Source organism: Amphiura filiformis, chromosome 20 (genome assembly GCF_039555335.1).
Source record: "Amphiura filiformis chromosome 20, Afil_fr2py, whole genome shotgun sequence".
Lineage (NCBI taxonomy): Eukaryota > Metazoa > Echinodermata > Ophiuroidea > Amphilepidida > Amphiuridae > Amphiura > Amphiura filiformis.
This window is the reverse complement of record NC_092647.1, coordinates 53,732,376-53,869,086: the sequence shown is the minus strand read 5'-3', so window position 1 is coordinate 53,869,086 and position 136,711 is coordinate 53,732,376. Positions and strand designations below refer to the sequence as shown.

Here is a 136,711-nt window from a genome sequence, read left to right as displayed (position 1 = left end):
TGTACAAGTTAATGCAGATATAATAAAGGACAATAATGCAATAATGTCTGTATCAAATCAAGCTTCCATATCCACCTTGTATATAGACACCCATAATTTGTAAAATAAATATTATAATGTTCTAAAAATTAATATTATATTTTTACATGACATTGAGAAATTGAAAGAATACTTGAACATTCCTAAATGAAATAACGTTCTATGTTTTGTACCTATTTGTAATATTGATTGAAATCAGTTTTATCAAAATATGTTTGAAATATACCAAGTGTAATATCTATAATAGATTTAGCATACATTAATAGTTTATAGTACTTAGCTAGATGCTTCAAACTCTGCAATGATTAAACCTTTGACCTATGAACCATAAGCGGGCATTATCCCTTGAAATTGTCAACTTGTAGTGCACCATTCTAGCTTGTAGATAACTTTCATTTTCCACCTTTCATTTTGTATTTGTTATAAACCCTTAACCCTATTGAGTGATATTTTATCATAACAAGTAGGGTTAAGTCGTATTAGACAGACTGAGAGCTGAAATAGTTAGTACTTTTTTGTAGATTAGATTTAAAACAAGAAGTGCTTAGTCATCAGGAAGAGATTCTCAACTTATTGATACAGCACAGAAAAGCCATTCATTTCAAGTTTGGAATATCATGCATAGTTATACTTCTTGAATTTGTTTGTGCTCAAATATGAAGTGGTCAAAGAGAAGATCTAAAAAATTGAGAACCTCTTCCTTATAATAAGTAATATCAAATAGATATTGTTTTTACCTGGCATACTTTTTTTTAGAATTTAGAATTGTGTTAATTTTTTTTAAAGAATTCCGAATTTTGTTGATGTATCTCTACATGCAGTTAAGGTATGAACCTCTTGAGATGTGTCGCTAACAATGTGTGGGGAATACGTATAGTTACCTTTTTGTTAAAAAAATACAGGAAAATATCGATGGTCTGGTGGCGGTCCTCGAAGCTGAAGGCTGATTGGAATACGTCACCAGACCATAGGCATTTACCCATATTTTGTGTAAACAAGTAGGGGTAACAATTTTATTCTTCCATACCTTCCAACTTGTTAGTATACTTTGTAAGCTTACAAAAAAGTAGTCCCAAGATCTTCCAGCTATAGCATGTGCACATTTTTATTTTTAGGATATTGCAGTATGCAGATCCTGCCTGTGTTTATGTCATACATATTCATGTGAGGGTTCATGTTCACTATAGTACCTTGTAACTGTAAAGATACAAAAAAATCACAAAGTAAGATCGTGTTTGAAAATAAAGAATCTTCCATTTTCCTCACTGAAAGTATTTTTTACTGACAGTTAAACTGAAATATTTGAAAATATGCAATATTAATAGATATTTTTATTTTTAATTCAATGTAGAATCTCTAATTATGTACTCTTAGTACATATTTACATGTGTACATATTGAGACAATAGGTTTATGAATAAACTGATGACAATGAAATTATATTCTGACGTTGTGTGATTCTGTTAGTCTGTTTTGCCAAATGAAACAACCCAATACTAATCATTGAGTTTGATCTTACTGAATACAAATAAAATTTTTTTATTTAAAAACAGCAGTGGCGGCGAATGTATTACCACAAACGAAAATTATGATCAATTTGGCAACAGTTTAAGGCTGTAACAAGCAACAGGCAACACAATAATACTGTATTTGCTGACATTTTCGCAGTGGTTTTATTTTCACCAATTTCGCGGATTAATATGTGCCTGCAAAAATAATAACCCACGAATATGTTGCAATGAAGAAATTTATGTATTTTATTATATAAGTTGCCAACAACAGCGAATTTAACACCTCGCAAAATTGTCATTGATACTTGAAACTGCGAAAATATCTGTACGCGAAAGAATTGGCATATACAGTACAGAATGGTCTCTAACCTGTAACATTGATTATTCATTGTAGAAGTAATGATTAACTGCCATAATTTTTTGATATATTGCACTGCACTAGTATGTTCATGCAGTACCTCTACATTGAACCATGTCAGAACAGGGATAAAGACCTGGATCGTAATTCTGTAGAATATGCATATCATGATGATGGATCACTTGCACCTGTAAGATTAGTATGTTTGAAAATAGCGGTATTGTGTTCAATAATATGATTGCAGACAAGTGATGAGTGCAACCTGCTTTTGTAGTGCAGGGTGATATATTCAAAAATTGTTTTAACCTATTTAGTAGTTATTTCTGCAATCACTTCTATGGCGAATAAAATCACCTTCATAATCACACACAAAAAAAGATTTCGTCATTAAGGGCTCTGGTATGAGCATTTGGACAGTATTTTGTATTTTTTGTGCGACTTGAGAGCACTTCAGTCATCGAATTGCATTCTGAATACAAAGGATGTCCTTCTGATATCAAATAATTTGGATTTTTTTTTAATTCGCGATATAAACAAATACAAATTTTATGACAAATTATTACAATTTGATGTTTTTAAATTTTTTGATTTATAACAGTACACGAAGTAAACTTTATAAATCTAATGATGTGTACTTAAAGTGTATGTAACTGTGATGAAAAACTGTTTATCAATTGAAAATTTTGACCTTAAGTCCATATCTTCAATACAAAAGGTCAAAAGTTTCAATTGATCGTTGGCTTTTCATCCCAGGTAGGCTACATACACTTTAAGCACATGTCATTAGATTTATAAAGTTTACTTTGAGGATTGTTAAATATCAAAAATATCAATTTTTGCTCATTTGCCATAAAATGTGTTTTATAACGCCAATTTCAAATAATCAAAATTACCTGATATTAGAAGGGCATTCCTCGTATTCAGAATGAAATTCGATGGCTGATGTGCACTCAGGTCCCACAAAATATACCGTGCAAACGTTGATACCCGATCCCTTAAAGAAAGACAAGAAAATAGCTAAATAGTGTGGTTGTTTTTTCAAAGTCACCCCGTTTTACGGTTCAAGTAAAAAACTCAGATTTCCCCTCAAGACTCCAAAAAATGTCGGATTCCCTCTTAAATCTCCCACTACCCTAGCGTACATATTGAAGGGTGCCTAATAGCCCTTTTTTACTAGGTCAATTTTGGTATAAAATGGGTCTTTTTTTTTTTAAATAAAAAACAACACCCACATTTCACCTAGCCCAAATCATGGGGCCCAAATTTTAATTCCTTTTTGAGTATTTTTGGTAAACCTCCGGCATCGGGTATAAAAACGGGTCAAATTTTCTTGGGGAAATTGGTGGTCCACTTTTAGATTCTTGGAGGAAAATCCTTAACCCTTTTGTGTTCCCCAATAGGGTAGACCTACAGAGAAAAGTCGTAGCACTTCCATTTCCCACGTTGCCAACTCAGCGTCTTTTGTACTAATTTTCAAGCTGGGAAGTATTGAGGAGAATGATCAAATAAAACGACTCCCTATTCCCGAAAAATAGAGTAATGTGTTTTTGGAATAAAATTAATATTATTACGAAAATTTCCACTTTTTACGGCATTTTTGCGCAAAATTGGTTGATTTTGCCCCCTCCCTGAAATTCACTTTGCCCCTCAATGCCCCCCCCCCGAAAACATTCCTGGCGTCGCCACTGGCCAAATGAACCATAGCTAAATCCTAATGGTTAATTCTAAATAGCAATAAAAGACACATTTTAATATTTTTGTGATATGATTTGAGGGAAAATGAGCGAGAAACATGCAGTTTTGCACGTTTTCTTATAATTGTATAGTCACAAAATCTAAGACTTGGTACTAGTCGAAGCATTCAAAATCTTGCGCCTACAGGCTAAGAGTTAGCTCATGATTTTATATTCGAGTGTTATTTTTGATAATTGGTTGTGTAGAAAATGTGTTTTCCAAATAAACATCTCAAAAAAAGTAACTAACCCCCCTTAAACAATGACCATTATCATGATTATTCAAAACCGGGCGATTGTAGGGCCAGGGGCCTATTATAAATCTGTAAAATGCGTTGGAAACAACATTTATTTTTGCACATTTTGACACCTCATTTGTAGCAAAAAATATTGACGTCACAGCGTACATTTAAACCAATGTAACCCAAGATTTGAAAGTTGCAGTAAATTATATTGATTTAGTATTCAGTATAATGAAAGAAAATCGGTAAATGTTATCTGTGTGTTTTTGTATTGTATGTAAGTGCAACTTTCAAATCTGGACCTCACAACATTAAATTGACCGGTGTTTTATTGCTTTCTAGGCTATCGTATCAAATGAGGTGTCAAAATTCGTAGAAATAAATTCTGCTTACAACGCATTTTACAAATTTGTAATACAATTGCCCCTTTTTGAATAATGGCCATTATTTAAGGGTGGTTAGTTACTTTTTTGAGATGTGTATTCAGGGCGTAGCCAGCTTTCTTGGTCAGGGGGGGCAAAAAAAAAAAAATTCAGGGCACAGCTGAAAAAATTACAGTTGCAACATGAAATTGTTATTTTTAGAGAGACTGTACATGTTTTCGAGCTTCCAAAAAAGGCTTTATTAGGGCGATATGCGCGCGTAGCGCGCAAAAAAATTTGAATTTGACACTATTTTTGCCCATCATCGAGACGAAAATTGCTTTATTGTGACAATGTGCGAGCGCAGCGCGCAAAGATTTTTGTATTTTACACTATTTGGGCCCATGATCGGGGTGAATTTTGATGCAAAAGGGGCTCCTTGCCCTTTTTCTTTTCCTTTGCCCTTTGGTCAGAGGGGCACTTTTTTCTTTCATTTTTTGTCAGGGGGGCATATGGTAAGGTTTCTATACAAAAACGATTCTCTTATAAACCATCATTCGCAGTTTCCACCTCGATACACCTGAGCGCACATTTTCGTCCAAGAGCTTCCAAGCCGAGAACAACAAGCAGTGAATGTCTCCACCACTTGCAGTCTTTGATTACACTACACGGTTGAGTGCATAGTAATTTTAAGAGCTGTGGAACTTCTAGCTTTAAAATGGGCCGCTTTGATTGGTTTTTGTCGAAACCTCAAGTGTTCCCTTCATCTAATCAGAATTTAAATATCAAACTAAAGCTAACACTTCCACCTAAAAACAATTTTCGTCACTAGGTCAACAGATAACGCAATTCAATGTTATAACGAGGCGAATGTGGAAAATCTGTTGAAAACTACCTATCCAAGCACATTTTTGACCAAAATGTAGGTTTTAAAAGTCAAAACCTCAAGTGTTCCTTACAATATTTTTCAAATTTTATGTCATTAAATGAAGAAGCACACTTATATTGTCCATATACTAGCGTCACTAGAATGAGCAATGGTCAATTCTCTTTAAATTGCAAATCTTGTGCAAAAAGGTTTTTTTTTGCCTGTTGTGTCATACGGTTGTAAATTCATTAAACTATGACTACAAATTGGTATGATATGGTGGTACTATGGGAAAACCTCGGTCATGCCTCCCTACAGTCCTGTTGCAGTCTTGCTCCACCCTCCGAGGCAAGAATGATGGACATTGCTTTTTGTGGTACCCTCAGGATGCTTTGACTTAAAGCTAGTATTTCGTGATAGCATCCTATTTTTATGACATTTTCAGTAAATATCCAAGAAAAAAGCTTATTCCCAAAATTACAGTTGATTCCGATTTTGCGTTTGCGAGTTATGCATGATTTTGTGAATTACACTGCTCCATAGACAATGTGTTGTAATTTCGTTCTGGTATACCAGAACGAAATTCAAATTTCCCGATATCTTTGGTAAATGAATTAATATGCAAGAAATTGTTTGTACATAAACATTATGTAGCCAGAGGTTTCCAGTGATACAAAAATCTCAACTTTTTTTGAGAAAAGTGGGGGGATGATGCTGTGGATCACGAAATGCCCTTTTAACAAGTTAATACTCGTTTATATATTTTGCTATGTCACATATTATTTACCCGTGATATTAAGCCCTGCGGGGCTCTTCTATATTGGAAATACATTAGTTGCAAGTCTTTGAATTTCAGGCTGAAGCGGGGCCGTACTGAGCGAGGCATGACCGAGGTATTCCAACACAATAAAAAACAAAGGGATAAAAATCAATAGTGCTCAATTGTTGAAGGTTGAAGGTTGTGGTTTTCAATATCCATCAAGCTTGGCTAATTATTAGTTCCAGGGGCGTAACCAGACCTGACCTTCCGGGGGGTTGAAAGTTGAAAGGCCCGGCGGGGTCACTGGGCGGAGCTCCTGGTTTTTGGCATATAAGAAGCTAAAAAATCAGTGTTTCATAGTACAAATTTCACAATGAAAGTAGTATAGATCTTCTTCCCTCTTTCTTTCCCTTTTCTCTTCCCCCTTCCCCTTTTCTCTTCTTTTTTTTCTTCCCTCTTTCTTCTTTTCTTTCTTCCCTCTTTTTCTCTTCTTTCCCCTTTCTCTTCCCTCTTTTTCTCTCCTTCCCCTTCCCAATTTTTTGCTCTTTTTCCCAGTTTTTTTGTGGCCGGGGCAGCTTGCCCCCCCGGCCCCCACTGGTTACTCCACTGATTAGTTCTTGATAGAGGGCAGGGCCTGAAGAATGAGGGAGGATGTATGGTTATTGAGGAACCTTGACCCAACCCTAACCCTAGCCTTAACTTAACCATGTAATAGCATGAAAGCATCGAAGAGACAGAAGAGGTACCTGCTTGGCGCTGCAGATCGCAAAGTAGGATAGGCCTACCAATTCTTAGTAGAAGAACGACACTAATATTTCGTGACCAAATCTTAGAACAAAGGTTTGAAAGTGTTTTTGGCATGCCTGAAATGTACAGGACAAATTTGGCTTGGGCTGCTCTCTTCAAAGTGTCTTTTTGGTAGGGGTCAATTAAGGTCAAACAGTGATAAAAATTAAAAATTATCCCAATTATTTTAAAAAGTATACCAAATTACTCCACTGGTCATAAAGGATCCAAATAGCTATATTTTGCCCTATCTGCGACCTTTGGGTAAGGAGTTATGGTCAGAAACGTGACAAAGGTCTGCGTTCACGCGTTCACGAACTATGTTGAAATTTTAATCAAATAAAAATTCCTTTAAAAAGGAACAGGGCGAGCAAATGAGGAAGTGTCAAGATAAAGGTGTAGTAATTTTATTGTTTGAACTGTTTCTATAATTCGCATCGATCATAATGATCTTGCAATGAGACTGTACAGTGTTTGGACGGTTTTTATAATACACACAATTATTTCTTTGCATTGTATTATTTTTTATCAATAATCAATGAACCAATATGACTGACTCGAAAGTGCTCATTAATATTCAATAATAGAATACTGGTTTCAAACTTGGTCAAAGTGTTCCTAATTAATTAGTTAGCTGCTCTACTTTGCATAATTAATTTTTCTATTTAAAAGCTGACAGGGTAGTATTTGCACATTTCATTAGTTTCCACTGAATGTTATATGCTATAATAATGCGCATAATTATGCCCCTGTCATCATGATTAATGTTTACATGATAGGCGTACGTCTGTTTTACATGTCAATGTCGTTCCGCGGTTATTCGTTAAAACGAAAATAATTGCACCTAGGCCTAGATAAAAACATTTCTTCTTTATCGATGAATGAAGAAATGAAAAAATTATCGAAGAAATGAAAAAACAAAAACAAAACAAACAATCTTATTAGAGATGTGACGGCCATACTATGAATTCAAAAGTTCAAAACATTACATGATGTTCCGAAAGTCATAACAGAAGAAGATCAAAAGAAGGTTGATTAATACGGTTGTGGTTATGCCAATAATGGCCCAGAACGGTTCCGAATGTCATCACAAAAGATGCCCCCATCCTATTCCAAAAGAAGGTGCTAAAAGTCATCACAAAAGAAGGTTGATGTTTCCAGTTTTTCATCTGTTTTACATGTCAATATCGCTCCGGTTCGTTACCAAAAAGTCACAAACGGTTTTGTCTCAGCCATGCCTCAAATACCACCTTAAGATCTACGCATGACGACATCATAAACAATTTTATTGGCATTGCATGCTGTAGGCCTATTTAACTATTCTACTGCTAGCAACATTTGGCATTTATTGAACATTGACTTCAACGTGTACAGCTGTATACCACCACACCATGTTCAACCAAGTTAGCAGATAAAGGGCAACCAGTTATTGACTTTTCTCCTGGTAAATTGGTCAATGAGCAAACATTCTTGGTCTGAGCAATCCGACAGCCTCGCCTCATGTTGACATAAATTAATTGACTGTAGTATCATTAACAGATTCTATACGCTATAGCAGAACAACAAGCACATACAGGCAAGTATTTTACCAGTATCAATAAAACTATAATGAGGCTATTAATGTAGCCGAACTGTACGTACAATCTGACAATACCGCTAAATCTTAAAGAAATGAAAAATATCTGTTGCAATTTTCGGATTTGCATAAAAGTAATTCTAGTTCATCCAAGTTGTAAAACAATTATTTCTTTTAATACAAACACATTCCTTGGTAAGACAACTTTATAGCGCTGTTTGAATATCAACATGAAGTAGTAATGACAAATTTAAATGTACACTATCGCCTCTGTAGTTTCCTGATTACATAGACAGCACGATTATTTTATTTTTATTCTGCAACGCTGTGAGGAAATAAGTAAGCCAAAACCCATCGCAATAAGGACGAAAAATGCTTCGCATTTTTCGCCCAAAAAGTAATTGTCGGCTTTACATATCATGATATATTTCTGGTTTGTGTGTTCATCATATACCACAGGACGTTCATGAACTTCTCGCTTGATTGAGTACATCTGTTGCAATATGAACAGTTAATGCGGAAGCACTTGTCCATATTATACATTTATGTAAACAAGTGGCCTTCATCATGTTAATTTTCATGAACTTGTTTTTTAAAAAATCCCTGCAATACGTGGGAGAGCTAAATAATGACCGTACCATTACATCATGAAGGGGCGATGATAGTTTTGAAAAAAAAAAAAACACCAAAAAACAAACAAACAGATGTTGCACAAAGAGGCAGGCAAAAAACTTATACAGAGACAAATGACTCGCCTCACACTGGACATACATACAAAAAGGAAAAAGAAGACAAGTAAGGCAATGGAACCAAATTAGTTCGATCTTTCGATCGACCATCGATGCTTGGTCGATCCTTATTATTTATGAAATTAATTGATTGACAATTGTTAATGTGATAACCTATATGTGTCTGTGCAGGTAATGATATTGACCAATACAAATTTACCAGTAATTCTGTAATTAGTTGATAGTCATCGAAGCAGCATCGACGGTCGATACAAAGCTGGGCACAGAAGATGTGGTTCTATATTTGATGTCTGCATTCCTAGTAATGATATAAGTTTCAAGCTTGGCTTACATTCAACAACCCCATATGAAAACCATTCGTTGTATTTTTATTTCGTAAATAATAGTTTTTCAATTGTTTCAGAAATTCTATATTTTATTTGCTTTATTTTGATACTAAGTTATGATTATCTTTCAACGGTTCTTGAGCGATAGCGATTGATCTTTTAAAGTAAATTAAAATTAATTGTATATTTTTGTTCTATTTAAGTACAATGGTGGTAAGATTTTAACATTTATGTGCAATATTATAATTATATATGTCTTTATTTTATTTGGTGAAAGCTAGCTCTTTATTACAAGTTGTACCGTGTATTGTTTTGTACCAGAAATAAACATGATAAATAAAATAATCAACCACTTTTACCACCATGCATCCCTATTAAATCTAATGGGGTGTTCCTAACCAGGAAACAATAAATCCGAAAGGATTTAAAAAAGTTTGTGCCACTGCAGTTTCGATCACTTACTCAGTGTCGTACACCGCCTCCAGTTTGTTTAATTCAATGTTTGCCATAATTATGTTGTAGTGACTCAAGCAAAACAAGTAATCTAAATATCAAGTAAAACTGTTCATTATACTAAATATATTTACGATGGAAAATTCAAGCATTGTTCCAGACGCAAGTAATTCCATTACAAACACTACGGTATCACATACAACAGATCTCCTCATCTACTCGTATGGAGAACGCGTCTTTGTGGCCATCTGTTGGCTTCTGATAACCATCTTTGGAACTCTCGGTAACTCACTGGTCATTGTCGCCGTTCTGTTATCACGCAAGCTGCGAACTGACACGAATGTCTTCGTGGTGAGCTTGGCAGTAGCTGATCTGTTGACCAGTTTGTTTCTATTTTGGAGCGTTTTTGCTTTGTTGGGACGCAACGGGTGGCCTCTTCCACAAGCTGAATGGCTTTGCGTTGCTGGTGGTTTTATGATCTTTGCCTGTACCGGAGTAAGTCTTTGGAATCTCGTCGCGATATCTTTGAATCGACTCCTCTTGATCACTCTTCCTCTGTCTACATATCGCATGATATACAAACCATGTAATATAGCAATAATGGTGACAATGGTGTGGCTTATTCCGGGCTTAGTGTGTCTAGTTCTGCCCTTGGCAGGAATTGGCGGATTTGGCTACGATCAGCAACATTCTACGTGTAGCGATTTGGATCTTCATCCACAAGGTGAAACATTTCATCTAGCCCAAACAATTACATTTTACCCAATTCCGCTCATCACTATAATAACATGCTACGCCTTCATATTTCACCGGGTAAGACGCCACTTTAAACAGCAGCGAAATACCGAAGAACTGAAAACGTCTGCTGGAACTTCTGTGGCAACATCTTCTAGCGGAGTATCATCCGGAAGTGCATCAGGTCAAGGTTCAACTCCAGATCTAGAGGCAGCTGTCGTGAAGGAGACCCCTGAGAAGACCCCGTCGAATCGTACTCAGCGCATTAACAAAATGGAGATGGACATTACCAAAAATCTGTTCCTTGTAGTGTGTGTTTTCTTTCTCTTCTTTACACCATATTTCGTCGCGCTCTTCATACCAGGCAGTGATTACTTTCTACTTTATGGGGGAATAATCGTGCTTGCTAATTCGATGATGAATCCAATTATTTACGCTCGTCGTCATCCACGTTTTAAGGTCGTTTTTAGCTGCATGATAAGTCGAAGGTACGGAGATATTCCAGAACCATCGGACTTCTTGAAACGCTTATTGCGCAAAAGAGGCCGATAATTAAATCATGATACCAACTGTATGACGTTATACACCATGGAGAAACAGACTTTGAGAACTTGTTACACAAACATTAAAGGAGGATTTCGTGATCCTAGCATCCTCTTTTTATGACAATTTTCATTAGATATCCACGAAAAAAGCTTATTCCCAAAATTTCAGTTGATTCCGATTTTGCTTTTGCGAGTTATGCATGATTTAGTGTATTACACTGCTCCATTGGCCACTGTTGTAATTTCGTTCTGGTATACCAGAACGAAATTCGAATTAGGCGATGTTTTTGCTAAATGAATTAATCTGCAAGAAATTTTTGGTACATAAACATGATGTAGCCAGAGGTATCCAGTGGTATAAAAATCTCAACTTTTTTTGCGAAAAGTGGGGGGATGAGACTGTGGATCACGAAATGCCCTTTTAAGCACAATAAGTTAAAGTAGCGTTTACATATTGTGTATCAAACTGCTTTTGTTCACTTACTTTTTTACAGTGTGGGCAATGCAAAAAGAAAAAATATATAGATGCGCCAAAAACACAGTAGCCTTGAATTTATATACACATTTTGTTACCGATTGGCCGTAACTTGATCATCTTTGTGCATTAAACAAGCAACACTATGCGCAACATCAATTCTGAAACTAATGCACAGCCATGCTCATCCAAAAGTTCATGGACTAAAATTCCCTAAAATTAATACCTTTTGTGTTTCCTGTGTAAAGTACAACCCAGGTTCATTGTTCAAAGTCACCATGACTATAAATAAATATCTGGACAAAAAGGAAAATTTCCCTTGCAAAGATTGGGGGCCTATGTTAATTTGTATGAACATATAATAATAGGATTTTGTAGTAAATGGATAATTGATTGCAAGAATAGATTTGGGGGGAATGGGGGTCATAGTATAGAAAGTATATAAAGTATAGAAAGTATATAAACTCAACCCAGAAAGTATCGAAACGATTATAGATGGTCAGATATATCGGGAACTGAAATATATAGCAAAAACTTATTGAATGTATATAAAGCGCAGCTTTCTCCTGCGCATTTTGATACCTCTTTTGTTGCTCTACGATATCATTTGGTCGAGTTATGGGCGCTTGAGTGGCTTCAAGTCGGATTTTGAAAGTTGCACTTAGCTCTTATTCAAGCCAAATGCGACGACGAAACCAGACAGTGATAGACAGTGATGGTGGGCACACCAAGTATTGAGATGTTAGCAAAAACAGTTCATGAGATAAGTCAGAGATAAGTAAAGGGTAGCAAGTATTGAAGTTGGAAGTCGAAGGATTAAAATAAAGTAAAGTTCATGGTTAAGTAAACAGAGCACATCGGTGTCCTTTCTGTGTCTTGATTCTGTGTGGGTAGGTGGGGGTGGGTGTGCGTTTGTAAATGCCGTCTAACGAGGACCTACATATGGATACACACCGTATCTGTATCTGTATCTGTCGTCGTCAGCAGAATCTCCTCTTGTAGAGGCAACATCGCCAACCTTGACTAAAAGAGCATGACTTGGATGGACGTGCAGGTTAAATTGAAAATTTTTAGTTGCATAATTCTTTGTTGACTTGGATCTTGAAGGCTTCAATGGTAGCGGCATTTACAGTTGCTGTAGACAAGTTGTTCCATATAGGGATGGTAGATGGAAAAAATGTATCCCCATAGCGTCTGGTTTTGTAACGGATCTGGCGGAACTTTTTGTTGTGCCCCCTGGTTTCTCTGGTTTGGTGAACAAGGTGACTTCCAAGTGAAATGTCGACAAGCCCATGCCGGATCTTGTAAAGCATGGATACTTTCTTGATCTTTCGTCGGGTCTCTAATGGTTGCCACTCTAGTTCAGCCAAGATTTTTGTAACAGTACCCTCCTCTCTGCTGTAGTTATTTTTACAGAAACGTGCTGCTTGCCGTTGTACTCTATTAAGCTGGTTGTTGTTTGATTGGATTGAAATGTCCCACACACCAGCTGCGTACTCCAGCAATGGTCTGATGAGGGTGGAATATGCCGTAGATTTGACATGGACGTTACATCCCCACAAGTTGCGGCGAACTAAGCCTAGCACTCTTTGTGCTTTCTTACATACTTCCCGGACATGATCATTCCAGGTTAAGGTGTTATTGAAACATACCCCAGGTAGCGGTGAGAATCGACAGATTGTAGCTGCTCACCACAGAAACTGTAAATATGCTTAGGTGGATTTCTGGTACCTATTGTCATTGTGACACATTTGCTGGGGTTAAATGACATGAGCCAGTCATTTTGCCATTTCTCTAGTTTTACAAGGTCTTCTTGGAGTGACTGAGAGACTTCATCAGCAGTTGTGGCAGTGTATAACAGACAATCGTCTGCAAACAGGCGAACTTGCGATGAAATGTTGGCAGCTAAATCGTTAATGTAGAACAAAAATGCGATCGGACCAAGTACCGTCCCTTGTGGCACACCTGAAAGAACTGGAGCCAACTTGGAGCATTTTCCTTCAACCATCACCCGTTGAGTTCTCTCACTGAGGAAATCTTCAATCCAATTGGCAATCTGTCCAGACATTCCATAGTGACAAAGTTTGTGAATGAGTCTTCTATGGGGCACTTTGTCGAATGCTTTTGTGAAGTCTAATATCGACATGTCCACCAACTTGCCGTTCTCAAGATGTTTACTAATATCATTTACAGTCAAAATAAGCTGAGTTTCTGTTGACCTGCGTGCTCTAAAACCATGTTGGTTATTACTGAGGATAGCATTTGCTTCAGCATACTTCATGATGTGGCTTGAAATGATGTGTTCTAAGATCTTGCTGACAACAACAGTTAATGATACAGGGCGGTAGTTTGCAGCCTCTCCTCTCTTGCCTTTTTTAAAGACTGGGGTGACATTAGCTTGCTTCCACAATGCAGGGACTCTACCAGTGTTGACAGATACTTGAAAGATGTCAGTTAAGTACGGCGCAATATCCACAGCCATCAACTTCAAGAACCAGGGGGGTATCTCGTCAGGTCCTTGCGCTTTTGCACCATTCAGTTCTTTCAGCTGTTTCAGAACTCCCTCATTGGAAATGATCAGCGGAGAGATAGGTTCATAAGGACAATCACCTAGATCGGGTAACGTGTCTGTGTTCTCGGTTGTAAAACGTAAAAACGAGTAAAACGAGGACACACCTCCAAACGAGGACGTCCTCGTTTTGAAACTATGCCCAGGATGACGTAAATGATGCAAATATGCATATAAGATAGCATATAAGATAGGTCCCCCATAGCGGGTATAGGACGGGTCTCAGTTGGATAGTAAGTTGCCTGGTGTGTTTGCGTGAGGTCCACGGTGTGTCGATTAAAAACGGGTGTGTAAGTCCTCGGTTAGATCCTTCTAAAGTCGAGGTCCTCGTTTGAACGTATTTACAAACAGGGGTGTGTGTGTGTGGGGTGTACACGACAAAGGCATTTCGCTTGAATAGGAGCTAAGTGCTACTTTCAAAATCCGACTTGAAGCCACTCAAGCGCCCATAACTCGACCAAATGATATCGTAGAGCAACAAAAGAGGTATCAAAATGCGCAGGAGAAAGCTGCGCTTTGCATACATTAAATAGGTTTTTGCTATATATTTCAGTTCCCGATATATCTGACCATCTATAATCGTTTTGATACTTTCTGGGTTGAGTTTAGGTTTGCAATATACGATGGGAGACCTTATGTGAAGTCGAAATGTTTCGAAATGTTTCTTTTGTTGTTAATGTGTCACTGTGGTAAAAATGTCGAAAGTGACTTTTCAGTGATTTTGCAAGAGAGGCATTTTTGTGTTTTGATTTTATGGTGTTTTATAATTTAACGTTTAATTACTTAAATAATTCGATTAAAAAGATTAAATTAATAACTCAAGTTCAAATAGTTTCATACGGAAAAGTAGTTCTAAGAGTTGATGGCATTGTCTTACAAAATAGGGTACTGCTGTCAGATGAGTTCTATGAGCAATAAATAAGATACGGATATGATCCACTTGCACTGACACAACAATTTGTAACGAGCAGGCTCAGTCACTTTTGGCTTCATTTCATGGTCGAGTTGAGTCATTGCTATTTGTGAGTCGAGTCACTTCGCAGTATTATTTCGACTCGGAATTACCAGGGAAAAGGGCAATATGATACGGAAAATTCACTGAGCAAAGTGCATTAGTCAAGATAATCGCACGAGACCGTGGAGTAATTGCATTTAGCTCAAGCGCCGTTACACGAGAGCTAAATGCAATAACCCCACGGTCAAGTGCGATTATCCTGACGAATGCACTTTGCGAAGTAATTATCCGGCACAAACTTTGAGTGCATCAGATATAATAAAACAATAGGGAATTAATTGCTGTATTGATATTTTAGTTTGAACATTTAGGAAATAGATATCTTAGGCTGTCAGTTGAGTGACTTGTTATGAGCATAAGTTAATTAGCATGCGGTGAGTGCCACTCGGTTAACTACTGGATACCAGTAACCAATTATAACGCAACGCGTAATTGAAGCCATTAGACAATGTTAGAAAAGAAATATCACCAAAACACTCTTCTATTCTATAATGTGTTAAATAGTTTCTCAAACATGAATTGTATACTCCCTGTGCCCACGGGTGATACTGAAAACATAGAGCATATACAAAGAATTCACTCAATTCAACTTCAACTTGGTACCTTTTAATGAAAATGTGTGTAATTGATGGGGTATATGTATGTAAATAAGGGGTATTTTGAACTAAATGGTGCTTGTGCCGGTTTTGTTTGTTTTACTACATGTACTATGTAGACCAAGTTATCAACAACTAAACAACAGTGTCAAATCAGTCATGTGAGTCTTTCAATTAACAAAGTAGCCCAAAGATATTAATTTACATGCACATCCACAAATCGGGTCCGACCCTATTGGAACAGTGTTTTCATTCTGAGGCACATCTGCTTGATCTAAATTGAAAAACAAGTTGTAAAAAAGGCTAAAGTGTCTATTATTTGTGATAACTATTCGTTGTAAATGTTTTTAAAAGAGTTTAAAATTTAAAAGTTTTACAATTTTGAGGCGCGTCAAATTGGTTCAATTAACCGAAGGACCGTCAATGACGGGACTACATAGAGCCTGTGTGATATGAGTTGACAGGATTTATACGATGCACCATTGTGAGCAATCGAGCAGCTTACCTTACAAAATGTTGCCTTCCAGTATTTCAGCATTTTGAGTTAAGAATAAAAACATTAACATTTGATGGAAATCGTACATTATGGTTTTAAAGTAACTGAGATGTAACTGTTAGGATTGTATTGGGACAGTCTGTATAGCATTGATTTATTGCATGCACATGACTCCGAAGAACAAAATATTTTGTATGATTGTAAAATATCAAAATCAACTCGATTGTATACAGTGTAGAATCCGTCATCAATGATGGTGACAAAACTATGACATTAAATTATAAGAATATAAAACAGAATTGAGAGTCCATTATTTTCATGCTATTTTATACCGTCAGCTGAGATACGGTATGGAGGTTGTTATGGAATTCTGTAGTATCAAGAATAGTCCGATTCGTAAGCAGAATTAGATAAGCCATCGTTATTGCCTTGCGATATATGTACCTCGATCTGTCAAGAGTTTCTTCAGCACTCGTTTCATTCTTACTTCCTGTGTCAAGAGTTATTTCAATCTTATTAGGTTAGTGTCAAGAGTTGCTTCAGCTTTAGTAGCTTTATCTAAAGTTGCTTCAAAGACTACTTGTTAGACTTCCTTTACTTTTAGAGGCACTTTCAACTAAGGGACCGATCGTTATTTACGGCGGGGGGGGGGGGGAATGGGCGTTTTGGAAAAAATATTGACAACAAAATTCGCGTTACCCCCTCGCGTCCGCTCAAAATTTTCGCGTTCCCCCTTGTTTTCCAAAATGAAATTTAACAATCCCCCCTCCTGGTTCAACTAAAATTTCAGGTTCCCCCTAAAGACCCAAAAAATTTGGGTTCCCCTAAATTTTCCCATTCCCCCTCTGTCATAAATAACGATCGCTCCCTAATGAATCAGCTTTATAGGGACAATATGTCTATAGATGCTTCAATATCATGAATATTAGGATCGAAAGATGCTTCAATCTTGGGGACACCATGCAGTCATGCACTGACACTACAGTATTGTTAGACGGGAAGTAATGATATAGGCACTTCCAACTAAATGAATCAACTTTTAACAAGGTCAATTGGGATACCATGCATGCACTGACACTACTACAGTATAGTACTGTTAGACGGAGGTGATGATATAGACGAATCCAAATACACGCATTCCTACACCTGACTAGCAGCCTTTAGTTGGGTCCCCGTCGGCTACAATGCATCCAAAATGTGAAATGATTCGGCCTTGGCGGACATTTTAAACTGCATTCCATCACCCGTTTTACACCTCCCGCGAAAACACAGGTAGACAAAAGAATGCACACACAATACAGTTCCAACAGTTGTGCAAATAAAAGCCGCCTTACACCTAGAGAAGGTCGAGGAGGGTTAATAGAATAATACAATAGAGATAATTCCGCAGGTAATCCCGTCGCATCTATTCATAGATGTACAAATGGGTGAACAAAAGGACTATATATGAATAGATGCGACAGGATTACCTCTATTGTATATATTATTCTATTAACCCTCCTCGTCTCTGCATCTTCTCCAGGTGTTAGGCGGCATTTATTTGCACAATCGGGCGCTCAAAACCCCAGGTTGGTGCTAGCGGGAAACCAAAGATGGCCGACCAAATCCTGACCATGACTTGGCTCGTTGGATTCGTCTATAGACGAATCTAAATTCACATTCCTACACCTGACTAGCAGCCTTTAGTTGGGTAGCCGTCGGCTACAATGCACTCAAAATGTGAAATGATTCGGCCTTGGCGGAAATTTTAAACTGCATTCCATCACCCGTTTTATACCTTAATCGGATTAACTACACGCGGTATCTATGCATTGATGTACTTGCGAACAAAAGGACTATGTATGAATAGATGCGATGGGATTACCTGCGGAATTATCTCTATTATATATATTATTCTATTAACCCTCCTCGTCCTTGCATCTTCTCTACGTGTTAGGCGGCTTTTTGGACGCTCAAAACACCAGGTTGGTGCTAGCGGCTACCCAAAGATGTCCGACCAAATTCTGACCATGACTTGGCTCGTTGGATTCGTCTATAGAATCATGGCTAATAGTCGAAGGTCGATGTGGTTCGCCATCGCCCTCATTACTCACTGAACTTGATTTTAGCATAAGAAAATGTCGCTTTGTGTTCTTTCTCGCGGTTGCTTTTATCTACTGTAGTTTAGAGGTATCAGTCGTTGTTGAAAACGCAGCTCTATACCTCTCGAACGTGATTGCAACAACATCGCTTACAGCTTTTAACCAAGAATACCCTGTCATCTTGCCCTTTCTTAAAGTAACTGAGATGTAACTGTTAGGATTGTATTTAATTGGGACCGTCTGTAAAACATCATCTTATTACATAGCACACTCCGTATAACAATATAATATGCATAAAATATCAAAATCATGGATGACAAGTCATGGTGATAACAGTTATAAATTACAAGAATATCAAACAGAATTGAGAGTCCATTAGTTTCATACTATTTTATACCGCCGTTTGAGATATGGTATGTACGTTTTTATGTAATTCCGTAGTATCAAGAATATTCCGGCTTGTAAGCAGAATTGGATAAGCCATCGTTATTGTTTAACGATATTTATGTGGCTCAGTACGGACGTGTCAGTCGTAATACCTCTGTCAAGAGTTTCTTCAGCACTGGTTTCGTTCTTACTTCTTGTGTCAAGAGTTGTTTCAGTTTTATTAGATTTAGTGTCAAGGGTTGCTTCAGCGTTAGGAGCTTTGTAGATAGAGTTGCTTCATTCTTGGAACTACTTGCTAATTGGGACAGTATGATATTGTCTTATTTCACAGCACTGCGTATAACAATATATTTTTAAATGTTTGTAAAATATCAAAATCATGAATGACAAGCTAGGCATCAATGATGGTGACAAAGGCTATACATTATAAGAATATGAAACAGAATACATTATTTTCATGCTATTTATTTATGTACGTTTTTATGTAATTCCGTAGTATCAAGAATAGTCCGGTTCGTAAGCAGAATTAGATAAGCCATCAGTATTGTCTAGCGATATTGCAGTGGACACTGGCGCGTCAGTTGTATTACGTCTGTCAAGAGTTGTTTCAACCTTGTTACCTTCAGTGTCAAGAATTGCTTCAGCTTTTGTAGCGTTGTCTGGAGTTGCTTTATTCTTGGAAGTACTTGCTAGATTTGCTTCACTTTTAGAGGCACTGTCAACTAATGAATCAGCTTTAGGGACACTGTCTGTAGATGATTCAATATTAGGATTGAAAGATGCTTCATCAGTCTTGGGGACATGTACTGACACTACAGTACTGTTAGATGGGGGTGCTGATATAGAATCATGGCTAATAGGGGAAGGTCGATATGGTTCGCCATCGCCCTCATTACTGAATTTAGCAAAAGAAAATTTCGCTTCGGATTCTTTCTCGCTGTTGCCTTTGTCTAGTTTAGAGCAGAGAAGATTACATTTTCTCAGATTACATTTGCTCAGATTACATTTGCTCAGATTACATTTGCTCAGATTACATCTTCTCAGATTACATCTTCCCTGTTTAGAGGCATCAGTCGTTGTTGAAGACACAGCTCTACCATTCGCTGACGCTGTGAAGGTTTCTGTATTTTTATACGTTGTACAACAGGAAGATAAGGCGATGCATGTGAATTCTACTGTTTCGCGGCAGGTGACATGGCGACGTTTGCGAGATGATAATCGCCTGTGTTGATTTAGAAATAAACTGATTACAATCACAACCATGACTGCCAACACGATGACCACTATTCTCCCAATGTGTGTGTGATCTGCAGTAAGAAAAAAAGGGTGATTTGTTAAAAGAGATACCGTTTTTCACTTTGATCAGGACTTTGATTGGGATACGTGTCCCCGTGCTTACAACGAGGGGCATAGCAGGGGCCCCATGGACAAGGAAAAGCGCGGATACCTTTAACATTTCCTTTATTTAATTTTCGGCCGGGGATTTTCGGTTTTGCTCGGGGCCCCTGGACTTCGTTCACCCTCTCCACCCGCTTGATACACTGCCTATGACGCAACGGCATTGACTAAGAATAATTTTGTATACAAAAATATATTTGTTCGAGCTCTTGCCATGATTGCAGATAATCCAAAAATCATGATAATTCGGGTAGCGTAGGGCTTAGGGTGCCGGCAGCCGATCGTATTCTTGATATTGACCATGATGACAGAGAGTGGCATCCCTTAAATGATGTCACAGATCCGTTGTGTTAAATATATCCAAACAAAGTGAATTTAGTAGAGCCCGAGTGTTAAGCAGGTTCCCTGTTGAATCCGAGGAGGTGCATTAAAATACAAAATGCAATAACAAACATTCGTCGTGCAAATAGAGGCAAAAGCATGTCCCCGGAGTTGAGCATGACAAAGACTTCGTGATCAGTTCCGATGTGCAAAAAGTGTCTGGCTCAGAGGCAGAAAGACGTATCTCCATTAGCTGTGATTTGCATTAGCTCACTCATGCATGTGTGCCCAGTAGCTAAAGGAAATAGATCTTTCTGTTGCTGATCCATAAAATTAAAGGCCAATATCATGGCACACATTTTGAGGTTAAAAACGACCAAAGTTGACCTTAATTGCAAAAAATACACACAGTTTGCTTAATATTTCAAAAATATTTGGGCAATTTTGTGCAATTCTATGCACATTTGCCAATTAAATGCCGGGAGTAAATACCAACATCGGCCAAGTAAAAAGAGAAAAATAGTGTTAGAAAGTATCAGGGTACACACCTTTCGGATTGTACAGACACACGACAGCAACATCTTCCTCATGTGAGCACGCATGCGCATAATATCCCGAGTGTGCGCACTCAAACAGAGATTTCTCTTCTCCGGTGCACTTTACATTGCTCAGCAAAATACTCCCGCTTCCTTTTCCAAAAGCTGCATTCAAATAAGTCGCCTGAGCTTCTTGGAAACCAGCCATCTTGCAGGCTACGTGTGCGTCTCGTATGTCCCAACCAACATTACATACAGTTGACCACGTGTCGTTTAGAAATAATTCGATTCGACCTGAATACGAGTTATCTGCACCCATCAAGCGGATGGTACCTGTAGAGAATGAGATGGAAGACACATATGGATTAATTAGGTTATAGAGAATGAAGCCATAACATGTTTATTACTTCACAACAGTTTCCATCGTCTTACTTAAAGAACCTTTAATTACTCTTCAATCATGAGTTAAATATTCCTCGATCCAACTTGAAAATCAGGGGTTTTTTTTCGAGAAAAAAAAAGTTTAAAGTTTGAGCACTTGACAATGTTTGATGTTTTTTTCTGGTTTAAAAAACTGTTAAAATCTTATTTTTTAGAAAAATGTGGCTAAATAAGTTGAGTAATTTTAACCATTTTTAGGAAATTAGCTTATTTTACTTGTGATCTGGCATGGTTTGGCTAAAGAGGTGAAATCAAGTTTGTGATAGATTACCATCTAAAATACACAGAAAATATCTTAAAAGCGAAGCACGGTGGTGAGCTGAGGATACCACCATCATCATCAGTCGACTGCGGAGCAGGCGACAACAAGCTTTCTCCAACTACCACTAAATTATGCCATATGTACACCCTCTAATTAACCCAAGATGTGAATTTATCTCAGAAAGTTTCGAGTTAAATCATTTTCCCATCAGATGAGAATATCGTGTTTTATTCACGTCTATTTCCTTACATTGCACCAGTCTTACATGCAGATACATGGACAGACATGCACATAAGCACTGTATGACCCCAACATCCCAACATCACGCACACCCCATACACACCCCCACACACCACACTCTAATTTCGTACTTCTAATTTTTTTAATAGAATCCCCGGGAGAATCCCTACTCATTTATTTTTGATCCCGTAACTATTCGTTTGTATGAGATATACTGCCCGACAATCTTATCAAAATGAATAGTTTCCGTTTTATTTTAACAAGTAACTATTCGAATTGACAAGACAATTATTTGATAACATAACCCATTTCATTTTGACAAGATTCTGTTAGGTCCCCCTCTAACAATAAAAACTATTCAAATTTGCTTTTTTTTTGGGACCTTTGGACAAACTACTCAAATTTGACCTGTTAGATCATTTTGACAAGAACCTATCCATTTTTAAATGACATTTGATGAGTTTTCTTGTAATTTTGATGAGAATATCCGATTTAGTTTGAAAAGAAATATATTATGTCCCCAATCTGAATAGTTTCCCTTCTCAAATTTGACAGGTTTCTATTCAAAAATGAGTAGACCGTTTTAAAGCTGGTTTCATACTTTCTGCCGCTTGCCGCTGAGCGGCATGACGCTTCATCATGCCGCTTGTACTTTTCTGCAAGCGGAGCGGCACACCGCTAAGCGGCAGCGGCATGACTCTGAAAGCTACTCTTGCCGCTCAGCACCGCTCCAAAATCGTATTTTGTTCTCATACGTCAGAGCGGCACCGCTCCGAGTTGACTTGAATTCAACTCCCAGCGGTGCTGCCGCCGCGGCAAAGCGGTGGAGTAATCGATATATCGGCTTGCCGCTGGTCACCGCTAGCGTTTTTAGTGAGATTGCGCAGTGAAGTAAAATCATCTTCAGAGCGGCAAAGCGGCAAGCGGCAGAAAAGTATGAAACCAGCATAAGAGTGCACACACACCAGACTATAAACTTAATTGGCTTCGAAAGCGTGAGATCACAGACAGAGCTGCATTGAATACGTCATGTATGGATATAGTTACAAAAAGTCAAAAACAATATATTATTTTAAATATTTTTGAATAAATGAACGAACAAACGATTTGCTAATCAATTAAATTTTATTGTGGATCAATTTACCATTAGATGAGAATATTGTGTTCAGTTTATTCATGTCTGTTTTCGTTATAATGCAAATGATCAGTCTTACGCGCAGATACAGACAGGCAGGAAAATTCACATCCCCATCCCCACCCCCCATATGCATAATTATAAGCACCTTATATGAATCATATTTCAGCGCTGGAGATTGCCTTGTGTTGGGCATATCTTATGGAAAACAGCATAAAATTTTTCACGAGTGAAAAATAATAAATTGCTTTTTTTTTTCAATTTCACCCCACCCCACACACACACCCCCCATTCATACGCCACCGGCTGCATCTAAACAAAGAAACAAACCGGGAAACAGACATACCCCTCTCCACGGCATGCACCATTTTAATTCGAAAGCATGAGATGAAGTGTGCACCAGGATAAGGAAAGACTACCTTACAGAGCTGTATTGACTACGTTTGTTTGAATATTTGTTAAATATTTGAATGAATGAATAAATGATTAAAAGGGCATTTCGTGATCCACATCCTCAAGTTGAGATTTTTATATCACTGGAAACCTCTGGCTACATAATGTTTATGTACCAAATATTTCTTGTAAATTATTTCGTTTAGAAAAAATATCGTTAAATTTGAATTTCGTTCTGGTATACCAGAACGAAATTACAACAGTAATTATGGAGCAGTGTAATTAATACACATAATCATACTAACATAACTCGCAAACGCAAAATCAAAATCAACTGAAATTTTGGGAATACGCTTTTATCGTGGATATCTACTGAAATATGTCATAAAAAGATGATGCTAGGATCACGAAATACTCCTTTAATTTGTTAATTAATCAAACTATACGTTAATTGCTTGTTTTGAGTGTTATCAACCAGGCTATAACCTATCTATTGCCCATCAACCTCTCATTGTGTATCTATTCACCAAATACCGTGTCCTCCCTCACGAACGGTAACCCCATTTTATGTCAGTAGTAGAATTTTTAAAATCAGTGAGAAAGCAATGCGCAAGCAATGTGAATACCAATACTGATTTTTATCATGTTGATACCACGTCAATCACTTACCAATGATACTATACCAATACACATTGGTAAACATTTAGTATGACATGTAAATATCGACAAACTCACAAAAACAGCAAAAAAATATATCGCTCAAGAAAAAAAAAACCCAGCAATAAATCCTTACCATGATCATGGTGATTATGTCCTTTTGTCACAGCTATCTGCGCCAATATAACTAAAATACAGAAGATATGGCGAACCGCAGTGGATATAGACACTTGAATACTCATCACAGTTATCTTCTATAGAAATTGCCGCTCTACTGAAACAAATGTTGATGCGTTGTATCTACTATGCATCTGCTGCATTTACACAGAAACCGCCATTAATAGAACAAGTGCTTTGTAATATCTACGCAGATATCTCTCTGAACGTGTAAAAATGAATTAAGTTAACGCACGTTTGTAGATCCGAGAAGGCCATAACATATTATATGGTTAAGGTTTAACCACATGCTTATTGACCCGAAAAAAGGAAGTATATAAAATACAGTGCCTTTTAATTGTCATCCAGTCAACTATCGAATAAATATATTTTAAAACACACACACACACTCACGTGCAGAATAACAATAGACTGATGTCAGACTGAATGAATTGATTTCTCTCCCGTGACCTCTGACGTAAATATATGTTGGTTATCTGAGGAAAATTAAAAACAGCATCATAGTTCATTATTAACATTTATACAACAATGGTAAAGAATTTTGATCTAAATAGGGGTATCTTCCTATATACATGCATTACCGTAGTTATAAGTGCGTTGTAACTTCATTAGAGCATTGAGATGATTAGAGTATCATTTTAGTTGCCTTGCCAACCCGTGACGCTTTGGAGGCAACACACTGACAATTATTTGCAACTGACTGTTAGTGTACTTCTCGCTTGTTGTTATTTTTTTAAATAAAAATTAATGTTTAGTATGCATTCAGTATAATTATTTTAAGTAAATCAAACAACACTGAATTAACAAGCATGACCGCATGTACACGTCACAGGTCAACTCAAGAGAATCGATGTGTACTGACGCTTTTGTTGTATCCAAGGACAAATAAAATGGACTCGTGTTATTTTTATTCCATATCTATTTTTATAGCATTACAACATGGTGGTGTCCTCAGTAATGTTGGTCAGTTTGTGACAGCCATTTCCGCTTATTAACCGGTCGTAACAGATACATACAGCTAATGGTATATCACCAATGTGGAACCGTCAGAACTGAACTAATTATTTAATATTAGTCGTGTACAAAGATGTATTTTACCATCAGAGCAGTCTACAGAATTTCTACAAGCATTTTGTGTTCTACACACATTTTCTGGTGCTTTTTGGGGATAATATTGACACATGATAACGTTAAAGGTAATTTTAGAACTTATAGTTATATAAGCACGTATTCGTAATATAGTACGTCCATGTGTCATATATACTAACTACTAAGTATTACTACTACTAGCGTACGCATTGTACTGTACACTGCAAAAAAGTGTAGATTATTTAAACAGTATTCTGGGCACCACCTTGTCCTCGATTTGTCAACAAGTTTAGGAATTTGATGCCATTATCACACATGATGCTTTGAAATTTTACATCTGTGTTTAGGTTTTAACATGTTTACAAATCGAGGGCAAAAAGACACTGTTTTTGCAGTGTGTATACCGACTTCATCTTTTGTTTCAGTAATATACATGTATTACTATTGTCTGTCCAAATAACTTAGACACCCGGTTTTTAGGATATATTTCGAAAAGTTTTTACTTTCGCAAAAAGTCATGAAAGAAAAGTTGCTAAACACGGTCAGACCTAACAGAAATTATTAGTAAAGCGATGAAAAAATATTCTTCCTTGTCCACTTTTATTCAATTTTGACCGATTTACAGCAAAATATCTGGGTCCAGCCGAATATTCCTAATGACTTGAAACTTTTGATGGGATAATCTATTTACAGTAAGGGGTGTTTGAACATTGTAATCATGCATATACTGATCAGTGATGCCACCCTTTTTTTGTTGATCCTTTACTAATTCACAATAATGATGGTCTACTCAAATGCATTCAACAAAAGCATGTTTGGTCGTCTCACACGCATAACAATGAACTACGATCAAATAGGTTGATGACAATATTTGATTGAATGGACTGCACTGTGCCGTGATTTCGGTGAAGGACACCGGTTCAAATCCTTTGTTTGGAGCCAATCAATAATTTCAGTTGGTGCATTATAACAAATGATAGGGGGCCCATTCCATGTCAACTCCAGGGATGTGCACCGCAGCACCTCTTCAATTTTTTTTTTTCTGTGTGGTGGTAGATATTGATGAGAAAGTAAAATAATGAAAATTTGAGCTTCATACTCCATTTCGTTTTCCCGTGGCATCAATTTGAAATTTAGGGGGTCAGCGTAAAAATGTGTCGCAACGCGAAAGACGATGTTTGGAGGTCCATAAATGTATAAAGGAACCCTTAAAACTTTGAAAAGTATGTATCCTGGGGTACTTTTTGGTGTAGAATTCAAATCTGCTATCAGAAAACTTGTAACTCCTTTACTTTAAAAGATATAGGGCCCTCAAAATGCAACTTCGTCCAACCAGGACCAACTTTGGGGGGGGGTCAGAACTCCAAAAGTAAAAATAATTTTAGCGTCCATTTTTTTGCCAGTCAGAGCCCTTTGGTAGGACATTACTCTTATCCAATATTGAGCATATTAGAATACATTTAGCTGAGATATTACCCATGCAAAACCACTTTTTTTACATTTTGACCCCCCTGAAAACCAATGTCAGACAATTTGCCCCACCATCAACTTCAGGTATGTTGAAGATATGTTCTTGGACAACATTTCTGAGAGATATTGGCTTGTCTTGATGGCTTCAACACATTATTTAGGTTTGCCTTCTCCATAGAGTTGTACATTAAATCATTATACATGCAAAATCAAAAATGTGTACAACTCTATGGAGTAGGCAAACCTAACTGATGTGTTGAAGCCATCAAGACCCAAAGCCGCTTAGAAAAAAATAAATGAATTAGGGTATCACTTGTCACCAAGATACCCACAAAATGCAGTTGCAAATGGCAAAATCCTAAATTGTACTCAAAAACTCCCTCAATTTTTTCTTCAGGCCCCTTCAAGGGATCGGATAGCAACGTTTGCACACTGCATAGTATTTTTGTGGGACCTGAGTGCACATCAGACATATCGAATTGCATTTTGAATACGAAGAATGACCTTCTGATATCAAATAATTCGCGATATAACACACATTTTATGGCAAGTGATTAAAAATTGATATTTTTGAAATTTGAAGTACATTGTAGAAATCTAACGATATGTACTTAAAGTGTATAGGCCTATGTAGCTGGGATGAAAAGCCGTTCATCATCTCATGTCTTGCACATTTTGATTATTGCAGTCATGTTTGGTCTAACTATTCTCTTACTCTGTCAAGCAAGTTACAAATTCTCTTGAACAATCTTGCCAGAATTATTCTTTCTGCTGATATCAGAACTAATATTGGTCTTCTCTCAAGTGGCTCAAACTATAGATAGGTGGAATAATCATTATTCTTATTATGTTATATAAATGCCTTACTGATAGAGCTCCTGATTATCTTTGTTCCAAATAATTTTCATTTACCAAATCCAATAATATATTGTTTTATACCATTCTTACAGCCAATAGTTGCAAAAGAGGTTGGCCAATAGTAAACCGCGAAGGTCCAGACAGTCCTGGTTGGACGATGGTATCACCAGATCAACAGTTTCATTGTAGTGGCCAAGTTACAAGGTGGAGTTTTCTAGGAAAGATATCAGAACCATGGCGAGCCATAGTATTCAGACCGACTGGGAATGGAGGCTCTGTTACTGAATTTCAAATTGTCGGCATTAATGACATACCAGCAAGTGCAGTTAACACACCAGTCAGTTATACAGTACCTGAAAACGAACGCATTCCAGTCAAATCTGGAGATGTAATTGGATGGTCGTTTGGAGATGGTGTGATAACATGGAATGGTGGAGGAAACTACAATGTCCGATGGGTTGGTGGGAATCTACATGCCAGCCTAGCAGTCAATCAAACAGTTAATATCAATACAGGTGTAGGAGAACGGGAATACTCAATTGAAGCTACAGTGGATGCAGGTAAAACAATTAAACTTTACTAGACATAGCTATATCCATAATGGACATAATGTAAAAATTATAAGCTATTACAATGTACTTGGCTATTTTGCATATACTTTTTGGGAGAAGATGTATTTTGAATGTATTTGGGCAGAGACCGGAAATAACCCCCAACATTTCAACAATCCATACATTGGACAAAGTTCAGATTCATGTTCATGATCGCGCAAACCGTCTCAAATCCTTTTGCTACAGATGAAACGGGATACAATGGTTATATTTGCGAACACGATACGTTGCATCTAGAATGCGAAGAAGGACGATTCCTTTATGTAACATCGGCCATCTATGGTCGGCAAGATGAGATAAAGTGTCCTACCGACGCTGTCTACACAACAAGCTGCGCTTCTCGAGAGTCACTGCAAGTTGTCCAAAATCTATGCAATGGGAAACATGCGTGTGAAGTACAGGCTAGTAGTGATGTGTTTGGTGATCCATGTCAAGGCACTGAGAAATACCTTGAAATCAGCTACAGTTGCATAGAGGGTATGTAGGTCTACATTCTTAAGTATTTCTTTCTAGCATAATTTGATAACTTATTATTTCGACGGATTAACGCAATAACTACATTAATTTGCATCTCAAAAATTCATTGATTTCATGTCAAACTTTTATTTTACTTTACACAGGACAATGCAAACAGTTCCACACGACAACGACATATGATTACACGTACATGCCAAAGATACCGAGCCATGCCGATTCTATCACCTTCAAAGTTCGCGCCAACAATGATGTTCATGTTGCATTAGCTAGACAACCATATGATCAAGAGGACTCGCCCAAAATTGTGGAAATAGGTACGTTTTAAAAGACGAAATACGAATAGGATTATGGAAAGAGTCTATAAAGGTTACACGTCTAATCATAATTGTGTCGTGTCATGTCAAAAGGAGACACTTTTGGGCAGGTTATCATATTTGAGGTTTTTACATTATTTTAAATATAGCGATATTTTTGATCCACAACGCCGTTTTCCCCAATGGAATCGGGCATTCATAAGCGAAGATATTGAGTTCGTAAGTTATGGTATTATAAAATTGGAAATTGAGATATCGGCCTTTAAATATTATTATTGACAATGTTGAGAGTAGGAATTAACTTGAATAATGTCTAAAAAAAAACCAGATGCACGTTATATTCCGGTCTGAAACTATCAGACAATATATTTAATATTAATAACATCACAAATTCGCAACAAACCCAAATTGTTTAAAAAAATCACCCGGGCAGATTTTTGGCTATTTCTCCATTTACGATCCTGTCCAAAAGTGTCTGCTTTTGATATGACATGTCACAATTGTAGTACAAAATAACCCAGAGTATGGCATACTTCGGTAACTAAAGACCGGCGAAGATATACAGATCGTCTGATCATCGGCAACATAATACTCCTGGGTACTAGTGGGGGCACGGTGGCGCAGCTCGCGGTACGGGCTCTACCTCGCAATCGGAGGGTTGCGAGTTCGAGCCCCAGCGGTGCCATCGTGTTGTGCCCGTGGGCAAGGCACTTTACCTCACTTGCCTCTCTCTACCCAGGGGTGAAATGGGGAGCTGTTAGGGATATTGTCCATTGAGCGCCGCCCAAAGGTATGAGCATGCCTTGGGCATTGTATGGCAGCTGACATATTCTAATGACGGCGGAATAAATGTAAAGCGCTTTGATACACGTGAAAGGCGCTATATAAATGTCAACATTTATTTTTATTTATTTTACTCGAATCGCCAGCCCACAACCATGAGAATCCATCTGCTCATTTTCGAAAGTGTTCATCACAATCATGTGCTTCAATATGTTTCAATATATCATTTTCACCCTATTTTAAAATGCTTCTTTAGGAAAGCATATGCCCTACCTATGTTTCATATCAGCCTGTCGGCGGAGATTTACATTAATTTTACAAACTAAACTTATTAGACTAAAATCACGCATTTTTGTTTCTTTTATTTTAGTATTGGGTGGATGGAGCAATCAAGAGTCTGCTATTCGCGACTGCCAGCAATGTGGAGATCAGACACATGAATTCACACCAAATCTACTCTCACCAGATGAAGATAGACACTTCATTATTTCATTTACAGGTACTGTACTGAGTATAATTATGCATTATGTGTGATGTCGATGGGTTGTCGTGTGAGGTGTGCGGGAGTCTGTGTTGGGTATAGGGGGAGTTGGATGTTTGTGTGGTATAGTGTAATTTTCTTCCATGGGGTTCCGGAGATAAACTTAAGGGCATATTGTACTATTTAAGGATGATTTCGTGATCCTAGCATCCTCTTTTTATGACATTATTCAGTAGATATTCACGAAAAAAGCTTATTCCCAAAATTTCAGTTGATTCCGATTTTGCGTTTGCGAGTTACGTATGATTATGTGTATTACACTGCTCCATAGGACACTGTTGTAATTTCGTTCTGGTATACCAGAACGAAATTCAAACTTGACGAAATTTTTGCTAAACGAATTAATCTGCAAGAAACTTTTGGTACATAAACATTATGTAGCCATAGGTTTCCAGTGGTATAAAAATCCCAACTTTTTTTTGAGAAAAGTGGGGGGATGAGGTTGTGGATCACGAAATGCCCTTTTAAAGCAATCGCTCGGAGCGTAGCGTTTTTTACGACGTCACTTTTTTATGACGTACGTTGCTTCTGTCGCTGATCGGTAGAGCGACTGCCGAGAGCAACAGTCAATTTTTGTAATCAGTAAATCGCAACTTTCTTATATTTAAGTATGCCGCCTTTTTCTTTATTTTCTAGATGGCTACGTACAAGTTGGTTTGGTTGGTGAAGAACCGATCATGTCGCATCAATTCAACCCGGATGAATTTCAGTTCAATTATTTAGGAATATCTACTGGATTTGGGAGTACTGGAAATTGGACAATTTGTAATTACAGTGAGTAAATGATTGTTTTTTAGGCCCTGTTCCAGTGGTCTGTAGATCGAATTTGGTGTTTATTGAGTGGGTAAACACAGGCATAGATTCATCTAAATTGTATTGTATACACATCGTAAACTTACGCATGGCAAAACTTAAACACCTTTCGGGCATTGTTGAGTCTTGAAACCCCTTTCTACCTTTCTAAAATTTAATTCTTGTCTAATTTGGAGTAGGATATCACATCTACTAAACACCGAAACTCAATTTCTGATATATTTTGTACACTTTTCTATGGTATGCATCTTTAAAGGTAGCTCCAAAGCAGAAATGCCAACACAATTTGTATTCTAAAAAAAAGTGTTGTGAAAATTATTTGTAATTACTTTGAATAATGATTGAGGTATATCTAAGGTTTGAGGCACGTCTACGTACGTGTTGACATGAAAGGCTAATATACTTATTTATTATACGTTTTTATTTGTTACTATGTTTGTTTGCACACAGTACCTACACCAATCTACCTTGGGTGTTACATAGATGCAGGTGATCGGGCACTTCCTAATCATTTAATTGAAGACCATGAAGAGATGACTTTAGAAAAATGCTGGGCACATTGTCGTTCTTTTGGTGATCAAAGATATGCTAGTTTGCAGTACACATATCAATGTTTTTGTGGAAGCGAGTATGACGACTACGGGAGACACGGTCAAGTGTCAGAGAGCGACTGCAGTCATCAATGCAGTGGGAATGGTAGACAGTATTGTGGAGCAGGCTGGCGTAATTCGGTATATGATTTGGGTGAGTTCCATTGCACAATTTTGTATTACCACAAAAAAAAACATGAAAGTATCAGGTAATAACGCATTACCAAAGCTATTTGACCTTGAAGGTGTTATGATAGTTATTATTAATACTGCAAAATACTTTTTTTCAATATCGTCCATTTTGTAACAGTGTTTAAGCTTGTGTACTCTTATCACATCCAAAAATCCAATGTTTTAAGAATCATTATGATCTTATTTCATACAACACATAATACTGCACGTATAAAGAATCGTATCATCTTATTTAATTTGACACATCACATTACGCCAATGTACTCGTACCAACTCCAGGAATCTCATGTAGGCCTATAAGAACTTTTTGATAATATTTCATACAAAATACCACACTGTGTACAATGTTGTCTTATCGCTTCCAGAAATCACATGTATATAAGAACATATATGATCATATATCATACAAAACACCACACTGTACAGCTGACTGTACACAATGTTGTAGCTAATGCAATCTTACCGCCTCCAGGAATCTCATGTAAAAGAACTTTATGATTCTATTTCATACACAACACCACACTGTACAGCTGACTGTACACAATGTTGTAACTAATGTACTCTTACCGCCTCCAGGAATCTCATGTAAAAGAACTTTATGATATTTTCCATACAACACACCAGATTATACGGCATATCACATTACGCCAATGTACTCGTATCAACTCCAGGAATCTCATGTAGGTCTATAAGAACTTTTTGATAATATTTCATGCAAAATACCACACTGTGTATAATGTTATAGCTAATGTAGTTTTATCGCTTCCAGAAATCACATGTAAAAGAATTTATGATCATATATCATAAAAAACACCACACTGTACAGCTGACTGTACACAATGTTGTAGCTAATGTACTCTTACCGCCTCCAGAAATTTCATGTATAAGAACTTTATGATATTTTCCATACAACACACCAGATTATACGGCACATCACATTACGCCAATGTACTCGTACCAACTCCAGGAATCTCATGTAGGTCTATAAGAACTTTTTGATAATATTTCATTCAAAATACCACACTGTGTACAATGTTATAGCTAATGTAGTTTTATCGCTTCCAGAAATCACATGTAAAAGAAATTATGATCATATATCATAAATAACACCACACTGTACAGCTGACTGTACACAATGTTGTAGCTAATGTACTCTTACCGCCTCCAGGAATCTCATGTAAAAGAACTTTATGATTCTATTTCATACACAACACCACACTGTACAGCTGACTGTACACAATGTTGTAACTAATGTACTCTTACCGCCTCCAGGAATCTCATGTAAAAGAACTTTATGATATTTTCCATACAACACACCAGATTATACGGCATATCACTTTACGCCAATGTACTCGTATCAACTCCAGGAATCTCATGTAGGTCTATAAGAACTTTTTGATAATATTTCATGCAAAATACCACACTGTGTATAATGTTATAGCTAATGTAGTTTTATCGCTTCCAGAAATCACATGTAAAAGAAATTATGATCATATATCATAAAAAACACCACACTGTACAGCTGACTGTACACAATGTTGTAGCTAATGTACTCTTACCGCCTCCAGGAATTTCATGTATAAGAATTTTATGATATTTTCCATACAACACACCAGATTATACGGCACATCACATTACGCCGATGTACTCGTACCAACTCCAGGAATCTCATGTAGGTCTATAAGAACTTTTTGATAATATTTCATTCAAAATACCACACTGTGTACAATGTTATAGCTAATGTAGTTTTATCGCTTCCAGAAATCACATGTAAAAGAAATTATGATCATATATCATAAATAACACCACACTGTACAGCTGACTGTACACAATGTTGTAGCTAATGTACTCTTACCGCCTCCAGGAATATCATGTAAAAGAACTTTATGATTCTATTTCATACACAACACCACACTGTACAGCTGACTGTACACAATGTTGTAACTAATGTACTCTTACCGCCTCCAGGAATATCATGTAAAAGAACTTTATGATTCTATTTCATACACAACACCACACTGTACAGCTGACTGTACACAATGTTGTAGCTAATGTACTCTTACCGCCTCCAGGAATATCATGTAAAAGAACTTTATGATTCTATTTCATACACAACACCACACTGTACAGCTGACTGTACACAATGTTGTAACTAATGTACTCTTACCGCCTCCAGGAATATCATGTAAAAGAACTTTATGATTCTATTTCATACACAACACCACACTGTACAGCTGACTGTACACAATTTTGTAACTAATGTACTCTTACCGCCTCCAGGAACATCATGTAAAAGAACTTTATGATTCTATTTCATACACAACACCACACTGTACAGCTGACTGTACACAATGTTGTAACTAATGTACTCTTAATTTACCACCTCCAAGAATCGCATGTAAAAGAAATTTAATGACTCTACTTCATAAAAAACAACACACTGTACAGCTGACTGTACACAATGTTGTAGCTAATGTACTCTTACCGCCTCCAGGAATATCATGTAGATGAACTTTATGATACAATTTCATACAAAACATCACACTGTGTACAATGTTGTAGCTAGTAGTAAATTCTCATTACAATCAATCCGCTTTCCCATTTGGATGTGGAGGTAGATGTAGTGGATGTATAAAAGACGTTGCACGCTCTTGCAACCCGTTCTGATCAAGATAACACTAATGCTTTATTGTTTTATCGTACCTTTAATATTAATCGACTTTTCGTAACTCAAATTGCAGGTGGTACGTCAACGATACGTCTGGTGGGAGGAGCTGAAGATAAGTCATACGCTGGTCGTGTAGAGCTATATGACTCAGGATCATGGTCGTCAATTTGCGGTCATGGCTGGGACTTGACGGATTCTCACGTGGCTTGCAAAATGCTTGGTTATCAGGGGGCTGAGAAATACTATACCGACGGTTTATATGGACAAGGTGACGGGAACATACTACTGAATTATGTAGACTGCAGAGGAGACGAAAACGATTTGTTTGAGTGTAGTCATTGGGGACTGTATAATCACGATTGTTCACATGCTGATGATGTGGCTGTGAAATGCAATAATTGGGGTCGTGGTAAGTTTAAAACTTTACATCCAACTAGAGTCTCATATTAATATGTAACTTTCTTTTCCCGGTGATTACGCCACTGGAAATTAAGCTTCAGGATAAATCGAGGGCTTAAAACCAGAACCACAGATGTCCACAACCCTGTCCACAATTATATGTTAGGCCTACTCATTTCGGCAACACCATTAATGGACGGTTAATTCTGCTCTCCATAATAAATGCAAGTGACTTTGGGGTATATGCTTGGTTACTAAACCCGTTAGTTAGATACAAGTGAAGTGACCATGCAAATACCCCAAAGTCACTTTCAAGTATTATGAAGGGCATAATTAACCGCTCATTTGTTGCCGAAATGAGTAACATTTAATTGTGGACATAGGTGGTTCTGGTTTTAAGCCCTCAAAATAATGCTGATGTTCAATAATGACATTTTTGTTTAGTAGGATGAGGACTAATAATTTTATGTATTGTTTCTTTCAGCTGTGGATGATAACCAACACCATGAACATGACGAAGGAAATAATACAGGTACTCGTGTTCTAATTGCTTTCGGTGTGTTGTCATTTCTTACATTTGTATTTTTAATACATCGACAAAAACAATTACGTGTAATCCACAATCGTAACGTCACCTTCGGAGAAACGTTTCTAGTAACATTTTGCGGTAAACAATTAAGTTCGCCAAATACAAATATGGCTTCTTCACAACCAAATACAATATCAGGGAGTGTCGGGACAGCTCAACAGGGACAAGACGCGCATCAAGTTGAAATGCCAGATGATGCCCTACCATCATATGATGTGGCTATAACAGAAAGTACACCTACCAACTCAGATGGTGGTATTGTAAATTCAAATTTCACGCCATATAATCCAGATATCTATGATGCCTCTACTATTGAAGACCCCAGTCTTCCACCACCACCATCGTACGATGCAGTGGTGGCCAAATCAGATGAGTATCAAGTACCAGATAATTTAGTTGTGTTGTAAGAAGGGCCTAGCATGCACCCTCGGAAATATACTTCTAACCAACGTTTCTAGATCAGACAAAATGCGTAGAAAAACATACGCTATATTAAAAAAAAATCAAAAAGTGTCCCTAGGTGACAGGAGGTTAAAATTTCTGCGTATAACTCAAGAAGGCATGTCGCAGATAGGTCAAACTATACTTTTTTTTAAATCGTTAATCGTTACGACCAGAGGAATACTTTGGCGTGGTCCGAGGCGTGTGACAAAATTTTGAAATTTCAACCCTGTTGTATGAAATTTGTCCCTTGTTGATCCCTAGGGACACTTCTTGATTTTTTAAACATCTATTTCTACGCATGTTTTCTGAAACTTTGGTTAGAAGTATATTTCCGAGGGTGGACGCTAGACCCTTCTTCCAACTAAACTAATAATTGGACTCTTTTGTGAACTACAACAACTGCCTGTTACTTGACATGCTACAGCATCATGGAGAAGCCGTGCGTTGTCCCGTGGCCTGCCTGCCCTCGCCGGGGGAAGGCGGGTACGGGAATTATGGGGCAGATTGACGTGCATTTTCAGGGTTTTATTGGTATAGATTTGGGTCGAAATTTTTTGAAAACTGGTTAGGAGATGTTTTTCAATATTTTCTCAACAAATCTATAACCGATCCAAAGTGAAGACTCCTCTTTACTGCCCGCCTTGCATGGTATTTGTTCAATATTTTGATTGAACTTGGGATTTTGATTGGGATTGGCAAAGTACACTTCCACCATGAGGTCTCAGGTTCTATTCTTTTCTGATTCCCAATATTTATTTTACTGCCAATATTATCTAATTATGTGATGACATAGTGAGGGTTAAAGGAAAGTAGGTCCCCTACTAATATTTTTCTGTAGTTTATCTTAATTATGCATCTCATTGCAAGTATACTTTGTTCATGTTTTACTGTATAGGCCTATACATAGAGTCACTTGTCATCAGATATGCAAAGATAACATCATTTTCTGGTACGGTGTGCGTTATTTTGGCACGGTATATTAAAAGTTTTCTCGGTAATCTGCTTCAAAAGGGATTTGATCGGGAAAATATGCGCGCAAAAATATGTAATTTTACACCACATGATGTAATCAAGGTGAATGTTGGTCTAAAGACGATGACAAGGCAATATACAAAGGCAATTTAGGCCGAATTTGTATAGATTCCTTCATTCCTTCCAATATACCTGCTGTGCCTCAACGGTATTAACTTATGCAAATGTAATGAAAGCGGTGATCAGATATTTTGTGTACAAGCATTCTGTCTAATCGCACCACTAGACGATAAACAATTATTATGTATACCTATACACTGCAAAAACTCGGTGTTAAAAGTAACCCCTGTTGGCGTCAATAGAGGACCCATCAGGGGTGTTATTTTTTAACACTTTGGGTGTTATTTTTAAACTCTTGGTGTCATTTTTGACACCAGAAAGGTAAACAATAACACCAAAAGTGTTACAAAACAACGCCTCTGGGTGTGGTCCTCTATTGACGCCAACCGGTGTTACTTTTAACACCTGAGTTTTTGCAGTGTGAGCGGTGAGCCTATACAATTTGATCATAACCCCTGTGTTGATTGTTGTCCCCGGAAGATTGTAAATAGGGGAAGGGCGGCTTTTCTTCCGGGGGGGGGGGGGGGTTCTTGGAAAATATTTGTACGAGGGTGTTAAAAGTAGACTTCAGAATGTTGTCCATCTCTATACTGCATGCGTAGTGCAAAAAAACACCCCATACCTCGCTTGTATCAGTTAACCAACCCATCTCTATACCATTTTACTGAAATGTTGACCCATCATTATACCTGCTATTAAAGGGTGACATTGACAAATTAGGGTCGGGCAATATTTTGTTTCTGATTTAAGAGCTGTGCAGACTGTACCCAGTGGCGTGCGCAAAGGGGGGGGGCAGGGGGCCATGGCCCCCAACCCTTGTTGGCCTTTCGGGGGATTCGGGGGAAAAACGTTAAAAACGTCAACATTTTCGGGGGAACTGAACAACCTGCCCCCCCCTCCTCTTTCAATGTGCTGCGCACGCCACTGACTGTACCTGGCATATTATGCTCTATGTTAATTTCTAGACTTGTGATAATAGGTGACGGATCATCAATATACCCAAAAACTTACAACAGCCCATCTCAATACCATCACAGAAATAAGGGGTCATTAACCCGAAATAACCCAAAATCATTGCACCCCATTGGTATACCAAAAACGATGAAAATGCACCTCGAAACCTTTGAGCATCCCGTACACCATTTCTTAGGGAGAACCCCCGGGCTTTTCATTTGTTAAAGATTTTGACTGGACTGCTAATTTTGTCTGGTATACATCATGCATGATATCGGCACTTTGAAAAGCAAACAAATGTTCATAAAGATGGCTGACCCGATCGACAGCCTCATTCCTTTTTATATTATCAAAATGGCGATTTTGGCATCAAAAGAAAGCTCATATTTTTCTCCAGTGAAATTTAAAGCCTATAAATTATATAAGTGATAGCTTCATCCCTAATTGTGGTATCTATAGATGAATTGACCTCAATTTTTATCAACAAAGGTAAGGGACTGGTATTATCGATATGCTTGAGTGAACCGCATGTAACCACTACACTGTTCAATAGCGTTATTGTGATGTGGCGGGGATTTTAAAAACACGAGCCCTGATCAGAATATGATGCGCGCGCATACTACCAGGCAAAAACAATGGAAATTGTGATGATGCGTGCAAATACTGCCAGGCATTGACGTCAGAATTCAACCACCCCTACATATACCACACATACCTATTAGGGCCATTGTGAAAGATGTTTTTACTTCTATTTAAAACCAGCTAGTGCAATTGACCTCAAAACTTGGGAAAACAAATGTTGATGATAATCCCTTATGTGTGTGACAACATTTTATTATACTTTGTTTTATATATTATGTAAATTGGATATAATTAAATATGAATTGCTGCAAACATACGTGTGTATATGGTTGTGAAAATAAAATATTTTTTAACGTTTTAAACATAAGAATGGGCTGTTTATTAATGGTGTATGAGTAGTATAGTATGTAGGTTTATAAGAGGGTTTGGAGCAGGAGCGTGAGCAGGAGCGAGCAGGAGTGAAAATGTGACATCATGACCATACGGAAGTGGCGCTAATGACAGGAAATCGCGCCTTATTTGATGACATCCTGCTCTCTGCTGCATGGTTGAAAGTAGGAAGTACTGGTCAAACGAGGTGTGAAGCATGCGACATTACCATGGTTACTCGTTCGATTTGTGCGATGTACTATGTTTATGGTAGTGGGGTTTTTTTCTTGTTGGTGGCTTGGACGTTTAAGGGTTACAGTATAGCATACGCGGTACTACGTTAATAAGGGCTTACATTTCTGTTTGGTAAATACATACTGTACATTATAGTACCAAATAGTAGACCAAGATGTACCTTAAGTCGAGTCTGATGCATATATTATACAATGGGTCTGGCGGTTCTTGCGTGTTAAAGCCTTTGATCGCTGCACTACTTACGACACTAAGAAACAGACACAGAAACACAACATTCGTTTTGACACTGAATAGAGTTATATCTTTTTAGTTCATTATTTTCTTTTCAACAAACATTACACATACATCGTTATTACATCATTTTAGTACGTTATTTACATAGTATATATTTCTATATGAACATCTTTACGATAAAACATAACGAGTATAATATTACAAGTATACTACTAATAATACAATTTTATTATTTAAACGTGGTTTACAAATATTTACAGTTGGTTTGGACACATGGAGCCCCTATATAGCATAAATATTTCAAAAATATATGGGTTGTTATATTTACAGCCATTTAAATAATACAGTAGCATTTATTTCACATACAACAATATATTACACGTTAGGAAAAAGGTATGTCTTCAGAGGCCGCTTAAAAGCAGCCGCAGATTCCGCTTCTCTGACATAAGCAGGGATCTTCTTCCAGAGGTTGTTTTTGCATTAAGTTTTCAAAATGTTATTTTTCCAATGTTATTTTGGTTTTATGCCCTGTATATAACCCGACATTTAAACGTTTTCTGTCAAATGTTTTGTGTTTGCTGATAGTCTTTAATAGTCAGTTTCTCATCCTCATCTTGTTGGAACAATCCGCCAAATTTGGATCGATATTTAGTATCACTCTGGTTAGTGCTTTGTTCACATCCATGCCTTTATCTAATTTCCTTCAAGATGTTCTATAATCTCTTGATGAAAGGTGTATAAAAGTGTCTTCAACTCAGAAATAGAATGAGGTAACTGGACAGAAGGTCCATTGTTGATTTCTTTTGAAACGCTTCATATTTGTGTTTATCTTCACTCATGCCTCCATTGACATACTATATTCCCACTCCACAAGTTGATTCTATGGCTTCTTTAAACCAGTCTTGATGCGATATTGTCTTCCAGATCAAACTAGACTCATTTCTTCCGTTGACACATCATCTTCACATCCTTTCAATCTCAAATCTTCCTCTGTTGTCGTCATTATCCGGAGATTCACAGAATCTTCTTCTTTTGGATTTTCAACTCTAGGGTTTTTAAGTACAATAAGTGTTCACCATTTGTCTGGCATAGTGCACGCTTTCATCCGTTGTAGATTTCTCTTCGTCACACTTTCTATATGTTCCCTTTTCTTCGACAAAACTTTTTGCACAGATGTGACATTTTTGCAGAAATAGAATTCATGTTTACTCTTTGAAGATATGTCAAATGATTTAAGCTGTGTTTATGTAGTACTATATTCAAAAGAAAATCATTTTGCATAATTGCACATTTCTGGCACATCATTTTGCACAATTGCACATTTCTGGCACATCATTTTGCACAATTGCACATTTCTGGCACATCATTTTGCACAATTGCACATTTCTGGCACATTTTGCACAATTGCACATTTCTGGCACATCATTTTGCACAATTGCACATTTCTGGCACATCATTTTGCACAATTGCACATTTCTGGCACATCATTTTGCACAATTGCACATTTCTGGCACATTACTTTGCACAATTGCACATTTCTGGCACATTTTTTGCACAATTGCATCATTTCTGCACATTTCTGGCATCATTTTGCACAATTGCACATTTCTGGCACATCATTTTGCACAATTGCACATTTCTGCACATTATTTTGCACAATTGCACATTTCTGGCACATCACTTTGCACAATTGCACATTTCTGGCACATCATTTTGCACAATTACACATTTCTGACACATTGCACATTTTTTGCCATTTTCTTTTGAATATAGTACTACATAAACACTAGCTTATCCAATTCCTGTCATTTGAAGACATATCTTCAAAGAGTAAACATGAATTCTATTTCTGCCGTCAAACCCCATACTTGTCACATCTGTGCAAAAAGTTTTGGTCGAAGGTATAGCTTAAGGAGACATATAGAAAGTGTACACGACGAAGAGAAATCTACAACGGATGAAAGCGTGCACTATGATCATGACAATTCTATGGTGAACACTTATGAACCTGTACTTAAAAACCCTAGAGTTGAAGATCCAAAAGAAGAAGATTCTGAAAGTGAATCTCCGGATAATGACGACAATTCAGAGGAAGAGGATTCTGAGATTGAAAAGGAGGTAGAAGATGATGAGTCAACGGAAGAAAATGAGTCTAGTTCTGATCTGGAAGACAATATCGCCTATCAAGACTGGTTTAAAGAAGCCATAGAATCAACTGAAGAGATGTGGAGTGGGAAGTATGAAAAGTATGTCAATGGAGGCATGAGTGAAGATGAAGCCAAGGAAAAAGCAAATATGAAGACCCGTTGGGCAGTCAAAAGAAACTTCTTCAACAAATACATGGACTTTCTGTCCAGTTACCTACACCTTAAAGACGACGACACTCATCAAGAGATTATAGAACATCTTGAAGGGAAATTAGATAAAGGCATGGATGTGAACAAAGCACTAACCAGAGTGATACCTAAATATCGATCCAAATTTGGCGGATTGTTCCAACAAGATGAGGATGAGAAAACTGACGAAGAAGATAATGCCAATTAAAGACTATCCCAGCAAACACAAAACATTTGACAGAAAACGTTTAAATGTCGGGTTATATACAGGGCATAAAACCAAAATAACATTGGAAAAATAACATTTTTGAAAACTTAATGCAAAACAACCTCTGGAAGAAGATCCCTGCTTATGTCAGAGAAGCGGAATCTGCGGCTGCTTTTAAGCGGCCTCTGAAGACATACCTTTTTCCTAACGTGTAATATATTGTTGTATGTGAAATAAATGCTACTGTATTATTTAAATGGCTGTAAATATAACAACCCATGTATTTTTGAAATATTTATGCTATATAGGGGCTCCATGTGTCCAAACCAACTGTAAATATTTGTAAACCACGTTTTAAATAATAAAATTGTATTATTAGTAGTATACTTGTAATATTATACTCGTTATGTTTTATCGTAAAGATGTTCATATAGAAATATATACTATGTAAATAACGTACTAAAATGATGTAATAACGATGTATGTGTAATGTTTGTTGAAAAGAAAATAATGAACTAATAAAAGATATAACTCTATTCAGTGTCAAAACGAATGTTGTGTTTCTGTGTCTGTTTCTTAGTGTCGTAAGTAGTGCAGCGATCAAAGGCTTTAACACGCAAGAACCGCCAGACCCATTGTATAATATATGCATCAGACTCGACTTAAGGTACATCTTGGTCTACTATTTGGTACTATAATGTACAGTATGTATTTACCAAACAGAAATGTAAGCCCTTATTAACGTAGTACCGCGTATGCTATTCTGTAACCCTTAAACGTCCAAGCCACCAACAAGAAAAAAAACCCACTACCATAAACATAGTACATCGCACAAATCGAACGAGTAACCATGGTAATGTCGCATGCTTCACACCTCGTTTGACCAGTACTTCCTACTTTCAACCATGCAGCAGAGAGCAGGATGTCATCAAATAAGGCGCGATTTCCTGTCATTAGCGCCACTTCCGTATGGTCATGATGTCACATTTTCACTCCTGCTCGCTCCTGCTCACGCTCCTGCTCCAAACCCTCTTATAAACCTACATACTATACTACTTGTATGTATCTAAGTATTTGGGAGGGCTGGGTATTGGTCAAATTCATTTATAAAACACATTTTGCCCAAAAATCTTGTAGCCTATAGCCTAAATGCGACTCGCGTAACATGCATCTTCCACAAGATACTATTTAATCCAGTTGGCTTCCTCGAGAATTAAAGTGCGCTTTGACACAAATGGCGTGTTTAACATGAATTTACCAAGAGACGAATACGAAAAAATGGAGCAAAATTTGAAAGTGTTTCAGCAATATATTGTGGCATTTTGCTGTTGCTATTCTAGATAATCTAGAAAAAAGGGGCCATTTGGTAGCCGCAACCAACGGGTATGACTTTAAAAAAAATCATCGGGTATAGTCGACTTCAAAAGAGGGGGCCTATTGACAGGCACACACCGTCACTTCCAAAGTTGAGTGCACCCCTCCCCCGGCGTTGAGTGCTCCAATGACACAAATGGTTTGACATGAATTTACCAAGAGACAAAAACGGATTTGGCTGTCTCATACCCATAGCGATATTATAATTGGGTGTTCAGGTGGCGAAATAATGCCGCGTCCCATTGAAACAAACACAAATTCGGCCTACTTTTTTGGCTTCCGTGAAATACTGTCCTTGACAAGTTGATATAATTGTTCAAATTAAAGCTCTGTTTTGGTAGATTTCAAAATTTTTATTGGCATAATATTATATCGCTACCCGATATTTTTAGTTGTTTGTGCAAAATAAAAGTTGTCCTAATCCGCCACAGAAAATCGCTTTTGAGATGAAATATCCGTTTGCTTCTGCATGTTATTAACATCATCAACGAAGACGCTAGTCGAATCCATATGAGTTGATATGGAGCGATTAAAGTGATTATGTGAACAAGTCGGTAGATAGGCCTATGGTCGATACAATCTCATCTTCACTATACAGCCGACCCCTATACGTATAGTTGAAATCGATCGCTAGATCGCTCAGTGCTGAAGTACAAACTCAAAATGGAGAGATGTATTCAATTCGATTGAAATCAATATTCTATTATTGACGCAGATAAAGAAAGTGTCGATATCTACATTGTATTATAGACTTGTGATTTAATATTCTATACAGCACCTACACGTGTACCTTTATATAGGCCTAATTGTAATTCTCAACAAAAATATATCACAATTTTGATGAACGATTTAAAAATCGTCATGGATAAAATGCAGTAAAATATATCCACAGCAAACAGCAATCGCCGCTAATTAGTGTATTGCATTTTCAGTTAGTGTATTGGAAACAAAAACCTGGGGTTTACCTGACAACAAATCGAATTTTCTTGTAATGGCAACACCATATGGGGTACTGAGCTGGCGCAAATCGTAAAAACGTGTAGAATAGAAACTCTGATGTGGTATCTCATATTGTGTAAATGGTATGCCTAGCCTTAGTCACTCGGCCTATCTCGAACAAAATCGCCATGCGTAGCTTTTGAAAAAAAACCCGAGAGGATTCGCCGTACTATTATGGCAATTTTTGACACGAAGATATAGGGATTATGGGATTATGACGCTGTGATATGGGGCCGTGCAACATTTTTGACAAAGGTGCCAGCCGGGTTAGAATTAATCGCCAGAAAAGTGACGTGGGCTGAGATATTTTGGTTAATAATGTGTTTTTTGTGACTTTTATTCCCGGGCTTTTATTTCCAATTTTTACCCAAAACTGTCAAATATTAAAGTAGCCATAACTTCATAAGAAAATACTGCAACCATAACAAGCATGACCGCATATAATATGACGTCACCAGTCAATTCAAGAGAATCGATGCGTACCGTGACGCTTTTGTTGTATCCAAGGTCAGATAAAATGGACTCGTGTTACTTTTATTCGATAGGCCTATTCGATAAATACAGTATGGTGGTGTCCTCAGTGCTGTTGGTCAGTTTGTCATTTCCGCATAACCGGCCGCAACAGATACATACATGAGCTATTGGTATATCACCTTAAGGTGTAACCAGAGAACTGAACCAATCATTTAATATTGGTCGTGTACAAAGATGTATTTTACCATCAGATCAGCCTACAGAATTTCTGCAAGTATTTTTTGTTCTACACACATTTTCTGGTGCTTTTTGGGACACTATTACATGATGTTAAAGGTAATTTATAATAAGCTTTCGTATTCGTAATGCTATGTACGTACCTGACATGTAGGCCTATACTATATAGACGTCCATGTGTCCAAATAAATACACACTAGGGGAAAGTGGGGTAATCCCCGGCACCTTTCGTTAAGGCTACACAGGTGCAAGATTAAATAAAGTTCATCAGTGAAAATCATATCAATGCAAAGTAGGAGTAATGTTCTAACTAGTAACCAGTTTTTAATAACTCAACATCTATAGTTAATAAGTTATAATTAAAAACAAAATGAAAAAAAAAATGATGGGGTAATGCCGGACACGGCCGGGGTAATCCCGGACACATGATTGTTGCTAAGAGGGAAAGTGGAGTAGGATGATAATCCCCTGAATGTATTAGGTACTTCTGTTACCTCAAGCATGCAACTATGGGGGCTGTTGTTGTTGTCTATATTTTCGAAATAACAAGTGTCCGGCATTACCCCATCTGTATAGAGACGCATGTGTGTCCGGGATTAACCCTCACGGTCTCGATTTATTTTTTCAGTGCTTGTTCTACTAATCCATTTTTAAGATACCAGAACTCATACATCCAGCTAACAATCAAGTATCAAACATAATTTTCAGCCATACTTAATCTGTGTCCCTTGTCGCTTTAACTGTCACCCAGCTAATAAATCACTGTTCAGATAAAAAGTCAAAATGACAATTTCTGTTTTTTCGTAATTTTCACAAAGAAAGACGAGACCCAAAGCGCTGGTAGTAGTACACGTGAGGTACACCTTGAGGTAGCTAATACCCTAAGGTAGTATAATAGTGCCACCCTTCTCCGTTTAGCTGCAATCGACGTGTCCGGGATTCCCCACAGTCCGGCATTACCCCACTTTCCCCTACTGTCTGGTCAATTAGCTTAGATTCTTGAATGTTTAAGATATTTGAAAAAATACAAAATTGCGGTCAAAGTCATCAAAGAAAAGTGTTAGCACAGCTTTAGACCTAACGTGATTTATACTTTTCAAATTCTAAAGTTCAATTTAAAACCTCATTTCTTTTCAATTTTGGTCTTTTCCCGCGATATTTTTGTTCTACACACATTTTCTGGTGCTTTTTTGGGACACTATTACATGATGTTAAAGGTAATTTATAATAAGCTTTCGTATTCGTAATGCTACGTACGTACCTGACATGTAGGCCTATACTATATAGACGTCCATGTGTCCAAATAAATACACTGTCTGTTCAATTAGCTTAGATTCTTGAATGTTTAAGATATTTGAAAAAATACAAAATTGCGGTCAAAGTCATCAAAGAAAAGTGTTAGCACAGCCTTAGACCTAACGTGATTTATACTTTTCAAATTCTAAAGTTCAATTTAAAACCTCATTTCTTTTCAATTTTGGTCTTTTCCCGCGATATTTTCAAAACAAGCCGTAGAACGTCGGGTACCATAAACTTTTTTGAATCAATCCATTTAGAGTAATGGGGACGCCGGACGATATGTCACAATGCGCTGAGTATTTATTCGACCATCCGCTAGGCCAAACCTTACATTTGACTTTGACCTGACTGTGACCTTTGACCTTGACCTTATGGCCAAAAATGTTGATTTCACAAAAAATGCTACTCCTTCCACAAATTTCATGCGATGAGGACATGGTTATATCATGTGACTCGACTTTAGTCGGTGTCTATAGGGTGTGCTCAGATAAGGGGTCAAAGGTCATTAAGGGGTCATTTCCGGTCAAAGTCTAAAAAATATTCAAAAATCACTGTCTTTACCAATTACATAGCAGAGAGTCGCCATTAGCACACATGCATCTCTACTAGCCAGGGTCTTTAGGATGCCTACAGTTTTGGGGTCAAAGGTCATTAAGGGGTTACTTCCGGTCAAAACCAAAATGTTCAAAAGATTTTTATCTCAAAATGTAAACAGACCAGAGTAATATAACCATCATACATGAATCAGTGCTACTTGATGTATGCATGGTATTTTTATTTTGGGGGTCAAAGGTCATTAAGGGGTCACTTTCTGTTTTTAGCTAAATAACTTCAAGAATTTTTATCTCAACAACTGAACATGATAGAATTTTTTAATTAAAATTGGAACAATGCATTTTGTCGGTGTACATAAGGTTTTTTTTTCATTGAGGTCAAAGGTCATTAAGGGGGTCAAAAGGTCAATCAAAAATTTAAAAAAATCAAAATCCATGTATAAGTTCCGATTAAGCTGAAATTGACCAGGAATATTTCTTATGACATCCTAAGCACAATGCAAGAGCAGTTGACCCCATCCGTAACCCAGGGGTCAAGTTATAGGGGTCAAATTGCGGCTTGTATTCAGCGCCTGTTGACTCTAGTTAGTTAGTTAGTTAGTTAGTTAAGTTAGTTAGTTAGTTAGTTAGTTAGTTAGTTAGTTAGTTAGTTAGTTAGTTAGTTAGTTAGTTAGTTAGTTAGTTAGTTAGTTAGTTAGTTAGTTAGTTAGTTAGTTAGTTAGTTAGTTAGTTAGTTAGTTAGTTAGTTAGTTACCTATTTACTTATTTATTTATTTATTTATTTATTTATTTACTTTGCGAATTTATTTTGCGAATGGATCTGAGAAGGTGTAGGCATTTAGGCCTATTATAAAACTACACATTTATTTTCAATTAGTTATTTCGTTTTGTTTGTTGAATACAAACTATGAGAAGGACAAAAGAACTTTTGTACAAGAAAATATTATTCAAAATAATCAAAAATTAAAATGTCAAGCGAATGCTGATATTCTTGGGAAGGAATGATGGTATTAAACAAAACTCAATTTACATTGTAAACCAGTTGAAATAAGATGGAAAAAAATGTTTAGGAAAAAATAATGCTCAGAATAATGTTATGCATAAAACGTAATCGCGCCATATAATTTCGTGTAACAAAAACCGGTGGACCATCATCACCTATAGAACCTATCCAATAACCGGAACGGTATAACAATAGAGGCCCTGCATCATTTTATCGACTGGCTCCAAACAAAGGATTTGAACCGGTGTCCTTCACCGTAGTTATGGCGGAGTGCAGTTCATTCAATCAAATGTTGTCATCAACCTACTTGATCGTAGTGCAGGGTTATGTGTGTGAGACGAACTGTCACGGTAGATTGCAATCTAGACTGGCCCCCAGTCTCGGTTCGGTTCCATCTCTGGATAATGTAACAATAAATAATTACATAATGCCCTATGAAAAAAATATGAAAAGTCCTGTAACCCCCCCCCCCCTTATTTTCTTCAATGCCAAAACCCCATTCCTCTTCATCCACAAATCGGCGCCACTAATTACACCCACCACAGTCAACCATGCAGCAATATAGAAATATACTCATATTATAAGTGAACGCGAAAGTCCATTGAGCGCTGATTCCGATGGGTTGATTTTTAATGCTATGTAATCTACATTACCAGTCGTTCTCCATGGACCCGAGGGAGGGTCTAATTGCAATCATGCTTTTGTTGAATGCATTTGAGTAGTCCGCCATATTTACGGGATGATACGTCACATGCAAGGCCTCTATGACAGGACAGATTGGTGAACTGGTTGTTTTGCTATATTGGATAGGGTCTATGCCCTAAGTTGAGAATGGACCGTCCCAATCGATTTGTAAAAAGGTAGCGAACCCTTTGGGTGGACCCAAGTAACTGCCTAAAATGAGGCAAAATTGAAAAGAAATCGTGTTTTAAATTGAACTTGGGAATTTGAAAAGTATAAATCACGTTGGGTCTATAGGCTGTGCTAACACTTTTCTTTGATGACTTTGGCAGCATTTTTTTATTTTTTCAAATATCTTAAAAATTCAAGAATCTAAGCTAATTGAACAGACAGTAAATACTTTTCTAGCACTATATCGAACAACAACAACAACAACAACAACAACAACAACAACAACAACAACAACAACAACAACAACAACAACAACAACAAACAGGTATTTAGGACGCTATTCACAAGGTACCATAGCGTTTACAACAAATAAATGAATTACAAAGTTCTTAAAATAGAAAAGTCTTAAGATTTCCCTTGAAAATTTCTGTAGATCCAGCAGTCCGCAGTTGTCTCGGCAAAGAGTTCCAGGCATTTGCAGCGACAACCTTGAAACTTCGATCACCAACAGTGACCAATTCAGACATTGGTATCACAAGCCGATTTGTGTCCATGGCTGATCGAAGGGGCCGGGATGGAACATAAACAGTAAATTGTTCAGCGATGTACTTAGGAGCTAAGTTGTTAAAAGCCTTGTATACATACAAAAGGACTTTGAACAGAATTCTCTGCTCAACAGGCAGCCAGTGCAGTTTATGAATAAGTGGTTTAGCTTCGACTCGACGTCCAACCGCAAACACAAGACGTGCAGCATTATTTTGCAGTCGCTGTAAACGATCCTTATCCCTGGCAGATAGTAAAGTGAAGACAGCATTACAATAGTCCAGCCTGGAAATAACTAGAGCACGAACTGCATGGTGACATGTTTCTTTGTCAATGAATCTACGTTTATGCCAGAGATTTTTGATGTGGAACAGGATTGTCTTGCGAAGATTGTTGACGTGAGCCGTGAGGGATAAGTTTACGTCAAGAAAACAGCCAAGATTCCGGATGACAGGGGAGAGCTTGATACTTGAGCCACCAATGACAAGTTCGGTGTTGTTAGTATCAACAAGTTTTAAGTTGTAGTTAGATCCAGTGATGAAAAACTCGGATTTTGAGTCATTGAGTTTAAGGTAATTTGCTGACAGCCATCTCCTGATTTCAGCGATACAGTTTGTTATATTGATGAGAGTGTTTTCCATATCTTTAGGAATGCGAGGATCAAAAGATGCGTAAATCTGGCAGTCATCAGCATAGATGTGATATCTTAATTGGTACGAGCGCACAATTTCTAACGGGGTTGGAATAACAAGTAAACAAAAGAGGGCCAAGCACTGACCCTTGTGGCACACCATAACTGAGAGTGACAGGTTCTGATAACGAGCCAGATATACACACCTTCGAAGCCCAGCCTTTAAGATAAGACTCAAACCATGCTTTGGCAGTACCAGTGATTGCATAGCTCTGTTCAAGACGGTCCAGTAGTATTTTGTGGTCAACAGTATCAAAAGCTGCACTCATGTCGAGAAGTACAACAAAAACAACCCGTCTTGAGTCAATATCAGATGTAATGTCAGACAGTACTTTGATCATAGCAGTCTCCGTACTGTGCTGAGCGCGGTACGCTGACTGCAATGGATCAGTAAGATTGTTTGAGTTGAGATGCTCAACAAGTTGGGTAGCAACACACTTCTCTATAACTTTAGCAACATAACTCAGGTTGCTCACAGGGCGGTAGTTCTTCAGTATCTCTTTATCCAATGAAGGCTTCTTGATGAGCGGTGTCACAATAGCATTGTGAGCGGCAGATGGAAAAATACCCGAACAGAGGGATTTGTTAACAATCGCAGTGATTGCAGGTAGATGTTGGTCAATGTGTTGCTTAAGTAGCCAAGTTGGATGTGAGTCTAGAAAACAAGACGCATTTGATGAAGCAGTTATCACTTTGCAAACTTCGTCACAAGTCATTTCAACAAATCCAGTGAGAGGGCCGCAGTTTGCTGGGCAATTATCAATGAACTGTGAAACATCAAGCTTGTCTGGATTCTTATCCAGATTATCGCGAATGTCACTGATCTTGTTCGTGAAGAATCTAGTAAATCGTGTGGCAAGATCTTTAGGATCATCAAAGGTGGGCAAATGTTTGTTTTGGTTATTCAGAAGTGAATTCACAACTTGAAAGACGGTTTTGGTGTTTGCGTCAGCAAGTTTGTCAGCATAATATGATTTCTTTGCTTTTGTGATGGAGTCACTAACAGCTTTATTGGCAGATACATATTTATCGCGATCATCTTCAGAGCGTGTATGCCGCCATTTCCGTTCAGCACGATGTCTTTCACGTCGTGTGGCATGAACTTCATCATCATACCAGGGCTGATGATTTCTTACTGTACACATGCGGATCTCCGCTGGAGCAAATTTGTCAAGGACATCACTAGAAACTGAACAGTACCAGTTCAACAGTTCATTTACATTGCTCTCAGGAACAGGATTTAATTGGTCACTAAGAGCGGCTGAGAACTGATCAGAATCAATGTTCTTGTAGTTCCGGAATGATTTAGTAATACGTTTTGGAGCTGGTTTCTTCAGGTTCAATTTGAGTTAACACAATGATGCCATGTGATTATGTTCTCATGAACCTCATAGTCCACGAAAAGATCGTCATCCTTGTAGGTCAACACATGGTCAAGGATGTGTCCAGACCTATGAGTTGGCAAGTTTATATGCTGCACAAGATTTGCCGAAGAGATGATGTTAATATACTGTCTAACATCTGGCTTTTGTTGCTCATCCCAGTGGACATTCATATCGCCAGCGAGAAGAAGTTTACCGGGTAATAATACAATATCGTCCAGAAAGCTGTCAAATTCATTGAGAAAATCTGAAATCTTGAAATGATTCACACTCGAAGGTGGAGGTCTGTAAATGACAACTAGATTCAGTTGACAAGAACTGTCGGTTAAGCAGGCAGACTCAAAGTATGTTGTTTGCAACTGATTACTTCTAAGACAAATGTTCAGTTGAGTTTTGAACACAACCGCGATCCCACCATATCCAGCCCCTGCTGGACGCGGAATATGTAAAAACTCGTATCCAGGTGGAGTACATTGTCCATGTTCATCTGCTTTAAGCCATGATTCAGTAACAAGCATGACATCGATGTCATGTTCCAATATATAATCAGTGAATAAGACATCCTTGTTTCTTAAGGATTGCACATTCCAAAGACAGACATTGAGTTTTGTAGGGGCTAAGTCATGATTTTGAAATGTTTTGAGATTTGAAAAGTTGACACCACGTTCAGTTGAGAGCCCGGTGCATACTCGTCTGTTACTTATAACAGTAAAAATTGGCTGTTGTTGTTTCAAAAAGGAGCGGTGACCTCTTTTAGTTGGTTTTACACTGCAAATATCAAGTTCTCTGATAGTTTTGTACACATCAATTGGTACTCTTGTCCCAGTTTTAGGCTTTAACTGCATAAGTTCTTCTCTACAGTAGCTTAGAGGTGGCATGTTGACAGTATAGTTCACAGTTACTGTACAAAATAAGATGATTAACCAAAGCAAGCTAGCCATGGGTGAGAGTCAAGTGTGAAAACACTAAAATCAAAACTGCTACTTGAGAAGGATTATATTGACCAGTAGTAAAATAGACAACTGGTCAGATCTGTACTGTGTGTTGAGATCAGTTGAAATTGATGTAGGTTCAAACACAGAAAATGTCTCCAAAATGCAGGAAAGTGACACCATAAATCATAAAATGACACAGTCAGGTGTTGTCCTGGTCCTACAAACATACAGTAGTTAAGTTTACAAGGCGAAAATCAAACTAATTTCAGTAGAAAATCTTGGCGCGACAACAAACTGGCATACGAACATATCGTATCGTAAATATTACTTGCTAGTATCCGAGGCTAGTATATACATGTATAGGCGTAAAACAGCGTAAAACAAATTGTTTTGGCAACCCATGTATTTACTTTCCAGAAAAACAATGCCCTCGACTATAATAATCTCAGGTTCCGACTTTTCAAACATAGGAATTTAGTATTATTTTGAAAATTTAGTACTGATTGATAGATATGAATTTAATGCATATATAATAATATTGTGTATAATTTCATTGCATTTTTATACTGTGTGTACTTTTTGGAGGGAATTCCCGAAACAACCGAAACACACAGAAAAGAGCTATAAGCATATGGTCGAATCCAACGAAAAGTGTACACGGCATGTTCAGGGCCATAACTTAAAAGTATTAATCAATTGGCATTCATTTTTGTATTGCGTTTATTCGCCTTGATCATACGCTTCGCGCCATATATAATAAGACCCCTTCTGTGAAAAACTTAGACACAGAGACCCCAAAACATGCTATTTTTACCCATTTTTTCCAAATATTTCTTAAAGTATTTTTAAAAACGTCTAAATCAGTTATGAAAAGAAGTCATTGGATTGAATCTAAATTGATTTCCTGAAAGGCGTGTATTCAAAGATTGCCTGTTCAATTTTTCACATATTTGTACATAATTATGATTTTTTTGTGATCATTTTTTGAGTGGTATTTTTTACATTACCTACGAATACAATTTTTCATAGCACTAGATATATCTTTAAAAATGGAAATCACTAATAAATGCGCAATTGATACAAGCTTTGATATGTCCAATACTGAAATGCATTGCATTCAGGCATCTTTATTATTGTGTTTAGCTGCCAGAAATTCTAAATGGCACAAAGGTAGGTTTGGTAAAAAATATGCATTACCTCCGAATACATGTTAAAAGCTGTGTCATTTCCACAAAGTGAGAGAATAGTAAACAATAGTTAAGCAATAGGTGCAGGGTAATACACTCTTTATTTCTACCAAGTTTCAATAGCCTGCGTTTAAATATTTCTGAGATGTCAACAATAAAGCAAGTATTCGTAGGTAAATTTCGGTAACCGAATGTTACCTACGAATACAATTTGACATCATGACAGTATTGTGAAACACCGCCATTCATGCCAATGCCCATATTGGTACATAACGAAAGCCTGTATGTTTGCTATCAAATCATATGTCAATGAAAGTTGCGAATTCACATACATGCCCACCATGCACAACTGAATACGGCTTAATTGTTGAAAAATATGTACTGAAATAGACGACGGTCTGCTCATTTAAAAGAAAAATCAGATTCAAAGAAGATTAGAAGGGGATAAATACTTGGATTTGTCAACTGTCATGCGTGCTTCATTTTAAATGTTTACCGACCTTCTGGTTTCTGAGTAATTTGTGTCCAAATTGATTTATTCGAAGGTAACTTTTGACGTTTTCGCTAAGGTTACCTACGAATACCATGGAAAAACGACTGTTCCCTCATGATCTAGACAACATAATGTTGGACCCTGGTATAAAGCTAATTGTAGTTGCCCTCAAACGAAAGGCCACAAGACGTAACTGACTCCAAGGTGGACTTCACAAGTCTGCAATAACGGTTTTAAGCGAGTTGTGTGCAATTAAGCAAATTAAAGTCACTTTAGTGCCTTTGTTTCTTACTTCAATACTCTTTCAACCGCTGTGAACCGACATTATTAATACATGATAGGGTCTAAAGTATCAATAAACGCACATAAAGAAAATGATACATTCAAAGTGCTTTATAAAATGAAGTTTTGATTGGGATATCCACCAAAAGTCTAATTCTTACCTACAAATACTGAAATGTTACTTACGAATACAGCATAATACATGACATGTGTAATGAAGTGTCGCTACCACTGGTAATTAATTGTCAAAAACTTTAAGCGGTACCCCAGGACACTATTATTACCATATACGGATTCATTCAACAATTATTTATTATGTAAAATTGCTGATTAACTACTTGTATATCAAAATGAAGTGGTCAAAATCTTGCTAAAAGCATCAAAAAATTTTGATTTAAGGTAATAGCATTTATTCATTTGGACGTACCATCTGAAAGAGATCCAAAAACTACCATTTTATTAATTCATTACCATAATAGCAAACTTTAAACCTCTAAACTCAATATAGATATTGTTAAATCGCTCATGTTACCTACGAATACCCGGGTTTGTTCACCATTTCATTGTATAAAGCGTTAGTGTATGCTTATAATTCCTAATATTCTTGAAAACATATATCCTACTCGTTCTTATACAATGTGTAAATTGATTCATACTCATTTGATAAATAAAATACAGAAACTGACCTAAACTTCATTTTCAAAAATAAACTAGCATAAAGTGACTAAGATCATATTGATCGCGTTATAAAAATAAAAACAAATATTTTCTGGTTGAGCTAGCATTTTCCTGACACCCTGTGGTATACATTACACGAAAAAAGCGTTAATGGGAATATTCCATTTGTTTTAGGTTGATTAGTATTGCGATAGTGAAAGCATCCTAGTGGTATTCGTAGGTAACATTGGGTTTTGATATCACATTTACTATCACACGTCCTGGATTTATTTTTCAAGATTAGTAATGGCACTTTTGGTTCCTATAAGGCCAATATGTCATCAATCAATGGGCAAAAGGAAAAATTGTGGAGACATTTTTATTTCGGACTTTTATTTTTGGCCCGTGGACACTTTTGGTTGGATTCGACCATATACATATTCAGCCAGCATGCCAGTGAGCCAAGACAAATAAATATTTTTGTGTTCAGACGTTGTTTAATCATAATCTTTATTCTATGTTCAAATATTCAATTATTCAAATTCCTATAATGTGCGTTGTGATATATTTCTGTGGGCGGATTATTTGATTGGTATTAATCCACTGTGGTAATAATCTCTGAACATGCCAAATAACCATGATAACACAGGGTCTGTAGTTGGTCAGGAGCACTTATAATTTATTTCAAGTTGCATATGTAAAAAAAATTAGTAAATAAAACAAAACTAGAAACTAGTAAAAAGGGTGTATTTTCACAGCCGGGTGCGATTCGCGAGTATCTCGATTGTAGAGTATCAAAATACCAGAAAGCGGAAAAATCTCTCAGTGTACTCGAAAAGAGTAGGCCTAGGCCCTACTGCTAAACTCGCCGCCAAGATACCCACAAAATCAGTTGCATGGTAAAATTCTGATATAAAATTGGGTCGATTGAGCCCATATTTATTGGTCGACCTATATGAGTTTTAAAATATTGGACGAGACGTAACTCATAGCGAGACCAATAAATATTGGGCGTAAAGCATCCAATTTTATCATTATATATTATGTTTTGGATCCAATATTTTTACACACTTGGATTCAACAAAACATAATAATAGATGAAATTGTACTCAAAAACTCCTTAAAACTTTTTTCTTCAGACCTCTTCAACTGATAACTACCGGTGGTTTTAGGTTCAACTTCATCGCGATTCACAACAGTAAAATACTTGGGGGGGTAATTAGTAGTTACCTTGTGTACTCTATAGTTTGTGTCGTGTTATTTAGACATTCATTAATGTTAATGACCTCATTTGCATATTCTTTGTATTTACAAACACGGGTACAAACCTTTATTACTACAAACCTGACTGCATCAATTCTGTATATTATTTTCCTGCAGGTGAAACGCGACACAATGATTATATTTGCGGACACGATACATTCCATCTAGAATGCGAAGAAGGACGATTTATTTATGTAACATCAGTTGAATACGATCGGCAAGATATAGATTGTCCTACCGACACTGTCTACACAACAAACTGCGCTGCTACAAAGTCACTGCGGGAGTCACTGCAAGTTGTCCAAAATCTATGCAATGGGAAACATGCGTGTGAAGTAGGCCTACAGGCTAGTAATGATGTGTTTGGTGATCCCTGTCAACATGGTCAAGGCACTGAGAAATACCTTGAAATCAGCTACAGTTGCATAGAGGGTATGTACTAAACTTATTGTTTCGACGAAAATGTATTACGCAATAACTACATTTTCATCTCAAATTTTATTGATTTCATGAAACGTTAATTTTATTTTACAGGACAATGCAAGCAGTTCCACACGACAACGACATATAATTACACGTACATGCCAAAGATACCGAGCCATGCCGATTCTATCACCTTCAAAGTTCGCGCCAACAATGATGTTCATGTTGCATTAGCTAGACAACCATATGATCAAGAGGACTCGCCCAAAATTGTGGAAATAGGTACGTTTTAAAAGACGAAATACGAAGAGGATTATGGAAAAGAGTCTATAAAATCTACACGTCTAATCATAATTATAACCCAGAGTATGGCAAAAACAGGCGGCGAAGATATACAGATCGTCTGATCATCGGCAACATATCATATCACTCCCGGGTACTCGAATCACTAGTCCACAACCATGAGAATCCAATGAGAGAGAGTTCTGTCATCTGCTCACTTTCGAACGTTTTCATCTTTTCGTCGGATTTATTTCAAATATAGGAGGCTATACCGTCTAATAATTTGAGCACAATCATGTGCTTCAATATCATGATGTTTCAATATAAATTATCATTCTCGATTTTTACACCCTATTTTAAAATTCTCCTTAAGGAAAGCATACGCCCTACCTATGTTTTATATAAATGTAGTTCTAACTATTTTACAAAGTAAACTTATTAGACTAAAATCGCGCATTTTCGTTTCTTTTATTTTAGTATTGGGTGGATGGAGCAATCAAGAGTCTGCTATTCGCGACTGCCAGCAATGTGGAGATCAGACACATGAATCAACACCAAATCTACTCTCACCAGATGAAGACAGACACTTCAATATTTCATTTACAGGTACTGTGAGTGTGTGGTATTGATGGGGGTATCGTGTGGGGTGTGCGGGAGTCTGTGTTGGGTAGGAGGAGTTGGATGTTTGTGTGGTATGGTGTGATTTATTCCATGGAATTCCGGAGGTAGACGTGATTTAAGGGCATCTCATACTAAGCAATCGGTCGGAGCGTAGCGGGTTTTTTTATGACGTCACTTCTGTCGCTTCTGAGCGACCGCCAATATATACAGAGGTCATAGCATGCCCGAGTGTCAAGTCGCAAGCCAGTTGACAATAAAGCAACTTTGACGTTCCGACGCTTGCACGCTGCTATAAATCGCAAGCTGCGACTGCTAGTATGATATGATATGCCCTTAACCTTTAATTAATGTACCACCTTCTTGTAATAGTCAAAACTTGTTCCCGACCACAAGATTGTCCGTGCAACTTTCTTATGCCGCCCTTTTCTTTATTTTCTAGATGGCTACGTACAAGTTGGTTTGGTTGGTGAAGAACCGATCATGTCGCATCAATTCAACCCGGATGAATTTCAATTCAATTATTTAGGAATATCTACTGGATTTGGGAGTACTGGAAATTGGACAATTTGTAATTACAGTGAGTAAATGATTGTTTTAAGTCATGCCCTGTTCCAGTGGTCTGTAGATCGAATTTGGTAGGCCTACTTATTCAGTGGGTAAACACAGGCTTGTCTTCATCTAAAATGTATTGTATATACGTCGTACACTTACGCATGGCAAGACGTAAACATTTCTCGGGAATTGTAACACTTTCATTCGTTCCTATCCTTCTTAAAGTTAGTGGTTGTATTTGGAGTAGGATATCACATCTACTAAACACTAAAACTCAATTTCTGATTTTTTTTTACAATTTTCTATGGTATGTATCTTTAAAGGCAGCTCCGAAGCATAAATGCCGACATAAATTATATTCTAAAAAAAGTGTTGTGGAAATTATTTGTTATATTACTTTGCATTTCACAATTATTGCATAATGATTGAGGAACGTGTAAGGTTTGAGGTATATATTGAATTATTATACGCTTATTTACGACAATATTTGTTTGCACACAGTACCTACACCAATCTACCTTGGGTGTTACATAGATGCAGGTGATCGGGCACTACCCAATCATTTAACTGAAGACCATGAAGAGATGACTTTAGAAAAATGCTGGGCACATTGTCGTTCTTTTGGTGATCAAAGATATGCTAGTTTGCAGTACACATATCAATGTTTTTGTGGAAGTGAATATGACGACTACGGGAGACACGGACAAGTGTCAGAAAGCGACTGCAGTCATCAATGCAATGGGAATGGGAGACAGTATTGTGGAGCAGGCTGGCGTAATTCGGTATATGATTTGGGTGAGTTCCATTGCATAATTTTGTATTACCACAAAATGACAGATATAAGAAAGTGTACTCTTATCACATCCAGAAATGCTATATAAGATCCATTTGTGATGTTATTTCATACAACACATAACACTGCACGTATAAAAAACCTCATCATATTTAATTTAAAACATTACATTCCGCCAATGTACTCATAAGAACATTAGGAATCTTTTTTAAAAACTCCGTTATTTAATACCAAATACCACACTGTACACAATGTTGTAACTAGTGTACTCTTACCGCTTCCAGAAATATCACATCAAAAATTTTATGATCCTATTTCATACACAACACCACACTGTGCAGCTGACTGTACACAATGTTGTAGCTAATGTACTCTTACCGCTTCCAGGAATATCACGTAAAAGAACTTTATGATCCTATATCATACACAACACCACACTGTACAGCTGACTGTGCACAATGTTGTAGATAATGTAATCTTACCGCTTCCAGGAATATCATGTAAAAGAACTTTATGATCCTATTTCATACAAAACCCCACATTGTACAGCTGACTGTACACAATGTTGTAACTAATGTAATCTTACCGCTTCCAGGAATCTCATGTAAAAGAACTTTATGATCCTATTTCATACAAAACCCCACATTGTACAGCTGACTGTACACAATGTTGTAACTAATGTAATCTTACCGCTTCCAGGAATCTCATGTAAAAGAACTTTATGATACTATTTCATACAAAACACCACACTGTACAGCTTACTGTACACAATGTTGTAGCTAATGTACTCTTACCGCTTCCAGGAATATCATGTAAAAGAACTTTATGATACTATTTCATACAAAACACCACACTGTACAGCTGACTGTACACAATGTTGTAGATAATGTAATCTTACCGCTTCCAGGAATCTCATGTAAAAGAACTTTATGATCCTATTTCATACAAAACCCCACATTGTACAGCTGACTGTACACAATGTTGTAACTAATGTAATCTTACCGCTTCCAGGAATCTCATGTAAAAGAACTTTATGATACTATTTCATACAAAACACCACACTGTACAGCTTACTGTACACAATGTTGTAGCTAATGTACTCTTACCGCTTCCAGGAATATCATGTAAAAGAACTTTATGATTCTATTTCATACACAACACCACACTGTACAGCTGACTGTACACAATGTTTTAACTAATGTACTCTTACCGCTTCCAGGAATCTCATGTAAAAGAACTTTATGATACTATTTCATACACAACACCACACTGTACAGCTGACTGTACACAATGTTGTAACTAATGTACTCTTACCGCTTCCAGGAATATCACGTAAAAGAACTTTATGATTCTATTTCATACACAACACCACACTGTACAGCTGACTGTACACAATGTTTTAACTAATGTACTCTTACCGCTTCCAGGAATCTCATGTAAAAGAACTTTATGATACTATTTCATACACAACACCACACTGTACAGCTGACTGTACACAATGTTTTAACTAATGTACTCTTACCGCCTCCAGGAATATCACGTAAAAGAACTTTATGATCCTATATCATACACAACACCACACTGTACAGCTGACTGTACACAATGTTGTAACTAATGTACTCTTACCGCTTCCAGGAATATCATGTAAAAGAACTTTATGATCCTATTTCATACACAACACCACACTGTACAGCTTACTGTACACAATGTTGTAGCTAATGTAATCTTACCGCTTCCAGGAATCTCATGTAAAAGAACTTTATGATTCTATTTCATACACAACACCACACTGTACAGCTGACTGTACACAATGTTTTAACTAATGTACTCTTACCGCCTCCAGGAATATCACGTAAAAGAACTTTATGATCCTATATCATACACAACACCACACTGTACAACTGACTGTGCACAATGTTGTAACTAATGTACTCTTACCGCTTCCAGGAATATCACGTAAAAGAACTTTATGATTCTATTTCATACAAAACCCCACATTGTACAGCTGACTGTACGTTGTAGCTAATGTACTCTTACCGCCTCCAGGAATCTAATGTAGATGAACTTTATGATACTATTTCATACAAAACACCACACTGTACAACTGACTGTACACAATGTTTTAACTAATGTACTCTTACCGCCTCCAGGAATATCACGTAAAAGAACTTTATGATACTATATCATACACAGCACCAGACTGTACAGCTGACTGTACACAATGTTGTAGCTAATGTACTCTTACCGCTTCCAGGAATATCACGTAAAAGAACTTAATGATCCTATATCATACACAACACCACACTGTACAGCTGACTGTACACAATGTTGTAGCTAATGTACTCTTACCGCCTCCAGGAATATCACGTTAAAGATCTTTATGATACTATTTCATACAAAACACAACACTGTACAGCTGACTGTACACAATGTTGTAACTAATGTACTCTTACCGCCTCCAGGAATATCACGTACAAGAACTTTATGATACTATTTCACATAACACCACACTGTGCAGCTGACTGTACACAATGTTGTAACTAATGTACTCTTACCGCTTCCAGGAATATCACGTAAAAGAACTTTATGATTCTATTTCATACAAAACCCCACATTGTACAGCTGACTGTACGTTGTAGCTAATGTACTCTTACCGCCTTCAGGAATCTAATGTAGATGAACTTTATGATACTATTTCATACAAAACACCACACTGTACAACTGACTGTACACAATGTTGTAGCTAATGTACTCTTACCGCTTCCAGGAATCTAATGTAGATGAACTTTATGATACTATTTCATACAAAACACTTCGTAATTCAAATTGCAGGTGGTACGTCGACGATACGTCTGGTAGGAGGAGATAATTCATACACTGGTCGTGTAGAGCTATATGACTCAGGATCATGGTCGTCAATTTGCGGTCATGGCTGGGACTTGACGGATTCTCATGTAGCTTGCAAAATGCTTGGTTATCAGGGGGCTGAGGAATTCTATACCGACGCAACTTATGGACAAGGTGACGGGAGCATACTGCTGAATTATGTAGACTGCAGGGGAGACGAAAACGATTTGTTTGAGTGTAGTCATTGGGGACTGTATAATCACGATTGTTCACATGCTGATGATGTGGCTGTGAAATGCAATAATTGGGATCGTGGTAAGTTTAAAACCTTAGATCACACTAACTTTCCATATTTATTCGTAACTTAAAGTAGACACACGTGACCATGCATACCCCAAAGTCACTTTCATGTATTATGTAGGGCATAATTAACCGCCCATTTTGTTGCCGAATGGAGTAACATATATAACGTGGACATAGGTGGTTCTCAAACCCTCGAAGACTGTGACCCTCATAGACACTGAGATGCTAGTATCTTTTGATGTATACTCCTTATTCACATCCATTCGTGTGAAAGAAGCTATTAGTTTCACCATGGACCGACTAAAAGATGACCCAGCTTTAGTTTCACTCCACATTTCTGACATTAGACGCATGTTGGAGTTTTGTTTGAACAATGCTTACTTCATGTTTGAAGAGGACCTATACCTTCAAACTGATGGCCTGACGATGGCATCCCTATCTCCCCACCGGTGGCTGATATGTTTATGGAGTCTTGAACAGGGAACAGGAAGCTCTTCTGACCGCTCCTAATCCACCTCGGATTTGGAAACGCTATGTTGATGACACATTTTGTGTTATCGAACGCGAATATATAGCGTCTTTTCTGACCCACCTCAACAATTTTTTGTAAGGGTGTTGTCAAATTCACTTATGAAGAGGAGACTAATGACCAGCTTGCTTTCCTTGACATTCTCGTTAAGAGAAAGCCTGACCTTTCATTTGATACTACCGTCTACAGGAAGAAAACTCCACTGACCAGTATCTTAGCTTTGACTCGCACCATCCAGAACCAAACGTTCAGTGCTGCGATCACTGTTCCAAAGAGCTGACAATGTTTCGTCAAACAGTGAGGAGAAACGCCATGAGAAGACTCACATCCGACAAGTTTTGAAGCTCAACAAGTACCCTTCGAAGTTTGTCCATGACTTTACATCCCGACCTGCCAGGACTGACACGACTGACGAACCTAGGCCTAATGCTACAGTCATCTTGCTGTACGTAGCTGGGACCTCTGAAGCTATATGCAAAGTTCTTCGGAAGAAACAACCTTTGCGTTTACTTCAAAACGACTAATAATCTAAAACAGCAACTTGTACACCCCAAGGACCCTATTCCCAAGGATCTCCAGACAGGAGCTATCTATTCTATTCCTTGTGGATCTTGTGACCAAGTTTACATTGGTGAAACTGGCAGAACTTTGAAGAAGAGAACTAGTGAACACCAAAGAGACACTGACTCTGGCAACACATAAAAATCAGCAGTCGCTGAGCATGTGTGGCAAAAGCCGCAAAACCAACACAACATTGACTGGGGCAATACCAAGATTGTGGGCATAAACTAAAGCCAAGAATTTTCTGCTTTACAAATGCTAAATTCCGCTTTTCTCCGCTTTGTAATTTTAGCACATTTCTGATATAATAAATATATACTCGAGCTGTTAAAATGACGCATTGCAGCATGTTTGAAGCCCGGCCAATGTGACGATCATTGCGATGTTGCAAAGTTGGGATGGGTGATTGGGTATCATGGCTGCAATGGGAGGTAGGACTCAGGCGTTTTACGGTAAATCTATGACGGATTTTACTTTATTTTGATGAATTTTGAAGACCCATTTCACTTAGTATTTTATTTATTTCTTTTCAATTGTATTTTTTTCTTTTTGTAGGTCATTTTTGCTTATTTTTTTATATTTTTTTCTCAGAAATGCGTTTTCCGCTTTACCTCCGAATTCCGCGATTTTCGCGGAAATGTCGCAACGCGGAGAATTCTTGACTTTAGCATAAACACCAACCAAGTGGTCTGAAAGAAAGTTCTTGGAAGATTGGCATGTCCATTCCACTCCAGACAATTTCAATAGGAACAAAGGAGTGGACATTCCTCCTGAATGGAATATATTATTCAAAAGGACCTGTGACCAAGTTAATTAGCCTGTTTGTTCTCCACACAGGAAGTTCTCCTTTTTTTACTTATTGACACTTCCTGTCAATCATTTTGATATCCCCCTCTTGACACTTTATGTCAATTACTTTGACATGCCTTATTGACAGTTCTCTTAGTATAAGGTGCATCATCGTGTTTATTTAGTTGCTCTGAAGATGACACTCGCTAGAGTTCCGAAAGCGCAGCCCTCTGAAAAGGACTTCTCTTAGGGAAAGATTAAATCTTACTCATGTTTACCGACCTAGAGTACCAAGTAATTTCAAATCATATGTGGTTCGGGTTTTAAGCCCTCGAAATAATGCCAATGTCCAATAATGAAATTCCTGTTTAGGATGAGGACTAATAATTATATTTTGTTTCTTTCAGCTGTGCATGACCAACACGACGAAGGAAATAATACAGGTACTAATCTTCTAATTGCTTTCGGTGTGTTGTCATTTCTTACATTCGTATATTTATTGCATCGACAAAAACAATTACGTATAACCCATAATCGTCATGTCACCTTTGGAGAAACGTTTCTAGTAACATTTTGCGGTAAACAATTAAGTTCGCCAAATACAAATACAACTTCTTCACAACCAAATACAGTATCAGGGAGCGTTGGGACAGCACAACAGGAAGAAGACTCGGACGTTGAAATGCCAGATGTGTTGCCATCGTATGATGTGGCTATAACAGATAGTACACCTACCAACTCAGATGGTGGTATTGTAAATTCAAATTTCCCGCCATATAATCCAGATATCTATGATGCCTCTACAATTGAAGATCCCAGTCTTCCACCACCACCATCTTACGATGCAGTGGTGGCCAAATCAGATGAGTATCAAGTACCAGCAAACAGATAATTTAGTTGAGTTGGAAGAAGGGCCAGCATGTACCCTCGGAAGGAGGCTGGCATTTTCTTCGGAAGGAGGGAGGGGGTACCAAATTCAGCGTCAATAAAATTGCGACCCCCCCTATTTCGTCAACAACAAATTTAGGACCCCCCCCCATACCCCTTAAACAGGCTAAAATTGTATTGAATAAAATGAACACACTATCTGTGGTCATCTTGTGACTCCTTACATTTTGGTCATCAAACATTTTATGACCCCTCTATTTTTCTTTTCCAGAAATTTATGACCCCCTGTATATTTGGGACCCCCCCCTTCCGAAGAAAATGCTAGCCCCCTAATCAACGTTTCTAGATCAGGAAACAAACAGAAAAAGATAAGCTATGTTGAAAAAATTCAAAAAGAGTCCCTAAGTGACACGAGGTTAAATTTTTTGCATATAACTTATAGAACGGCATGTCGCAGATAGGTCAAACTATGCTTTTTCTGAATCGTTAATTGTTATGACCAGAGGAATACTTTGGCGTGGTTTTTGACAAATTCTGGTTAATTTTGTATGAAATTTGACCCCTGTTCAACCCTGTTGTATGAAATTTGACCCCTGGGGATACTTTTTGAATATTTTAAACATAGTTTTATCTTTTTTCTACGCATGTTTTCTGATCTAGTAACGTTGGTTATAAGTATATTTCCGAGGGTGACCCTTCTTCCAACTAATCTAATCATGCTAACTGGACTCTGCCTGTTACTTGAAAGCCGATGTTACAGCATCATGAAGAAGCCGTGCGTTGTCATGTTAGACTCGATCCTCCAGTCCTCGAATACTCACGCACGGCCGCTCCACTGTGCTGTCCAAACGTTCACACCCCTTAAGGGCTGGGGTATGAACGTTTGGACAGTATTTATTTTAGGACATCAGAGCACATCAGACATATCGAATTGCATTCTGAATACGAAGAATGTCATTCTGATATCAAATAATTTTGATTTTTTGAAATTCGCAATTTAATACACATTTTATGGCAAATCATTAAAAATTGATATTTTGATATTTAACAGTACTTGAAGTAAACTTTATAAATCTGATGATTTATACTTAAAGTGTATGTAGGTGGGATGAAAAGCCGACGATCAATTGAAAATTTTGACCTTTCGTATTGAAGATATGGATTTTTTCCCCAAAACACCAAAAAAAATTAGGTCTTTTTGGGAAAAAAATCCATATCTTCAATATGAAAGGTCAAAATTTTCAATTGACCGTCGGCTTTTCCTCCTGCTATATACACTTTAAGAATATATCATTAGATTTATATAATTTACTTCGAGGACTGTTATATATCAAAATTTGAAAAATATCAAATTTTTATAATTTGTCATAAAATTTGTATTATATTGTGATTTTCAAAAATGAAAATTATTTGATATCAGAAAGACATGCTTCGTATTCAGAATGCAATTCGATAGGTCCGAGGTGCTCTCATGTCCCACAAAAAATACTGTCGAAACGCAATAAACGTTCATTTTAGATCCCTTAAGCAATTCATAAACAAATTTATTTTTTTACACTTTCGCTGGGATCACTGAATGGGACTTTAGCTCAGGACAGAGATTAAGCAAATAATCATGAATGATCTAACAGGTACGGGATAGGAATGCAGGAAGGATTATGACTGTGTGTGATGTTTTGTTTTTAATTCATTTTATTTTTAAGGGACCTAAAATTACTCAAATTGTTTCTCCCGAAATATGCTGGTTTTAATACTACTTTAAAAAATACAATGAACGGGATTATCAGATATTTTGTGTAGAAGCATGATTAAGCATTCTATCTAATCGCAGCACAAGATGATAAACAATTATGTAGACCTATAGCACAATTTGATAAAATCTCATAGGGCCTACTCCACAGTGCGGACTGCGTAGATTTTAAATTTTGGGATTTGAGGAATTTTTTGTGTTGTTCTGGTTCAGCAAATGATTTGATAATACCTGTAATGTGTGTGACAAAATTTTATTATACTTTGTTTTATATATAATTATGTAAATAGGATATAATTAACTATGGATATTGCTGCATGCGTACGTGTGTATATGGTTGTGAAAATAAAAAATATATTTTTAAACATAAGAATGGGCTGTTTACTAATGGTGCATGTATCTAAGTATTTGGGAGGGCTTGGTATTGGTCAAATTCAAAGATATATTTTGCCCAAAAATCTTATTATGCTTATTGTGTAAATGCGACTTTTTTGCCCAAGAAGTTGCCTAATATAAACATGCATTTTCCACAGGATACTATTTAATCCACTTAGCTTCCTTGAGAAGTGACATCGTTGCGTGCTCCAAGGGGGGTCTTTCTGGGGGAATATACCCGTATGGTCATTTGTGTGAAGTCCCCCAGGTTTTGCACAAACAATGATTACATATCAGTGACATACAGGGTAAAATTACTAACGGGTGAAATTTCACTTTCTCTCAAGGTACGATGAAATCGGCATGGTATCATAGTCTGTATGTCGCATGATAAAACGTCCCCAGTCACAAAAGAAAACTGGTCAGGGCTCGAACGGTCTTCCCTGCATATCCTATCCATTAGATGATGGGATAAATCTACCAAAGTCCTTAAATCAAGTAAAACGACTCAGTGGTTAATTTCTCTTTGGAATAAGTAGTTTTATTCTTTTCAGAGAAGTCAGTAAGTTGCATTACATAAAATTATTGATAATATGAATATATTAACTGCAAGAAGACGTGTGTCTTTTGCAAGATCATAATTATTTGTGAATTTTAAAATAAATAAAAACAGAAATTACATACACACTATACTTTCCCCTCTGGAGACATAGTAAATTGACATTTCAAATTATTATTATACGTATTGATTTTAGTATGACGATAAAAAATTGGGAACCATTTAAAATGTCTTCACTCTGATTGATATTCTCTTGGAGATTTGCTCTTATTTCAAAAAGCAGCAGTATTATTCAATTTCAATCAAATTTCCCCTTCTTTTTTTTTTTACTGCTATAACTTTTCACTCTGAATTAAAATGGAGCAATCATTGAGATCAGTTACGCAATTAATATTTTCATTCCAATTTTCAATAAAAATCTGTTGATATTGCTGTGCAATCCATGAATGAGCAGTTCAAAGTATGTTGATATAATCCCCTTCTTTTTTGCCTACTGTTATTTGTATACACTTTATTAAAATATGAATGAGTGCTAATTATTTTGAGACACCCTGTATGCAGAATGGCACCAAAATAGCCCGATTTCTACCAAATGCTGATTTTGCCATTCAATATGTAATTATTAGCTGCTTGAAAAGATTACCCATCTCTCTTATTTTGCTTAGCAACTAAAAATGTGCAATTGAAAATGGGAACAATTGTGTTCATCACCAGATACTCCAAGTGTGTAATTATACAATATACCACCGATTGGCAACTTGAATCTTCTCAAGGTCTGCAACAAAATCAAGCGCCGCTCAGGTGGTAAACGTTGACGGCATGCACATCACTGGTAAATGGAATTCTGATAGCCATTCTACATGTCAACCATCTATAATTTCAAACCGTTATGTAAGCTACATTATGTCACTGCCAGCCACTCAAAAATATCATCTCTTATATAATTTACTCTATCTGTACACTGTACACTATACATTTTGTCACAAAACCTTATGAGAAAAGTTGAATATATGTGTGCTTATAAAATTTGGGTTTTTCCCTGCACTCTTGTGTTTGAGTGGCAAGGCATAAGCTCTTGTAAGGCATGCTTGTGCTTGAACTTTGAAGTTTCCAGGTGAAATAAACCCCTTCTTGTAGCAATTTTGTGCCTATCAACAATATTTTATTAAAACACAAAGATATTTCAAAGATACCCCTTTTTGATAAACATATTTGACAAGTCCTGCAAACAGCTAAAAATTTGAGCAAGGTTTGCACATTTATTTCACTAGATAAAGAATAGTCCTTTTCAGCTTGCAAAGATGTGTTTTGAAAAATTACCCTTTTTTGTGTGTTTCACAAATCATGTTTCTTCATCAGAAATCATCCCTATTTCAAATAACATTTTGCATAAGCATGCCTATCCGTGGATCCAAGGAGTGCAGGGACCAAGGGTTTTTCATTGTTGTTTACATTTCTTATACGCATCTACATCACTACCGAACCCCAGTCATGTGGGATTCATCACTATAGAAGTACAAAGGGTGTGTATTTATCAGTCAAACATAATTCAACAATTTTCTCATAAGTTTTTATCCATCATTCGCAGGCAAGGCATTCAATTTTGTCATAGATGAGGATTTATATCCATTATTTAAAAATGTTTCATTATCTTCAGAAAAAAATGAACAACATAATAATTGTAATAAAAACATTTAAAAAGCAATAGGATATGCTCATTGCTGCCAGGTCAGCACACACCAACAGGTATTGGGCTTTTCAAGTCAAAATCCATACATAACACCCCCTATGGAAGACATGACCTTAATCTCCCACACAGGGAGTGTTACTTTCAAATGGAGTCACACATTGAGGTAACCCCATTTGACATTTGCACCCTTCTGTGCAAGATTAAAGACATGTCTTGCATAGGAGGTGTATGGCTTTCATCTGGAATAGCCCATTTAGCTGTGTGCTACAGGCACACATCAGAATCACTGCATTTTGCCAGAATCATTGCACTTTAAAAAGTCTGCAACTCCTATAAAACGCAATGATTATCTAACAATACCATCCCAATATAGATGGGTAGAGTGAGGCACAATATATGTTCACTACCCATAATGCATGTGGCAGCTTTGTCTGCATAATTTTGTGAGCATCAAATTAATAAAAACTTTTTAAAATTTGCCAATCATATTTGAGATTGGGTTTTTTCACTTCCTTTCACTTTTTTGACTAAAATTGGATACCTTCCCTTTCCATAACTTTTTTCAAGCTAGTATTCTAAGTTTATTTTAATATATAATATGTATAATAATTATATAACCAACAAATAAATAAATTTCAGTTATTCAATAAACATAATCTATGAGCAATAATTTACAGAAAATTTAGAAAAATAATCATATTACAATTAGTCAATTTGTCCAATTATACTTTTTAGTATTAACATAATTCAAATGAAAGGGTCATTAATTTTGGAGTCAATTATTTACGTAAAATATTAGATTTCAAATATTAGATCTGGATTAAAATTGGAAAATAAGCCAATTAATCATAATGTAACAGATTGGTCACATCCTTGTGTTCCATAAAAAATGACCACTCCCTTAGAGCCTTTTATTATTAACTGACTTACACCAACCACTGAGGCATCATCAAACTGTTCATCAAGTAATCATAAATTATTCATTTGGGTAAGTTTACTTACAAGTTACAAGTATAATGTATTATTTTAACACTACATGTATAAATCAGGTGCCATTCAAGCCAATATTAAGCTTCCTCAAGTGTGGTAAATCACCATCCATACAAACGTTACTTCTACTGAATATTCACAAGTATACCTGTACATAATACAACTTTATTCTCCCTACATATAATGCTTACCACATCGTAGTGTTATCTTCATGAAAGCAATTACAAAAATATGTGTAGTGGAACACAAACCCTTAACCTTATCCTAAACCTACATACAAACACTAATTCTAACCCATGGGCCATAGAAGTCCCAAAATTCCACAAGTAATGACCACTAATCTAAATTATATCTTGTTCTAGTGCAAAGAGTAGAATAAAGGTGCAAGAGCAATAGGCATGCTCAGAAACATTCAACTCTGGGAGGCTGTAGTGTGTGCACATTAGGGAGAGGGGAGGGGAATGAGTGGCTCAAGACCAGATAGCAGGCCAGATCATGGTCAGATGGTAACACAAGTAGGTTTATTTCACCTCGAAGCCATGGGTAATCTTGCAAATATGGGTTAACTTTCCCATGGGCCATCCAATGTGTCATAAATTAGTAACACTACAACTGGTCAGTTTATACTCTATTTTCTACCTCTGTTTTTCTAGCTGTGGGATGAAAAGTGCTAAAGCAGGTTAACATACACAAGTTAAACACAAGTTAATGACCATTCAACACTAGTAACGTGAACCTTTGCTGTAAGTCTTACTTTGCTTTGCAAACTACCAATCAATAACAGTATCACATGCTTGTACTCAATCAAGAACAGTTTCAAATGTTACGGCTAAAAATAAAAAGTTTGTTTCCTGGAAGTGGCCTGAGAGCCAAAATGATTCTGTTATGATAAATTATGCATCAAGTCATGAAATATTTTATATCAAATCAGTGCAGAGTAGGCGAGATATGAAAATTGTAAGTTGAAGGAAAATTGTTGACTTTAATCAAATTTATTTACTTAAAAATTGCCTGAAAAACAAAATGCATGAGAAAAAAGTTTGTTGAACACTTTTTTCATTCATTCTTTGCTTGAAATTGTCATTTTTTCTGAACTTTCCAAATTAAAAAACAAAATGCGGCATAATAGCTCACCCAAACTAAATACAAGCAGCTTACAGGAAACAAACTTATCTTTTTAGCTTAATATCATCAATAAATATCTACTTATGTGAACCACAACAATATCAGTGTCTAGATTTACAATCATTTATGTGATTTCTTGTTATAATATTGGCATACTTAAATGTGCATAAGCTGCAATCACAGAGCAACCAATTAAATGCTTACAAAATTCGCTGATGTTTAAAAAAGGATGACAATTTTATTATAATTTTGCACGGTTACATAATATCTCACAACGCCACATTGGGTTTTCTTGTTGAACAAATCCATACATACCTATGGAAGACATAACTTTAACCTTCAATACAGGGAGTGTGAATTTCAAATGGAGTTACCTGAATGGGTGACTTCACCCTGTGCGTGAGATTAAGATCAGGTCTTCCATAGGGGATGTTTGGATTTCACTAGAATTGCCCATTAATGCCCTGTTATAATCCACTTTTACAATTTCAACTAAACATAAACCATCTACATTCTACACCTAAAATCAATTTGTAAAAAAAAGTTCCATAAATTTATAAAATCAAATAAAAACAGGTTTCCATGATTAATATTTATATTCTACAAAAGAATGTTTGATATGATTATTTAGAACTGATATTACAACATGATAGCAGCATGAACAAGAACTACTGAAATGGGTTATTCCATTTCAAATCCATACGCCCCTAAGGAAGACGATGACCTCAATCTACCACACATGGGGTGTATATTTCAAATGGAGTCACTCATTCAGGTAGCCCCATTTGAAAATCAACCCCCCTGTGTGGAAGATTAAGGTCATGTCTTCCATAGGGGTATGTGGATTTCAACTGAAATAGCCCAATGGAAACAGTTTTTTAAGATCAAATGATGTTTCCTAACATAAAACTGTCATAATTATAAAATCCTTCAATTAGTGCCACTTTCTACTTTAAAATGTGAAAATAAATTTCACCATAAACTTAACCCTGTGGGCACTACTAAATTCCTTTTTTACAGTGCCCCCAATTAGTTAATTCATGGTTAATTACATGATATCATCATCTGAGCAACCAATCAAAATATAGCTGCTAGATCTCTTAGTAATGTCTAGCTTAAATCCTTTCAGCCATACTTTCTATTACCATATCTCTGATTGGCTCAATACATGATACAGCTCTTTTTGTAACCAATCAAAATAGTTCTTACATGGCTATAATTTGGCGAGTAGTGCCCATTCCTCTCCCATGCCTTCATTTTATTTATCCAACTACTCCTCACAATACTCCTCTGAGTTGTGTTATTTTGCATTATTAATGTTCGTTTTATTTCAGTAAATAATAACATTTTAGTTTTTTAGTAAAATAAATAATATTATTAGTTCAAAAGCTTAACTGCCCATAGTAAAGTTTACTTTTATTTGATTAAAAGTTAGTGTATTATTAGGCATAATATTTCAACACACACAAATGCAGAATGCCTGTTAAGCCAAATTGTATTGCATATTGAAAATGGTTGCCATGATTTCACTGTTGAGCACCAATTTGTCAACATTGCTGTATAAGACAGATAAACAAGGTGACCCACCATTGTCTGACACTAGTCTCAGATCATCCATGGTCTTGATCATGACCCGATACAATAGTGCAGTGTCAAATTATGTCCAAGTTGCCTCCAATGTTGTCCAACTCTCCCCTGACACTCAATAGCATCAAATGTCACACGACTTATTGATAGTTGCAAATTCAGCTTCAACTACCACAACTTATGCACCGGATCAGCGACCGACAAGAGTGCTGATACACAGTATAGCGTGTCATCATTCCAAAACTGTGCCATTCAATTCTAGAATTGCTAAATCCACATACAAATTTGACGAAGAACATGATTTTGTGAAATAACTATCTTTACAAACAATGTGCCTAGTTTGTGTGTTTACGCCATTCTGTTTCAGCATGGGGTACACAACTATTCCAAGCTGTTACACCCCAGCTTTTATTAGACCTGGCGCAGGTCCCGCATATTAGTATCATCTCAATGCATGAGTGAATAGAGGGGGTTAGCCACTGTCAGTGCTTGATTGGGGCATAGTTACTTCCTTGCTTAACAGGTGTATTCCAGTATGGTTTGGAAAATATATACACTTGCACCTTTCATATGAAAACTTACATAAATATATATGTATATATAATATATTACTTTATATTTACCTATGTTGCACATAAATATTTGGTTATCTAGGCCTAAATGAATCCTAATGTTATTTCTTTGGAGAGAACCTTGGATTCAATGGTGTCTCAGTGAAGGATCTTAGTTCATAAGTTCCTAGCGAGCATTCTAGATCTGGTGTGTGACGAGCGAAGATCATGCGGATGTCTGTGTGCAGGTATATCTTCCCTGACTTGGAACTCTGGAATCTGGAATTAATCGGAGAAAAGATTTAAATATCAATGGCTGTATTCATAATAGATATTCAAACAACTAAAAACCTGTTCTACTGAACCCAATTTTGCATTTTGGGGATTTGTTTTTGTTGCAGGCAAGTAAAATAAGCAATTTTAGGCAATAATATATTGATTTTGACTGAAAAATGCAAACGAAGCATGTGCAAAAATATAGATTCTGGTGATTTTAAAAGGTTAGGGTCTTAGTTGCAAACAAAAGAATCTTTTTTATTCTTGCTAACAGTTTTACTACATGAGCACTCCAGTGGTCTGCATCAATAATAACAACTGTCTACACAGGCACCGGATCCGTATCTGGGATATGATCATGTAAAGGAGTGTGTTACTTGTAAGCATGTTACAGGGCGTGGGGGTTGTAGGGCTCATGTCGTAATATTGTCTGTGCCCACAAGAGAAGCCCACATTGGTCTGAATCTCACAAGTCCACATTGTTGTGATCCAAAGCCTCATCCCCCACTTTTCTCATTTGCTTTACAAAAATATTATCAAATTTGTATTTACATTCTTTATAGAACAAAATTACAGCAGAAGAATAAAGGTACCAGTTATGTTCCCCCTGTATATCCTAAACAAAGCCAGATATGTCATAATTGGAACCAATATGTCATTAATGTTTAAGAGAGTTAAGGAAATGCTATAATTAGGAGATAGTCAAAAAAGATTCTCGGTACCCTGATACTGAAAATAATTAGTCTTAGTTCCTGGTTCTTACATTAACTCTCTCCAATTGGGGGAAATGAATGTTATGATTAGGAAGAAATGAATGAAAGAATTTCCCTTCAAATACACCTTCATTTAAGGTTTGCCCTCTTCATGAGCAGATGGGAAAATATGGCTATCAATACATTGCTTAATGTCAAGTGACGGCAATAAACACGATGGTGAAATCTTACCTGAGATGCATAAGGTATCTGAGTTCCTTGAGACAATCATCATTGAGGTCAGCATTACTAGGCATATAGAATATTCTCTGTCTAGCAAAAGTCTGGCAGTTAGGTGGCATGTCGCTCAGATCATAGCGCATCACAAACATCTTCACTACCGTCTTGTTGGGGTTGAATAGAGTCTGTCAATAAGGATTAACAATACAGGAAATAAAAGGTGTTTTATACCCTGAATTTAAATCATTTCTTATATTTGAAACAGAATTATTGGATTTCTACTTCATCTCAGGCCCTACATTTTACTGTTCTATCGATTAATCTTTGCGTCTCCAAAACATGATAATTACATATTCTTTGGTTTACCTAAATTTCGGTATTGACGTCAATGCTTTTTCGCAGTTGCGCTGCAAGAGTGTCGATAAAATGCTTTTATGTGTGCATGTACACTCTGTGAAATTAACTTGGGCAAATCAATACTTTGTCCAGCGAAATATGCACCTACATCACTACCAAACTTGAGGCAAACCAGTGTAGAGGCCTGGCTGTCATTAACACTGAGAATTCTAGGCCTGTCAGGCAATACCCACCTCTTTATTTACTTGTTTGGAAACTTTCTTTCAGGCTGAAAACTTAACCGTGCACTGCACCATTTTCTAAAGTAATTTTGTTCACACTTGTTTCCATAACAAATATGTGAAATACTTTTGAAGTAAACAAGTGATGCAATCAGATCCAATCAGGCTAAAGGTGGCAAGTATGCTATAGGCAAAATAACTAATTCTCGATCATGAGAGGATGTACCTCTGCTACAGCACTTTTCAAAGTGCTTGACGCAAATACCTGTGCGTACCCAAGTTGGCTCTCATAATCAAGAATTAGATATTTTGCCTATAGGGATGTACAGATTCCAGCAATACAATGGTTGATTCAGAGACTACTACAGATCATTCATAACTAGTCAAAGTCCCTGTGTTTTGTATGCTGTGAATTCTCGCATATTCATGAGGGCTGATTGTTCAATTGTGACGTGTCTAACAATCGCGGCTGCGTTGTGTGCCTTCGTGTATACGTGATAGAGCTTTGCGTGTCTTCACGTTTACACGAAAGACCACAAAAATATGCGGTATGTGCGTAGCAGTTTCGCCTGTCACATATCATGGAACAATCGGCCCTCATTATCGGGTGATGCTGGGACTGTGACTGTTTGGAGTTTGATAATAACTCGATTTTAAAAGATGCCTTCTTTGACCTAAGTGCATCAGATTATGTCACATATTTATACTTTTAACATTTAATCTTACCACTTGCACAGTGCCACACTTTGGAATATGATATCCTCTTCTACCAATATTCTCTAGGTTGACATAGCCCTGCAATAAGAAGACACACAAAATGGCTAACACTTTAGCAGTGAAGTAAAAGCATCTTCCTCAAGATCTTCATGTGAGAGGGGTCATCCACGGCCCCAAGGAAGAGCAACCTAAGGTTGAAATGGGCCCTCCAAGGCCTCTATGGCTAAATAAAGTTGAATATACATGAATATGATGACAGCAGTGGCTGCACATGGATTTTTCCACAGGGTCAAGGCTATAAAGTGAAAAACTCAAGGGAGCAGAAATTCCCCCATTAAAGATCAATTAGAATCTCTTGGAATCAATTAGAATTAAGACCTCACTTTAGTTTTTACCTCTTCAAAACAAAAAATGCTATTATTTTCGCTCATAAATTCCAAGTATGCCACATATTTCAGAATTTCAATATCTTCTCAACTTATCACCAATGTATGTCTCCACTGTTAAGTTCACAAATCCAATCAAGTCTACTTCAAATGTCAAAACTCAAAATCCTAAAAATTCTTACTACTTACAAAATATGATGATGGTGCATCATCATCGGACACACTATAGAAGAATGTAGTTACTGGAAGCTCTATGTGTTTAGGGCAGAATGATCCACTGGCCCCAATCTCTGCTGTGAAGCCATCAATAGTGCCAAGTGGTTCTAGACGACCATTCAGTACAGATTCCTGTTAAGAGAGAGAATGGGCATTGTTAATGGAACACATTATAAAAAAGAGTGCAGTGACTGACAACTGTGGATACAAGGTGTTCCAAACAAAAGTGAGTCAACATATTTGGCTAAGATATGGTAAACTCACATCATACTACACTATGAGCTACAATGAGCTCACCCACAATGGCAGAGTTTATTAACCTCCATTCAATACTAATAGCTCAAACATTGACCACAATTTTTTTTAAATAATTCAACTTAAGCATTTCATCCTGACCAAAGCTTTTTATTTTCACATGATCTTTAACTTAGGCTGATGTTTTATCAGAATTAAAAAAAGCAATGATAAAAATACAGGCCAAAAATGAAATGTCATTTTGAAGATCCATGTCATTTTGAAATTTTGAATCTTATATACTTGCCTCAAAGTTTCCTAATAGACAACTGGTGGAAGCTGGAGCGCTGGTACTAAGCACACGAGTAGACTGGCATAATGGCGTATGGGCATCCTCTAAATCATTGCAAGAGGGAGAACTGTAAGACAAAGAAACAATGACAAGTTAAGTAGTAGCTCATTTTTATAAATATAGAGGTATAATAATATAAAAACAGGGAAAATCTGTTCCAACTGACCAACACGCCACTAAACTGGTCTCCGACCAACTATGAAAATTACTATTTAAACAAGATCGTATTTATTCTTCAATCTGTATTTAAAGATCCAAGTTCTCGTCATTATATTTAATTTTCTTGCTGACAACGTCAACGATGACTACTAAAAACCACAAAAACGTTGACGTGGCAAGGGAGCATCATCATCCAATACTAGTTCACCAACGATGTCAATGATTGCTACATTCAGGTTGAGGCGTTCAGTGCATGGTCAAATATGCTTTCAAATTGCGACAAATCGATTGGTTGAATATATATTGATGGGTGCATATGATCGGTGCTTTTCGATCAGCTGCCTGGATGTGTTGATCTCACTGATGGCAGAAGGCCAAAAGCACTAAATACTCCTACCTCACTTATCTGGACCTCTGTTATATGTATGTCATGATATTCACAAAGAAAAACATGCATTTCAATGCCACATGGCACCTTATTTTCATGCTCTGAAGCATTGATAGGACCTGTGTTGTGCATCATTTAGTAGACATGAAAAACAACTTTTCATTTTTAGTTAATAGCCAAATTATATTTTTTTGTACTGTTTAGCTTTGACATAATTTCCATATAAAGCTGTATTAATCAGCGCTTAATCAGCACCGGCAATCAGCAGGTCTGCATACTAGCGTTGTGATGTTAACTGTACTGAATACGTATGTGGAAGAGGCGGAAATTATGCCCTACAGTGTGTTGTGCACTAACTTGATAAATTTGTTACCCCCATTTGTTCATGCAATACCAAAAATATCACTAGTTGGAGGTCATATCACCCTCGGTCTGCGACCTCGTGCATTGAGGCTGTTGGTCTGCACTTATATCTATGTGGCACAAAAAATACCACTGGTTGGAGGTCGTATCACACACTATCTGCGACCTCGTGAAATACGACCTCAAACTGATATTTACCGTACTGCATGAACAAACAGGGGTTCCCATCATGGCCAGATAAGGTTGGACTTACATGTATACCATGTTTAAATTACCTACCTTTTTAATCCTCCAGGTTTAAGTAATGCAGCACAGTCATTGGTTGTTTTGGCTTTCCTGAGGGGTGCCTATAGGGTGATACAAATCATAAAAACATTAGCAATACTAACAATAAATGAATTATTTTGTCTTTAGACAACTCATAATTGATATTTGACTGGACCACTTTTTCAATTAAATGTGTAAACTGCCATTCAGACAGTTGTATTTTTAACATTTTGTTTGTAAAATCTGATGATATATATTAGTAAAAACAAATTCCAAACCTGCAAAATAAAATAAATTGCAATTTCCTGGAAGACATCTCCCACAAGGTCTGGATTCCAGTGTATCCTTGGCATAAGATATTCATGAGTTAGACTAGTGTAAAGCTCCATTGAGGAATTATGCAGCTTATGGTATAAAGCTCTATAATCCAACAATAGAAGATTTCAGTGCTAGGCTAATTCTGTGCAGTTTCGCAAGAAGGATAAAAATGGATTGCTCATTTAGCATAACACCTCCTGAATCCTTAAAAAGATAATGCTAGTACTACTTACAGGGCTGGAATTAATAGGAAGTCCAGTGCGTGGATGGAATACATAAGTGTTAGAGCTGTCAAATGAGCGTCTAAACTTGGTTCTATCTGGCGACCTAGGGGGTGATGGCCGCTTATTGAGATCACTTAGTACGCCACTCTCCACCTGCAAATTGATAACAAGAAGATGGTTTAAACAAGAACAGTATATTTGGATCCATATGTGGAAAGTGGAAACATGTTTATTTATGAAGGACTGCAATAATAGTGCGCCATATGGTAAAGAATCCCTTTTGTTGGAAATGACCTGATATGTATCTTATCTAGGTGTTTTCGTTTAAAGCTATAATGATCACACACATCTGAAGCTTTTAAAAAGTAACTTTTACAATGCTATCCTCCATCCCCCCAAAACAAGCTTACTTTATGTCAGACTATTAGAAATTTAGAAATACAGAACAATTATCATAAAATTGAGAAAGAAAAGATCAAACAGTTGAACACTTTTTTTAAAAAGATCAAACAGTTGTACACTTTCTTTTAAACTTATACATGAAGTCAAAATTAGGCAACAATGTTGAATGTCTTATTCCCATCATGGCTCAATCAGCAAACTTAGCTTTTCGAAGTGTGCTTGCTTGTGCTTGGCACATGTAATTTTAGTTAATATGTTTTAGTGCCTTGTTGTCACTTACAACATTAGCAAATAATGTTGGAATCCCCTTTGCACCACCATATTAACACTAACCTAAAATCCTAACCCCAATCATACTGTTTTAACAGTATGATTGGGGTTAGGATTTTAAAAATCCTTACCTGTATCCTAAACTATGAGGAGCAATGATCTTCCAAAACTATGTCATGACAATCCAACATTTTGGTTATGCATGGGCTGTGTTTGCCTTGTCCCATTTAAATTATTGTCTGCAAATTCTCCCCTACAGTGTTGTACTTAATGCCCTGTGTGCTAGCCATAAGTTTTAACATAAAAATTCCCAAGTTTTGAGATATTTTCTCAAAATATAAAGAGATATCTTAAGAACCACTGAACCAATACAAGGCTTCTTTGTACTCATTTTAATGCATTTTTCATGCTGAATCCAAATATGGTTATGAACATTTCCAATTCCGAAATTTGTGAATTAAAATTGTCGTCTGCAGTCAACCCGTGTCGGGAGAGTTAAAATCCAAAGCAAATCTGTGTGAAATTGTCCCCCCTCCACTACAAAACAATATTAAAGGATCAGGCTTATCTATTATTTCATAAAAAACATTATTGAGAACTGTACTCACCTGTTTTGGTTGCGGTATATTTTCCTTTCCTATAACATTTCTTAGCAAAGATTTGCTTTTGGAAAACACTGGTGTAAACGGTGAACCAACACACACAGGAGGTCCACCATCCGATGGCGTCGGCACTGGTCTGTGAAAAGGCGCCGGTATATCAGCCTTAAAATCCTGACTATCCAGGCTTAAGCCTCTAGTTCTATTATGACGAGGGGAAGAAGTAGGTGAGGGCTTGTGAGTAGGCGAGTCTTTATTTGATGATGATATCAATTTGCATGTAGTTCTTATCGGACTTGCCAATTTGTCATGTTTCGGTGATGATCTGTTGGCGGCGATAGCGCCGAGCCTAGCAGGTGAATTTGGACTACTCCCTGGTTTAGTTAACAGGGCAGTGGCCTCATCCTTGTGTTTCAAGTGTTGTCTGAACTGGGCTTCAAGCTGTTGTCTGGGAGTGAATGAGGATACACATGGACTGCTTGAATAGCTTCCAGACAGACATGACACAAATGAATCATCGTCGGATATCTCGCTATAATTATCAAGATGGCTGCCGATTATTACGTCATCAGTCCACGAGGAGGAACTATCCCAGAACTCTTCACCACCAACAACATCATCAAAGTCATCACTAGATTTGGCACTGAACATTATCCCATTATCTTCCTCTTCTGTACTTAAAGTTCTTTCACTTGATGTTCTCTGTCTCGGAGTCCTATCATCAATATTCCATTGCCAATCTATATCATCATCTTTAGCCCCACCATCTTCCTCCGCATCATCGTTATCATCCGTACTGGTATCCGCACACACGTCTGTTGAGCATTCCAGGAGAGATAAGCTGGAAAGTTGTTCATTTATACTTTGCATGGATGAAAAGGAAGTTGTATCGTAATAATTTGGCACTAAGGATTCCTGGTCCAAAGGTGTGGTAAAACTTGATAAACGATCACAGAACTGGCTCTTGTTGATTTGACTATTGAAAGCATCTAAACCTAAACCACCTCTATTTGGCTCTAACTCAGGGGTCGATGCTATTCTATCTGATCTAGTTAATTTGTTTTCCTGTACATCATCTCGACTTGATTTCTTTGTTGGAATTGGCATACTGAACAACTGCCGATGAACATCAGGCGAAGGGGATGCTTGGTGTTCAGATTTGTATAACGAAGCTGGTGTACCTGGGGGTAGGCACCAGTCGGATTGACCTAGATATTTAGCTGAATCTTCTTCTAAAGTCGGTTGCTGCTCCGACTTTGTTGGCGTTCTTGATTTGGGCACGGCACCTTGCTGTCTGTACACCTCTGGTAAGACAACTTCTAGTTTTGGAGCACAAGCGGCCTTCTTCTGTCGAATTTTCTCCGCCTGGTCTTCTTCGCTGCTACTAGATGTAGAGTTATCTTCCCCGGAGCTATGCTTTTGCCTCCAGGTTGGATTTCTTTGTTGGAACTCAAATTTAAGATCTTCAACACTTCTCTGTCTTCTTGTAAGTGACTGCTCCACTTGTGGGTACAGATCCGATAACCTAACATGCTGATATAAAGGCGCTTCTCTGCCCGGTGACGAAGGTGGTGTTTTCTTTAACGTTATATGCCCATCCTTCTGGCAGCTTATAGCTGGCATATACTTTTGTCGAGGTAGGGAAGCGACGCTAACCCGTACACTGCTTGATTTGGAGATGTTTAGGACCGGAAATGTGTGAATATCTGGTTTAGATATGAAATCAGTGGAATAGGAATCACCAGGTGCACACACTCTGTAAAAGAGAAAAACAAAATCAAAACCAACGGTTAATTATTTATTGATAATGTTGACACTCAATTGATTACTATTACAATTAAATTACAACTTGTGTTAAGTGAATGATAAAAGCAAGCACTGACAGAAATGCCTGAAGCTGCTGCAACATTGCTGGAATATTCGCTATATTTTTGTACAGAGAAGATAATTAACAGTGTGTGTAGCGCTCATGCTATTTTACTTTGATGCTGTATTATTTTTGTTTCATAACCTTGTAGTCTGTTACAAATGCCAAGTGTATGCATGTATTGCGATTTGCGACTGCTGATAATATAACTTTTTATCCAACATTTTTCATGTTTTTTCTTGTTGCTGATGCTATTCTTATCTTAATCTTTCATCTGAACTTGATACTCTATCATACATCTGGTTTATCTAATCATGAGAAACAATTGGGTGGATCCATATCAATGTACAGTGAAATTTCATGAGTGACTCACAAATTTTGGCAATCTGTCTCATGTTAGAAATACGATTTTGAATATATTGGAAATAACTTTCAAAGGTCTACTTTGAGTAATCACATGAATTGCTTAACATTAATGGTGAGGTTATAATCTGTGCCCAACACAATTCACCAAATCAACGCTTGTTGATGTTTGTTCATTTTCTTGATAATAAATATGCAATCGATATCCATATGTGATACACCTGATGAATGATATATTTATATTCTAAAAAAATGTTCCTCTAACAAAAAGCAAAATTCAGAAAATTTGTAGCACATTTTCTTCACACCAAATCAAAACCAAATTTGCAAATGCGGTTCAATAATTAGTTGTAATAAGTTGCAATGGTTTTGTGTAATTAATCCCTGTGTAGTGTACTAATGGGGCACAGCATGATTCATGCAGGGTGTTTATTCAAATAGTTCTCTAGTCTGGTTACAATTCTTAAAGATTTACACCTGGTGGAAATTTAAGTAAAATTTCTTGTCAAAATCCATATTGTGGAATTGTTTCTTATAGACTCCCACCCGTAAATCTGTTACAAGAGACAATTTGTATCTAAACACGTGGAAGTAAGAACAAGGAAGCTGTATCTGGTTTGGAAGAGCTAAGCAAGAACCATGTACACATAGTTGTATCAAAAAGCCATGTGTGATTTGCTCGAAAGTGACACCCTCAATTTGTCTTGAATTTCTACTTTTTGCACGATTGTAATGTCCAATGGTGTACTAAAATACCACCTGAAAGACCCAGTCTGAAGTATTTTAATTAAAGCAAAATATGATCAATCCGGAGATCTCTGGGTTATTCGCTGTTTTCAGTGACCAAGTAATGGCTGACACCTCTCGTGTGCATTGAATCATTGATGTATAAACTGTGTGTTTATTGCTATTTGTTTTACGTCTTATTTTATACCTCCCAGCTGCGTGAAGCTCCGCTCAAATTAATAATGATCGGTGAGCTAATACACACATTTACAATAATTATAGCTGTTGGAATGAAATAGTAATTTTCTTTGTTTACCTCATTTGTTGGCCCAAAATTAAAAGAGGACATAGTGTGATCAGTGAAAACTAACATTTTTGTGGAAAACAAATAAAATCAATTCTTTATGGAAATCGCATATTGCTTTAAGTGAACTTTACAAACATGATGGACAAATTCATCAGATGGCTAATTCTGACAGGGTGCAGTTTTCCTAAATTAACTATTTAAAGATCGGAGAATGTAGCATTCCATGTAAAATCAGCATAAAAGAAAATATAAATATGTTATTACGTTTCAATTTCCCACTTTGAGAGAAAACACATGTCACAATGTTAAAGATTTTTATCATTCAGGCAAGATTGTTTTGCAAAAAACAACAACACACAAATTAATGTTACCTAAAATAGGAAATTATGCTCGCTGAGCATCAGAATCATGTCATTTATATCTCTTGAGAAATGCTTGTCTGTCTACCTATGACGTCTTTTACTTGAATAAAAGGTCGACTTCAAATGAAAACATGATAATGTTGAATGTTTTTGTTTAAAATAGCTTCTATATACACTTTCTTCACTCTAGGTTAGCGCTGCTGTGTGTTAACAAAACAAGTGCAACTTTGTTTTTGACCAAATAAAAAGAAGCAGCTGAAAACAGATCAAGTAAAAAGAGGTCAGTGGGCAAACATAATAACATATCCCAAGTGGAATGTCTCAATTCAGCGCATATTGTCTGTCAATATATAAATGAGTTTGAGGGATTTGTACCATCTGTATTACTGTTACAAATAGATTCTTTATAGTAGTTGCCACCAGCAAATGACCAGTGGTGGTACCAGGAATTTTTTAGGGGGGGCAAAATTTTTTTTTTTTAGGGGGGGCAAAATCACCAAATTTTGGTCAAAATTGCTGTAAAAATGGGAAATTTGTGTAATTTTGGGTTTTTGCCTTGAAAGTTGGGGGGGGCGGCAAGAAAAATATTGGGGGATCCCCACCTGTAGCGCCGCCACTGCAAATGACATGTGGTAGCTTTTCACTCCTTTGTTGGTTTTTTTGAGTGTTTTCTTTTGTTGGTTTATTTTTCAAAGTTATTCAAATGCAGGAAGCCTCACACATTTAAAATTAGACAAAGTATAAAATTATGTATCTTTGAAACTGGGTGAAGTCAGTTTTATTTTATTTATGGTACTTTGTGTGGCGATCCTGACTTTTAGACCACCCTCGCTATATAGGGCTCAAATATTACTATTTCATCAAGGTTTAATATTCTAACAGCTTAAACTAAAAGTTTCATCTAAGGAGTCAAGCTTTAAACTATTAAGCAACAATATCCAACAAGCTAAAAACTACTTTTTTACCCGTTTTTTAACAAGCTATAACCAATTTTTGAAAAGAAGCTTTAACATCAATTTTTTCATTGTAAAACCATCTAAACAATCTTTAAAAATACAGTGACCTACCTAATATTACTAATCTATGTTTCGATGATATCCAAGAAGCTAAAATATTGTGAAAGAGGGCGGCTTTGAGTAATGAGGGAAATTACGGGTAAAATACATCACGCTTTTTTCGAGAAATTACCATCTTGAATAAATGCAGAATTGCGTCATGCAGTAAAACGATGTCAAACGCGCTTGAAAATGCATGATACGCTAGCGTAAATTACCGTCAAAATGAGCGTACATCAAGCGCTTGTGCTACGCGAAAACTTCGGAACTGGCATCACTGGTTTTGTAACCAGCTCTTTTACGTCAAAAAAAGTTATAAAAACGTGAATTTTGGAACAAAATAAAGCTTGTTTGATGGAATAAAAGGTATGTTTGTACAGTTGAAAACATGTTTAACCTTGTTGCGTAAGTTTAATATGATAAATTTGCAATTTGTACCTTATATAGCTCGGGTGGTCTAAAAGTCAGGATCGCCCTTTGTGTATTCGTTCATATGCAACAACAACAACAAGAAGCAGCCTCGACCAGGCCAGGCTAGTGTATACTGTACCGTTAATGTGTGCAAATGTATCTTGTTTATGCAACCGTGTATGTATCATTTGTCTCAGAAATCTTAATTGTTATTCGAAGTATGAGCCATGGTCATGGCTAATGCTATTTGCCTTGATGTTTGACGCATTGATTATCTCAAAAGAAAGTTAATAACAGACCATAGAGATTTATTTATTACATGTCATCCTCAGGAAAAAATCCTTGTATTCCTCTCTCAAACAAAACTCATTTCTTCTCCTGAAATGCACTTGAAAATACATGTAAAGCTCTAAGTGATGGCTCAAAACCCAACCGCCCGTGCCCATGCAGAACACGCAGTTTAACTGCATTCTATTGTATTGAACTGCTGGAGCTAACTATTTAGAATACAACAAGGGTTTAGAGGGAAGGCAAATATCCATCCTAACAATAACATTGTGTAGTATACAGAGACTAAATTAGTATCACTACAGTATACACAAATCCGACTTGACACATTCCTACACCTCACTTGCAGCCATAGCGGGGGGCCTTCCATTCATTTTATGCGACGCCAGTATGACAGGTATGCAGCGTTTACCGATCCCATGACGCGGCGCATGTGCTACGCGCTCCGAAGCGCTCGCGAGTGGGCATTTTGGATCGCAATCACAAAGGAACTAAGTTAGTTTGGCGCGGATGGCCCCCACCTATGGCGACTTAATCCTGACCATCACTTGGCTTGTCGGATTTGTCTATAACAGTCCAGTCCACATATTGCTTCAAAATGGGCTATTCCAGTTGAAATCCATACACCCTATGGAAGACATGGTCTAATCTCCCACACAGGGAATATAGATTTCAAATGAGGTTACCTAAGTGACTCTAAGTGGGTGACTGCATTTGGAATTCACACTTCCTGTGTGGGAGATTAAGGTCATGTCTTTTCAACTGGAATAGCCCAATACATAAATCCCTTTGTACTTCACAAACTGAAATTTGGAATACAATCATAATGACTGAAATACAGGTCCTGATAGTTGTTATTTACCTGTAGACAATGTTGTTGTACATCTTGCCATGACTACTACTAAGCCAAGCACTCAGTTGTGAGAAGTGTAGAAATGAACGTACAGCTTGCAGGAGAATGTTGCTGAAACACTGACCCTGTGGAGACCTGTAGTGAGGATGCAAAAATCACATTGGTAGATTAATTGATTACATTGTGTGAATTTAAATTATTTAAAAAAACAACAACAAAACACACATACCCAATACACACACATAAAATCTATAATGGTCTTTGGTTTAAGGCATCCAGAAATGAATCAAAATTAGAGGTCTTTTTAAGTGTAAACCACACAAATTGACATTGTTTGTTATCACAGTTATGGAACGCACAGATTGTAAGTTCCAAGTACAATGACATGGGATCACTACAGGGCCATTGATGAGATGAACTGACGTCATTATTGGTTGATGGGAGGACAGCACTTGATAACCTGGGGTCATTTGGTGGTGGTGGTACAGCACTTGATTTTCTGGGGTCATTCTGTGGGCAAAGATTAAAAGGGAGAAATGTATGATGAATTTAATACTTTTAAATTTCAGATTTAAGTCAAGTCATTAATTTTGATAGTGGTTAGTGCAAGGAATAAAAAAATTATAAAGTTCAATAGTGCCAGTTAAGCAGAGGAAATGCTGTGGTCAGAGTAAATGGAAGGATGTTTGATGGTAGGAAACATATCAAAGCTTTCAGCAATTTAAATAATTTATACAGTACATGTATGCTAAGGCCTTGTGCAATAGTCAGTTGACATTGGACACTGATAATTTGTTTTACATTATTTGACTTGTATCATGCGGCCAGATGGTGATGTGACCTTAGGTGAAAGAAAGCCATACAATTTACTTGGAAATGGCCTCTTATTATGTTCTACGATTCAATTATTCAATCAATATATTGTTTACATCATTAAACTACAAATATGCAATTTGTGCTAATGACTGCACACATTTATAATGATGCATGTACATGGTACTTACATTGTATATCTGCTTGTATATTCCCAATTGGGAGTGGATTTCACAAACATTGACATGTACATGTACGTATGTATGGCACACATACCTAACTAAAGGTACCGTAGGACTGATTGCTCAAAGAGAGATTTGCAACCGATGCACCATCATAGGTAATAGATATTTAATAACACATAGTTGCAAATGTATGATGAGTACAGGTAGCTTAATGAGTTAACTATGACATGAGTGAACTCCACATGGAAGAGATTTTAATTCTCTTTCATGTGGAGTTTGGGTAAAAATATCCGGGGGGGGGTGGGGTACTCAAGATTGGTTTTGGTAGAGGTGTGCCACTGAGAATTTGAAAGTCGACCCATCAATATAGCAATTTTGGACCCATCGATATATACCAAAAGGCAACATTTTTGGCCGAATTTAAACCAAATTGTCTTAGTACACAGGTCTGTACTAAAGTTCCATGCAAAATAGAGAGGCCCTGAATCTCACACTTGTATATTGGTCAGGAGCCCTGCTAATAGCTACAGCCACCATCATACACACAAGCCAGCTGAGGTAACCTGCTTGCAATTCATACTCACAGTTTGATGATGTGAGGACTACATGTAGAGGGAGATCTAATTGGCCATAGATACTGACCTTTTTGGTAGAACTTGTACAATCCACTGCTCTATCAGGAGATGATCTGGTTGAGCTGCCGGCTGAAGAGGACTGGTAGATCCCGACTCTGCCGCTGCACCGATCTCAATCTCAACATCTTTGGCGTAACAACAGTCTGGATACAAGAGGACCTCTACTGACATAGGGATATCATTGCGACATAGAAACCAGATGTAGGCACGCACAGCTTCCATTTGTTTGCACTGAAAAATAGAATGAACAAATAAACAAAAAATAAGGAAAATAAGGTCCTAAGCTTTTTATCTTCAAAAGACGAAGTAAAATGACAGTAATTGATAACAAAATATCTTTCTAGCAGAGTTTCCACTTCCACAAAGGTACAAATTAGCCTAGCACTATTTATATAGCAATTCATTTCATTTATGGATGTCAATATTGAAATCTAAATTTACTGGCAAAATGACATCCCTTAGTTTAAAAGCAATCAATTTTCCAAAATTCTTTTTAAACACAATATGATCAGGCCACACTACATTGTACATTGCTTTGTGGACCTTGGATTTCGCACTGTTTAAAAGCTTTCACTACAATTATAAACTCCCTCCCGCCCACCTCCACTGAAATTGATGAACGTAGACCTTCTGAATGTCTTATTTAATGCCAAAAATACCACAATGCTTCTCTCTCAAATCTTTGACAGAATGCGTAAATATTTAATTCAAACTGTCAAATTCTTTTACGAGTGTGACCGTATTTCTACATTTTATACATAATCACAAAATATTGATATTCTATTGCTTTGGGTGGCAAGGTTGGTACGGGGCTGTGCAGCTGATCAAGTGTACCATTTGCTGGCTCTCAGACAAATGAGGCTCACAAAATTTCAGAACTAGTTTAGAAAAGAAGTGTATGCATTATTTAAATTTTCTTCTAAAACATTCATGCGAAAACTTGTGCAGGAGACAACTCGAGTCCAGACTATTTTGGGTCTATTTCTCATCAAATTTGGTTGATTGGCGTGGTCAGTCAATGTTTAAAAAAAAAAAAAAACACCAAAAAACAACAGCTAAATATCCCTACCCAAATCCACAGGAATATATTTTAGTTTTTGCAATAACAAAAATAGAGAAATAAAGATGACATGCAAAAAATAAATTGATTTACCTGACAGTCATCAAACCACTTGTATTGACCTGTATGACTATACTTGCATGTACAGGGAACCCATATCCTATTGGTTTTAATATTTTATACTCCAAAATATGTGTATGTGTCATATGAACTGATGGTGCCATCATATTTTCATTGGTGTACAGGCATATTTATTAAATTATTATTATTAAAAATATATATAATATTAGTCAGCGATGAAATTAAAAAATGTAATGAGTTTATATTTGCTTAAAGGTTTGTGATATGGTGGAGGGGGAATTAAAGTATAATTGATGATTAAAAAAATATTTTGATATATTAAAGAAATGAACTTGGTGATTATAGCCTAATAAATCAATGCATTTAAAATCTCTATGGTACCACTCTATGGTGAATTGAAAAGGGCACTTGTAACACATATACAGATCTATGTGGTGTAGAGTGGGTCATCAAATTGGGGGGGGCACAAGCCATTTTTTGGCAATTTTCCTATGGGATTAAAAAAAATTTCAGATCGTTTGGGGGGCGTGCCGCCCGTGCCCCTATGACGCTACGCCACTGGATCTATGCAAGTTTACAAGGGCGCTAATTAGGGGAGGTGCACTAATTAGGTTGAATATACATGTAGTAATATGACATTTTCTAAATGGAACATTCAGCTTCTGTATATAAGTAAACTGACAATTTTGTGCATCGGGCCTATAAATGATATATCTGTCAGACAATTGCATTTGTCAAAGATCCACTCATTTCACAAGTGTTCTCACAGGTCTGCTTTGAGTCAGTTTCCTTAACACTCACCAGGACCACATATTTTAGTCTCAACTCTTAGGAGTCAGTTCAAGAATATGTATTAATCACTGTGGTAAATGCTAGGACCTGAACATTTGGAGGAATATTTGAGAATTGTAACTAAACAAAGTCAATTTTAAGTATGTAGGTTTATTATGGTTGAAGAACTTTGCCTCTGTGGAATGAGAATGATGAAGATGATACTTCAGGGATCTAATGTAAACTGTGAAAACACCTACTTTTATGTAAATTATTTAATAAAACAATGTCAAATTTTAGTAAAAAGTTTGTGCTTTGTCATTCTAGGTTCTTGTTTTTGTTTTCCCGACACCCACGACTCCACATGCATGTGTTTTTAACTACATGTGTTGTCAACCATGGCTTCACTCTGACGTTGTATGTTTTCGAACTAATAAATAAATAAATAAGAAAAAATAACAATGAATTGATTTTAAATAACAATGCATTATTGCACACACAGCTGAACTGTACTGATGGGAGTGAGATGGGTGTACTGTACAATTAAAACTTGCAATTAGATATGGCACATAGCTTTCATTGTTCACTTTGTTTCTGATGAAGACATGAAAATGAGAAAACATCACTGTTCTATCAAAACATTGTATGTGATTACCTTAAAAAATGACCTCATCAGTCTTCTTATTCTAATGATTTACAGTTACATAAACAGGGTTTCGATTGTACCATAGAAGTTGTAATCAAAATCTCTTGAGATCATTAACATTAAAAAATAAGCAGATGTACGGATGCCTTTAATCATGTTAAAAAGGAGGGAAGTTGAGGTAGTTTTTTCTTAAGGTAGTTAAAATCACACACAGGGGTCTTTGTAAGAACTGTAACACCAAAAATTTAATTTTTGAGTATTTTAATGCCACAATGAAACAGAATGGAACAGTGCAAGTTATTATATTATGTGATAAAGCAACTATTTGAAGAGCTTTGTTGAAAAACCCCTTACACCCACTTGCGCAATTTTTGAGAACACATCAAAAAAATCACTGATATATAAGGGGGGCAGTTTTTGGCGGGATGCTAATCCGACCCAAGCATCCCCCGCCAAAAACTGCTTTTGTTGCAAACCCCCATATATCACTCATCAGTACTTTTTTTTGATGATTTTCTCAAAATTGTTTTCTCAAAATTGCTCAAGTGGATAAGGGGATTTTGCAACAAAGCTCTTCATTTTATGTATTTTGAACTGACCCCTCTGTTCTGGAGTTAACCATTAGAAAAATCATACCTCATTTTTTATCTACTCCATGGCATCAAGTCATAACTAATGTGCACTGAACCATTCATGCATACCCCTTACACAAGTCTCCTAGAGCTCATTGACTGCTGTATTGAATGGATCCATGGATATGATTCAAAATAAGCTGTCATTGTATTTTAAGTCATATATTTCAAGTACGACGCAGTAAATTTTCAAAAAGAGGATAATGAAAGTTGTCTTGTTTATTGCATAAATTATTCAACCTTGTTTGGTTCAGGAATTGAAATACTTAAAAAAAACCAATTCCGACAGGACAGTGTTTTCTGAGATACCCTGTACAAGGTTTTGATAAAACAGCCACAAAAACCATGACATAAACTGACAAATTATATCAGATTGTAAGAGAGTTCCTTTATAGCTCAGCATTATGTCATTCGTTGCTATGCAGCCAAACTTCAATCCACTCAATGTTTTAATGACATTAAACATTTATGCTGAATCATATTTTCTAACTTGAAACATACACTACTGTAAAGTTGTAATATTTGAGTGTGTATTTGTTTGTGCTTTGTTGATTTTGAGCTATTTAGCTTGTTTTTAAATTTGTGATTTTGAGGAATTTTTTTATAGACTATACATATTGGAAATTAATTAATTTTATTTTCGCAGTAACGGCTCTGAGCGTGAATAGTATGAAAATTATTGTTCGGTCAAAATGTTTACTTTCAAAGAATCAAAGCTTGAGGAATGAAGTCTTGGTGTACTTGATATTTGACCTTCAATACTTCAATAAAAACAAACACATACAAAAAAAACCCCATTTAAGTGGCAATTTGCATTCACCACAGATGTAACTTAGACCCTGTTCGTTTTTCCTAATGTGTACGCACTTTTCTTCCTTCGACGAAGATTAAAATTGCTTTGTTCAACGAAGCTAAAAAGGTTGTTTTGACGAAGGAATACTTCGTTCGACTAAGCTAATTTTGTAATGTGTACGAAGGATAAAGCAAAACTTTCCTGAAATTGGTCAACTTTCTTTAAAATTTCCTGAAATCAGAAATTCAGTCCTGAAAAGTTACATCTCTGATTCACATTTCATTGTGTTCCTAACAACTGTATGATCCCAAAAAGTATGTATGTCTCAATGATGTTGAGTGCATTTATTTTGCAGTGCTTGTATAAGGGGGGGCTATCATTTTCTTCAGGGGGTCCCAAATATAGGGGGGGGAGTCATAAATTTTTGGAAAGACAAATAGGGGGTTATAAAATTTTTGATGACCAAAATGTAGGGAGTCACAAGATGACCACAGATAGTGTGTTTATTTTATTTAAAAAAAATTGATTTCAATATAATTTTAGCCTGTTTACGGGGTAAGGTGTATCGGTGGTGGGGGGGGGGGTCATAACATTTTTGTTGCCGAAATAGGTGGGGGTCGCAATTTTATTGACGCCGACTTTTGGGAAATTTGGGACATCCTTCCGAAGAAAATGATAGTCCCCTAAAGCTCCAAGCATCTCAAGCTTATTTTGACTGAGTTTAATTGTCTGAGCTTCAGCAAGGGGGGCACACCTACTGGTAAACAGTGGACGTACAGCAATCATACAAACTAGCACCCACCCTAGTTTGACCCATTTGTGAGATTTTGTTTTTGAACAGCATTCACACCAAGCAGACATGCATTTATGTTTATAATTATGAAGTGGGAGTACTTTATGAATATTGACATTTGAATCATCTGATTTGTGGGCATGATAACAGTTAGGCGTTCCTGTGACCTGTTATTAAATAACTGATCATAATTATTGATACTAAGCAAATAATAGGATAATAAAAGGTTTATATTTATGTATAAATGCTCTTATATTTTTCAAACAGATGTATGATTGACAAATTAATCCTTTACTGCTGTAACAGCTCTAATTATTTGATGAACATTTTAATGAGCATAATCCATATTCTTAATTGCGTTGTCTTTTAAAAATGTAATAATGTTAATCTCTTTAAAAAGTTGAAGAGAACAACTGTTTCATGAAGACAAACCAGGGATGGACAAACATACCCAGTTGTATACCAATCACTTTCAAAAGTTTGTCTTCAGAAAGCATAAATTTTGAGTCGGTCCTTTGACCTTGATCAGTCCTCAATTTAAGATAAATTGATTTTTTCCCATGACTGCAATGGGGCAAAAAACCCTGAGAAACAAAAAAAAAACTGATCACAAAAATGCAATGTCTTTATTTTGTACACTACCAATTAAAGCTGTACTGGTTGAATTGATAGCGAATGCATATGTACGTGTGTAACCATTGTGGAGTGCGCATGTACCATACACCAGCATTCAAACGCGTACTGTACTGCAATTAGTATTATAAATATAATCTTGAGTTCTTGACCCACTTTGAAAATAACACAATAGCTCACCTATACTCATAAGAGCTTCATATAGCATTGAAGGTTTACAATTTTTGCTGCCAGTTGCTGATCAAAAATACAACACATTATTATAATTTGTTCAAAATATAAGTGTTTTGTCTATTAATAACGCCATATGTTAAAATCAAAATAAAGATGGGTTTCCATGGTAATATAGAAATCAATTCATATTATTTCTAGCAATTTCAGCAATCTTGCATCTTATCACATGAAATCAAAATATTTAATAGAAATATGATTCCTGGATTTATTTATCAAATATTTCATATTTTTATAATTATGGGTGATTGGCTCATATTTTTAAACATCTATGAAATACACAGCTGTATTGCATATTGTGCAATGGAACCTCAATATCTAGGCCCTATACCAGGCCGCGACAAATTTTATTTTTTAGCTTGCCCGATCGGGCAGGCAATATCCAAAAATTGGTTGCCCGAAATTAACCCATATTCCCGGCAACAATTGTTGACAAAGTCACATACCGTACTCATCATGCAGTGCAGTGCATAGTACCGTAAGTGTGCCGAATTTGGCAGTTTCATTCTTACGGAAATCCAATACTTTTCTCAGTTAAGTTGATAAATAAGTATTCATGAAATGCATAAAAAATGAACATTTCATTCAATTATTTCACTGTTTGTTTCTTACATGTGATGATGTGGAAAATAATGTGTATTTTATGTGAAATTTTGTCAGTAAAGTCACGGCGATTTACGTATTTCGCCAAACACTAGTACATCTCAATCTCAATCATATGCAAATACATGGCCAGGGGTAGAAATAAGGGACCATTTCCTGATAGCCATCCGGGCTATCTAGCCATTTTTTCTGATAGCCCTGAAGGAAATTCAATAGCCCTGAAAAAAGACATTGTTTTTATGCAATTCAAACCAATCGTTTGTTCAAATATTCAGTTATTAGTGAGTAACCCTTCCCCCCCATAATCAGGGGTAGCACTAGGTTTTAAAACCAGGGGTTCTCAGAACCCCTGAAAGTGTTAAAAATATGCGCTCAAATCCTAAAATGAAGGGTTCTTAATCTAGAATCTGTCAAGTATTACCGTTTTAATTAATTGGTATCAGATTTTGTGATTTTGGTTACAATGATGTGTTACCGGTATAGATTCATGGTATGAATAGTTAGCCCGGCAAAAAATGTGATCTCGCTTTTCACGCCACTATATTCTCGCCTGTATAAACCAACTATCTCGCTTTTAAGAAACTTCCCAAGCAGTTTACTTACTATAAAAGTGTTGCTTTATGCCATAAAAGTTCGCGAATTCCACAAAATGCAGTGAACTTGCAAAGTGCAGAATTCAACACCATTGGCACCACATGGAACCCATGCATTTCTCAATAAAAATGACATTTCATTGCAAATGAGTTCAAGTTTAGGCCAAATATCATGATATTTATTGAATTACTGGAGTATGATGACTATAAAACATAATTCAAGGGCAACTTTTGTCATTTTTTTTCTTCTACGGCCGATCATTGTGTCGTATTTCACCGATGGCATATCTCCACACACCACCCACAAAGCATTTCTTTCCGATCCCTAGAATTAGAAAATTTTCCAACTCATGTAATGTGTCATCATTCAGCACTGCAATAACTTAGCAGCAGTGGTTCTAGACAATATCGCAATCTGTGTAATTATGCCGGTGGAGTGTATTTTATTTCTATTTTTAAATTATGTTACAATGCTACGGTGACGCCACTTCAACAAATGTCGTTACATTGCATTTTATGTTACATAATTTCTGGACAGCCCGTAAATATTGGAGATCGAAGCTTTTATTTTTCTTTCACATGTTTTCATTTTTCTGCGCGCATGAAAACCCCTGTAGCCCGACGGGCTACATGGAGATAAAACCCAATAGCCCGACAGAAAACCTAATAGCCATGGCTATCGGGCTATCGCTTATTTCGACCCCTGCATGGCCAGCTGACGTCATGATATTTGCACGAAACAGGTTCTATAATTGGCCAAACTTCCAATACGTCACGTAACGGCATGATGTTCATTAGCATATACATGTATATGTCTGGTGTGGGATACGAGTGCCTAGCGAAATTTGAGTTCCATTTCAAGAAGTTTTCTACTTTGTTTTGACGTTTTTTTACTTCTGTGAACACGCCAAGTTGGACAGAAATACTCCATTTTAAATCATCAAGCTTTAATTGGTTTAAATTTAGACTTGCCCGATTGGGCACAGCTCTTCAGAGTTTTAATTGCCCGACAAAAAATGTGATTGCCCCGGGCTATCGGACAGGCGATTTGTCGCATCCTGCCCTATACATAAATATTTTCACCTATTCCGTTTTGGCAGACTATGCACTCAGCAAACCCGATTGTCAGAACAGGAAGCCCTGAATTTTAACCCTTCAATGAAATTGAGCATTTGGTTCAAGAATGAGCAAGCTTATTTCAATTTTGCTGATTTATTAAATCCAGAACAATGAACATCTTTTAAAATCATTTTTGTATTGTTATGATTGCATCAATATCAAAATTAATCACTCTGATCATCAATTGCTATTGTCAAAACACTGCAGAGAAAATAAATAAACACAGCCAAATTAAAAAGTCTCCAGTCCCCATTTAATCAGAGTCTGATGAGTTTATGGCAAGATAATTTGTATAATAATTTTCTATGTATACACTTTCCTTCGAAGGTTGATACCAACTTTGATATCAAAAGTTTAATCATAGTGAGCATAGGAGCCGTTGTTTGGAAATTCGTGCAATTTCAAAAATGACAAATTACGCATTGACCACGCAAAAGTCAATGCACGGTATCAGCTTATTATGTGGCCTGAAGCAACCCTTACAGGAATCATTGTACACTTGCCTGCGCACAATTGAAAGAGCGGGGTATTTGATTTGCATTTTGGCATGCATGGGTAAACCTTTAACCTGCCGGCCTATTCAGGCGACATAATTCTTGGCACTCACGCTAGTTCCGCTATGTGATACAATTCCCTATGTCATTTTAAAAATTGCATGACTTTCCAAACAAAGGTTCCTCTGCTCACAATGGTTACATTTTTGATATCAAATTTGGTATCAACCTTTGAAGGAAAGTGTATAGCAAATTATTATAACTAGATGGACCGCGGTTCTCGGATATTGCGGTTTTCGACGCACAGCGTCGACCGTGATGCCTCCACCAAAGGAAGTGATGTGGAATTCACAAGTTGATACAAAGCTTCAAGCCTAAAAGAGGAGACTGAATTTGACCTAAGATGACACCTGGATGACCCCAAAACAACCTTTCAAAGACTCCTGGGTGACCCCAAAATGACCGCCCAAAAATTTGGCTCTAATGTTGACTGTACCCACCAAGTTTCATGCCCATATAGTAATTATACTAATTTGACCTCAGATGACCCCAAAATGACCGTCCAAAAATTTGGCTCTAAATGTTAACTGTACCCACCAAGTTTCATGCCCATACGATAATTTTTACTAATTTGACCTCAGATGACCCCTGGTGACCCCAAAATGACCTTCCAAAAATTATTTCTAAATGTTGACTGTACCCACCAAGTTTCATGCCCATACGACAGTTTTGACTAATTTGACCTCAGATGACCCCGGATGACCTCAGATGACCCCGAAATGACCTTCCAAAAATTTGGCTCCGAATATTGACTGTACCCACCAAATGTCATGCCCATACAACAGTTTTTACTAATTTGACCTCAGATGACCCCTGGGTGACCCTGGATGACCTCAAAATGACCTTCAAAAAATTAGGCTCTGAATGTTGACTGTACCCTCCAAGTTTCATGCCCATACGACAGTTTTACTAATTTGACCTCAGGTGACCCCTGGGTGACCCCAGATGACCCCAAAATGATCTTCCAAAAATTTGGCTCTAAATGTTGACTGTACCGACCAAGTTTCATGGAAGCACGGAAGGACGGACATTGCAAAAACAGTATGCCTCGCGGTGGAGGCATAAAAATGATTTTGCCATAAACTCATCAGACTCTGAATAAATGGGGATGGGACTACTGGAGACCTTTAAATTTGGCTGTGTTTAGTAATCCCTCTTAGAGACTCAATTTGCATCTGTACTGTAGGTGTGTAGGGGAGTATTTGTATGGGGGTGCGTTTGCTGACAAACACCCAGGATCTGTGCAAACACGTCATACCAGATTTTCTTGCCATGGCATGGCATAACACGCCAAACTTACCTACCGTCCTCATTTTCATCGCTGCTATAAAGTATAATGCAATTGACAATGACGCACATCTGGTATTTAAGGAGCGCGCTTTGCAATTGAGGTTTATATTCATCAGGCTGATTATCTCCTAAAATACGACAAGTGAAATATTGTGGGATGCTTGTCTAGTCATAGTTAAAGCATTAGCAATGACAAAGGCATTTCATATTTTAAAAGCTGTTTTGTATGATAATCAGTTAGCTCTATTATATCAACTAACCAGTCACTATGAAGTCAGCAACAATTGAATCAGAGGGCACTTGTTGCCATACCAACAAACCACAGAGGTACACAGGAGAGAAGCATCCAACCACTGGATTTCCCCATTGGCATTTTCACAGCCAAGGTCAAGATTTAAGACCAAAACAACCAAAGTTCACCTGACCAGTCACAGTTGTATAGTGACAGATGTGCCTCTTTGTGTGTGTAGTGGAGGTGGGTGTGCGTTGGTGTTTACTGGCAAAGGCGGACCTTAATATATGGAACTTTACATTCCAACTGTGGATATTATACTGCAACAGGGGACCGTCCATGTTGTGCAATTTACTGCAAACAGTCTAAATTATGCATTTTACAGCCCATCCTCTATTTAAATATGCATATAAAACCAGTCCCTGGTTAAGGTGGTATTGGAGGCATTTTCTGGAAACTAGAAAATGATCTGAGCATGTTTTTAAACAGGTTAATAGAGTAGGGCGAAGTACACTGACCAATATGCCTTTTGTTTGAAGCAAATCGGACATACGGTTTTCAAAATATTTCAATTGATATTTTCTTTGTATCTTATTGTTTTTATCAATAATCAATGTAGTTAATGAGCTAAAATGACTGTAAAGGCTCATTAATATGTAATTTATGCATTGAATTTTAGCAAAATATTGGCAAAAATGATATGTTAATGAGCTTCTCCAGTCATTTTAGCTCATTAACTTTATTGATTATTGATAAAAACAATAAGATACAAAGAAAATATAAATTGATATATTTTGAAAACCGTATGTCCGATTTGCTTCAAACAAAAGGCATATTGATAGTTGTGCTTTGGTCTACTCAATTAATCTGTTTAAAACATGCTTAGAGCACTTCCATAATGCCTCCAATACCACCTCAATAGGTTGTATTTTAACAGATTGTAAACAAGTCAACATCCCCGGTTAGGTGCAGAAGTCACAGCACAGAGTCACTATTTGCAGCAAATATGTGGGTGTGTGTGCTTTTGTAAACACCACCAAATGAGGACACCCACACAAGAAATCTCTGTATACTTGTAGATGCATACATGAAGTGCGGATGTCCATGGTTTAAAATTTGAAAGTGTTGTATACAATGACAACAGTTGGGGTGTACAGGCAGTTTGCACTTGAAGGCACTGCATAAATGCTGTCTATTCAAAAGGTGAAAAAAATTTTATGTGTTCCTAGTTGGAAAGTTGGATCTCAATATTTAATTTAAAATTCTAAACCATTTATTTTGTAAGGTAATTTGACCAGCTGTGTTCTGCACTTTTTTATCATTTACCAAGTTCACCAAATATGTCAGACAATGGCTGTGGTAACACTACAGTGACAATGGAACTCTATTTGACCCACCAAATGTGTAAACTCCTACACTGATAGTCTGATACTTCCTTGCCACATACATGTGATTCATATAGTATGTATTTGCTTTAGAATAGAGCTTAATGCCTAATGTATAAGACACTTGCTATTTAAATCATGAGCTAATTTAAGCATCATGTAACAGATGTGACCACAGCACAAATCCATGAATTTGCCTAATTGTTGGTCATGACCATTATGTTACCACGGTTACTGCAATTTTGAGGAGTTTGATCTCTGTGAAGAAACTCACTAAAATGTGCATCAGAAGCTAATTCAAGTTGCAACTAAACATGTACAGTGGGTATGCTTGTAGTATTCAAGATATTGATTGCAATAGGCTAGACATGTTCTGCACGTACTATAAGAAATTATATTAACTGGAGGAAACAAATTAACACATCAGAAGCCATCAGAAATCAACTGCTACGTACTCCCTGTGGGAGCTGCACCAATCGCACACAGAATTTTATTATTGTTTTCTACACTGGAATTTCAAGGCATTCTGGATAAACTGATTTTGTTGAAAAATAAAATGATCATTTTGATACTGTATTTCTAGAATGGATGACGTAAGAAGACAATTTCCAAACGTTGACATTTTCTCTACAAGGACCCGACTCAAAATATATTATGTTTTCTGAAGACGGAACTTTTAAAAGTGATTGATTTGCAACTGGGTATGGTTGTCCAATGATGGTCTTCAACAGATAGCTTTCTTGGGAAAATATATTGCAATCCTTTATATCAGATCATCATGGATTGCTGATTTAAAGTCATTAATTTCAGCAGCTTTAATGGGAAAAGCAATTCCCCTGAAACTTGGCAAATCAAAGCTGAGCGATTCAAAAGAAGTAATTAGGGTATGTCATAAGGTAGTCTGTGCTACAGTCTGTGTACCTATATTACCCATAGGGAGATAAACTACTGGGAACCAGACACTCTTAGAAACCATAGTGGGTGCTACAGACCGTGTACCTATATTACCCATAGGGAGATAAACTACTGAGAACCACACATTCTTGGAACATGCACACTCGCTTGGCTTGCATTTTGAGGGGCATCACGGTTTGCGACTCATCCCCCTTCAATCGGGAGTAGTCTTTGAAAGTTGCAATTAAGCAAATCAGAATCTTCTTATAAATTGATCTTGCATCTATACAAACCTTAGCTGCACTGGGTACACAGAAATGAGTGGGTCTACCCATTAGCGGTGGGCAATGTTCCCCTTCACTACGCCCTTTCATTGACTGCTCTGGTGTTCGTCCCTCCAGGATGAGCATGCCCATATCTACAAAGAGCTGCTTAGCATCAATTTCTACCATCTCTGATGCCTCCTCCATCTCCATTGGAGGGCACTGGTAGGAAGCTGAAGAAGAAAAAAATATTGAGAGAAAAAAAGAGAAAGAAAGATGGAATAAATACATGGTCACGAATCAAGGTTTAAAGTGTTATTACAGACAGCAGGCCTATAGATAAAATGTATTACCCGCAACAGAAATAAAGAATTCGAAAATATCACACAATAATACAAACAAGTAAACAAAAAGACAACACAACATTTACATAAAATAAATGTCCTGTATGGTTTTTGTGATGATAAGAACCCTCAAATAAACACCCTCTGATGAAGTTCATAGAAATATCCATGCCATAGCAAGTAAGCAAGCTATAAGCTGAGAAAACAGGTCCTACTTCATAACTCGGCTAAATCTTTCAAACATCACAATGTTCATCATGGGATGAAGGAAGCAATCAAGCAAAATAAATTGCATGTTTGTACAAAATCTATTTTCAGATATAGCCAAATCAATGAGAGGTTTTTATTTGCTTTCTATTCTTAAAGGGATGCCATAGCTGTCCATATCTCAGATACATTCAACTTTGCACTTTTCCCATGCTGGAGGAGAAAATTTGCCTAAAACTTGATATACCGTACTTGACCTAAAAAGTGGAAATTTGTCCAATTTAACTAAATTTAACTAAGGTAAAGCTCAAAATTGAGAAGAATTCCCCCTCCATGCTCCCTGATATCACGGGTGCATTGTCTATTCACATTGCACATTAATTATGTAGAAAGTCATGGTTGACATCCGACTCCGTTTCACTTTCTAGTAAAGAATCTTTCCTTGCATTAGGCAGTGAGACAAACATCTGGTAGTAGCATTGCATACCAGTAACACATGTAAGAAATCACATGGAATCTCTTGTAAGAAGTTTCCTTTTTCAAGTACAAAATGAATTTTAATATTTTAATTCCCATTGAATTTTTATTTACTTCTTTACTTCTTTATGTTATTATTTATTAAAAAGAGAAGAAAACCAATAAATATTTGCTGCTTGACTTTTTCGGCAGAATTCATACATGTACGAATCTTGATAAAGCAACTTGTTCAAGCCATATTTGAAAGGACAACCACCAAGTTACATCGAATCCCAAGGGATTATGGGCATGAACTGCTGAACATGTATACAAATACATGTATGGTACATGTACATGAAGTATGGTACGGTACCTCAAATTCAATATACATACATACATGTACATTGTACAAAATGTATCGTCAGCTGGCAGCAGGTATCCATCACACAATGTATGCAATGTACAGGTACAAGTTTGTACATTCACTAAACCGCCTGATGCCCTCTACACTGCAGATGTACATCCAGCCTGCAATCCTACATCTACCCTAGCTGCAATCAGTGTATGCTAACTTGACCTTTACTGTAAGGATTTAAAGACTACCCTGGACAAGCTGTTTATAAACACAGAAAGGAAGTCCAGACAAGTTGACAAGGACTTCAACAATCAATTTATTACAACACCATGATATGCAATCCATGCATATTATTTATTTTATAGGCTTTTGGGGAGAGAAATGGTGTTTTGTTTGAATATATTGCAGCATGTATTGTATGTATGCACTCTACAACTACAGCCATTTCTCTTTTCAGTATTAGTACAAAATGAAAACGGGAAACCTCTTGTCAATATCAACTTTAAAAAGACAGAGAAAACACAAAAAATTATCTATGCTCCAGTCAAGAATTATATCCTTGCAGCTGTGGATTCCTACCTACATTTACAATGCGAGGTATGTTCCTTTCCTTTCATGTCAACATTTCAAAATTGGAGTTTAAGGTCTCAACTTTTTCATTTTTCCTCATTTTTCATTATCATTTAACAAATTAAGAGTACAATTTAGTGCTGCATCATTGAATCTCTAAAATGTAATGCCAAGTTTGGTAATTGAATTACTTTTTTACCAATCATGTGATCCAGATCCCATAGAAAGGGATATGGGCCCCTGTGCTAGGCACGTCCACACGGACAACTTTTTCCTTCTATAGCAACACAGTTCTCAAGCAGAAGCTTGGGTGGAAATCTGCCTTGTGAATTGTCTTGAGGATTTCAACCCCTAAGTTTATCCCCAAGAAATTTAGGGGATTTTGCAATTTCTGTGAATGATCTTCAGTGCTCTTGCTGTGTGAAAGAGCCATTTTGCGATTCTCCAGGGCCGATTAAAACCTATTACATGACCTTATAGGGCCTACTAGTTTAATTAAAATATGTTTCAATTTAGCATGCCATCAGATATATCACAGTAAGCTTTTAGCTGTAATTCCAAAGATTTAACGTCATCATGCCTCACTAAAAACTCAAGGTACCCAGTCTGATGAATTTGTGTGGGCAGTGGACACACAGTCAAGGATTGACTTCAGGCATCTCAATTCTCGAGTAGGCCTATGCCAATACTCAAGAATTCTATAACCGTCTGAACACACCAACTCTGATTAATAGATTTCTGCTTTTCATCACCTTGTCATACTTTAAAATAAAATATTTAGCAATTGGTTTATATCCAAGAACTTTGCATGTACTGTTTTAATTACATTTGAGATTAATTGGTAATTAATACATAATTATTTTGATTCTTCTGCTTGTTTTAAATTAGCTTCAGAATTAGCTTGACTATACTTGTAAATGAGCACAAAAAAGAAAGGTACTGTGACATGATATTCTGCATAAGCTATACAAAGTGTAAATGTGTTTTGCAATTCATTTAACCCTAACCCTACCCGTGGTTTTTGTGCTATCGGAAGGGAAAGAAGGAATGAAAAAAGGAGAGAAGATGCAGAAGAAAGTCACGTGGCACCCCCATGATTCAAACGTCGGACCCCTCGCATGCCCCCCAGAAGATCCCCAGCATGTAGCTACACAGGTGGCGTTGGCCCGGCCAATGATTCCCTGGGTATATATGACTTGGTCTGATTGCGTCATCAAGTCCCGTGGAATCCATGCACGCAGAGTGGTTTTAATAGTGAGATTTAGTGAGTCCTAGTAGGGTTAGGGTTAAGAAGGCATATAGGGAAAACATGCATAGCTTAACCCTAACCCTACCCGTGGTTTTTGTGCTATCGGAAGGGAAAGAAGGAGCGAAAAGGAGAGAAGATGAAGAAGAAAGTCACTTGGCACCCCGGGATTGAACCTCGGACCCCTCGCATGCCACATGAAGATCCCCAGCATGTAGCTACACAGGTGATGTTGGCCCGCCAGCGATTCCCTGGGTATATATGACTTGGTCTGATTAAGGCGTCATCAAGTCCCGTGGAATCCATGCACGCAGAGTGGTTTTAATAGTGAGCTTTAGTGAGTCCTAGTTGGGTTAGGGTTAATATGCCATAACTTCTTTGCTGTTTTTTTTTTTTCAAGGCCCCTGTTTCCTATGCAAACGCTATTCCTATTACTAGTATTTTATGCTGCAATACTGAACACTCAACCTAGCCATATTGTTCAGCCTCAAAAAGCACTTGTTCCAATATCTGTGGTTGATGCCTAAAAAGGAGCATTATGTGTTGATGCCTCACCCTTTTGCTCCAGGAGCACATACATGTATGTTGACACCCAAACCGTGTGCTCCAAGAGTGCTGAGTTGACAATAACTCAATTTTGCATTATTTTGTATGTTGGCTGGTAGGAAGCTGGTGTTAATATTATCAGATCGGGTTCTGTAGCAATTGCAGCCCATGACAGCTTATTATCTCCAATCATGCATCCATAAGCAACCTTTGATGGTTTATTTTGTATTGCAAATCTAATTTGTCAAGCAGATAGCATGAAATAGTACTGACCCAGCAACAGGACTGGCAGGACTAAACCAACCAATCAACTAGCCTGCATAACAATGAGCCTGCAAACCCAAACAAACCTGAAGAACAATATTGGGGTCACTTGTCTTCACTGATATAAATAATACAACTATTTTGGCCAGACCTGGGAAAATAATTTGACCAGTTAATTAGGATGAATTCACCTGTATATATACCTTTCCATTGTGTTTTATATAAATTCCAAACCAAGGCTACACAAAAGGCTTAGGAATAGTTTGACCAGTCTTTTAATTTGAAGACCTACCACTACTACCAGATTTATATTTTTAGATCAAAACCTGCTATTTTCACAAAGATTTTGGCAGGCCAAAAAAGGAGATGTCAAGCATTTTTGGCAGGGCAAGCGACTTTAATTATTTTTGCACTGTTTCAATATTACGCCCTGAAAAGGTGAAGAAAAAAATCAGGAAAATGTTAAAATATGATATATATGCAAAATTTCTTGTTCACAGACAATTTTATTTGAGATTCATCACCCCGGGGTACAGTGTACACATATTTATTGCACAGTCCTTTTAAAACAGACTAATATGTCATTGCTTGGACATTTACAAGATAACCCAGATTTCCCACAATTTCCATATGGAAAGGCACATTTCCATCCATATGCCATACAAACATTTTTACTAGTGGCAAGTAAAGTGATCTTAGATTTTGTCCTCTTGTTGATTCTAATTCTAGATTCTGTGTACTTGAACTTATAAAAGTGTGTGATAATTCCTGTCAACTCCTCAGGTAAAGGTCATCTATTTTAGTGTTTCCTTGCCATTTGCTGTAGAATATATTGCTGACAACAACACACACGCACACACAACATTTTATAATTTACCCTCTGCAATATAGCTACATGTACACAGCAGACATATCCATAGCACAGGACTACATGTACTGCTCGGAATAATTCAAATGAACTTGTCTCAGTCTGGATCGGGATTGAGATTTGCCAGGTCACGCTGGTTAAGAATTAAATCACCTGACAGGGGTTGGAAAAAATAGGGAGTAATATATTATTTTTTCAAGCTTGGTTTAGTACCTTTTTTCCCTCAAACTGTTTCTTAGCTAGACTTTTTCTGAAATGATGAAGTTAAAAAATATTCTTCACAATAGGAATTCAAATTTTATTTGACAGTGGTGTAATTTTACTTTATTCCCTTCAAAGTGATAGGTAATAGTAATACATAATTTTCATTTACAAAAATTAGTTTACCCAAATAAGGTAAACGTATGCCTAACTTTCAGGTATCAAGTAAACAAACCCACACTGTTGCATACCGATTGACTCTAACAATGTACACGCCCATAGCTGTATAAGTGGACACAATGAAATATGTTCATGTACAGTCCATGGCCCTTAATATTACACACTAATTTTGGCACTATTCAAAAATTATGTATCATTCTTCTAATCACTGCCAGCTGATTATTACAGAATTCTGTCAAAAGTGTAACAATTTCAAGTTTTGGCAATGAACTTGAAACCATTCCAACCCGGGCATTCCAACTAGGGTCTGTATGTCAATTTTATTTCTCCAAAGAAAAATCCTTTTTAAAGGCTAACCCCTCTGCCCGTTGGCTTTGCAATACATTTCATGCATTTGGCAATGTTAGTGTGTTATGGGAATTCCAACCGATTCAAAAGCAGCTGTTCATTTCTTTCCCAAGATAAAGAGTTTCATAAATATTTCAAAGAGGAAGCAAATATTATCTAACACAATATTTGATGATATTAAAATAGGTTTAATACTCCTATGGAATTATAAATATGAAGGTTCATTCATATCTGTAGATAATGTGATGACCTCTAAATCAGCTGTGCTCTACCAATTCTGCTTTACACAGCCCCGCCCACTCCCAGGGCTTGTTCACAATCTATACCAAACTGGTGCATGTACACTATGCATGATCATGTATATCTGCCTATGCAATGCATGGATTGACATGTGAGCCAAGAGAGGCATTTTGTTTGTACCAGGGTAGTTAGACTTGCATCAAGTCTCTCACATAAACATAAACCTTTTTCTGTGGAAATTGATTTCCAAATAAAATGAGAATGAAACTCAATAAGGAAATTGATTCCATTGAGAGTGTGAATTTAATTTACCTGTGCTATACATGCTAAGGTCTCTGGAACAAATTCTGATAGTTAAGTTTGACATTTTCACTGAATTTACTATAGCCTATTCATCTCATTTAAAATTAAATTACACTTTTACCGTAATTACGGTACTAAATTAATAGGATGAAGAAGAAGCTGCACTCAAGTCTCAATACCTGGTTTACATGCGATATGAAAAGAACTTTTATGTACTGGTTGTCTGGTTCATCGCAATTTTTTCATAAAACATTGGAATTGTTGCACTTCCAAAACTGTTTCACCATTCCATACACATGTGCTAAATTTAATTCTGAGAACTTAGAGACTATAAACCTATGCACTTTACATGTAATAATTTTACTATATAGGATTTTGCCAAGCTTGATGAAAATGCCACTTTGCAATTCAATTCAGTCCCTTGCCAAAATATACTGGAGACGTTCAAATTCGGTCCCATGTGTGTGACAATTCAATATATGACAATTCCCTAAAGAACTGCAAATGGGGCTAAATGCAGTATGTCACCTCTTTAGCCTACACAAGGGAGCAATGCCAGTTTCACAAAAAGTAAAGCTGACAGTACCACAAGTCCGCAATAACCTTTTCATCAAGACTTACTGTGGAGTCTATAAGATTTATGCAGTTACATGCAAATCAAGATAAGTGTATCAAATATTACCATAATCATATTGGCACAGATATTGATGTAGGGCTTTAATCAAATTTATTGAGCTGTATTGTGTGTAGTGACCTTAATCCTTAGAGATAACACTCATGTATTGATGACCATGACCACAAATTGTTTAATGCATTGATCTATCTATCTGCCCATCTCTAGCCATGGATTTTCATGCCATCATGTATATTGCCTCTGGAAACACCAGCAGTCACCTTTCACCTTCTTTCCTTCCTCAACTTCAAGAAATTTGTGGTACCTCCACACGATGAACCTACATTCACACATCACAAACGAGGACACACCGCCGACCGTGGACATCCTCGCTCTGCCCGATATAACCACAGCATCGCAAATAACGTAAAAATACATATAAAATGGGTCTACCTATAGGGGGGTTCAGGACGAGCCACGGTTGGATAGTAAGTGGTCTGATGTGTGCGCGAGGTCAACAGTTTGTTAACAGTTTGTGTGAGTCCTCGGTTAGATAGGATTAAATCATATGCAGAATGAGGCCCTCGTTTGGAGGTATTTACAAGTAGGGGTGTGTGTATTGCAAATAATGTAAAAATATCTGAGACGAAAATTAAGAATTTTCGTCCCAGAAAATACATAAGGCCATGTTTCAATTGCCGGTATTGACCCTTTGCACACACTATGGACCACAATGGCCTCATCCCAATGCCATAGTTCAATAACCTCAATTAAACAATCAGAGAGCAAAATTTGACCTCAAGTTGCGGAGTATGAGTTTGTGTACCCAAATTTCCAAAGGTCATTCCATGAATGTGCAACTGTATTGGGGTTAAAGAAATGTGCCCTGATAGATGAGCATGTTGTAGATCCTAGTGACAGTCATCTTTAAGAAGTTAGCCCAAAGTGTGTATTGTGTGTGCATACACCTTTTATAATGCAGGCTTTAAATTACTGCATAAAATTTGTAATAGCCTTCTGATACGTTGCTTAAAAATATGAAAAACAAAAATGTGTTGTTTTGTGCATGCATGCATTTGTTGGGATAGTCTCGGTCCCAGCCGATTTGTACTCCTTCGTCACTAAACAAACCGTCTGGCGACAACCTCATAGTACGTCTTTTCTGATTGGCTGAACATCAACGCCATAAATACTGGTGTTAAATTTTACTGTCAATCAACGCTGGGCTTCGGCGCATGCAGTGGTTGATGGACAGCTATGCGGTTACATAAATCCACACAATGTACGTGAGTACGCGCTGCAAGTCGCGCACATGAAAGGCGATATCAGACGATCAGCGCCTCAGTGGCTGCTATTAGCTAGCGTACATTTTTCGTTTGCGGTATCTACAAAGACTACAAATAGTGGAGGGTCTATGATGTTTAGTGTCACTTAGGCCTACACAAGTCACGTCCTATAGCCAATTAAAAACAGTTTTATTTGGAAATCCATTAACCAATCAGCGATTGTCATTTCAGGGTTGTCGCCAGACGGTTTGTTTAGTGACGGAGGAACACAAACCGGCTGGGACCGAGACAATTGTAGGGAGGACCTCATTTTGGGAATGGCAGCTCCATGCAAGCCTGGGAGTTTCAGGTATTAAAAGTCCACGTCCAATGTGCATAAATCCGAGATCCTCATTTGCCGGGTCTTTACTAATAGGTGTGTGTGTTCTGCGTGTGTGTGTTGTGTGGGGTGTGTTTGCAGACTTATCTGGTGTGTGGGTACAGAGCATGCGTTTACAAAAGGCGGGTCTTGAAATGTGCTTTATTTTAGGCAAACATTCTACAATTTTTTTTTTAGGTGTCCACAGGCCCGACCAAAAAAGGCAAGTGCCAATATATTGCATGCATCTAAAAATTCTAAACACTGCTTGAGTGCTTGTTAAGTTGTTTGCTGGCAAATGAGGACACACATCCATGACATTTAAAATCTAAACAGTGAACAAGCTCTCTGCAAAGAGGGATCGTCCACGGTTCAAGGTCTGCAAAATGTTCACAATTGCATGTTTATATGCATACCATACTTCGGGAATACATCCTCTATCATGTATACCTTATGTATACCGTCAGGTAAAATTTCAAACATGTCACCAAAAAAAAAATGACAGAAAACATCCTCAGTATGTCGACTGAGTATGGATTTAGATGTCCCCATTTGTAAAGTCCTAAAAATTGCATCCATGTTCAGAGGCAAATGAGGGTGTATGTTTGTTTTAAAATGTTATTAAAGCGTGTGTGTTTGTATTTGGTTGGGCCTCCAAATACTGAGCCCTGAAAATACATGTAGCATATCTAAAGCAGGAGGTCTAGTCTACAAGCAGCCACGTAGAAGAGCAAATGAAGCATTTATCTGATATGCTAATTCAATAAAAATACACACAAACATGCACTGTGCCTGCAATGCCTGAGAGCTGACGTTAAACCAGGCCTCCTACTAAAAATTACAATATTGAACCGCTCCATACTAGCACTGAACAAGAACAGTCCTCCTCTATCACACAGTAACAATAATAAATGGTTGCTAAAAATAGTCTTGATTCAATTGGAACACCATGCATGTACAATTTTTTGTGTGCATAATTTGAATTTTGAATATTTTTTTATAATGTACGTATGTTTTTTGATTTCATTTTATTGTCTGTTGTGGTTCACCTATTTCTTTTTGACATTTCTTTTTTATTCACTTATCATGTCAGTATTATTATGGATTGTACTTGTGATCCAGTTAAAAATATTACACATTTTCTACATCATTTCTTAATTTCAAAGGATTTCATGAATATGATCAGAGTTTACTATTTTCTGTTTGCCATTTTTATAAATTTGATAAATTAACAATTTAAAGTTTACACACTTCTTCAACCTCCTTTGTTTGGCATTGGGAAATTTTTTTGTAAGTAAAATGGATACCATGATACAGTATGTTCGTTCATAGTCAAGCTACTGGAACAGTATTGCTCTCTGTACATGTGCACGTTCATGTGCAATTTCATGTCATGATACACGCAACAGCAAATTAAAGTACAGAATGTGTGTAAATTATTTGAAAAAAAAAAAATGCAAACAAAGAATTCCAAATTCGCTCTTGAAAGTAAAAGCATATTATGTACAAATCATTTGCAGTTTGAAAAGGTTTTATATTTAAGTGATTGGTGGTTCATGGCATGCAGCTTATAATAATGCAAGCCCCTAGAATGATTATGGCTGACATTTAGAATCACAGCAGTGCTTTGTGTTCATATGTTGGATCTGTAAGCAACTCTTGTATTTCTAGCTAGTAAAAGTTGGATCAAAAGAAATGAGCTGAAATAGCTTTGTGTAAAAGAAAACAAATCAGAATTATAATCAGTGGAGGCACCACAGGAGGAGGGGGGGCATGGGGAATATTTCCATGAGTCAGAACTCTTTTCCCTGTTGCCCCCCAGTAAAACCCCAAATTATGACAATTTCCACTTTTTGCGGCAATTTTGCACTAAATTTGTTGATTTTGCCCCCTGAAATTCACTTTGCCCCCACCCGAAACAAATTCCTGGCGCCGCCAATGATTATAATTAATGCAGTATTAAATATGCAATCTGTTTGAAACTGAGATAAAAATAGCTCTATGATAAATACAGCATAGTGTACATATCTTGGCAGACAATTATTGTACATGAAATCATAAAATACTTGTACTTTTTGAATCAAAATCCACATAATTTGCAGAAAAAAACTGCCTGTATTGCATAGTGGATAATTTTCATGCGGTTTTTATTTTCGCAGTTCAACTGCGATTTAAAAGCCCTCAGACTTTAATCCCGGACTTTAATGTGTAATTCAAAACAGTGAAAAAATAATACCACAGGGCTCATAATGCAGTGCTTGAGCTAAAAATTTTACACACATCTAAAAGTGGCCCAACAAAAAAATCCCTAGAGAGAAATTATGAGGATTTTTTGTATTTTCATGTGGCAGTCTTAATTGTCCATTTCATGTGGGTTTAATTGGTAATCATTTTGTATACTAAAATATATATGTTGTACTAAAAATAAAAATAAGAGAGTGTTGAATAGGAAATATATTATAATTTTTGCAATTGCAGGTACCAGGATGAGCCTTGCACACGTATGAATGAATCCTATGTTACCCAGGTAAGCCAACACTATCACGATGGCGTACATGCAGAGAGAACCCAGCTGATGTGGGTTGTATGTATGACGTCAGAGTGAGTAGTATACTCAAATATTACAATTGGTTCAATTACTGATTGCGTTGTGCCCTGCTAAGAACGCCTGTTACTGTGCTGGTGTGCATATTTTAATAGGCCAATGTATACAAAGCTTCATGAACAGTTGACCAGTACCGGTATTCTAAGTGTATGAATGTCTGTCATACATTAGATGTATGTTTATATTGCAAATTAACACACACTCAATTACTCCATTAAAATCTTTACAAAACTGTAATTATTTTTAAATACGCAGTGTAATTATTTAATATAGCCCACCTACCCTCTCACCAGGGGACAGGGGAGGGGAGGGGTGCTTTATTCAAATTCAAATTAAGGGGACACTTCCTTTCTTTGAAAATTTAGTTAAATATTTTCCATGCATGTTTTAAATTTGCTGTACTTTGAAAGCAATAATTGTAGAATGTAGCAGGGTGTATGAAATGTCACATCATTCCAATTTAATTTGGTAGAAGAATGCAAAGTTTGAACTTCCATTGTGCAACCTATAATTTTGTGACTTAAAGCTTGTGTGGAAAACAGTAATTTTAGCCCATTTTCAGCGACTTTTGCCATTAAAACAATTGGCCTGCAAATTGTCTTTGATTTGTGCAATGTTTAGGTGTCACGCTAGAGGCGAGGTGCCTATAATCGGGTTGATAAAAAACCAGCCCAAATAGTGGGTCAAATAAATGAAAGGTCACTCAATTTTTCTCTCAAGGGGGATCTTAACCCTGGAATTATGAAAACGTTTAGGCCTAATAAATGCCTAAAGTATATTAAAGTATACATTTAGAATGGCAAAGATTTGATGAATTCATATGTGAAGTCAAATTTGGGCAAAAATGATAATTTTTGGAGAAAATCCCCCAAAACATGTTTTTTGGCCCAAATTTTTTCTGACCACGTAACAAAAAATATCTAGGACCAATTTTTTAATTTTTTTTTTAAAATTTGACCAACTATCTAAGAATTTTTTTGTTACTTGGTCCAAAATAATTTGGGGAAAAAATATCAGTAAAAAACACTTGAAAAGGACTAATCTTATTGTTATTGTTTTTTTTTAATACTTTACTTCAGGGTTGCAATGCTATTTTTGGTTATCTGATCACAATTGGTAAGCTTATTTACTCGAGGAAGCATGAATATGTCTGCATTTTATGCATTTTGGTCGAAAAATATTAGGAGGCATTTATTAGAGGGGGAGCGTTTAATAGAGACAATACGGTATGTATACCCGTACTTTAAAAACTTTAGACCAATAATTTAGCAGTTATGAGGCCCAAAGGTTTCCATAATTCCAGGGTTAAGACCATCCTTAACCATTGTTAACCATTAGTTTCTATGAGACACAAAACTATCGTATTCTTTCCCCTGCCCCTACAAATAAGCGCCCACCCAGTTGACAACGGTGACATCCCGCTATCTCTAAGGTCCGCTATCTCTAAGGTTCGCTATCTCTAAGGTTCGCTATCACTAACGTGTAAAGTCTATGGAGATCAGAATCCCGCTATCTGTAATAGAGAAAAGGGTTCGCTATACCTAAAAAAAGGTCCGCTACTTCTAAGGTTCGATATCACTAATTTAGAATAAGGTTACGCTAGTTCTAAGGTTCGATATCACTAATTATAAATAAGGTTACGCTATCACTAATTTAAAATAAGGTTCGCTATCACTAATTTTGAATAAGGTCCGCTATCACTAATTTATTGAAGGTTCGCTATCTCTAAGGTTAAGTCATCACTAATTCCAATGAAGGTCCGCTATACCTAAGGTTCGCTATCACTAATTTTGTTTCAGGTTCGCTATCCCTAATTAATTAAGGTTCGCTATCTCTAAGGTTCTTTATCACTAATTTCGATTAAGGTTCGCTATACCTAAGGTTCGTTATCACTAATCTTAAATAAGGTCCACTATCTCTAATTTTAAATTATCTTAAATAAGGTCCACTATCTCTAATTTTAAATTAGGTCTGCTATCTCTAATTTCAAATAAGGTCCGCTATCTCTAATTTGAAATTAGAGATAGCGAACCTTATTTAAAATTAGAGATAGCGAACCTTATTTAACAATCTAATTTGAAATTAGAGATAGCGAACCTTATTTAAAATTAGAGATAGCGAACCTTATTTAAAAATTAGAGATAGCGAACCTTATTTGAAATTAGTGATAGCGAACCTTAGAGATAGCGAACCTTATTTAAATTTAGAGATAGCGAACCTTATGGATACCGGGATTGTTAAAATTAGAGATAGCGAACCTTATTTAACAAACTAATTTGAAATTAGAGATAGCGAACCTTATTTAAAATTAGAGATAGCGAACCTTATTTTAAATTAGTGATAGCGAACCTTAGAGATAGCGAACCTTCAATAAATTAGTGATAGCGGACCTTATTTAAAATTAGAGATAGCGAACCTTATTTAAAATTAGTGATATCGAACCTTAGAAATACCGAACCTTTTTCAAAATTAGTGATATCGAACCTTAGGTATAGCGAACCTTTTTCGTAATTAGTGATAACGAACCTTAGAGATAGCGAACCTTAGAGATAGCGAACCGTAACCTTGACAACAATCAAACTGTGATAATATTAACTGCCCATGCAAATCTGGATCATGGTCTGAAACATGGCATTTCTTTTTACAGTCTATGATGGCATGCACACCGATGATGATGGATGAATATATTGGGCCATTTTTTAAGTACTTTGTTAAGCACCCAAAAGTCACCCAATATATTTCTTTTTTAACCATTGGTTTCTATGGGACAGGAAACTAACTGGAATTTGCAAGAGCCAATATTGAATTTAAGCCACCTAATTTTTTTCTTAACCATGGTTTCTATGGGATCCAGAAGTCATGGATAAAATCTTCAGAAGTTGCCCAACTGGGCTACCAAATCGTTGGTTTGGCAACCCTATAATAGGTTTATCATGTGCAACTTAAGGATCACAATTCTATAAGTAATCATGCAGACTCAGTGTTGACATTTTTGTTAATAATATTCAAGGAAGTCCATTTCCTCCCTCATGTCTAAGCATGTCACATAATCAATTTCTTAGTGATCACTTCCTTTTTGATCTTCCATGCATAACTGTATTAAGCCAAGCTAGCCTGGCATGCAAGCTAAAACTTTTATTCATGCCATGTCTAATGTAATGATGAAGTACCTGATTTTTACCCAAAATATTAAATTCCACCACGCCCACATATTAAAGCAGATTATTACTGTATGTACATATGTATACTATAGTATAGAGGAACCACACTTTCATTTATCTAGCTCAGTTTGCCTGTCTATATAAGCTTTACACAATTTATTTTTAGTTTACTGTTTAAAGATGTTTTAAAAAAGGCACGAGGTAACTTTTAAATAATTATTAATTATTACTTATTATTTTCTTTATTTTGAAATTAGCGGTCACAACTGACAATCTGACATGATACAATATCATCAGTAAATTGGAGCGCTTATCATTGAATGAAAACACAGGAAACTACTTGATGGTATGATAAAATGAAGTACTGTCGTTTTCTGAAGCGTGTTGCACCTTTTGAAATTAGTGCAGGTAATCACTCCATGTTTAAGGGCACCAATATTATTTGATTTCCAGGGGCCAGTGTAGGCATGGAAGGTTTGTTTTAAGAAACAAGCTTAGCCAACTAGTGAGACAAAAAAATAAATAAATAAATCACCCTCTGTCCGCTGATGGACATGGTTAAAAAAAATCACCACATTCGGCAGCCTGAAAAGAAATAACGTCTGACCCAAACTTCCATGACCTCTCGGAAAACCTTAGAAGGTTTCTAAGGCAAAACACTCTACAATGATATAATTTGGTCAAAGGTTATGATGAATATGTACAGACATACAGTGCAAAAGCTAGACCAATAATTGGAGACCATAAACTTGATGTTGAGTGCACTCTTCAATCAAGTGCTCTCTCTCTCTCCTGATCTACCAATTGATTCTACTGTCCCTATTGTGTTGATTTGTGAGCCCAAATTAAAAAAAATATATAGGGCCTACAGAGCGGTCTGATCAATAATTACAAGAGAATTACAATGATGAATTACATACCTACTATCCAGTTCCAAAAATGCAACTTACATTCAGACATTCAACTAGTGACTTAGCTGAGGAGATACAGATCCTGAAAATCAATACGGATCACCTCAAATAAGTTTGATTCTGATCAGTGATGCCAAAGACGCATTCTTAGGGGCACAATTGGGCTACTTGGCGATCACTTGCTGCTACTCAAAAAAGCACGCCGCTACTTGCCTAAAATTGTGCTACTTTTGCCAGTTTCAGGACGTGGCAGTAATTTGATACCATACCGTACATATGATATATGTATTTTTCTTTCAACAAAGCAGACTTATCAAGGTTTTGAATCTCTGAAGCTCCAAATCAGGGTTTGATTTAGAAAATAAAATTTACATGCACAACACTGATTTTTTCCTCAAAATGGGCTGAATAACACAAAATTTTGCATGCACAGGCAAAATTCTACATGCACAGAGCCAAAGTTACATGCATTTGTGCATGTAAAACCCCTCTAAATCGAACACTGGCACTCCAAATTACAATGGGTTTTGTGACCATTTATTGATCGATCAGTATTAAACTTCCCATAAAGTACCATTAACAAGTTTTTAAGTCAAGTGCTTTCCGCCCAATTGGGTGATTTGCGCTCCAAAATTGGGTAAATCCGCCCAAATATCCGCTGTTGGGCACTTTTTAAAGCTAAAACATTGGGCTACTTGAGAATCCTTTACAGTGGCCTGGCAAGTCAATGCTTTGTGTCTTGGTGCTGAAAAGTTTTGGCAACACTGATTCTAAAAATGTTCTATTAATCTTTTTAACTATTAAACACCCTGTAATTTACAAGGTGTTATCTCCTTCCTATCTGACAGGAAACAACTGCATGTGCACTTTTTTGTTGTCTGGATACCAGGCTGAATAGTGTATAGCACCAAATAATAGTTCACTATTTTTTGTTTATAAATTTTGTTTTATAAATTTTACACCACATTTTAGAATTTAAAAAAAAATAATATTGATCACTGTGTAAAAGGAAAGTCAATTACTTTTAAGAGGTTATCTGCCCAATTGGGTGTTTTTTAGATCTATTACTGTATTACTATAAATATTATTATTATACTATAATAAATTTAGACAGTTGGAAAACTGTCGCGATAACCCTAAGGGTGGTGCTGCTTTTGCAAATTGTATTTTTGCACATTTGCTAATCATACATTGAGTTACGCTGCATATATTTATCAATCTCAGCAATCAAAGTCCAAAAATAAGGAAAAAAATCATAACATGGTTTAAATTTTGGTCTGAAAAATGGTAGAAACCCTGATCACAGTTGCTCAACTGGAATCTCACTCCTCCTAGCAATTGCAAAAAGTTGGCAGCTCTACCATATGGTCTCAGTCTTAAAACCATTCAAGTACCAGCTACATTTAAAACATAAACATAATTTTAAACATCACTTAACATTTAGTAACAAAAATGTACAAAACAAACAAACAAAAATTTATGTACAACAAAGCAACAAAAAATTAAATTGACAAGTTGAGTTTTCATTTGGAAACAGGATATCATTTTGGAAACCGGATACGTTACGTGTATATTAAAAATTTTACTTCACCAAGACCCAAGTTTTTAATACTAAAATATGCCCACTTGAAGTCTGAAAGTATAAACACAAAACCTAAACAATAATAATACTTGTACTCTTTTGGCGGGGGAGACTGACAGAACACAAACAAAAGTCACAAAAGGTACTATTGATTTAATTGCCTTTTTTTATGTTTATTATAGTTTGTGTAAATCGATTCCAGTTCCAGGGCCCTTGGATACAAAACACACCAGTCAGCTGCGAGATGACGGGGGCCCGTGAACATGAATAATGTATCTTTTGACCCCGAATTGGCTCATGCATAATGAACGACTAAAATCCGATAGTAAAACAAATACCGATCAAAACAATATGTTACATCATTATATTTTAACTTGAAAATAACAAAATTTAACGTCAATCCACACAGCATTCTCTTCTTGTCATGTTGAAATATTCAAGTTTCATCTTGAGGGAAAAGATTGAAAATATTACACACCCAGACCGAACACGATGAATGAGATGATGACATATTTTTCCTGGGTGTGTGTCATCATGCACAACAAACGAAAATATAAACGTTATGACGTGCTCGCCAAAAACATGAATTTCTTTCCGAAATGATATAATCAAATCACAAATTTTAACTAAAAACATTTGAAATAATTAAAACCTACATACATCGTGTCTATTTTAAAACATTCCTGCACAAAACAGATGAGAAATCGCTAAATTAAAAATGTAAACACACAGCCACGTAACAATTTTGAAAACAAAAAATTCTCAATCTTACCAACAGCAGACTGCATGTTTTCTTCGTCTTTTCACACACACGCGGGACGTTTTTCTCTGGTTAATCTCTTCAAATGGGTCTAGCCAAAGTCATTCGTCATATTGGACACAACTTCTTGGCAAAAAACGTACATTTGAATTGGTAAATATGGAATTAAAAATCAGTAGTTTGTTGATGTGCTGTTTGACATTCAATCATCTGTTCGCCGTTTTGTTGCCCAGCTCGGCGGAACCTAGTTATGTTCACGTGACCGCCAGCTGGTTATGTGTCAAAGGTGAAAATTTACATACATATCATGAATAATAATTAGTTTCCAAAAGTTACAACAATTTTATTCACGATGGCGCTCTACCCGGTATAATTTCTTACAATGGGTGACCCATGCAACTTAACAATTCTTGTTGATTGAGAGTCAATCTCCATATTTTTAGTCTTTTTCGTATATTTTTTCGTATAAACTGTGAGACACATGATGATGATTATGTATGAATTAATGATGATGATGATGATGATGATGATGATACCCATTTTACGATAGGCACAGCCCATTTTTTTTGGATTAAAACAATAATAGGCCTATCCTGTTTTGCCAAATGAAACAGGCTTAATTCTCGTAATCCTTTAGTCAGCTCAACTAGCAATAAAAGTTAAATTTGAATAGTTTTAGATAGTTTTGCAGTTTCAGGAAAATGAGCCAAAATAAAACCCGTCACATCACAAAATTCAAGTCTAAGCATTCAAAATTTGATGTAGGCCTATATGCTATCAGTTTGCACATTACTTTTAATATTTTTAAATATTAAATGTATTTAAAAATTAAATGTAATTTAAAAATTACATTTGAAATTAAAAATTGTATTAAATGTAATTTAGAAATTGATTAGAAAAGATATTTGCCAGAACTGCCAGTTAGAACTAAAGATAGCCCTTTGCCCGGGGGCCTTTGTTTCATTTAGCAAAACATGATAATATTTTTTAATCCTAAAAATTAGTGCTGTTTTTTTGGGTTTTTTTTTTTAAAAATAAGGAATACGTCTACTCAGAACAAACTGCCGCTAAACACCACAAAAATTATCACATTTTTCAAATTACGAACGACCAATTTTTTTGGGCCAATTTTCGGAAAACAGCAAAGATAGTTGGCCTCACAGTAGGCCTAGTCATAATTTTGGAATGGGTCCTATACCAAGAATTTCTGGAAATTTGGTAAAACTGACAATTTGTTTTAACTTGTATTGACGGATATCTCACAAATTAGGCGTGACCCAAGTAAAATTTATTTAGGCCTTATAAATAACAAATACCTTTATCTTTCAAAACATACAACAATCAGAGTACTTTTAATTACGTAATCTCATTAGCGTAACGTCATTGCTATAATTATATTCACTGAAAATTTTCAACATTGGGGTAGGCCTAATTTGAATTGCAGTATATGCACATGTAATAAATAATAAGAAAATTTGTCCGTTTTCCTATACACAATACACAGTGCTCTTACCATTGACGCGTGACCTCTACAAATAGCGTACGTTAGAAGTATGGGGATTTGCCTAGTTAACGTCGCTGTGTGAAAAATAACCGGCCAATATTAAAAGTAGGCCTACTCATCTAAAATTCTAGAAAATATAGTTTTGTAACATGTATACTAAATTTTTAGCTAATTTAGATGTTTGGAAATATTCGTACTTTGGTGTTTTAGTGTATGTTATAGGTAATAGTACATTGCCTAGTTAACGTCGCTGTGACGGTGAAATATAACCGGCCAATATCGCACTTCGTGCTCTATTCTTCTTGCATGATATTAAAAGTACTCTTCTGAAATTCTAGAAAATATAGTTTTGTAACATGTCCTAAATTTTTAGCTAATTTAGATGTTTGGAAATATGCGTACTTTGGTGTTTTAGGAAGGATATGTAAACGACAGATAACACCAAAAAATATGAAGAAATTATTTCCAAACCGTGTTAAGTCAACAATCATTATGTTGCTCATTTTCAAGATCTGGTTAACAAAAAGCAGACCATTGTCTCATTTCGTGAACAAAGGTCCACATACCATTGTTTCCTTGCGTTTCCTTTATAATCGGTTACCCAACTGAAGCTATAATACCAGTGCATTGCGATACCGCACATATAAAACAGACACATGTGCACAACCAGAGAAGATCTGATTTAATCAGTTGAGCTGTTTTCAATGAGTGTTATCTTGGTTTAATAGCTTTTAATGGGGGTTTAAGTCCTGCAAAGTTCGTGGTGAATTCTACTGTACACATGACTGCATCATGCTAAGTCCCAAAACCCACCATCTCAAAATTCTGGGGAGCAAAACGATGTGCCCACGTAAACAATCCATCAAGGATTTCAGTTCTTGTTCATTGCCGGCTAAGTCGTCTATTTCTGGCTAAGTCATCCTTCCAATACCGACACAGTCATGGTTGGATTTACCCTTTTTATTTATCCCCAAAAAAGTTTTACTCTAAAAGTTAGAACCGCTGAATTTTCGGATCCGTTATATCAGTGTTACACCCCCAGCCACTCCGTTCGTGTATCACATTCCTCATTCTTTTCTTTTATTTAAAACTTATCTGTTTCATCCTCCTAAATTTAGAGCCGCTGCTAGATCTTGAGCCCCAGACATGAAACTTTCCATGAAGGTGCTGAAGAGAGTGGGCGAGAGAAGGCATCCTTATCTTCCTCCAAATGTTCAGCCATTTCCCATGTTGCCGTTGGTGTCAACAGTGCAGTGTTGATCACACACGTGCGCGTTACGTGAGTAATATATCACGATTTGAATTTGAATCGCTATGTTGTATTTCTTCAATCCTCATGGTGGCCTACACACATTTAACTTGATTTTCCTGGGAAAGTAAAGAGTCAAATGCAAATTGGTAGGATGATATTCTAGCTATCTCTTCAAATTAACAATTATCAGAGATCCGGATATCGATTGAAGAATTTGTAATACTCATTTATCAGATTTAAATTTGGCTAAAAATCTATCACCAGATGCACAAAGGTGAATTCTAAATTGATTACTAATTATCCAGATATCTCAGCGTTTAGACTTAAAGGCCCTTTCAGTGATTTCACAGGAACATTAAAAAAATGGAAATTTGTCAGAGTTGCTTAGAAATAAAGAATAAGTCTACAGAATTTCATTAAACCACTTTTCCCTGAATACATCGACAAATTAGTCAAAAACTGAAGTTTTAGAAAGGTTTTCTACTTCAACTCAGATCGACTCGAGAAAATCGAGATTTTCGTACAGTGCGCCACCAATCGACTGGAAAAACTTCCTAGTCCAGTGTTTCTAACACGGGGGGAAGTAGAGTCTAAATTGATTTAAAACAGACGCTTAATTTTTGTAGTAGAAAACAAAATAAGCAATTAAACATGTTAAAGGTCACCGAGGCAAACTAACGGTCAATTCAAATATGAAAACAGTTAAAATTGTGTATTTTGTTTTAAATAGTAGCTACTGATGTAATAAGTAGTAGAAACAATACGCAACGCGTGTTGGTACGTGGAGAGTGAGCTTCTTTCGATCTCGAGTCGGACTTTTTGTACTGTCAGTATCAAAAGTCCAGAATCATGCAAATGCTTTATTTTGTCTAAAATACACGGCTTTCGACCGAACCACTAGCAGGCTATGTTAGCACATCTATGCCAATTACAAAGGTACCAAAATCTGAATTTTGATGATTTTTACGATCGTCCGGATGAGCAAATCACTGAATGGGCCTTTAAGGGTATACGATGTATTGTTGGTCGAAGCAGCAAAAAAAAGTAGTTCACAGCATCTTGCGAATGTTAGTGAGCTTTAGCAAAAATTGCATTGCTCAATTCATAGCTAGCGTATAGAAGAATTCAGATATCTCAGATATACTCTTGTAGGTCCTGTGGTTCTTGAATTATGTTGTAAAGAGGGCTGAAACAAAAACACTTTTGTAAAACGTACATAACTCATTAACAACAATAAATTAAGCAAGTTTGCAAAGTATATGATTTGTAGAATGAACCTTTGCAAAACACCAAAGTGTTATTTTTCAATAATATATTGATTCAGATAATGAAAATCGATTTTTTTTTGGCTGCTTCCTCGTATACCCTTAATAACGTGATTCATGTTTGATAATTAATTTTCTATCATATAAGGCATTCGCCATCGAAGTGACGTCATAAATCGGATTAACTACCATAGCAATGGGGTTAAACAATTTTTGAAATACCGCGCTGCACTGGTACGTTCACGCGGTAGTCACGCGGTGCGCTCTGCATTGAACCATATAAAGCTGATCACTCGCACCTGTAAGATTGGTATATTTGAAAGGAGCGGTATTGTATTCAATCTATGATTGCAGACATACACAGGTGATGAGTACAACCTGCTTGTAGTGCAGCGCGATATATTCAAAAATTGTTTTATCCCATTGCTATGTAGTTAATCCGATTATTACGTCACTTCGACATCGAATAATGTTGTGATTACCGGAGACATCCTTTAAATTCGAAAGGTTTCATCGAAAAACTGGCTAAAATACATATATACCCAAGTTTTCTTCGAGTTAATTTTTAACCATGACCTTCGGTACTTTCTGTTTTTAATGAAGCAGTCATGGACTTGAAACACATATTAATAATGAAGAAAAAGAAACATCTCCTAAGTAGGAGCGTCTACAGGGCCGTTGTAAATCAATTGACAGAATCCGGTTTCCCCGTCAGCAACATTTTGTTCATTTGTAATCGTCAAGGGAAACTGCTGAAATTATTATTTCTTCCTGAAACCATAAACGCAATAATTATAATGAATATTTTAATACAGTGGTAATAACCATCGGACGTTGAACTTGAGCCACTACATAACAACAGTCCTTTCATATTCAACTACGAGAATAATGCGAGCAAGCAATGCACCGCTTGCCACATCTATTGGACAAAATCAAACAAATGTATCGGAAAATCTAGTTATCATTATTATAATAGTCATGGATGGCCACGGTACACACCGACATCGCCTGGTTAATAATTACTTAGTACAGCAGAGTTATTAATATTATTATTATCAATACCCGGGATCGATACACGTGAATGCACGATTTGATATTCAGACGATAAATCTTTGGATACCAGGGAAGAAAATGCTGAATATCTCCCGTAATTTTTTTATTCTAAAGAAACCATATTTTTTTCCTTGCACTTGAATATATGTGTTGAAAGGATATGATACTAGCAGTCGTTAGCTTGCATATTGCGAAAGAACCGTGCGTATTGTGATGTGCCCTGAGTAATTTGATTTGATTATTTATCTTTGTTTACAAAATTGAGTGATGACATTTTGGGGGAATTCCCCTCTCAAATCGAGCCAAACAAATTGAATCATATCTTATTTGGAATATTTGGAAACCCCCCTGAGATTGTAAAGTGAAGATGACATCGTAGGGGATTCCCCTCAGGAAGTGATATCATGTGAAAGGTGAATGTTATAATTAAGGCTTGTGAATTTCCAAGATCACATTTGGCTATTAATATTTGGGATTTCCCACTGCTTGGTATATAAGAAAATGTAAACATAATTCTTCACAGTTTATAGAGTTGATCTGGGCTAGCTAGCTAATATGCTTACAGTCCAATTCCTTCAAAGAAAGGAAATTGCAAACCAGAATTATTTTAAGTAGTCAATGTACTACTACCTGCCAGTGTTGTCGGAGAAGATCTTGAATACGTCAAAGAACGTACTTCTCCAAGAAAGGAATATATATTCTTCTATCGACTTGCTGAAGTCTGGTTTATGCATAGATTATCTAAATGTGATGATCTATGATTTTTTAATTCAACGCATCTGTCAATATAAGTGGGGACAACTGCATCGCAGTCCTGCTCCCTGAAGATATAGTGTGAAAGGTGGAAATAGCACCACTTTTGGAGAATGCAGCGCAAGGAGTTAAGTTTGGAGAAAGCAGCGGAAGGATTTAAGCGTTTGGATAAGTGATTGGAGAAAGCAGCATCATTTTCGTGTGAGGATTTCATACGCAAGGATATTTATAAACGCAAGTTTACAATGGACTTCGCTGATTTTGGCAGGACAAGTGAATAAGGATATATACATCAGTCGTCCAGAACTTTGCAAGAACTCTAGGATCACCAACAAGAAGACCGCTGGTTAAGTACTAATAGAATAAAACTCTGTGATTTTATTGTATATGCAATATTGTTGTTATATGTACCAATCATACTTTGTTTTCAATTAAAGACTTAGATTTTGTTAGCTTAATCAAACAGTGTATTTGTGTTGTGCATTCGTGTGAGTTCGGGTAAAAGGTGATTTTGGCCTTGAGTCAGGTACGACTCGTAACAGTAACAACTAGTGGCAAATGATGGTCATAGACCACAAACCTAGGTGGGCGTGTTGGTGTTGTGGAGGTATCTGACCCCTGCAAAATGTTCCAAAAATGTTCCCCTGGTCATGACGTTTGTTGTCACCGAGTTTGAGTCCCTTTCTCCTTACGGATGTCCAGAAAAGTAATTTTAAAATTTGACCCCAGATGACCTTTGACCTGACCCCTGCAAAATGTTCAAAAATGTTTCCGTGGTCATCCAAGTTTGTTGTCACCGAGTTTGAGTCCCGTACCCCTTACAGATGTCCAGAAAAGACGTTTTAAGATTTGACCTCTATATGACCTTTGACCTGAACCCTGCAAAATGTTCCCCTGGTCATGAGATTTGTTGTCACTGAATTTGAGCCCCATACCCCTTACAGGTATCCAGAAAGTGAATTCTAAGATTTAACCCCAGATAACCTTTGACCGACCCCTGCAAAGTGTTCCAAAATGTTCCCCTGGTCATTAAGTTTGTTGTCACCAAGTTTGAGCCCCGTACTCCTTACAGATGTACAGGAAATGCATTTCTAAAATTTCACCTCTGCATGACCTTTGACCTGACCCCTGCAAAACGTTCCCCTGGTCATGAGATTTGTCGTCACCGAGTTTGAGCCCCATACCCCTTACAGATATCCAGATAATACAATTGTAAGATTTTACCCCCTTAATGACCTTTGACCCCAATTCTGTATGCAAGTTATAGGCGTGTGGTATAGCCGATGCATATATGCAAATGACATCATTGTACTATATATGATATGTGACAGAAGAAGCATTTTGAAGGTATTTGGTTAAATACCGGAAATGCCCTCTTAATGACCTTTGACCTCAATTCTGTTTAGACCCTATGGCCACTGGATATATCCGATACATATGTGCAAGCACAGACCATAGAACTTTCTAGGGTCTGTGGTGCAAGTGACATGATTGTAGGGTGTAACATGTAGGAGGAGAAGCAATTTGAAGTTATTGTCAGAAAGAAGAAGAAGAAAGAAGAAAGATCGGATAGCAAAACAGTACCTAGCTCGGGGGTTGTAGCCTAAACCCACCAGCTAGGTAAGAAAGATCGGATAGCAAAACAGTACCTAACTCGGGGGGGGGGTGGAAATCCCCAGCTAGGTAATCAACATGATCAATGCTCATCATCTGCACATTATAATATCCACAACAACAGCTAACAAGAGTGAACTTCTGAATGGTGAAATCGGAGTAAGTGGCTGACATCACCTGCTTGGAGGTCAGTGAAATTAGAGTTGTGAGTGGGTTGCAGCAAGGGGTGGTTTTATTACCCAACTGGGAATCAACTTCCAGCTGCATGTCTGATTCTACTTTTGATCTCTGTTCTGACCTTGCTCACTATATAGTATACTTCCATGATTATATGTGCAAGTGACATAGCATTTTGAATTTGTTACCGAGTATGAGTTTTTTTGTACCCAAATTTGTCAAAGGTTATTCAATGAATATACAAATATATTGGGGTTCAAGAACTGTGCCCTGATAGATGAGTTTCTGTTGCCAGCCCCGGTTGCCAGCGGAAGAAAACGACTGAATTTTAATACCTAGGTGGGTGTAAACCCACCTAGGTAAAAACTGACAACAATTCTGATTTTATATGTGCCGATATAGCGCAGCGTAGGCCACTCGTGGAGGTCTAAAAGCAGATGACCTCATGGCGCATACCATGCTCACTCACACACAGAGAGGTCAGTCACCGGGATATTGCCAATAGCCTTAGTCGGATGTCCCTCAGCCCATTATGCATCTCAAAACTATTAAACAGGTCGGAACAAAATGGCCATGCGTGGCTGTGGATTCAACCTACCATGGCGATTTCTGCCATGAAGATATCGGGGCGATGACACTGTGTGGTAGTCCAGTAGATAACAAGTGACATCCTCTTGGCATCCTCTTGTCCTACTTGTGATCTGGTTTCACAGAGGTGATGTATATAGAACTAGAAGGCTCTCTTGTGCCTTCTACTCCCCATTCCAGAAAAGTACAGCATTATTTCTTTTGGATTAAAACATTTTATCCTGTTTTGCCAAATGAAATATAATCGAGTGATGGCTATAACACGTCTCGTGCGTATCATTGAATCCACTGTGCACCGCGAATGAGTGACGTATAAACTGTGTGCATATAGCTATTCGTCTTACGTCTTATTTATACGTCCCAGCTGCATGAAGCTTCGCTTAATAATAACATAATTATGTACAATCGGCAAGCTAGTGAATACACGCATTTTAGGGGGATAAAATTTGAAGGGCACAGACGGAAAAAAATTACAGTTGTATCATACAATGCATAGAGATTGTATGTTTTCGAGCTGGTTATGGTTTGTTTAACTTTGCGCCTTCAAAAAAATGGTACCTTTTTCGGTTCTACATGTGCCTCTTTTTCTACATTGCTGGTAATAAATATCAAACAGTCATCATTGGCGGTCATTTCAAATCATCCCCAAGTCAAAGATGTTCAAGAATGTCCTCTAATTGTTAATTGTTGGTTATACATGATACATACCCAGACAAAATACAATGCTTTGTAACCCACCACTTGAACAGGATTTAGCCAAGCAAACAAAGACCAGAGCTATTTAAAATTCTATAGAAATAGACAGAAGCTTATTATCCTCTTAAAAATAGGATTATTGATTGGTTTAAAAGATGTTTGACTAGCGCTATCAAAATGAGATACTTGTTGCACCAACTTGAGGTACCTATGAATATGACCTTCATGCACATTTTACACTGTAACTCAAAATACAATTCAGGACATTTACGGCTCATTCGTCGTGTACGGTCACATATTGTCGATCTCCCAACAGAATTGGTTATATATTTCTGCGGCAAATACATATATAGGCTGTATAACTCTGTAAGGATAATATTGAATTGGTTGATGTGACAACAGGTACCAGGTATAAACTATACTATTATAGCACAATAAGACAAGACAAAAATAACAAACACATAATTTGCATCATATATAAGTCATATAAATCGTCGCTCTCAAATGACCAAATGTTTTACAAAGCAAACACAACGTATGGGTATAATTATTATGATTTAGTCAGATATAAGTTTGCACAATGTTGAAGCTCCAGGGAATCCTATGTATAAATAATATAGTTATCAAATTTCACTCATAACACCACCAATGTATACACAATGTTGAAGGTATACTTTCACCACCTACAGGAATCTCAAGTATAATGAACCTTTTGATATTATTTCACACATAACACCGCACTGAGCTCAATGTTGAAGCTAATGTACTCTTACTACACCCATGAATTCCATATACAAAGGAATAGGATACAAAACCCACACTGGGCACAACGTTGTAGGTATTGTAGTCTTACCACCTGCAGGAATTCCACATGTATATCATTACCTTATTTCACCCATAACATAACACTGTGTGCAGCCAATGTACCCTTGAGTCTCAGGTATAACCAACCTTATCATTTCATACAAAACACCTCATTGCCCCGGCTCATTGCGCACAATGTTGAAGATACAGTGTACTCTGATCTCATAATATTATATATATAAAACACAACACTGCCTATAACGTTGAAGGTAGTGTACTCTTACCACATCATACAATACAATCTCATATATAAAACACAACACTATGCCCAATGTTGACGGTAGTGTTAATGTATGAAATACAACACAGCGCCAATGAAATACAACACAGCGCCAATGTTGAAAGGAGCTGTGTAGGCTACTCACTACATCATGTGATGCTATGCATAAAACTGCACCTTCAACATTGTAGGCAGTGTTAATGGGATTATAATAATAATAATAATAATCTTTCTTTATTGAGGGTAATTCCACTTCAGTGTCAAGCACTGCTTTCCAAGGAATACATGGGATTGCATAATGTGGTAAGAGTATACTACCTTCAACATTGTAGGCAGTAGTGTGTCTTAAACATAAGATTGCATGATGTGGTAAGAGTATACAACATTATAGGCATTGTTGTGTTTTATATGGATTGCATAATGTGTTAAGAGTATACTACCTTCAACATTGTAGGTAGTAACGTGTCTTAAACATAAGATTGCATGATCTGGTAAGAGTATACTACCTTCAACATTACATACATACATACATACATACATTTGAGGCATTTATATAGCGCTACATACATAAAGAGCGCAGTGTAGGTAGTGTTGTGTTTTACACGCGGGATTGCATAATGTGTTAAGAGTACACTACCTTTAACATTGTAGGCAGTGTTGTGCTTTATACACGGGATTGCATAATATGATAAGAGTATACTACCTTCAACATTGTAGGTAGTGTTGTGTTTTATAGGCCTACATGGGATTGCATAATGTGGTAAGAGTATACTACCTTCAACATTGTAGATAGTGTTGTGTTTTATACAATGGTATTGCATAATGTGGTAAGAGTGTACTACCTTCAACATTCTAGGCAGTGTTGTGTTTTATACATGGGATTGCATAATGTGGTAAGAATATACTACCTTCAATGCTAGTGAATACACGCATTTTAGGCACTGGAAGCTTTTTTGGTCGGAGGGGGGGGGATAAAATTTGAAGGGCACAGACGGAAAAAAATTACAGTTGTATCATACAATGCATAGAGATTGTATGTTTTCGAGCTGGTTATGGTTTGTTTAACTTTGCGCCTTCAAAAAAATGGTACCTTTTTCGGTTCTACATGTGCCTCTTTTTCTACATTGCTGGTAATAAATATCAAACAGTCATCATTGGCGGTCATTTCAAATCATCCCCAAGTCAAAGATGTTCAAGAATGTCCTCTAATTGTTAATTGTTGGTTATACATGATACATACCCAGACAAAATACAATGCTTTGTAACCCACCACTTGAACAGGATTTAGCCAAGCAAACAAAGACCAGAGCTATTTAAAAATTCTATAGAAATAGACAGAAGCTTATTATCCTCTTAAAAATAGGATTATTGATTGGTTTAAAAGATGTTTGACTAGCGCTATCAAAATGAGATACTTGTTGCACCAACTTGAGGTACCTATGAATATGACCTTCATGCACATTTTACACTGTAACTCAAAATACAATTCAGGACATTTACGGCTCATTCGTCGTGTACGGTCACATATTGTCGATCTCCCAACAGAATTGGTTATATATTTCTGCGGCAAATACATATATAGGCTGTATAACTCTGTAAGGATAATATTGAATTGGTTGATGTGACAACAGGTACCAGGTATAAACTATACTATTATAGCACAATAAGACAAGACAAAAATAACAAACACATAATTTGCATCAGATATAAGTCATATAAATCGTCGCTCTCAAATGACCAAATGTTTTACAAAGCAAACACAACGTATGGGTATAATTATTATGATTTAGTCAGATATAAGTTTGCACAATGTTGAAGCTCCAGGGAATCCTATGTATAAATAATATAGTTATCAAATTTCACTCATAACACCACCAATGTATACACAATGTTGAAGGTATACTTTCACCACCTACAGGAATCTCAAGTATAATGAACCTTTTGATATTATTTCACACATAACACCGCACTGAGCTCAATGTTGAAGCTAATGTACTCTTACTACACCCATGAATTCCATATACAAAGGAATAGGATACAAAACCCACACTGGGCACAACGTTGTAGGTATTAGAGAGCTTGCGAAATGACGTTACGTTAACTTTAACTTTAACTTCTAGAGGATTATAGAGGATTATGTATTCAAACCCATCTTGGTTTTGAATACATAATCCTCTATAATCCTCTAGAAGTTAAAGTTAAAGTTAACGTAACGTCATTTCGCAAGCTCTCTATTGTAGTCTTACCACCTGCAGGAATTCCACATGTATATCATTACCTTATTTCACCCATAACATAACACTGTGTGCAGCCAATGTACCCTTGAGTCTCAGGTATAACCAACCTTATCATTTCATACAAAACACCTCATTGCCCCGGCTCATTGCGCACAATGTTGAAGATACAGTGTACTCTGATCTCATAATATTATATATATAAAACACAACACTGCCTATAACGTTGAAGGTAGTGTACTCTTACCACATCATACAATACAATCTCATATATAAAACACAACACTATGCCCAATGTTGAAGGTAGTGTTAATGTATGAAATACAACACAGCGCCAATGAAATACAACACAGCGCCAATGTTGAAAGGAGCTGTGTAGGCTACTCACTACATCATGTGATGCTATGCATAAAACTGCACCTTCAACATTGTAGGCAGTGTTGTGTTTTATACATGGGATTATAATAATAATAATAATAATCTTTCTTTATTGAGGGTAATTCCACTTCAGTGTCAAGCACTGCTTTCCAAGGAATACATGGGATTGCATAATGTGGTAAGAGTATACTACCTTCAACATTGTAGGCAGTAGTGTGTCTTAAACATAAGATTGCATGATGTGGTAAGAGTATACAACATTATAGGCATTGTTGTGTTTTATATGGATTGCATAATGTGTTAAGAGTATACTACCTTCAACATTGTAGGCAGTAACGTGTCTTAAACATAAGATTGCATGATCTGGTAAGAGTATACTACCTTCAACATTACATACATACATACATACATACATTTGAGGCATTTATATAGCGCTACATACATAAAGAGCGCAGTGTAGGTAGTGTTGTGTTTTACACGCGGGATTGCATAATGTGTTAAGAGTACACTACCTTTAACATTGTAGGCAGTGTTGTGCTTTATACACGGGATTGCATAATATGATAAGAGTATACTACCTTCAACATTGTAGGTAGTGTTGTGTTTTATAGGCCTACATGGGATTGCATAATGTGGTAAGAATATACTACCTTCAACATTGTAGATAGTGTTGTGTTTTATACATGGGATTGCATAATGTGGTAAGAGTACACTACCTTCAACATTGTAGGCAGTGTTGTGTTTATACACGGGATTGCATAATATGACATGTATGATAAGAGTATACTACCTTCAACATTGTAGGTAGTGTTGTGTTTTATACATGGGATTGCATAATGTGTTAAGAGTATACTACCTTCAACATTGTAGGCAGCGTTTTGTTTATACATGGGATTACATAAAGTGGTAAGAGTATACTACCTTCAACATTGTAGGCAGCGTTTTGTTTATACATGGGATTACATAAAGTGGTAAGAGTATACTACCTTCAACATTGTAGGCAGTAATGTGTCTTAAACATAAGATTGCATGATGTGGTAAGAGTACACAACATTGTAGGCAGTGTTGTGTTTTATACATGGGATTGCATAATGTGGTAAGGAGCATACTACCTTCAACATTGTAGGCAGTAGTGTGTTTATACATGGGATTGCGTAATGAGTTAAGAGTATACTACCTTCAACGTTGTAGGCAATAATGTGTCTTAAAAGTTAAACATAAGATTGCATAATGTGGTAAGAGTATTATACTACCTTCAACATAGTAGGCAGTGTTGTGTTGTATACGTGGGATTGCATAATGTGTTAAGAGTACATTCAACATTGTAGGCAGTAAATGGCAATCAACCAATGAACTTTCTAGAGTTTATGTATAGTGTAAAAAATTTGTCATTGATTGGGACAACAACTTCGCAAACGAGATCCCGTATACAGTAAATTGACCTCTGTAGAAGTACAGTTATGAGTAACAACGTTAAAACACAAGTCAAGTTTGCTAGTCTAATTTACTTCGCATATCACGCATTGCGGTTTCACATTACATGATTTATGATCAAATTCTACAAAATGACCACCAGAACAGGTTAATCGAAATAAATCAATGCAAACAAGACCGTAACGTGTCAGTTTTTAATATCTGTATCTGTTGTTCTTCAGGTTGGTTTAATTTATCACATGTAAACGTGTAATATCTAATACCGATAAAGCAATTGAAATAAATGTACCTAGAATCGTGTAAATGATTTATTGCTCACGCAACCTGCATCCTGTCAATGAAGCGGTGAATCAAATAGATTTATACAAAGAGGTCAAACAAGGCGGCGAACTTGGATGGCATTTTCTTTGAAACTTGTTAGACGTTGTAAGTGAAAAGTTAGGATTTTGCCTATTTGAAAAATAAAACTCGCTGATATAACCCATCTTGCATAAAGCTGTATGGCGACTTGAGTTTTCACATTTGAAAAGAGTACAATTATACCAGAGCAAAACGCATCGATTCTTAAGATAAAAGATACTTTTATCTTTCATTTGCATTTGTATTGTATGGTAAAACAATATTGAATTCCTCAACAAAATTACCACATTAAATAATCACACTAGCTTTTCATACAGTACATAGACTATGCCATATAGTCTATTTTTGATGTTAATCATGATGAAAGCATTCAGTTGAACTCGAAATTATACTGATATTAATTACATCAAAATACTAGTATAAAATTGTTGTGAAAAAGTTTATATAATTAAAGTGACAGTAAATGTAAAGTGTACGTAGGCTTATATTATTGAATGCAACATATCATAATGTCCTAATTGTATTGGCACTTCAATACTGAACAATTCTGATTTTAGAATCTGCCAGTTTATTAATCGCGAAATTCCAGGTTAAAAATAGACTATGGACTTTTGATTTTAAACAGGATTTTGAATGGGCAAAGTCCCTAACACTCACACTGTCAATCATACTTGTTTATCAATCAAATTTAACCGCAAGCAAATACGAGACGCGTTCATGCACTTATTGACGCGTTCATGCAATTACACAACACAAAGGCGGGGTAGGCCACATACTTGTGTACCATGTAGTTATTAATGGTAATGACAGGTACCCGGAGGATTTAAACCATAACGAGATCGGGGCGACCAATCACAAGCCAGATCCATTTAAAGATGCATTACATCATGGCCAATTTTAGTAGGCCAGATTTCCGACAATCTCATCCATAGAAGCTCATAGACAGCCGTGTTAAGCATGAAAACCGCAATCCAATGTCAGTAGTCCACTTGGGAAGCTAACAAACAGAGGGAGTAGGGTGACTGAAAAGAACAGATGTGAAAATCTATCAATTGTGCACACATTAATTAAATCAGAGTTTTAAGCTTAAATACAATATCCAGAGTATGCACAATGGGCAAGTGGACTACGGGGTAGTCTATACAGTACACGGTATGATGTTTTGTAATTCAATTTAAATGATTGATTATAAAATAATATTCCGGGAAGTTGTAAGACTGCATTAGCCGGTCAACTTGTCCAAAGTCTGCTGTTATGTACATCTATGTATTAGATCCTGAGATTCTTTGCTCTGGAAAAATATGTCGTGATGTGGTAGAGCATACTAACACATTGTTTTATATTGCGGCTTATACCAGATAATGTATGAAATAGGATTAAGGGATTGGTTTTAATTGATTCGTTTTAAGGGATTCGTTGTAATTGTTGTGTAGTAAAAGATTCTTTTCTAAAAAATCATCACCCATTCCAATTGTTAGGTAGTTCTGGCGACACACATTAATGACTTGGCGACACACATTAATGACTTGGCGACACACATTAATGACTTGATATTGCCTCGTAGGCTTGACTGAAAAATTAAGTATTTTAAGGTGACTCTAGAAAGGAACCAACAAAAACATCCTACACGAATATGGCAAGATGTGACAAGACAGTATATATATTTGAAGAAGAATGTGACCTTGAAGACGTTAACAGTTTTGAGACAAAGAATAAAACAGAAAACGAAGACACATTAAGGAAGCCATCTTGATCCGGCAAAAGGGGACCAACACTTTCAACCGAGACGAGGGCAACCACTTCCTACTCCACATATATGACCAATTACTCCACTCCAAAACGCCACTAACGTCAAGTTCCAACAGGAAACAGACGAGGAGTGTGAGAGTTGCTCAGTCAATTTGAGAACGTACTACGGAGTAGTGCGAAACGTCATTGATGTATGTTTAAGATCCTTTTACCGAAATATATTGGGATTTGTAGACTAGAACATTTGCAAATTTTATACTTTATGTTGACCTACAAAAACAACAAAATTGGCTGATTTCATTTAGGTGTAAGTTGAGACATGTGTAAACATTACAAATATCAAAAATGTGGTTAGAAAAAATTTAACCAATGTACATTATGGCTTTAAAAGGACGGCTACCTGATGCTACTTGTATTAGCAACTATAGCATTAAGCTTGAGATTATGGAATGGAGACAGAATAGGTGCGAGTAACGAGTTCTCCATCTGTTGACACATGATATAGACCAATGCTACTTACTAAATGATGTGTCAATTAGAAGTGTGTCGGTGATAAACGTGGATATGATTATTAATTTTCTGAACTGGTTATTATTCTGATTTGTTCTCAATCTAAAAACATCTGGCTTTTATCTGCAATGCGCGTGTGTATTATAATGTAATTTAAAATGTGTTTGTTAAACCTATATTAAAAGTTGCCTTGTTAAGACTTCATAGTGCAAAATGCGAACAGTTTAATCCTAGTGTGATGTGTTTGTCATTCTAGAGACGATCATCTTTTATGCTATCCCGGAGAGAGCTTTAGATTTATAACTTTCATCGTAAATGAGTCCCGGAAATGAGTGCACAGACGTACTTGAAAACTTTTGTCGTTGAGGCACGCCCCTCCAATTGAAGAGGCGTTCGATTGTGTTTCACTAGATTGCTTATCTACCTATTGTTTTGGATCTCCCCAAAAGAAATATCATCTCCATAAAAATGAACAAAAATCGCACACAGGATTACTTCAATACTCTACTCTAACCACTGGTCAGTAACCAAACAGTTGTCCAACTGATTCAACAACAAAATGCACTGACATGGAACAGCTTCCTGGACCACATTCACAGCCCAACATATTTCTTTTGCTGGGTTCCAATTATTCGCCTGTACATGAATAAAAATTACACACAGGATTACTTCAATACTCTACTCTAAACACATGTCAGTAACCAAGCAGTTGTCCAAGTGACACAACAGTAAAATGCACTGACACGGAACAGCTTCCGGGACCACATTCACATGCGAATAATTGGAACCCAGCAAAAGAAATCTGTTGGGCTGTGAATGTGGTCCAGGAAGGTATTCCACGTCAGTGCATTTTGCTGTTGTGTCAGTTGGACAACTGCTTTTGGTTACTGACATGTGTTTAGAGTAGAGTATTGAAGTAATCCTGTGTGTAATATTTGTTCATTTTTATAGACAGGATTTTAAGATATGACCTTGTGAAAAAGTATAAGTTTCTTTTTGAGGCCAGTTTATATAAGCTGTCTGATTCTGTAAGGATAATGTTGAATTGTGTGATGTCGAAATACCGGCAGGTATACCTTCATTTTACACCAGATGTTATGATATCACAATAAGACAATAAGGTAGAAATAACAAATACATAATTAGCATCATATAAGTCATATAAATCTATTCATATAAACCTGCGCAATCAAATGACCAAACGTGTCACCAAACAAACAATCATAATATGATTTAGACAGATAAGATTGCACAATGTTGAAGCTAGCGTACTCTCACCACCTCCAGGGAATCCTAGGTATAAATAATATAGTTATCTAATTTCACTCATAACACCACTACTGTAGACAATGTTGATGCTATAAACTTTCACCACCTACAGGAATCTCAAGTATAAGGAAACTTTTGATATCATTGCACACATAACACCGCACTGAGCACAATGTTGAAAATAATGTACTCTTACTACACCCATGAATTCCAAATGTTAAGGAATATGATCTGATTTCATACAAAACATATCAAAACATATCACTTTTTCGACCGGGGGCCTGGCCATCCCACTTTAATCAAACATCCCTCCAATGGAGTATTATCGCACCAGAATGTTGGTGGGGAACGCAACATGGTACCAAAGAGTTCATAAGGAAAGAGTGCTGTACATGGATGCGGAGGTGCGAGTAAAATAATGGGTGAAGTTACTTGATGCAGACACTGGAGATGCTCTGCTTGAATGCCTCCAGTGTGATAGCCCCAACTACAACTGCTGGCGAGCTGTTCCAGAGAGGAGCTGCACTTTGGTTGAAAGAGTGTTTGTAAAGCCTAAAACGAAGGTATTGGAATAGAATGATATGTGCCCAAGTGATGGTTACAATAGGTATCAGCAGATTGTTGGCATTGGCATTGCGGTCTACAAGATGGTGGTGTAGTTTAAATATCATAATCACTTTGGCTCCCCCTCTCTTCATGTCTGGAGGAGATCCCAGTCCAATTGTTTTTTTTTGTATTT

The 136,711-nt window shown here is 36.7% G+C and overlaps 5 protein-coding genes across 5 annotated transcripts; 3 read left to right on the top strand and 2 right to left on the bottom strand.

Moving 5' to 3' along the window:
* The first annotated feature begins 9,684 nt into the window (after positions 1 to 9,684).
* Positions 9,685 to 12,379, top strand: LOC140142009 (G-protein coupled receptor moody-like). Its single transcript, XM_072163911.1, has one exon. The coding sequence runs from the start codon at positions 9,898 to 9,900 to the stop codon at positions 11,047 to 11,049; it is 1,152 nt and encodes a 383-aa protein (XP_072020012.1). The 5' UTR covers positions 9,685 to 9,897; the 3' UTR covers positions 11,050 to 12,379.
* A 6,103-nt stretch (positions 12,380 to 18,482) lies between these two features.
* Positions 18,483 to 24,661, bottom strand: LOC140142008 (uncharacterized). Its single transcript, XM_072163910.1, has 3 exons — positions 24,181 to 24,661; positions 20,929 to 21,249; positions 18,483 to 19,968 (listed from the first exon to the last, which is right to left on the bottom strand). The coding sequence occupies exons 1-3, from the start codon at positions 24,284 to 24,286 to the stop codon at positions 19,160 to 19,162; spliced, it is 1,236 nt and encodes a 411-aa protein (XP_072020011.1). The 5' UTR covers positions 24,287 to 24,661; the 3' UTR covers positions 18,483 to 19,159.
* A 408-nt stretch (positions 24,662 to 25,069) lies between these two features.
* On the top strand, positions 25,070 to 38,423 carry LOC140142005 (uncharacterized). The gene is made up of 9 exons (XM_072163908.1): positions 25,070 to 25,417; positions 27,731 to 28,198; positions 28,436 to 28,726; positions 28,870 to 29,040; positions 30,194 to 30,322; positions 31,001 to 31,138; positions 31,628 to 31,921; positions 34,701 to 35,036; positions 35,511 to 38,423. Exons 1-9 carry the CDS (start codon positions 25,309 to 25,311, stop codon positions 36,020 to 36,022), a joined length of 2,448 nt encoding a protein of 815 aa, XP_072020009.1. The 5' UTR covers positions 25,070 to 25,308; the 3' UTR covers positions 36,023 to 38,423.
* A 7,914-nt stretch (positions 38,424 to 46,337) lies between these two features.
* LOC140142007 (uncharacterized) lies at positions 46,338 to 65,685 on the top strand. The gene is made up of 8 exons (XM_072163909.1): positions 46,338 to 46,390; positions 56,432 to 56,746; positions 56,849 to 57,019; positions 57,497 to 57,625; positions 58,080 to 58,217; positions 58,694 to 58,987; positions 61,818 to 62,147; positions 64,422 to 65,685. Exons 3-8 carry the CDS (start codon positions 56,896 to 56,898, stop codon positions 64,904 to 64,906), a joined length of 1,500 nt encoding a protein of 499 aa, XP_072020010.1. The 5' UTR covers positions 46,338 to 46,390; positions 56,432 to 56,746; positions 56,849 to 56,895; the 3' UTR covers positions 64,907 to 65,685.
* Positions 65,686 to 72,272: 6,587 nt separating this feature from the next.
* Positions 72,273 to 118,309, bottom strand: LOC140142003 (atos homolog protein A-like). The gene is made up of 12 exons (XM_072163906.1): positions 118,065 to 118,309; positions 100,679 to 100,881; positions 88,083 to 88,306; positions 86,452 to 86,577; positions 80,220 to 81,966; positions 78,949 to 79,092; positions 78,410 to 78,477; positions 77,176 to 77,287; positions 76,608 to 76,766; positions 76,042 to 76,110; positions 74,750 to 74,922; positions 72,273 to 73,808 (listed from the first exon to the last, which is right to left on the bottom strand). The coding sequence occupies exons 1-12, from the start codon at positions 118,078 to 118,080 to the stop codon at positions 73,652 to 73,654; spliced, it is 3,198 nt and encodes a 1,065-aa protein (XP_072020007.1). The 5' UTR covers positions 118,081 to 118,309; the 3' UTR covers positions 72,273 to 73,651.
* Between the last annotated feature and the right edge of the window lie 18,402 nt (positions 118,310 to 136,711).

Excerpts from the sequence above, each read along its gene's own strand:
- LOC140142009 (XM_072163911.1), top strand. The coding sequence starts at position 9,898 with ATGGAAAATTCAAGCATTGTTCCAGACGCAAGTAATTCCATTACAAAC.
- LOC140142008 (XM_072163910.1), bottom strand. The coding sequence starts at position 24,286 with ATGAGTATTCAAGTGTCTATATCCACTGCGGTTCGCCATATCTTCTGT. Across the intron at positions 21,250-24,180 it reads ACATAATCACCATGATCATG|GTACCATCCGCTTGATGGGT; the intron begins GTAAGGATTTAT and ends CATTCTCTACAG. Across the intron at positions 19,969-20,928 it reads GTGTCTGTACAATCCGAAAG|ATCACACACACATTGGGAGA; the intron begins GTGTGTACCCTG and ends TTCTTACTGCAG.
- LOC140142005 (XM_072163908.1), top strand. The coding sequence starts at position 25,309 with ATGTATTTTACCATCAGAGCAGTCTACAGAATTTCTACAAGCATTTTG. Across the intron at positions 28,199-28,435 it reads TGAAGCTACAGTGGATGCAG|ATGAAACGGGATACAATGGT; the intron begins GTAAAACAATTA and ends CTTTTGCTACAG. Across the intron at positions 31,922-34,700 it reads TAATTCGGTATATGATTTGG|GTGGTACGTCAACGATACGT; the intron begins GTGAGTTCCATT and ends CTCAAATTGCAG.
- LOC140142007 (XM_072163909.1), top strand. The coding sequence starts at position 56,896 with ATGCCAAAGATACCGAGCCATGCCGATTCTATCACCTTCAAAGTTCGC. Across the intron at positions 58,218-58,693 it reads TTGGACAATTTGTAATTACA|TACCTACACCAATCTACCTT; the intron begins GTGAGTAAATGA and ends GTTTGCACACAG. Across the intron at positions 58,988-61,817 it reads TAATTCGGTATATGATTTGG|GTGGTACGTCGACGATACGT; the intron begins GTGAGTTCCATT and ends TTCAAATTGCAG.
- LOC140142003 (XM_072163906.1), bottom strand. Across the intron at positions 86,578-88,082 it reads GTACAAGTTCTACCAAAAAG|GTCTCCACAGGGTCAGTGTT; the intron begins GTCAGTATCTAT and ends TCCTCACTACAG. Across the intron at positions 79,093-80,219 it reads ATATACCGCAACCAAAACAG|GTGGAGAGTGGCGTACTAAG; the intron begins GTGAGTACAGTT and ends ATCAATTTGCAG.